The sequence below is a fragment of the Sceloporus occidentalis genome, unplaced genomic scaffold (genome assembly GCF_023333645.1).
Source record: "Sceloporus occidentalis isolate IW3139 unplaced genomic scaffold, rSceOcc1.0.p SCAF_5, whole genome shotgun sequence".
In the NCBI taxonomy this organism is placed as follows: Eukaryota; Metazoa; Chordata; class Lepidosauria; order Squamata; family Phrynosomatidae; genus Sceloporus; species Sceloporus occidentalis.
The window spans coordinates 155,877,256-155,996,202 of NW_028316985.1; the positions used below are offsets into that span (position 1 = coordinate 155,877,256).

The 118,947-nt window shown below is 40.7% G+C and overlaps 1 protein-coding gene across 1 annotated transcript; it reads left to right on the forward strand.

Annotated features, from left to right (window-relative positions):
• Positions 1-22,176: 22,176 nt before the first annotated feature.
• On the forward strand, positions 22,177-62,741 carry LOC149313009 (pyroglutamylated RF-amide peptide receptor-like). The gene is made up of 6 exons (XM_089527060.1): positions 22,177-22,516; positions 46,677-46,835; positions 48,678-48,739; positions 52,036-52,271; positions 54,574-54,675; positions 61,868-62,741. Exons 1-6 carry the CDS (start codon positions 22,177-22,179, stop codon positions 62,256-62,258), a joined length of 1,290 nt encoding a protein of 429 aa, XP_089383186.1. The 3' UTR covers positions 62,259-62,741.
• Positions 62,742-118,947: the final 56,206 nt, after the last annotated feature.

Consider the following 118,947-nt stretch of genomic DNA (forward strand, 5'->3'; position numbering starts at 1 on the left):
GGGGGGGGGGGGGCTTCAGAATGCCCCAAAATGACCTCTAGGGTGGTGTGGAGGGCATTTCTAGCCTGAGATCCATGTGTGTGTGTGTGTGTGTGTGTGTGCGTGCGTGCGTGCGTGCGTGTGTGTGTGTGTGCGCGGAAGAAACCAAACAATATTTTGTGAAATTGTTAAAATTAATTGTTTGGCCCAAATGTGTTCTAGAGGTGTATGAGAGGTATGTCTGCCACAGTTTGAGAGGACTTTGACCAATTGAAGCCCCTGAGGAGCCTTTTTTGAAACAGGAGGTGAAAATGGCCAAGGTCTCTTAATCCCATAGAGGAGACTTGAGACAAAATACCTTTAATATATATATGTTTATAAATGTGATGCAGCAGAGAGCCAGTGTGGTGTAGTGGTTTGAGTGTTGGACTTTGAGGCTGTGCAGACTGTCCCTGAGTGGCCCTGTGCAGTTATCTCCAGCTATGCTGGATAGGGGCCACAGCAACCACATGCCGTGATCCTGATCCGGCTCCTTTTTGCACCCTAGAAAGGGCACAATAGCTGAGGCACTGCAGGTTTAAGGCGCTCCTTTGGCACGGCATTGTGTAAACAGAGTGCCAGAAGAACACTGTGATGCAATGCATCATGTGGAGTCGGGGCATGCATCAAATGGACACCATGCCCTGACTCTGCCCCCAGGCTGGCCTTGTATCAAGTTTGGAAGCTTCAACTAGTGCAAAATACGGCAGCCAGGTTGGTCACTAGTTCTTCGAGACTTGACCATATAACACCTATTTTGAAAGATCTACACTGGCTCCCAATTAGCTTCCAGGCACAATACAAGGTGTTGGTCATTACCTTTAAAGCCCTACATGGCTTGGGTCCGGGTTACTTACGGGAACGCATCTCCCAATACAATCTGCCCTGCACTCTTAGAACAAGTAGGAAGAACTTGTTGGAGATACCAGCATCCAAACATGTTTCTATTTCCCTAAAGGCATTCAGCATAGCTGCCCCTAGACTTTGGAATGGACTCCCAGAGGATACGCGCCTTGTTACATCCTTAGAAATCTTTAAGAAGGTGGTAAAGACAGAGCTCTTCTGCCGCGCTTATCCTCCTGACCTCCTATGAAGATCACTAGTATGGAACAAGACCAGCTGCCCCCGTGATTGATTGATATTAATGTTTTTAGATTCTTTGCTTTTATGCTTTTATTTTTTACTGTGGTTTTAATGGTGCAGTAACTAATGCTGCAATATTGTAACTGTAATTTTAACCTTGCTGTGATCCCACTTTGATCCATTGGGAGAGGCGGGAAGATAGAAATAATAATAATAATAATAATAATAATAATAATAATTAATGGCTGGTCTGCCCAGCCCCTTTGACTCTGGACAGCAGGCTTCAAATCCCTCTGGGTGACCTTGGACAAGTCACAGACTCTCAGCCTCTGTGGATGGCAATGGCAATCCCACCTGAAGAAATTCGCCAAGAAAACCCTGTGATATGGCCTTAGGGTTGCCATAAGTTCGAAAAAACTTGAAGGCACACAAAATCATCACCAACAACTAGCAGCCTTTCACAGTTGCTCATCCCTGTTGCAGAGTTAATATTCTATAAAAGCAAAAAGCAATTTGTTTCTGTACTCTTTCAATTCAACTTTATATTTGCTGCTTAATAGAATTCTCAGTTCCAGCTTCCAATAACAGTTTCTATTGTTAAGTTGTCTGCAGACCAGTATTTTGAGGACACAAAATGATCATGACAAGCTTAGGAAACACTGTGGAGAAGTGTTTGCCAGTGAAGGGAAAACAAATACATACATTTTTATTTGTTAACATTTGATGTTCTGAAGTCTATATATTTTAAAAACAATTTCGTCTCTACTAAAGAATACAAACAAATGATATATTGTTTCGAAAATGACTTTCCTTCATGCAGCTTCAGTGCTGTGTGTGTGTACATATGTTTCAAAGGGACACTGCTTCAAAAGAGTAGCGTTATCAGGGGAACTAAATGCTGTAGGCATTACATACACAATGGGAGTCTGCATTCACATGGTGAATTAGCAACCTAGTTAAACTGTATATTGTTTCCCTAATAATTTCTAGGTTGGAGAAAGTCTATATTTCTTGAGCTTCCTTAAACAAACACAAAGCAACTTTAAATTAGGAGACAGACTCTTGTGTGTAATTCTCTGCTTCTGAGAAAGGATTTGTGGGTCACAGAATTAATCCTCAGATAATCAGTAATGGAGGAACAGCTGTTATTTTTGATCTGCATGATTTGTGTAGTAGTCATGGTAGATAGCCTCTTGTGTATCGGGAGCACTGTGAGCCTCCTGCACATGTTTCGGTTGTTCATCTTGGTGGGAAAGACTTGGACTTGATCAAGGGCAATGCCCTCCGTTCACAGGCTCTGCATGAGTTTTGTGTAGTCATGGCAGATGCCTCTTGTGTATTGAGAGTGTGGTGAGCCTCTTTCACGTGTTTTGGTCATTCTCCTCAATGAGAATGAATTGGACTTGTTCTCATATTTAAATGTCTTCATCATCTACTTTAAAGTTATGTAAATCATATACGGTCATTATTTTTATTTTCTTAATGTTCAGCTGTAAACTTACCTTTACCCTTTTTTTCTTGACTTTCTTTAGTAATTGTTCCAAGTATTTGCTACTTTCTGCTTGAAGTATGGTGTCATCTGCATATCTTAAATTGTTGATGTTCCTTCCTCCAATTTTCACACCTTCTTTTTCTGAGTCTAATCAGTTTTTATGTATTATATGTTCAGCATACAAGTTAAACAGATAAGTGGATGAAATGCAGCCTTGACTTGTCCCCCTTGCCAACTGGAAATCATTCTGTTTCTCTGTATTTTGTCCTGATGGTATCCTCTTGTCCTGAGTACAGGTTATGCATCAGCAAATCAAATGTTGTGGGACATCAATTTCTTTAAGAATGAGTTTTCATGGGCTTTTTATAATTCTTTTCAGTAATCTAGAAAGGCTGGTTTTCTTTTGAAATTCTGCACTGCACTCAATTATCCAGTGTATGATTGTCATATAATCCCTATTGCCTCTTCCTTTCCTGAACTCAGTTTGGACTTCTGGCATTTCTTGCTCCATATATGGTAAAAGTCTTTGTTGTAGAATTTTGAGCATCACTTTGCTTGCATGGGAAATTAATGAAATGGTTCTGTGGTTACTGCAATCTCTGGTGTCCCCTTTTCAGGCATTGGAACGTATATTCCACAGTTCCAATCTGTGGATCATTATTTTGTTTTTGGTATTTCTTGACAGATTTTAGTTAGAACTAGAGTAGATATTGAAGCAGCTCTGTTGATATGCTATCTGTTTCTAGTGTTTCATTACAACAAGTTGAAATTATGTACAGTCAGTTCTGCAGCAAAACCACTTCTTTTAGCCTTTAATTCATTGTAAGAAAACTTGGAGGTTACTCTGGATCTTCCAGGAAACCCCAGTGTGACCTTATTGTTTTTGAAATGTGGAGAACTGGATTGGGTGGATTTGGTGTGATCCAGCTGTCCATACATCACAAACAGGGGCTCAAATCTTGCTAAAGGGTTGAGAAGGGGTGAAATTGGGCTTTTTATTTGTTTACAAAATAGAAGCCTCCCTTTGCAACCAATTTGAATTTCAATCTCCACTTCAATCACAAACACAGTTGTACCTTGGAAATGGAAACAACCCTTTCCAGATTTTAAGAGATAGTTATTTCATCATAAAGACAAGGACAGAAGGCTAAGCTTCCTCTTAGTATTCTTTGCCTCTTTCTCTTGTTGCTGAGGAGGAAAAAAAAACCTCCCATCTTTACAAAGCTGAATGAGAGTCAGCAGCTGGCAGTTGAAAGCAAGCAATGTGTTTTGGCTTTTTCTGAAGTACAAAAAGACATGGAAGGAAGGTTCTTCTTTTTCTTGTCATCTTTCTGAGGAGCTAAATGCATTTCAAAATGTAAGACACTTTGTTTCCATTTAGATTTCCAGGGGTGTATGTGTACTAATGAACAACTGTGGCAGGAAGGTGCGGTAGCTTAGCCTTCTCTGTCTCCCTGACAAGCTCTAGTTCTCCATATTCTGGGGGTAGGGGCATTCTATGCTGGGACTCTTTATTTTCTTCAGAAAAAAACCTTAAAAGTTGCTCACTTTCTTGTGTCTTTTAAATTAAAGAGAAAGATTCTCAGGTTCCTGATATTATACCAACAAGGTGGTGCATAGGAACCATTTCAGAGGAACACCATTTCAAAAGCATGCAATATCTGTGAGACTGAAGCCAAAAGGATGTTCAGCTGTTGATGTGCTCAGAGGTGTAAGGAAACTCTGAAGCTGCACAACACATATGATAGAAACATGGAATGTGAGAAGCATGAATCATAGAAAGCCAGGCATTGGAAATAAGAAATGGAGCATATAAACATTTCCGTACTTGGAATGAATGATCTAAAATGGATAAGAATGGGATGTTTTCAGTCAGATAATTACACAATGTTTTACTCATGAAATGGAAATATAAGAAGAAATGGGGAGGCATTAATAGTGAGGAGAAATGTAGCAAAAATGGTCAAGGGATATAATGCAAAGTTTGACTGAGTAATACCAATAAGATTCAAAGAAAACCCATCAATATAACCATAATCCAAGTTTATGTTCCAACTACAGAGGCAGAAAAAGATGAGATTGAAAGTGTCTGTGCTGGAGTCCAGGAAGAAATTGATGACACACCAAACAGGACATGTGATAGTCATAAGTGGTTGGAATGCAAAAGTAGGAAATAGAGCAAAGCCCAAAATTGTAGGAAAATTTGGCCTGCAATAAAAAAATGAAGCAGGAGAGTGACTGAATTTTACCAGTTCAAAAGTTTGTTCATTGCAAACACATTCTTCAGACAACTAAAGAGGTGACTGTGCACATGGACATCCCCTGGTGGCCCATATAGAAATTAAATAGAAGGTAAAGAGGTGATATGATAGCCATGTTTAAATATTAGAAGGAATGTCATATTGAGGAGGGAACAAGCTTGTTTTCTGCTGCTCCAGAGAACAGGACCCGGAACAATGGATGCAAACTGCAGGAAAAGAGATTAACATCAACATTAGGAAGAACCTCCTGACAGTAAGGGCTCTTTGACAGTGGAACAAACTCCCTCGGAGTGTAGTGGAGTCACCTTCCTTAGAGGTCTTTAAACAGAGGCTGGATGGCCATCTGTCGGGGATGCTTTGATTTAGAGTTCGTGCATGGCAGGGGGTTGGACTGGGTGGCCCTTGCGGTCTCTTCCAACTCTACGATTCTATGATTCTATGATACACAATTGGTAGCAGAAGATGGAGAAGCTTCATTGTCTCTGCAAAAAGCAAGACCCGATTATGGCACAGACCATGAACTGCTAATATCAAAAACTAGCACAAAGCTAAAAAAGAACACCAAACCAACCATCATGCAAAAAAACAAAAACAAAACCCTGAATAACATCCCCATAGAATTTCAAGATAATACAAAACAAGATTTGTGTTATTAAGCCTAATTGACTGCGAGTCAGAAGAACTCTGGACTAAAGTGAGTGATGTAAACAGGAATGAATGAAAACAAAACAAAGCAAGAAACACTATCTTCATCCAAAAAGAAAGAGAGGCCTCAGTGGATGACAGCTTTAGGTAGTAGGAGGGACCCATGCATTCGGCCATTGGTTGGCGCTTTTATCCTTCTATTCCACTAGAACCCCTCCTCCAGGCAGGCTGGAGATGGGCAACTTAAAGTGTATGTACAAGGACACTGGTGGATAGACCAGTACCTTCACCCCCTCCATTGTTCCAGGTTAATTTTCATTACAGTGTCATGGGTTGGTTTTGGAAAAAGTAACAGTGCAAGATGAAGTAGGGATTTGAAAACAGGGAGAGATTCAGCTCCCTTTCTCCATATAGTGTTCTTAATGTTATAAACAAAATGTCATCCACTGATTTATATGCAACAGATATTAGAAGTTGAGGAATAATACAATCACATAGTAACCTAATGTTAACATGGCATAAGAAACCAAAACCCAGGTATCTCTTCCATTTTGTTTTTCTGAGTAACTGCTTGTTGATATGTAAATTGCTTTCTTAGTATCTACTTTCTTTGTGACTCTTCTCTGAGTTGTTTCTTCCATAATGGCTCCAAGCATACCCCCACTCATGAAAGGTAGCTGTAGAAACTTTTGTAAACTAAGGGCCCAAACAGACAGGTCAAAATAAAGCTGCTTCAGGTAACTTTGGAGGTATGCTGTTTAAATGCTGCATGCGTCCTAAGAGGCTGGGAGCTGCACCAAGGCCATGCTCCAGTCCTAAGGACTGGAGTGCAGTTTTGGTACAGCATCTGGCCTCTTAAAATATGTGTGTCATTTAAACAACATATCTCCAAAGTGACTCAAAGCAGTTTTATTTTGGCCTATCTGTTCGGGCCCTATGTTAGAATTTCTCTTCTGACCTTTCCCTGGATGATTTTTCACAAATAATAAAGGGTGGGTTTTCTTCATTTTATTACCAGCTCCTGTATGTGAGGGCGATCTGGCTGTGATGTCTGTCACTGCATTGATTGCCAGGTTTGATTCGGCTGATCTGCTTGGCTAGGTGGGTGTCCCCGTCCTCCTTCACTGCTCCATGTGTGTCCCTCCCAAAGCTGAAGGTGGAAGAAGACGATCTTCCCAGATAGAAGGAGTATACTGTTCTTCAGTCAAGGGTATACCAGCTGCTGGAGTATTTATTTTCTTTCAGGAGACACAAGCTCAGCACAAAGTGAGCATATTATGGCATTATAAAAACCAAATGTTTCTCTACAAATAGAACAGACACCTGAATGTAGTTGAGTTGTTCATATCTAGTTTGGTCCTCGGTCTACCTCATCCTGTCACAGATTCTCTTGTACAAGAACACATACCTTAAGATTTTCTTCCATGGTAGTGTCAAAAGGGAAAATCTCATCAATCATTGCAATCATTGTCACTGCAATTATGAACTAGTCTACACATAAGTATATTATGCGAATTGCTACAAATTTTCACACATTTGCATCAGTGGTTAATTGTCTTCACTTTCCTATGCAAATTTGCATTTATTTGCACCTATTCAACCTCCCTCTGCCGAAAAAGTTTAAGGAGTTTTTCACATACGCCCTCAAAGTCTTAACTCCTGTGAATTGCATGCGGGCAAATCACATTCTATTTGGAATGAAAATTATTCTAATCATGTAGAAAAGCCCTTGGGAATAGTTCAAAACACTTTTGATTTGGTCCTAGTGAAGTGAGATTTCCACATACCTCTACAATTCAGAAAAGGCTGGGTCATTCAGTCTACAATACCAAAAATTGTGCCACAGAAAGATATCTCTGGATCACTGGTGAGCAACGGCTGTGGGAGCAATATTCATTCTGCCTCCAAATGGGGGACTGGACCCCACTATTTCTGGTTGAAGTTTGACCAAAACATGACCTGGAGGTAATCAGAAGACTACTACTGGATTGCATTTCAGCTTTTTTGAGGCGTGGAGCTATTAAACAGCAAACAGTCACATTTTGGTGTAAAATTTTATTTAAAAATGAGATGATATTATGAGGTTCCTAGGAATATGTCATCAAAGTGCAATCTTCATTGAAAAACACTCTCACTGCCAATCTCTATGTAGTGTAATATGGCAAATCCATTTTTAACACTTCAGAAAACATTGTTTTTCTTTCAGTTTGGTTAAGAGAAGCAGTAACATAGCAGTGCTTTTGACATTCAAGTCTTTCTTTTACTTGGATGGAATTTAAAAGTAACAATTTAAGAGTAGCAATTACTCTTTACAAATGTCTATTTTTTCCTTGGAAGATGTAGCACTTCTAGAGATCTGTTGAAAAGAACTGCCATTTAAAGTTTTTTTTTAATCTTTAGACTGAAAAAAAATGTTGAAACTTTAGACAGTCAAAAGCATATCTTTAAAAAGCTCGAAGAAAATTTTTAGTCCCCCTTTTGATTTTAACTTGAATACATCCTGGTGTGTTGACTTCTATTTGCAAATTAAAATTTTCACTTAATTAAGTTTTCTGGCTTCAAACTTCTTATATTCAACTGAATTTCATTGCAGAATACACTTGGGAAATCTTTTAAAATGACTTTTGCCAGCTTCAGCAGTGTGCATTCATCCATTAAGAAGACTACTTCTCTGCCTACTGTTTATGCTGTTATGCCAATATGGCTGTAGTCCAAGAAGCCTGTTATCATCAGTTGTGTAAAATGAATATGAGCAAATTCGCTTGGTTGGTATAAGGAGGACTACAGAGGAATATTCAGTATCATTGCATAGGTTATCAAATGGCTGATTTGAGATGGCTAGGACCACAAGCAGGATTCATGTAAGAAGTAAATTCCTACACCACCAAATAATAAACAAATAAAAAAGCAAAATAAAGAGCAATCCAATATGTTTAAGTTAACCTTTGATCTAAAATGAACAATAGACACATGTGAAATGAAACAATCAGGCAAGCCTTGCATAAATAAACAGGAACATTTTGAACTTTCTAGAGACCACTTCTCTAAAATTCATCCATGTATAATTTTTATCCTTTCACCAGCCTCCATTTTTCTTATGATTTTCACTTTTGTGGCCAAACTCTCTCTCTCTCTCTCTCTCTCTCTCTGTCCTGGGGGGATAGCTGATGAGACAGGTTTATCTGCTTTCCCCTTTTCTTTCTGCTGACCTGCTCATCCATACTATTTGAGGGATTTTGGAGACAGTAGTTCCCAACATTAAGCAACTTTCCTGTTCTAGGCTGCCCCACACAGCTATAGTAGGAGTATGAAGACAGAATCCCATTCTTTCTCAGCACAAGCTTTATTGCACTTTTTACTGCAAACATGCTATCTGAACCTGACATTGAAAGTCTGTGTTTTGTCAGGCCTCTTTCACCATCCTCTCAGTGCCGACTCTGCTAAAAACCTTTTACCTAGACAGATGGAAAGATGAAAAAAATGCAAATCTACAGTGCTATATAAATAATAATAATAATAATAATAATAATATGAGGTCTGGTGAAGTGAAAAAAATTTTTTTTGTGAAAGTAAACTTCTTTGATAGAGGCTTTGTTAACTATCATTGTAATATATTGCTTTTTATTTTTATTTTTCTATCTATATTTTAAATGGTTATTAATATTTAAGGGCCCATTCAGACTACACTTTACCCCGGATCAGGATTCGATGCTTCCACGTGAAGTTCATATTGGCCCTGATTCTGTCACAATCCATTTCAAGGCAGGCACAAGGAAATGCCCTCTTACACGAGGCATCCAGATTCGGGGCAAAATCTGTCTTTTTCGAAAAAAAAAAATGGGTTCTGCTGAATATGAACTTGCCCCCGATCATGATCAGGTCAAGTTCAGGGAGGGATTAAGCTCAGAGGGCAGGGCATTCCCTCCCCTCATCGAAGAAGGAGGAGGGGGAGGAGGAAGGAGCCGGAGGAAGGATGCAAAAAAGGAAAATCTGAGAGGAGGCAAAAGGGTGACAGGAGGCAGAAACGGGGTGACTGACAGGGTCAGGTCAGGTCAGGTCAGGGGGCCACAGCACGCCAAACCTCTGCTCTCCAGCAGGGACCTTTTCCCTTTGGTTTTCATTTTTTTATTATTATTTTTGGCAAAAAATGTGCATGTTTTTTGCTTCAGGTAGATCTATATTTAGATAGAATGTGGCTAGCTGCTTGTTCACTTTCCCTTTCATTTCCTGGCTTCCTCCTGAAAGGAGTCCTTTGCAAGAAGAGTCCTTTGCAAAAAACTTTTTTTCCTTTGCGAATGAATGCTACAATTTGAATGTTACAAACGTTTCTCTTTCCAATTTGGCAAATTGATACAGCTTTTGCTACTGTCTCTAAGGAATTCAGGGGTAGCCTAGGGCAGTGATGGTGAACCTACTCAGAGCCTTCTCTGTGGGCACATGTGCCATTGCCCCAGCACAGAGTTTGCCAGAGTTTGTTACTAGAAAGCCAGAGGGACATGGCACTTTGCAATAAATAAGTGGGTTTTGGATTGCAGTTTAGGCACTTGGCCTCTAAAAGGTTCACCATCACTGGCCTAGGGAAAGGAAAAAAATGCATGGCATTCTGAGGTGAGGAATTAATTTATTATTATTATTATTATTATTATTATTATTATTACATTCGTATGAGGCATTCTGGGGTGGCAAGGAGGGGGGGATACAGGATGCAGAGATGGCATTAGCTTGCATTTTTGGGTTGAGAATGAGGCCAAGGGCCGATCATAACCTGCACTGACCCAAATGCCCACAACACACACACACACACACACACACACACACACACACAAGGTTTTTAAATTTGACAAAATGTGCGCATTCTGGCGCCTGGTTCTTTAAAAAAAGGAGGGGGAGCACACTTCCGATGCCCCAATGACTGCTGGAAACATCACCTATGACGATCTCTTGATTGACAGCAGGTGCCTTCATGTTAAACCTGATTCCCCCAAGAGGGCATTTGGGTTAAAATGACCCTGATTTGTAGTGGGCACTTGCTTACAGAGAGATTCAGGAGGGGGCTCCCCGAATCTGCCCAGTTACATCCAGGGCAAAACTGTCAGTGAGAATAGGGCATAGTCAAAACATATTTTAAAGATAAGGGCAGGTTATAGGCTGCCCATTTGGGGCGGTCTGGACCCGCCCCTTTCCCCGGAGTATTGGGGCTTCAGTGGTTACACCGGCAGCCACTGAGGCCCCGATCTGCGGCTTTTCAGGCTTCGGGGAAGCAGCAAAACGCCGCTTCCCTGCAGCCTGAAAAGGGGTGTCCCTGGGGCTTCAAGCCCCAAGGACACCCCGCGGCGGTGGGGAGGGGGAGAAAGGGGCCGCTTGGCCCCTTTCTCCCTTGCTTCGCTGGGTGCAGCCGTCTGAAGGCTGCGCCGAGCGAAGCAAAGCGGTGCCGCGGACCAGGAAGGAGCTCCGAAATGGAGCTCCTTCCTGGTCCGCGGAAAGGGCGCCCTAGGCGCCCTGCCGCGGATTGAGGACGTCACGTCCGCGCCGTCCCATCTAGAGGCGGCGCGGCCTTGACGTCCTCACGGTGGCGGCCGTATGGAAGGGCCGCCGCCATTTAGTGCGTGACGAGCACGCACTAGGGTTAGGGCGGTGCGGAAGCACCTCCCTTTTGTAACCCTAGTGTGTGCTCATCACGCACTAAAGTGCCGGTGTGTAACCGGCCACTATTTTGTATGTCTTTATCTGCACTGGTTTTGTTTTAATATTGTAAACTGTCTTGAGCTCTTGCTTTGAGAAAAGTACAGACTATGAATAAAAATAACATAAGCAGCTTGATAATGCTTGCATTTGTGTTCCTTAGTAGCTGGGAAACAGAAGCATATTCCTTCTGGACCTGGAGGGAATATATCTCCATTTTGATTGATTCTGAATGAATTTTGCCAGTCCTGGTTTGGACCTGCCCAAACCAGTGGCTGTCAATGTATTTTTGACAACACATTGTGTGAAGAAGTACTTTATTTTATTTATCTTGGAATCCCCCCCCCCCCCATTCTGCTTCATTGGATGATTCCCATGTACTGGTAGGACAGAAGGATTCTCTCTCCCTGCCGTATCTCTCTTGAATTCCTTCATGCTGTGCATAATTTTAGAACCACATCTTCGCCCTACATTTTTCGGGAAGGGGGGAGGAATTTCAGTTACAGAAATTTCTAGTGATGCCTGAACTAGTTATGTCTGCGTTAAAGGCCAGGGAATATTCTGTTGCCAACTTCCTAGCCTGTTCATATAACTATAAAGCAGTTGTTCTCAACCTGTGGGTGCGACTCCTTTGTGGGTCGAATGACTTTTGCACGTGGTTGCCTAAGACCTTCGGAAAACACATATTTCCAATGTTCTTAGGAACTGTAACACCACAATTGTATGGTTGGAGGTCACCACAACATGAAGAATTGTATTAAAGTGTTGCAACATTAGGAAGGTTGAGAACCACAGCTATAAAGGATAGGATTAAGATTAATAAGGCAGTTATCTCTGTGTGTGGTTTGGGAAAAACTGGCTGTAGCTTTCATTTCAGTCTGGGAAGAATACCAGATGCTTTGGAATGTAAACAGATAAGCAAAATGCCTGCACACTGAGAAATGTAGGTGTTCATGAAGGGTGGACAATATTAGATTTTGGAAAAAAGAGCAATCATGCAGTGTGCACCAGCCAGAGTATGTAGGATAGAAAAGACACATATCCCCTTGTTAGATCACCCTCACGCTGTATATGGGGTTTCATATTTTCATATCTAGAGCCAGGCGTGTTTTAAGGGGTCATGGTGACCTTTGAAACACAGGAACATTTCGCATGAGAAAGGAACATGGACCCAAAGACATGTGGAGGACCTCAAGTAATATCAAGATAAATGGGTGTGCATTCTGTCTTCCCCCAGGCTTTCTGCATATCTTTTTACCAAGAGACAACAGAAGACTCATTGCATCAAGGCCAGTAAGCTTACCTATCCCTGCCATGTTCTCAGCCAACTTCCCTATCCATCCATCTGGGGTTGTCCTAACAAAATCAATGCTTTTGTTAATCCAAAGTCAAACCACCAGTCATTCCAGAATTTCATGGGGAGATTATCCAATCTTTATTACACTGCAATATAGCATCAAGTACCCCTTACATATGATATAAATTTACTATTAATAATAATAATAATGATTTGTTTTATTTATATACTGCTATTCCAAAGATCATAGCGGTGAACAGCAAGTAAGCTAATTAGCAAGTAAGCTAATTTGCCCCCAACAGTCTGGGTACTCATTTTAGCAACCTCGGAAGGATGCAAGCCTGAGTCGAGCTTGGGCCCTTTTGCTGGTCTTGAACTTGTAACCTTGTGGTTTTGAGTGAATGGCTGCAGTACAGGCATTTAACCACTGGCCACCAGGGCTCAACAGCTAAAATGCTGTTTCCTTCCCTGTTTTATCTCACACATATTAAGTTTATGGGGATTTCATTGGGGATTTTGTCAAAAGCTTATTTTAAAGTCCAAGTAAACATAAACAATGCCTACTGGATTTTAGTCACATGTCTCTTGACATTTTCAAGGTACTTTCAAAATCTAGTCAGACAGGACTTACCTTTGCAAAAGACCTGTTGATTCTTTCCCTTCCTTATGTATGCTGGATTTATTTTTAATAATGCTTCCCAAAAGTTACTCATAATAGGTGTTAGACGTTTCAGCCTGAAATATCATGTGTTATCCCCAAATTTCTTTTTAAAAATTGGTCTTATATCTGATCTTAGAAACACAATGCATATTTTTGTTTTAAAAAATTAGCACATTTACAGTGAAATTAGTTAAGAGTTCTTGAATTGATACCTTGTTGGTCTGGTGATTTGTTTGCAATTTGTTTATGAATTCTAGAAGTTCTTATCTTGTCTTCACTATTTGCCTTAGATTTCCTTTTTGAAAATACCATCAGTTCGGCCTTTCATTTCAGCAGCAGTGACAGATTAAAATAAACCACCTTTTCTGCAATAGCGGTATCTTCCTCTAATATTCCTTTGAGTCTGGTGTTATCTCATGTTCCAACTGTCCATAGGAAGGATCACAGATGCTAGAAGCCATAGGAAAAGAGAACCAGCAATAACAAAAAATATATATAAAACAAATATAAATAAGGGGAAATAGTCATATATTAAAAAGTAAACATAAGTATAATGAGAAAAGTTATAACAACATCAAGAACATGTCAATAACAAATCCAGGTTTACTTGTATTGGTGGTAGAGCAAAATACAATGACATCCAAAATCCACAAAACAGTGATACCTTTATTGGACCAAGTAAAAATGCACAAAATGCATCACACAAGCTTTTGAAGCTGCTGGCTTTTTGTTTGTTTGTTTGCATTTATCCTAAATAGTAGAGTCTGGAAGGACACTGCCTTGGATTAAATTATAAGTGCCCCCTAGATTATATTTTAAAGTACAGCAGTAATGTTTTAAATGAAATTTAAAATTTATTTAAGGAGGGGAAAATTACAGATGAAGATTTAGCTTCATGAGGCAAATAAACCAGTTTATTGCAGCCAGTTGCCCATTTCCTGTTAGGGAAAGTGCTTCCTTCTAGGAATAAATGCAAATGTGTAGAAGATGTTTGAGCCCAACAATCAGATCCATAAGGTTTGTGCTGCATGAAGTTGTGTGAACCAGTGCTGTTCAAAGAGGGAGTCCCAGGATTAGTGCCAGTCCCTGAGCCACCTGGCAAGTTTCCAGGAAAGAAAGAAACAATTGTACCCAATGGGGACAAATATAGTGCCATGGCACATGCGAGAGGGGGAACAATTGCCAGTCCTTTGATAGTTGGGTAGACAACCGTATTTTTCATAAAGAACATTTCACACACACATTTCTTAGGGAACATGTTTTGACTGTCACTAATTGAGTCTCCACTTTCTCTACTGAAAAAAAGAAGAAGTAGAGAACTAAATTGCCCTGAGTCAACAAGGGCAGCAGTATTAGGTTAGATGTTTCATTAATCCAATATGATGTGAGGCAGCAGTCTTTTGATGCATCTGTCTCTCCACCAATGGGAGTCCTTTTGTGAGAGTGACATACAACACTTGATATAATCCATCTGTGGAGACTGTTTATCCAAATGTTGATATGGTGGCAGTTGTGATTGTTGCTGCTAATGCTGTCTTCAAGTTGTTTCCAACGTATGGTTACTCTCATGTGAACCTATTGCAGGATTTTCTTGGCAAGATTTGTTCAGAGGAGGCTTGCCATTGCTTTCCTCTAAGGCTGAGAGAGTATGACTTGCACAAGGCCACCCAATGGGCTTCCATGGCTGAGCAAGAATTCAAACCCTGGTCTCCCAGAGTCTTAGTCCAATGCTCACACTGGCTCAGTTTTGATGAACATTCCCTCTTGTCATATACTGCTGTCATTTATAAAGATCCTGAACAACAGGGTAAAGTATCTCAACTAATTGCAAATCCACCTAACAGTAGTACTCTTTATCTTATTTTTTAAACCAGCTTCCCAATTATCTTGGGGGATCTTGCCAAAATTAAGACACATCACATATGATACAATAATACACTCCATGAATAAGCAGAGAGAGAGAGAGATAGTATGGTATGATTGATTTTGAGAAACCTTTTTTATTATTTTTCTAAGTGCTCACTGACTACTGTTCAGTGATCTCTTGCAGTGTAGACATTTCACTGGTGTTAGTACAAAGCTGCTTAGCCAGCAGTTTACTCAGGTCCTCTCCCCATCCCTTTTTGAAGCTGGGGAAAACATTCACCTACCTCCAGTTTTCAGGAACCTTTATGAAGGGATTATAAACAGGATCCACTTGTTACATTCTTAAACAGTTTAGAAGTTGCTTGGAAATGAAAGATGTCAGAAAATGTATTTGAACCTTTTAAAGGGAGAAATTTTAGTCTTACTTTAGCTCTATAGTATAACTTCTCTACAGTCCTCCCTCCGTTCTCGCAGTCTTCAGACTCATGTCCCTTGCTTATGTGTGAGGATTAACAGAGAATTAGTGGGGGATGCACTTGTGGCATGTGCCTGCGTGCCCCCATGCTCCCGCACCTATATTCAATCCAATGGGGCTCAAATATATGTGAAACTCCATTTTCGTGAGGGGGTCTGGAACAGATCCCTTGTGAAAAAGGAGGGCTGACTGAATATACTGTTGTATAAGTCTAGAAATTTCAACTAAAAATTTGACCCCAAAACCCTGGGTTGACTTATCTACAGGTCAATGTAAGTACTGTAATTTAACTCTTATCAAAAAAGGAACCATCCCCTTCTGTGAGTAGAGTGGCAAAGGTCAAAAGTGTAGTCTGTCCTGGGTCACCTAAAAAGAAGCACCAAACTCCTCTACTCTCTCTGCTGTGGTGTTGCTTCTGATCTTTTTAATGCCTGGGCAGGAAAATGATGGTGGTGGCAGTTCTTTGACACTTCCCCACAAAGGAACTATGGGAAGAATCAGGGTTGGAAGGATTTGAATAAGACATTTCAATATGTTTGTCAGCTTTTTTGGGTTAAAAGCTGACAAAGTGATTACAGTAAAGTTAAAGGCTATAATGGCGAGTTACAAACCGCCACTTGGGACGTCCTCAGGACGTCCCAGTTTAAAAAAGGGGCGTCTCGCCCCTATTCCTGTTACAGACTCTGTCCATAACAAATGGCGGCGGCCGTTCCACATGGCCGCCGCCATCTTGACGTAGCGGATGCTGTGCGTCTGCATGTCGCGCAGCGCTAATGACGTTGTGAGTGCGCCATTGGCACCTCGCAACGTCATTAGCACGCTGCCAGAAGAAGCTCCATTTTGGAGCTTCTTTTTTGCTCCGTAAGGGAGCTGCGCAGTTTGGCTGCGGCAGCTCCCTCGCGGAGCAAACAGCAGCGCCGGGAGACCGCTGCAAAGTGGCGGTTTGTAACACCTCAATGTCTGGTAATGTAGGTGTCATGTTCTTTGCTTTGCCTTTTTGTACTTTTTGACATGTGTGTGTTTTCTTAGCCGCACCTGAGCCTGATGCCCATACATCAGACAGTTACAATTTACCCTAGTTCCCTCCTCATCCATTTAATCTTTAGGGTGAGCAGTTATGCCTTCCAAAATTTTGTAAGTACTTTGGCATCATTTTCCTTTGCTTCATCTTGATACTCTTCCCATTTTTTTTTTTTTTTGGGGGGGGAGTGAGATAATAACAACAACAATAACAGCAGCAACATCTCCTTTGTTACATGCTCCCAAGTTTTACCATTGGCTCTAGGAGTGGAATTGATTGTTTCATGAGTACATCTGAGGAAGAACCACATTAGGATATCTCTTTTAATGCCCATTTAAAAGAAATCTATAAAAAACAGTGTATTTTGTAAAATAAATATCAACAAATAATTAAAAAATTAATTCAAAATGTGCTTGGTTAAATATTTTTTTTTAAAATGCACATGGAGGTCTCCTCTATCTTTCAGCCTGAGAATGGTGCACATTGGGGTCAAGCAGATGGATAGGAAAAAGTGGCCTGAAGCTCCTTTTTTCTGAGAGCTGGGCAAGTCCCTGCTGACCACATTGCCCACTCCCAAGGTGGCCAGAGTGCTCATGTCATGACTGCGTAGCGTGGCATCAAGCTGCACCACCGGGTACTTTTAAAAATTATTTTTCCACCACCATCCCTGTGCACTATCACAAGAACAAACTGCTGGTGACTACAATTCCATTGGATGGCTGTCCTTATGAACCTCCGCACAGTTGAATGTGCAGCCCTCCACTAGTACAGGGCATCGGAGCAGAGCTGTGCCCATGGAGACACTAGCAAAGTACAATGATGTCCTCCCTTGACTACCCTTCACTCCATGCCTCCTCTTGGACTGCCTGGTTTGTGTAGGTTGTATTGACATCCTCATTAGAGGTGTCACATTTTTGCAACTTTACATTGCCACACCCACCACTTGAGTACAATGGCTCTGTCCTTTTTTAAATGAGCACCTGAATTGGTGCATTTATATGCAGGGGATAAGGATAGCTCACTCCTTTAGAGCCACTCTGGTATCAGTCAGTTTATATGTAGGGTCGAAGGTGTGCACCTTCCAGGAAGGAGCAAAAAATTCAGCTTCTTTTTTGTCCAGCTTTTCCCACTCTAGAGTGGCTGTGGTGCGGTTTCTGGACACTTCGGGGGCATGTGTCATCTAAAATGCCATGCCTCCAAAGCAGCCTGAAGCCGCTTCTTGACATGCAACTGCTCCTATCATGCTTCGTGTGCATGTTTTATCCCATTAAAAAGGAGATCAAGTAATTTAGCTATCAAACTAAGTGGGTGAGTGGTTTGTCTTCAAGTAAATCCTACATTTTTGCTACATGTTTAACAAGAAAACCTGTCCTTGCCTTCCTCTGGGGAAAAACAGCCCTTGAGATTTCATATAAAAGATGGTGTGTTCCTTTGTGCCTACATTCTTTTTTATGAAGTACATTTTATATTCCATAATCTAGAAGTATAGTGCTGTTACAATAGCAGAGCTTTTCAAAGTGGTATAATAATAAGTGGTAGTTAAAGAGGGAAAAAAGCCTCTGATGTGGCCTGCCAAACCTTTCACAAGACCTGACCTGAAGTCTTTCCAGATATAAACAAAGATCATAAGGTTAGGATACAAACACACACACACACACACACACACACACACACACACCCCTGTGGGCAATAAAACTGATGTTAGAAAAATGCCATGAGAAGTCACCAGGGCAAAAGTTTATTTTGTTGGATTTCAAGAATGAAGGGTAAGGAAACTTGAGCACAGAGTGGTGCTTTGACAGCCTCTTGCATGCAAAGACTGCTCTTAGACATGGTATAATTTATCTCCCCTAGTACGTGTTTCATATTCTGCAACATTTCATGGATAGAAACTGGGACACATGTGGCCAAACAATGTCAGAGTGTGGTCAAGATGATAAAAGTTATTAATGAGAAAGAACATAGAGGCTAGGAGAGGCTGCAGCAGTTTGCTTTTGTGTGACCCTACTGGGAAGTCAAGGCTCTCTTCCCCACTGGGTTAATTAAGTATTTTTTAAAAGTACTTTTGTACTTTGAAATTAGTTGGCAGAAACTGAAATAAGATAAGGTCAAAGAGTAAAAGTGGAGGAGAAGAAAAATTGGGATATTTTAAAAATAGTTGAAAAAGTGTGATGACAAAGGATTAACCAGTACTGTCGTTGTCAAAGCAGTACACTTGGAGGGTATGCTGTTTGCACCATTTTGGAAGGGCCATCTCTGCCTCTTGTGTTTTAAGAAGGAGAGAACTAAATACTAATGCATGCAACTCTGGTTGAAATGTGCATTATAGTTTTGTGAGACATTTTGCTTTCTCAGAGAGCTCTGGTGCCACAATCAGTTACAGTTTCTAGCATTCCCTAGCACTGAGCCAGGGCAGTCAAAGTGGTCTCAAACTGGATTATTTCTTCAGTGTGTTATGAACCTGAGGTCAACAATTTGGTGTTTCTGCCCCCCAAAGAGCTTATTTTGAAAGATCCTTCCAGAAGGAAGGAGGCACTCTACTTACCCAGGCTGCCTTGATACTTCTATAGCACCCTTCTGCACTATAGAATTCTGTACTGTTGCAATTGATGGCAAAATTTGGTGGTTAACTATTTTAACAGTGGCTGTCTCAATGGGTTGATCAGAACATTTTGTGTTTTGTCTTTCAGGTTAAAAGAAGGTATCACACGATATCTAATTCACTTTACCATTGACTCTGGCTCATTTTGTGGATGCAGGGCTAGTATAAAGGGAGTGTAAAACAAACAAAAACACTATATTTTTGATCAAAATTAAAAAAAAAATTCCAATCCTGGTTTAAAGGGACGGCAGTGGAAAATGAGATGGAACTCAGAAAGCGGACCAGCTTTAGGAAAAGGGTACAATATAAATCATGAGAATGGTGATATGTTTGCTGTGTTTGCCAAGAGTGGACCTGCTTTATAATTGCTTCTTTCTGCTTTCTCCTCATTTGTTTCCCTAAAGACACACACAACTCATTACTATAGTAATTGTTTATACTCTAGTACTATACGGCTAAAATAAGAATTAACGGAGATTGCTTAATTAGAGCTGCCTGGCTAGTTTTTCCCATTACAACGATTATGTTCCTCGCCAGTCTTTTAAAATATAACCGCTCCTTTATTAACATTTTCTTAACATTTCTTTATTCAAATTTTTAATAAGGCTTGCTAGGAAAAAGTATCCAAGCAGCACAATGGGATTCAGCTCTCAAAAGTAATTTCTCTACTGTGGCATTATCTTTTCTGGTGGTGAAATTCCCTCTTTCTTGTGAAAAACAGTTTAATCCCCTGGAAAAACTGCAGGCATATGGTGGTTAACAAGGGCTTTGACAAAGAAGCTGCCTTGTACAAAGTCTTTAAAACCCACTCAGACACCTTTTCTTCCTCATCCTCTATCTAGCTAAATAATAATTTTTTTAATTACCATTGGCACTGGCAGGATGATGAAGAAGGGATGGAGAAAAGATTTTTAATCTTAGACTACAGCAACATGCTCCGCTCTGGGCCCCACAACAAACTCCAACTCCCACAATTCCATAGCCTTGAGCCAAGGCAGTTAAAGCGGTGCCAAACCGGATGATTTCTCCAGTGTGGATGCAGCCCAGGATCCAAAACACACTGCAGAAACTGGAACTGGTAGGTTGGCAGAAACTGGGACTAGTGATGGGAGCTCAACCATCATGCAGCACTTGGGTCTCAAACTGCCAACTGTTTTCTGATATTCTGATCCTCACAACTGATGTCTTAACCAGTAAACTACCGCATCCCATGGATTATATACCTGCAGAGGTAATCCGGTTTGATACCACTTTAAGGCTGCATGCACCCTGCATAAATAATTCAGTTTGACACTATTTTAACCACAGTTCCATGCTATGGAATTCTGGGAATTATGTGCATACATTGGTTGTATATCAATGCTTATTGTTAGACCTATATAAAGATACATACATATATCTCTATCTATCTATCTATCTATCTATCTATCTGAATATGAATATATATATATATATATATATATATATATATATATGCATGGAGAAGAACAGTCATAATCAAGGAAGAATCATGTGTTCGGGGAAAGATTTTGGTTGTTTATTTAAAATGGGATAAGTGAAAGGAGAATCAATGATGAAGTAATATATCTTTGATGGTATTATTAATTTCTAAATAAAAGTCAGGAATCCAGTATCAGAGGTGAATGAAGGAAAAGAGAAGAACCTATTCAGAGGACTGAAGGTTGGGAAGACAACTATGAAAAAAGACAAATAAGATTTCAACTTGTGATATTAAGAAGAAAAGAATAACCAAGAAAGGAACTATTTCATTTTATGTGATTTAATGCTTTATTTCAGTTGTATATTTTAAAAATGAGACTAAAGGCAAGCTTGAATAAGCAAAGAGGATTGTGGGAATTGTAGTTTGTGGTAGCACCAGAACTCACATTTTCCCCCAGCTCAAACTTTATTGCATTGTTTGCTACAATAAATTTGACACCACTTGTAAGGCTGCATCTATCCTGCATCTCTCTGCAGGTGGCATCATGCCAGATTATTTCTGCAAAGGTGGCTGCAGCCCCAGATGTTGAGAAACCTGCAGGGTGGATGCATCTTAAAAGTGCTGTCCACTTTAAGGCTGAATCCACCCTGCAGGTTTCTGAACATCTGGGGCTGCTGCCACCTTTGCAGAAATAATCTCATATTTCTGATTTAAAGTGGTGCCAAACCGGGTTATTTCTCCAGTGTGGATGCAGCCTCAGTTGGACATCACCTCTGGGAGGGGAGGGGGACCAGAAAGAGAGAGCGCGAGAGAAGTGGTCCTTCCTCTTCTCCAATTGGCTCGGAGCGTGGCTCAAAGCCTCCAATCAGGGCGTTCGCTGGGCAGCCTTCAGGTGCGCCTGCATCCCTGCATCCAGGCGGCGAGGATGCTCTTGGAGCCTTAACTTTCCTGCGCTCCCTTCGCAGAGGCATCGCCTCTCTCCCCTCCGACCAGAAGGCGCTCCATCAGCAGAAAGAAGGCTCCCCATTACTTGCTTTCCCAGCTTCTCCATCCCGGGAGAGAAAGGTCCAGCTAGGTCCCATTTAAGCCCTCCCTGGTGAGTCCTCCCAAGCCGATCCTTCCCTTCCTGTGGCTACAGGGTGACCAGACGTCCTCCTTTTCCCGGACATGCCCTCCCTTTCTACTTTCTGCCCAAAGATCCTCCATTCTGAGCATCCCTAACCAGCATGGAACCCACTTGGGCAAGTCACAGGCTCTCAGCCTCCAAGAATGGCAATGGAAACCCCCCTTTAGAGAAATTTACCAAAGAAACCCCATGGTAGTAGACTGGCCTTAGGGTCACCATAACTTGGAAACGACTTGAAGGCATAGTGTTTTTGTGGGTTTTTCCAGGCTGTGTGGCTGTATTCTAGAAGAGTTTATTCCTGACGTTTCACCAGCATCTGTAGCTGGCATCATCGGAGAAACTAGAAGACAATCAACCACAAACCACAACCGAAAAAGTATGGATTGATATTTATAAGAGAGGGCAGGCCCTCCATGTTTTCTGGAAGGTCCTACATTTTGAGGGGCCTCCTCCTCCTGTTCCTCCTCTTCCTTTATGGTTAGGACATTTGGTTGCCCTGTGTGGACATGCATTCGCTGAACATTACCCCAGCACAGTTTGCGCAGCTCCTGCGAGAGAATAACATCACCCGGGAGGAGTTCATCACCCTCTATGGCCTCAAGCCCTTGGTCTACATCCCAGAGCTGCCCAGCCGGGCCAAGGTAGCCTTTGTCCTCACCTGTGCCCTGATCTTCGCCCTAGCCCTCTTTGGCAATGCTTTGGTCCTCTATGTGGTGGCCCGGCGTAAAGCCATGCGCACTGTCACCAACATCTTCATCTGCTCGCTGGCCCTCAGTGACCTCCTCATCACCTTCTTCTGCGTCCCTTTCACCATGTTGCAGAACATCTCCAGCCACTGGATGGGAGGTGAGTGAATAAAGGCGGGTATAGGGGGAATGGTGATGGTGATGGTGGTTGTGGGCCTTCAAGTCAGATCTGATTTATGGCCAGCCTAAGGAGAACCCATCATGGGGTTTTCATGGCATGTTTCTTCATGTGTGTGTGCCTTCCAGCTGCATGGATGGGCAGCAAAAATGAGAGGAAGTGAAAGGGAGCACAACTTTTTGCTCTTGCCATCCTCTGAGCTGAGAGAGTGTGACTTGACCAAAGTCTCCAAGTGGGTTTCATGGTTCAGTGGGGATTTGAACCCTGGTCTCCAGAGTCATAGCCCAAAGCTCATACCAAAGCATCAGGTCAAAAGGGTCACCTTATAGCCATTTTAGAAGCCTAGCTGGGGAAACTTACTTTGGGGGACTATGGCTCCCACTCACCTGCTGGGAATCGGAGTCCAGAAAAGTCACTTTCTTGAGCTCTTGGTATGTTGCTTGGCAGATTCTGAACATTGTAGTCCAAAAGCAAGTTTTTCAAGCACTTGTCCATATTGGATGGAGATTCTGAGAATCCCCCCCCCCCCCCAATCAAGAACTTTTTCCAAACTCTGACTGTGCTGGCTGATGGATTTGATGAGTTCTGGTCCAAGAAGGAACTTTTCCTAAGCTTTTGCCCATGTTGGTTGAGGATTCTGGGAGCTGTGGTCCAAAAAAGAAACTTTTTCTAAGCTTTTGTCCCTGTTGTCTAAAGATTCTGGGTCCAGAAAAAGTTAAGCTCTTGCCCATGATGGCTGGAGGATTCTGGGAACTAACATCTAAAAAGACATGCTCTGTGACTTCCCCCCTCCTGTAAATCATGTGTCAAATTTTCATTTTTAAGAAAAGTTTTTAGGGAGAAAACCACAATTCTTAGAAATATGGAATGCATGCCAGTTGGGGTTAAAGATGTAGCCACAACTACACTGGTCTGTTCTGCAGTAAAACACATTTACACCTGGGTGGTGATGATGGTGTATGTTCTTATCCCACTGCAATGTGTCTTCCTTGCTGCTCTTAGTGTGCCTATAAATGTTTACTTCTCCTTATTCCACACTTAGATTTCATGTGCTAATGATGGCATCTATTTGACTATAACTCTCATCACCCTGTCCAGTGGTCATTATAGCAGGAGCTGATGAATTTGTGTCTATATTTTGTACCAATATATGCTGTTTGGGAAGACTCTTTCAGTTCCACAGGTTGACATTTTTGTACCTGTGCTTTTGTTGGATTGCTTCTGTTCCAATATCTACAAGGGTGGCTCTCTTGACACTCCAGATGAGACATCAGTGCAGTTAGAAATAAGTCCTGAAATGAATGGGTGGAGACTGCATTTACATTTTCAGCATTTTGAAGGAAATACAACATGAAACTGCAATTTGTCATTCCCAGAAGTCAGACATGATTTTATGTTACAGAGAACAGAAAGGATTTGGGAGAAGTTGTTTCCTATGATGCCAGGAGGGAAGCTGGACTGGGTCAGTTGTGATAATGGTCACTGTATATTTTTAATTTCATAAATACAGTGGCCAAAGAGGTTTCAAATTCTATAGTCACATGCCCTTCCTCTTGCTGGTTTTGCTCAGAATTAGACTGCAGTGGGTGAGGCACACACCATTGACATTTGGTAGCTGCCGTACCAGTGGGGTAGGAATCCATGCTGAGATATAGTGCAAACTTTAAAGGAACTGTCCAAGGTGGTAAACCCTTGTCTCCCCCCATAACAGCTTTAATAGATGTTTTGCAACATGGACTAAAAAATGAAGTAGTTTCATCACCCTATTGGCACTGGAGGCACCAGCCATCACTGGCACAAACAGGGTCATTTCTGACATCCAAGCATATCAGGTATCTTCAATATCATTCCTGGTATCTGTGGAGATGAAGAGAGGAACACAAAACAATTATGTCCAGAGTTCTGCTGTGTTGTACATGCAGAGTGAATGATGCTCTGTATACACAAGTCAAAAGCAGACAGGGCCAACTGCTGGTGTGACTACGGTACAGTGTCAGCAAATTCTTTTTATTTTGTGTTTTTATGGCCATGCTAGGATGGAAGAATTGGGAATTTTATGGTGGTGGGTGACAGGCTAGGCTTTGTCTTATGAACCCTATTGAATCAGCTGTGACAGATGTAGAAGAATTAAATGTGTGCGTGTGCCTTCAAATCAGCTGTTGACTTATGGTGATCCCATGAATTTCATATAGTTTTCATAGACAAGTAATACTCAGAGGTGGATTTGCCAGCTCCTTCCTCTGAAATGTAGCATATAGTACCTGGTATCATTGGTGGTCTCCGATCCACGTACTAAATAAAGGTGACCCTGCTTAGCATCCAAGGTCAGATGGGATCTTGACCATTTATATAGTAACTGAGTACAGCGGTGTTCTGAGGATTCAGAGCAGAATGGCTATTGGGTGGAATTTATGACTGAAATTATGAATGGAAACCTAGAAACTCCACTTGTAAGTGATTCATGATCTCTAAGTTTTCAATAGGGGAGGGAATAAGTAGGGGTTGTAAAAGTACTCCAAACCTGACTTACTAGGCAGCAACCACTGTGAGTAATGGAAGTCTATTCTTCTGTCAATCAAGGCACAACATACTAACATTTCCATCCCTTTCTTGCTAGTGATCTCTGTGTGATGAAGAAATGCAAGAGGAATCTTGCTTCTGGAGGGAGGGGAAAGAAACATCCACATGCTATGACCCAATCAGTAGGAAAACAGACCTCTGTCATTCACAGTGACTGCTGCTAAGTAAAACAGGCTGTGATAGGTCACCCAGTGCAGTCCTCACCACTGCACCCCCTACTGATGCCACTGGTCTAGAATCTCAGCCTTTATTTTCAAAGTAATTATTTTGTTATCTTTATATATTATAACAACCCTTCCAGGCAGGTGAGAATGTTTATAATAATAAAAGGTCGAGAGAAGAGGGTTACATCTGGTGCGGTTATGGCAAATGAGTTAAAGACTCACAAGACTTCCTTAGACATCAGAATGCACCAAGCTTTCAAGTGCATTTAGGAGATTACCACACACTCAAATAAAGCATCATATCCCCGACAGGATAAGGTCATGTTATGGTTTGCTATCAGATTTTATCATATGCCAAAATGCTGCTGCTGCCGCCAGGCAATTACAACCCGTCTCCCAGCCGCATTTAGCACACTGATTTTCAAGAACAGGAAACTTCCATACTTGAAAATAGGTGGGCTAAATGCAGCTGGGAGACAGGTTGTAGTCACCCAGTGGCAGCTGTGGTGTTTTGCGTGCGATAAAATCTGATAGCTACCCATAATGCAACTTTAGCCCATCAGGCATAGGACACTTTATTTGGGCATGCAATAATCTCCTTAGATTTATAGACTGTGCCCAGTTTTACACAACTGCTAATATTTCTGTCTGACATTCCCCTGATATAATCCCATTTAATTTAGACCCCATACAGATGCTGGCAACACTGTCTTATTAACCAAGTAATATACAACTCCCTGATGGGGATCCTGATTCTGTCTTCCAACAAGATTTCTCATAGTTTAAGGGATGAGAGGAAGTGGGGAGACTGGATGCTGAGTTGTTCTTAGTTGGGAAGGTGCCAGTTAATTCTCTAATTTCATAGATGAACAATCCAGGTGCAGGGAAATTCAGAAACTTAATGTTTTTCGTATGTAGAAATACAGTTCTGTAATACAGATTAGTAATAAATGTTCGGAGTTAGATGGGTGCAACAGAAGGAAAAATATCTAATAATGCACAACAGCTAGAATGGGAATCTAGTCTCTTATTATTGCTTCTTATTTGCCTCCAATGTAGTCAAGTATCATTCACAATGAATGAATGATGGCTTTCACAAATACTTAAATGCATTTGATTGATGTCACAGTCATTGTTATACCGTATAAATGACATGAAATGTTCATGAAATCTGAGAAGAGCATCCAGTATGCAGAGATTGGAAGCCTAGACAAGTACTTGATACCAGAAAAAAACTCTTCGGAGTTCTTGCAATATTCATGTTATTTGGGGAGGTATAACAGAGAAAAAATAATCAAAGGTTTAGGAAAAAGAGGATGTCAGCAGCACAAGGAGGACATGGTAAAACAAAATATATAGTCCCCACACCCCCAATTACAGTTAGCCAGCTGGAGCTGGTAAGGAAGGAATGCTGGAACCATCAAGAGATTTCTGGACAACAAGCTTGTTACATTTTGTTTTGGTTTCCTTGTCTGTTACAATTTCAAGTTACTATTGAGCTGTTTTGTGGTGTGCTTGCTTTTAAAACAGGCAGATATTTTACTTGGAAACTCACGTAAAATTATCTTCAGGGTGACTTTTTGTGATATTTTGATGGAAATTTGCTTACCCGCTTTTGTTTCCTAAGTGTAAACATTATGGGAATGTTTTGTAAAATACACTTGAAGTGTAGTTAAAGTATAAAGATTCATTTTGTAGATGTGGGAAAGCAGACTTCCAAATTTTGCTGCCCTGAGAGGCATTTGTCTAACTTCTCTATTGCAAGACTTTTCAAATTTATTTCAGATTTACCTTGTCAGGGTTTAGTGGCATATACATTGTATAATGAAACAGCAAGGGAGGCAGAGACTTTTGTTGCTGGAGATGAAGGACACAATAGAGTATTCTCCTTTCTCAGAAGCTGGGTGGACTGGAAGTTGTATCTTATTTCCGCACTGGTGAGAAGAGTCTGCCATATCAGAAGCACCAGGTTAATTTAGGAGATTATCGCACATGCTTCTCTCCTGATGCTGTTGTGGCTTTTTAAACACTCGAAACAGCAACAATTCTTATCACAATACCATGCAATTGTGAACTGATAACAGGCTGCCCATGAATCTTATCGCACTACCGTTCCATTTACTCATTAGCTACCTGAGATTAATCAGTAAAGTAGCCTTGCCTTTGACAGTGGGGTGTGTGCAATGAAAGCCCTTTAAATCCCATTTTTACTGTTCCAGATGAAATGGAACAGTAAAAGCCGTGCTTTCAATGGAAAGAATATGTGTGTGTGTCTCCCCATGCACTGAAGGCCCCTTAAATCCCCTTTCTTCTGCCCAAGAGGGATTGCCTCTTCAGCAGTAAAAAGTCTTGCGTTTATTAGGAATGGGGAGGGGTGCAGTGTAACCAATTGTAATTCCCTTCTCTCTGAATTACCCAGAATGACCTATTAAACATACTTCAGTAACGGTATAACTACAGGATTGGCAGCTATTCATGGGATTTTCTCATTCTCATTCAATGGCTTGGGCCCAGGGTACTTGGAGGACCGCCTCTCCCCATACAATCCGCCCCGCACTCTCAGATCGGGTGAGAGACATCTTTTGAGAGTTCCAGATGCTAGATATGCTTAATCTCGGAGGGCCTTTTCTGTTGCAGCCCCACAGCTCTGGAACTCCCTCCCCAATGAGCTCCATACTTCCACCTCCCTTGATGTCTTCAAGAAGAACCTGAAGACTTATTTATTCCACCAGGTTTTCCCCCCGTGAGCCTTGCTGTTGTGTTCTTCCCCTTCACAATGTTTGCTGTATTCCATTCTACACAGCCACCTGTATGGATGTTGTTGCTTGTAATTGTTTTATTGTTTTATTGTATTTGATGTATTATCTGTTTTTATCCTTGCTGTACACCACTGTGATCCTTGGAATAGCGGTATAGAAATAAAAATTTATTATTATTATTATTATTATTATTATTATTATTATTATGAGCAGCGGCAGAAGCACAGATGGACTACAGGATACCTACTGCCTGGCCACGATGTGGTGCGATAAAATCCACGGATTACGGTATCAATCCCGCTTCTGTCGCACTATTGAAGAACCATGTGATAATCGCCTTAGAATGGGGACAGGCTATATGTCATATACAACAGAATTTAATTTTATAAAATGTTTATTTAATATACGTAAGATTATACAGTATATAACGTGTGTGTGTGTGTGTATTTTCTTACATTCTAATACATTATATCTAAATACAATAGAGTTTAAAAGGAGGTATTGGGAGGGTTCTGCCACTACCACCTTTTCAGCATTTGCTGTCTCAGTTTAATGCTTCATCCTGCCTAATGGTAAGGCCAATCCAGTGAAACAGGGATCTAGTAGAACTAATTTGCATGGATTGCAACATTATTATACTTCTCATTGGGTTCATCAAAGTTACTGTTCATAAGGAAACACACACACACACTCCTTTCCAAAACCTCTTGCTTTTAAGGTGGATTAATTCTGACTATCCAGGTCAGTTCCATTGTGAAGGTTTGACAACACTTATCCATGTGCAGCTCCTTAAAGTCTTCCAGAAAATTATTTCTTATGTTGATGGTCCAAACAGTAATATTGCATTATTATTATTTTAAAAAAATATCCAAAACATGTGATCCATGAATAGAAACAATAGTCAGGTTTAATCACAAAACTGTTTGGATCACAAACATGTCACAAATGTGGTGAGCTTTCCAGTTTTACTTGAACTCTTCATCTTGCATAGGGTGCAAAAACGGGGATGAAGAAGAAAAAAGTAGTCTGAAAATCTGACCAGAAGGATTGGCCTGTGTTTGTGCCTGAAGCGACAGATGCTGTGGCCATAGTCTGCTTGCAGAAACAGATTTATAGAATAAGCACCTGAAGATTCAATTATGAAGAAGGATGTTAGGGTTTTAGTTTACAATCTTTCTTTTCTATAGGAGACTAGTTATAATCCATAAGATTCGTTCATTGCCTTGAATACAGATGTCTGAAACAGCATAAACTCTTTGCTTCTAAGGATCACTAGGGATTACAGCCAGAATTTTGTCTATAGAGAACAGAAGGGTGGCATCCTATATGGTTTTTGTGGAGCATAATGCTACAAAAGTGCAGTAGGACACTACCTTTCTCCCCAGCCAGTAAATGGCTGTAACAAACCACTACAGAGTAGTGGTACTCAAAAGTGGCAGTATGTGGACCACTGCATTCTGAGAGCCATTGGCTGCTGGTCCAGGGCAAGTTTGCAGGAAAGAGAAGTTGTTATCAATGCACACAAGTATAGTGCTTGTCCCTGGCAAATTTGGGCAGGCGGGGGGGGGGGGGAACTCTGCTTCCTTCCTTCCTTCCTTCACATGCTGTGATTTCTCTTCACTTTTACTCTAGGAGAAAATAGTTTAGTACCATGACATGTGAAATAGACTTTTGATAACCATTGTCTGTGAATGTCAATTGGACACCCACTTCAGGCTGATAAATTACAAACAGAGAAAAACTAAGACACAAGTTAGGAGTAGACTTGTATTTTTAGTACCAGATTATGATTTGCTGTTGTCTAACAGTGAGGAAGCAAGGCTTAACTAAATTAGTTATATCTGAAGACAAAACATTCCTAAATACCTCATAGCAAAAGATGGTGCAGAGGAAAAAGGGATTTTATTATAACAGAAACCGAGAGCTTGTTTGTTAGTATGTGCATAGTAACAGCATATGCTTATTTTAGGCATGTTGAAAGCACTATTTTTTCACTGAATTATGCTCCCCAGTGATCATAGAATCATAGAATCGTAGAGTTGGAAGATACCGCAAGGGCCATCCAGTCCAACCCCCCTGTCATGCAGGAAATCACAATCAAAGCATCCCCGACAGATGGCCATCCAGCCTTTGTTTGAAGACCTCTAAGGAAGGAGACACCACTACACTCTGAGGGAGTTTGTTCCACTGTCAAATAGCCCTTACTGTCAGGAAGTTCCTCCTTAATGTTGAGGTGGAATCTCTTTTCTTGTAGTTTGCATCTAGTCTCTGGAGCAGCAGAAAACAAGCTTGCTCCCTCCTCAACATGACATCCCTTCAAATATTTAAACAGGGCTATCATATCACCTCTTAACCTTCTCTTCTCCAGGCTAAACATCCCCAGCTCCCTAAGTCATTCTTCATAGGGCATGGTTTCCAGACCCTTCACCTCCTTTGGACATGCTACAGTTTCTCAATGTCCTTTTTTAATTGTGGTGCCCAGAACTGGACACAATATTCCAGGTGGGGCCTGACCAAAGCAGAATAGAGTGGCACTATTACTTCACTTGATCTAGACACTATACTTCTATTGATACAGCCTAAAATCACATAGGCTTTGTTAGCTGCCGCATCGCACTGTTAACTCATGTTCAACTTATGGTCTACTTGGATCTTCTCCTTCAGCTCAGGTCTATTGAAACTTAATATATTGTCCATAGCCATAGTAGCTCTAAAACGTTAAAGTTTGTTTATGACTTTTGCTATCTAGGAGAATTCCCCAGAGGGCTTCACTACAGCAGCCATTTGCAAAAACAAACAGTTTTGGTGTGTTTATGCATTTCTAAGCTCATTTGAAAATGGTTGTCTGAGTGCATTTAAGATCTGTGTAAACTGAACTGACTTTTAGAAACTAGAGGAACTTTTTATTCCCTTTCACATCCTTAATTGAGTAAAGAATTCAAATGTTTGTGGACTTTAATTATAACATTATAAACAGTCATGATTCATGTGATATACTGTGGTTATGTGCTTTTTACATATTAATTAGATATGTTACCCTAGGTAATGATTGTCCAGTTCAGCTGTTGAGAAGAAACTATGACTATTTCTAACCAGTGGCAGCACTGAGGTATGAGTCACCCCAGTGCTTAACTCATGCTGTCACTTCCAGGTTACTTGCCCCCCGGTGTCCCTTTCTGCCAGCCAGGCCACCTCTAATGTGGTGGGGGTGAGCTGCTGCCACTGCCTGGCACCCTTTTCTGAATCTGCTGGGTGAGTGAGAGAGGAAGATGATTTGCTTTTCCGCATGGCCAGCAAACGTAGAAGGCAGCCCCTTCCCACCAGCAGCCACTGGTGGGGCTGGGATGCTGCTGCCACCCAGCAGCTTTTCCCCTGCTTGGCCAGCAGCTTCACCAGACCTGAAAGGTACTGCTTAGCAGCGGCAGTACCCTACCCCAAGCAGTGGCCGCATCCATTGGATGAGAGAGGCACCCTTTTGCCTCCTCAGCGGAGCCGGCGGCCGAGCCGCGCTACAGCCGGGTGGCCTCCTCCCGGGGTGTCGGAGGTGCGCATCTGCGCACCGCCCCGGGAGTGCCACCCACGGACTACGGAGCACCCAGCGGGACTCTTTGCTTCTGGCAGCCTTGGCCCTTTGGCGGCACCGGAGAGAGGGCGCTTTAAGACTCTGGGGGGAAGGCTGGGAGTGGAGCTCGCCAGGTGAGAGCGGCGAGCTCATAAGCCGGACCCCGGACCTCCCCGTCACGCCCCCTTTTGCCTCCTCAGCGGAGCCCGCGGCCGAGCCGCGCTACAGCCGGGTGGCCTCCTCCCGGGGTGTCGGAGGTGCGCATCTGCGCACCGCCCCGGGAGTGCCACCCACGGACTACGGAGCACCCAGCGGGACTCTTTGCTTCTGGCAGCCTTGGCCCTTTGGCGGCACCGGAGAGAGGGCGCTTTAAGACTCTGGGGGGAAGGCTGGGAGTGGAGCTCGCCAGGTGAGAGCGGCGAGCTCATAAGCCGGACCCCGGACCTCCCCGTCACGCCCCCTTTTGCCTCCTCAGCGGAGCCGGCGGCCGAGCCGCGCTACAGCCGGGTGGCCTCCTCCCGGGTTGTCGGAGGTGCGCATCTGCGCACCGCCCCGGGAGTGCCACCCACGGACTACGGAGCACCCAGCGGGACTCTTTGCTTCTGGCAGCCTTGGCCCTTTGGCGGCACCGGAGAGAGGGCGCTTTAAGACTCTGGGGGGAAGGCTGGGAGTGGAGCTCGCCAGGTGAGAGCGGCGAGCTCATAAGCCGGACCCCGGACCTCCCCGTCACGCCCCCTTTTGCCTCCTCAGCGGAGCCCGCGGCCGAGCCGCGCTACAGCCGGGTGGCCTCCTCCCGGGGTGTCGGAGGTGCGCATCTGCGCACCGCCCCGGGAGTGCCACCCACGGACTACGGAGCACCCAGCGGGACTCCGAAACTGCGCAGCTGCGGAGCTTTTACGGGGCGAGGGAGGCTGTGGGTTAGATTGGGCAGAGGATGCCTGCAGTGGCTAACCTCTGCCCCTTATTTGTTTGTGTAGGGTGGGTGGGGGGGGGTCATGGACGGGGGGGATGCGTGGGCTGGGGAGGAAGGGGACGACATCATTCTGAGTGGAGCTCCTATTGAGGTTGTGTGGGGCAGGGGGAGGTATGGCGGTGGGAGGAGGGACTTGCGTTCCAGGGGAAGGCGAGATAGATGCCTCATATCCATCTCTCCTTCTGGTCCCCCTCCCAACCTAAGGGACCTGAGGGTCGCTCCAACCATGCCACAAACCCTGTCGCTGCTCCTGTGCAATGCCAGATCAATCAACAACAAGACCCACATCCTCCACGACTTGTTGGAGGACCGAAGTTGTGATCTGGCTTGCATTACCGAGACCTGGCTGGGGCCTGAAGGGGATGCAGTGTGGGCTCAGGCCCTGCCTGCCGGGTTCTCGGTGAAGGACCAGCCCAGGTTAGGTGGGCGGGGGGGGTGTGTGGCCTTGATACATAGGAACACCGTGTCCCTCACTAGGAACCACATTAGACAGACGTCCTATATCGAGTGTATTTACCTGACCCTTAAAGCTAGGGACAGTCTAGGGATTCTGTTGGTGTATCGGCCACCCCGTGCGCTAACTGACTCCCTTAACGAGCTGACACAGCTGGTCGCTGAGCTGATGCTGGAGACGCCCAGGCTACTTGTCCTGGGCGACTTCAACATCTCTCTCACGGCCAGCTACGTTCCACCCGGTGCGGCTCGCGAATTCATGGACACCATGGCTGCCATGGGCCTGTCCCAGCTAATTCAGGGTCCTACACATTGTGCAGGTAATACTCTCGATTTGGTCTTCTGTTCGGATGTGGAAAATCCGTGGGTGGAAATATTTGATATTTCCCCCTTGCCATGGACGGATCACTTCCTGGTTGAGGTGAAAATCAAGGTCTCTACCCAGATCCCCCCTGGGGGTGGTGGACCTATTAGGATGGTCCACCCTCGAAGGCTAATGGAACCTGGTCGGTTCCAGGAAGCCCTAGAGGGACACATGGTTGGAAGTGACGGCGATTCTGTTGATGCCCTGACTGGTATCTGGAATACCGGTCTTTCGAGGGCTATACACAGTATCGCTCCCAAGCGCCCTCTCAGACCCGCTTCCAAATGCAAGCCCTGGTACACGGAAGATCTCCGGGCAAGGAAGCGGGAGCTGAGACGGCTAGAGTACCGTTGGCGGAAACACCTTCGCTTAGACGACAAGACTCTCCTAGCCCAACGGTTAGAGGACTACGGAGAGGCGATACGAACAGCAAAGAATTCGTTCTATGGTGTTCGTATCGCGTCCGCGGAGTCGCGTCCAGCAGAGTTGTTCAGGGTAGTCAGGGAGCTCACTCAGCTCCCTCCTGCCCTGAACCAGATCCTTGAACCTTCTAAGGCCTGCTGTGACTTATTTAACGACTTTTTCGTGGATAAAACTTCTCGTATAAGCGAAGGTCTTAACGCCGACATTCAGGCAGAACCTAACGTAGAGGCGTCCAGGGCCTCCGTGGACTTAGTTAAGCTGGATCAGTTTGAGTTGGTTAGTACCGAGGATGTGGACAAGCTCCTCGGAAGCGTCCGGAGGACAACCTGCTCTCTCGATCCCTGTCCCTCGTGGCTAGCAGCCCAGGGGGGACCGGCTGTAACTTCATTGTTACGCCGGATAATTAATACATCTCTGAGGGAAGGGCAATTTCCATCTGTCCTCAAATTGGCCGTGGTAAAACCTTTGTTAAAAAAGCCCTCCCTCGACCCCCTGGTGTATAATAATTATCGGCCTGTTTCACTGCTGCCATTTCTAGGGAAGGTGATCGAGAGGGCGGTTGCAATCCAGCTTCAGGGGGTCTTGGATGAAACGGATTATCTGGACCCATTTCAAACTGGCTTTCGGGCAGGTTATGGGGTTGAGACGGCCATGGTCGCCTTGGTCGATGATCTCCGTCTGGGCATCGACAGGGGAAGCGTGTCCCTGTTGGTGCTCTTGGACATCTCAGCGGCTTTCGATACCATAGACCATGGTATCCTTCTGGGACGCCTGGCAGAGGTGGGAATCGGGGGCACTGCGCTCCAGTGGTTCCGGTCCTACCTCTCCGGGAGGTCCCAGATGGTGCAGCTGGGAGACGTGTGCTCCGATGAGAGGGCCCTTAAAACTGGGGTCCCTCAAGGAGCCATTCTGTCTCCCATGCTATTTAACATTTACATGAAACCGCTGGGAGAGATCATCCGGAGACATGGGGCGCGGGGTTATCAGTACGCTGATGACACCCAGATCATTTTCTCTATGTCTCCGACTGATGCAGTGACCGAGGATGGCGTCTCTCCTCTCGTGGCCTGTCTGGAGTCAGTAATGGGCTGGATGAGGGAAAACCGACTCAAGCTGAATCCAGAGAAAACGGAGGTACTCGTGATAGGTTCCCCTGGTCCAGGAATGGCGGTTGTTCCACCTGTCCTGAACGGGGTCACGCTCCCTGTGAAGGACTCCGTGCGCAGTCTGGGGGTGCTTCTTGACTCGTCGCTTCACCTGACTGCTCGGGTGAATGCGACGGTCAAGAGCACCTGCTATCAGCTTCGGCTTATTCGCCAGCTGCGCCCATACCTGGCCCAGAGGGACCTTGAAACTGTGGTACATGCCCTGGTAACCTCGAGATTGGATTTCTGCAATGGACTCTACATGGGACAGCCCTTGTACCAAACCCGGAAGCTACAAATGGTGCAGAACATGGCTGCTAGGCTGGTCACTGGCACGTCCAGGGCCAGCCATATAACACCGGTTTTAAAAAACCTCCATTGGCTGCCCATTCGCTTCCGGGCGCAATACAAGGTGCTGGTAATGACCTATAAAGTCCTAAATGGCTCGGGCCCAGGATACCTGAAGGACCGCCTCTCCCCATACATTCCGCCTCGCACCCTCAGAACATCTGGGCAGCAACTCCTTAGGGTTCCCGGGGCGAGGTTATCCTCCACTTCTAGGAGGTCTTTCTCCATCGCCGCCCCGGCCCTTTGGAACACGCTGCCCACAGAGCTCCGCTCAGTCACCTCCCTGGCCCAATTCAAACGGGAGTTGAAGACTCACCTGTTTAACATCGCATTCCCCGATTAGTCCTCATAGGCCCCCCCGCCATAAAGGCCGCACAGGCAATGGTTGGCTAACCCGGGGGCATTTGTTGTTGTTTTTATTTGTTTTGCTTTGTAATTTCTAGTATGGTTTTATCGGAATTTGTATGTATTTTAATGCTGTAAACCGCCCTGATCTTATGGAAGGGCGGTATACAAATAAAACATTTATTATTATTATTATTATTAGAGGGGTGCAGCTAGGGAGGTCATGGAAATGGCAGGAGTGACCACCCAACCAGGTGTTCACCATCCTTTGAGGTGTCACCCAGTGCAATCTGCACCCCCCTAGTGATGCCCTGTCTCTAACAATACTTTTTATAATTTAGAAGAAATTGTAATTTCCTTAACTATAGCAAACTATTATTATTGAGGGGAGGGATCAAAAGAATATTGGCGCTTGAAAGAGTGAGAGAGCATGTAGCCACTGAGTATGCTTCCTATGGCCATCCTACAGTTTGGTGGTGATATGTATGAAGTCTTGAGGTTTACAGAAACTTAGAGCATTTCTGCACTATATGCCTATATTAGTTTCATATTATGTGACTTTCCAAATGTTAGCAGACTGCAACTCCCAGATTTTTAACATTTGCATATGCTGGGAAGGTAGAGTTTGACCACTGGACTTCAACTCTGGAGACCAGGGTTTGAATCCCTATTCAGCCATGAACACCTACTGGGTGACTCTAGGCAAATCACACTTGCTCAGGTCAGAGGAAAGAAGGTAATGGCAATCCCCCCTGAACAAATCTTGCAAAAAACAAAACAAAATCCCATCATAGGTTTGCTTTGGAGTCATCATTAAGTCGGAAATGACTTGAAGGCACAGATCAACAAATGCTGGGAAAGGCAACTTAGAGATGGAGCCCAACATATTTGGAAGGCTGCATGGTTCCACGCCTGGATTAGAATTCTCTAGCAAAGAATTATAAGTACTTCACAAAACTAAATTCCAGGATTTAGTAGAAGGAACCTGACAATTACAGTGATATGAAAGTAATATAAAGGTGTAGCACAGAATGCAGATAAAAGCAGAGATCTGTGGTATACAGGAAGATTTTAATCACCCTCTACAATACATACTGACCTGAGTCATTGGGATTTACATCTAAGAAAGCATGGATAGAATTGCCTGTTAATGGATAGCTGGGTTCTCTTAGTACTGGAAAATATTTCTTCCAATTTTCATCAGTGATAGCATGTCATGTGGGATTTGATTAGACGGAGCACTTTGCATATAATATGGATAGGCAAGTTCTAATTTTGTCTAACAATTAAATAGAGCCAGGTTTTGATCTGTGAGCTCTGTATTCTCAAATGTATTTTTGATTAAATACTTGTTGGATTTACAATACATGGATGGGATTTCTCACCTTTGTTGAAATACATTTTTATTTTCTCTTACATTTCTATGTATATTTCTAGTTCCTTTTCTCCATGACTTGCATTTTTTAGTGTTACAACTTATTTTCAAGCAGCATTTGAAACATATTTAGAACATTGTGATTCTCTCATCCATACTGAATGGAAGGTCGGCATCATCTTAACATCCATTGGAGGACTTTTAAACATGCCATCTAAAGCTGAGTAATTGGCTTGTTTCCTGTGCTCAAGCCTGATCATAAAACAAACACTGTTCTACTTAAATTTAATGGGCTTCAAATAGCATCCATTGCAAACCAGTCATGGGGAATGATTGACTCTCCTGAATTAACTGCCAGAGCATATTAAATTTGATGTTTTAAATTTAACTTTGGAGCATTAGACTTTTTCTGAAGTTATAAATGTGTAGGAGTCATGCTGACCAGAGGACATACAGAGACCTAGATAAAACTAAAAAATGGGTTTCCTGATCATCTTGCTCTCCCTCCATACTCTTTGCATTTCCTCTTACAATGGAAGCAAAGGGAGTCCTATCAAATGGCAACCAGTGACCCCAGCTTATGACAATGTTTCTACTCACCCTTTCTGCCTGACCATTAAGGGATTGTCTCACATCTAATCAATGTATTGTCACTCTGGAGTTAAAGCCATCAGCCATTCCAGACCCTTTTGACAGTTCCTTGGGATAGCCATTACCGAATATAATGCAACACACTCCTTGACGGTATGAAATGGGGTATAAATATCCACCCCAGCCCTAGTCGCATTGTTCACAGACCAGGGATCTCTCTGTGTAACCCTCAGATGTGGTCTGAGGCACTCCAAGCCACACTAACCCCGCTAAACCATGCTGGTCGCAGTGCTGCATTTCCCACAGATTTCTCTTTAGGACTGTAATTATCACTCTCTTTTAACCCTGACTTCTCTCTAACCAGCTTCCCACACATTTCTTTCTGATAGCCTTGTAAGATTCTTAATGTCACCTTAGTTTTTGTATGTCTTCACTTTTCTAAATAAAACACTTTATTTACTGAAATTGGAGGTCATTCTCTGCAATTAGTACCAGTATATATAGGTGAAAAGACCCCCACAGTTACCCTCCTCTCACAGGGCCCCTTTGAACTGTAATTTCACCAAATTTCAGGAGACACTGGCATTGCTGATGGGGACTCCCAATGTCCCCCACCTTTTATGGTAACATGATGCATAAGATAATGTATGGTGTGGAGAAAGTGTGTAGGAAAATGTTATTCTTCCTCTCAATTCTAGAATTGTGGATTGTCTCATAAAGATTAATGGTGGGAAGTGCAGTGCAGACCAATAGTCAGTTTGACCTCTGTCACTAGACAAATGGATTTTTAAAGTGTTTGTTTGCATTGTGGCCAAGTGCTAATAGCTGTCCAGTGATAAAGAAACGTTAATTTGTATTACTGCCCTTGTTTGTTATTTGAATTTTCTGTAAAAACTGACTTTTGTCAGTTAGTTTTGAAGTGAGTTCCATTTTCAAATTCCAGTTTCATGTCATTTTGCTTTTAGATTTCTTCTAGTAAGGCAGAGTTTTATATTAAAACAACATTATCAAACAATATGACCAATATCAATGCTGTTTCCATATTACTGTACACTGTAAGTGTTGTTTACCTGGGATCCTTTGTTTGAAAGCATCTGCTGAACTAATGAAATGAAAGACACATTTCTTGCACCACCTTCTTATTTCCTCTCACTTTGTGGATCTCAAGTATACAGTGGGCATAAGAAGTACATCTAATGGGTTGAACCATTAGACATAACTGTCATCATTATGAAATAAGAACTGCAAAATAACTGTACTCTTGATAATAGAGATCGCTGCCTCTTTTTATACTTAGAGGCTTACATTAAAAGGCATACATCATAACACATTACATTAAGGAAAAAAAGATCAGCAGAAATTAGTGTAATTAGGCATATGATGAGAAAGAGTGGGTACTGTCACAAGTCAAGACCAAGGAGAGGAAAATAAGTGGAAGAATTGTTAGCAAATGTATGATACAATTTTCTACTCATATACTACTAGCTGGGGAGCTGTAGGATTTGAAGAAAAAAAACACTAAAACACCAAAACCTGTCCCAGTCAAATGTGAGACATACTGCTGCCCTGAAAGATATACAAGTGGAACACTTCATCAGGATAGCTAGTCCCACACAAAAGAGGTGATTGGGAAAATGGGAAAACACATTTACAGCATACATTTTATTTCTCTAAACTGGGTAGGAAACCATTAGATTTATTGCACACCATTTCCAGACCACTCTGAGCACAAGATGGGATTGGCATGGAACAGGCAAGAACAGGTGTTACCGCACAAGAGAATGCCGCTGATGCCGCCCGGAGTCCCTAAGCCATTTCCCATCCGTGCTATGACAGCCAATTTTGAAGAACAGTTCAAAATTGTTCTTCAAAATCAGCTGCCATAACATGAATCGGGAATGGCTTCGGGACTCCCAGCGGCTTCGGCAGTGTTCTCCTGTGTGGTAACACCCGTTCTTGCCCATTCCGTGCTGATCCCATTCCGTGCCCAGAACAGTCTGGAAATGGCATTTCCCACATAATCTGGACCTCTTAGGGCAGCTGTACCTACCCATTTTTTTTAAAAAAAATGGAGATGGATACATGGTCACTTCTGGTTCCCTCAAAAATGCCCACTGGGACACAATTAAAGTCAAAGGGCTGGAGCACCTGAATAGCATATAAATGAGGAAGTGCAGTCCCTGGACCTTTTTGGAAACACAATTTTAGGTGATATCTTTCAGTGAAGATGGGGAGTCTAAGAGCTGTAGGAGAGGATCCCACAGTTTGCTCAATTCCCATTAATGACAAAACTGTGCTAGGAATTTTTGGAAACAAAGGTCCTGTCTTCACTGGCCAGAATACACATGGGGGGCAGCCCCCTCCGTTACCTCTGTTCTGAAGCCGGGTGATTGCACACATGTTCTATTGTGCGACCTGTCACAGCTGCCATGGTTGTGAGTTGCTTGCTTGTGAGGTCAGAACGAGGTGCCAAGCATCAAGTCACGTGGCTGGATGCCTTGTTCTGACCTCATTCAATACAGCATTTCAAACAGTTGCCCAGCTCCATTTAAAAAATGAAATTTTCAAAAATGTATTTTTATTGAAATGTTTTTTAAATCTGTGAGTCTTCTTGGGTCCCTTTGGGATGAAAGGCAGCATATAAATACATACATGCATTTCAAGAGGAGTATAGCCTGGGTTGTCACTGAATGCGCTGGATGTTGTCGAGATCATTCACAGGCTTGGGCCTTGCATTCCTGGGATTCCCTGTCAAGAGGACAGGGAAACTCCTGTTTAATTGGCCTGAGAAGGCAGGGCCAAAGCTGCACAACTCATTTTGCCAGTGTAGAAGATAAGTTATATAACTTGATACCCTGTGATAGTACATCATGACCAAACCCTACATTGGACACCCATAATTCAGATGGTTATGAAGTGCACAGCATGAATCTGTAGATGTCCAGCCCCATGCTTTATATACTTAGAGATAACAAATAATGTTTTCATGGTGAAGAAATATGAGGATTGAGTTGCAATTCTGAGCCAGCATTCTTCTGGATCTTCCACCTGTAATATGGTCTTACTTTCCCTCCCTCCCTCCCTCCCTCCCTCATCCATTTACTCACTATTACTGTCGTCGTCGTCATCATCATCATCATCATCATCATCATCATCATCATCATCATCCAGTGTGAGTGTTTTTTCCAGTAAGCAATCTCCTCTCACGAATATGTGCAAAATACAATAACATCAGATGCATTGTTTTGACTTCTAGGGAGCAGCAAGAAGTGTTAGAACTCTGGTGAAAAAAGCTTTCCTTCTGTTTTCTTCAACAACGTTCTAATATTATGTGCTGCTGCTTGGTTGTATGGCTTTTCTTCAAAGAGGTTAAAATGTGTTTTCATAATTAGAGGTGGTGGTAGATAGAAAAAAGCAAACTCTTGAGGGTGTTGTACCCGGCCTGACTTACTGGACAGTACCATGGTATGCCTGTCTTTGTCTTTTGTGCTGTGACAAGATAGACAAACAAACAACTTGCCCTACATAAATTGATTCCTCAATGTTCATGTTCCATGCGAGAGTGTCGATAGTATTATCCTTGTATTTTTTTTAAATAAACATTGGAGGCATGCATGTATTTTTTAAAAAACAATGTTTTGCATTTTCTTCCTGTTTCTTCTCTCTCTCTCCTCATAGGCATTGAGTGTACATGTGAGTGTACATCCTTTCTATTGCTTTATCCCTTTGTCCCCATGTAATGTGATTATAAGCTTTTTCTATCCAGTTCTCTCATTTACTCATTATTTTTTGCCAATTCTTCTAATCTATTAAATCATATTATTCCAAGTTGAGAGTACTCATTTTCTGAAAGAAAGATATGATGAGTTTTTAACTTTACAGATACATCCTGACTGTTTTAAATTATACTTCTGGATATTTTTGGGTTTGTTCAGGCGAAATTATCATCGCTTTAGCAGCCTTTGAAATCTGATAAGGCAGAGGTATGCAACTGTTAGTAGGCAATGTGGATATCAGAATGTCCCTTCTCTTCAAAAGGGATAACTTCAGTTTGACTTTTAGCAACAATATCACATTCAATAAGAGTCCTGTTCAAGCATCATCATCATGAAGATAGAATAAAGGTAAGAGCAACAGGAAGAGGGGAGCCCAATGGTTCTCAAACTTTTTATTAATTTAATTTCTTTGGGACCCAAGGTGGCTCGCATATACCTTTTTACCTCTGTGACCCCCTTTACATGTACACGGGGACATTGTGCCCCCCTCTCCCACTGGATGCAGTTTATTAATAAAAATATTTCATAGGTTTAATGTGTGCATGATCACAACCCACTCTTTGTCTTAATGCTATGTTCTTGTGCTCTCCATCTTCTCCATAGCTTGGTCTGGAGTGATCACAATGTCGAGATGATTTTCTGTGGGCCCATGCTGCTGGGGGACATGAGGGATTGGATTGTCCAAAAACCACCCAGCAAACTTCTCCTAATTTGAGGTGCTCAGAGGTGGCTGGAGGGGTTTTTCAGTAGCCACTTCTTCCTCGTTCCTTTTTCTCTGAGCTGGACAAGCTGGCCTTGGTATGATTTATGTTTGCTAAGGGGCATGTACCTGCTGTGCTAATGACAGAACTTTTGGAGAAGCTGAGTGGCAAATGTATTTTTAAAAAGGAAAGCTGACTTTTTGCTATGTCTAAGGTTGAAAAAGGCATACTGGAGGAAGACACTGGGTGCCAATCTTTTCCAGGGATTAATCGAACCTCAGTGGTGCACACCCACACCTGTCCACCCACACGCTTGTGAGTGTGCCTGTGCGCGCGCGCACACACACACACACACACACACACACACAGAGAGGCTTGTCTTTCTTTTTCACATTTACAGGCCAACATTTCTTGCACCCCACCATCTTGAGCAACTATTGTACCCACTCTCTGGTCATTCTTCACAGTTTGAGAATCACTGGAATAGCCCTAGTGCTATGTATGTGTGGAAGTGTTAAAGTTCAGAGAAGGGGATGCTGGGACTTACAGGCATGGGAGGGGGACATGCGGAATGGCATAACTTGGCAGTTGTCCCCCTTGTACTTCTTGACTTTTAAGGAGGAAGGTAGATACATTACTTGCCATTTTTCTTCAAAATGCAAGTGAAAATCATACAGTAAACACTTAATAGAAAATGGTTAGTCATCTTTCCCCGCATATGATTTTAGCCATGTTTAATTAAATACTTAGACTGCAGCCCTATTCACATTGACTTGGTTGTAAGGCTCAAGTAAGTCCCTAAGGGACTTACTTATGAGTAAAATTGCATTGGATAGTGCTGTTTATAATTCCACACAGGCCAAGGCCAAGGGTTTGTTTTTAATTGCCCTTGAGTTGCTGCTTCATACTAATAATAATCTATAAAAGTCTGCATCTTTCCACACATTGTGAAATGTGAGGAAAACATTAGAAATGACATGCTTTCTGTAAACTATCTGCATTAAAAGAACATATTTTTATGCAGTGGTTCTATATACTTTGTAATTGTGATTGACAATGGGCTTTTATGTTATCTTTCTGACCACCTTTTCATTTCCTGCTGCTGTTCTCTGGATCCATCTTCTGAAAGCTTGAAATCTGTTTGTGCCTTTTACTAAAGTGGACAATGTAGAGTGCCAGTTACAAGGTTAAAAGATGTGATTTTCTTGTTCAACAAGGACTGTTTGCTTTGTGTATCATTACAGCATTAGACATCATACAGTTTTCTCCCACTTTGTTTTCACCTTTGGAGGGTAAATATCCAGACAAGAAAAACCTTTGCTTAAAAGCAATATGCTACAGTTAGAGTTATACCTGTTTAAGCAAGGTATTTGAACAACAAATAAGACCTCATCTTTCCAACTCAAGTAAACGCAAGATGTTCCCATCTTTGATTCCCTAAAAAGAGAAATAGAACCCTCTATTTTAAAGTAAAATTAATGTTTTCCCAAACAAAGAGATTTGGAACACATATAATCTCACCCCAGCAAATTCTAAATTTAGGTACATTCACAAACCTTGTTTCTACTTGAACTTCTTCTCCCAGTGAAAAGCAGGGGCAGACCATGGTCTCTGACACTGTGGACAACTACAGACTGATATTGAACATCTGCCATTGTTTTCAGACTGGAAGAAATGTGACTACTTTCCACAGTAAGTTGTATGCAAGCGGGGTAGTCCAATATTTAGCAAAGATTTCATTAACCTGGCTGAACATACTGCTGAATTCCCTTTTTGAAAGGAGGTTTGGGTGAAAGCTGTTCTGCTGCTTACATTTATAGTTAGAAATTAGTAGAATGGATCTAAAGTCCTATCTGCAAATTGCACAGTGTTTAAAAGTGGGATCCTATATATCTGCTTATCTTGGACAAAGCCCATTAATAATACTGGGATTTTCTTCCTCCAATTACAGATCAATTGTACTGGTCTTAAAAAGGTGGTATACCTGTGCACAGAACTTTACTGCAAAGATGCTATTCATAGATGTAGACTCCAGGGACATTTATTTATTAACACTGTACATGTGCATTTATACATATCCAGATGTTTAGGAGAATATGTATGTTTTCATACCTGATTTATACACAGTTACACGACTATTCCTAAATCCAGAGTCCAATTCAAAGGTACAGCTGTATCTTGGTGGTGCAAACACATGTACATTTGTTGAATTGATGAATGCATGTTTATTTTATGAAAGTGGTAAATGTAGCCTTTTACAGACTACATAGAACATAACCCTTTTTATCCCAAAGGAGATACCAAAGGAAAGTCTGAGGGGAAGACTGTGTGCAAGTCAGTCTTCCATATCCATGATTCTTTATCCACGGATTCAACCATCCATAGCTTGAAAATATTCTCTCTCTCTCTCTCTCTCTCTCTCTCTCTCTCTATCTCTCTGTGCCAAAAAACAAACCTTGATTTTGCCATTGTATATAAGGGACACAATTTTACTGTTCCATTGTATTTCATGGGACTTGAACATCCATGGATTGGGGTATCAGCTGTTTAAAATGCAAATTCAGAAGACCTATGTGCTAGCAGACCATGTGGGATTAATTTAAAATGCATGAGGCAGAAGCCACTACATGTATATGTTGCAGGAGGGTATCTGTATGATTTACTCATGGTTGTGTGCTTATTTTTTTTTTAAAAAATTATGGCCCTAAGATGACCCTATCACAGGTGTTTCTTTGCAAGATTTATTGCAAGGGGATTTGCTGTTACCTTCCTCTAAGGTAAAGACAATATAACGTGTCCAATGTAACCAATGAATTTCTATGGCCAAGTGGTAGTTTGAACTCTGGTCTCCCAGTATCATAGTCCAAAACGTAACCACTGTACCACACTGGTCGTCCTCATTTACCCATGTTAAGGTGTTTGTGTTTTTTGTATAAACCAAAGATTGTTGGTAAATGTTGAGTTTGGAGACATATGGCATGTATTGCTGTTAACTATAGTCAAACCCTCCAACTGTGGCCATAGCTTCTTGGGGAGTGTTTTGCGAGTTATTGTCCAAAAGGTTACTTTCAAACCTTCCTCATGCCAATTTGATGACCAGCAGCTGTTGATTATTGCCCTAGTAATCTGTTATGACCACTGGAAGTTTTGTATGGTGTGGGTTCCCTTCTATGGCCCTGGATGGATTCTGTCAGTTTTTCAGCAGCTTTTCAAAAATGGGAGCTTGCCTTTTTTGAAAAGCCACTGGCTAAGCGCGGCTGGGATCTGGATTGCATACTGGTTGCACTCCCCTGGCCACAGCTGAGTGTGATAACACCCCCTTTTAAACTTAAACACGACTGTATCCTGTTGAGGATAAGTCACTTTAAATAGAATGCACTAATTTGCTATGACACCCACATTTGCGAAGCCTTGTTTCTTCAGCCTGGATTATTAGACCAATGTGATCATCATTAAACCAAACTCTTCTTAGCCAAGCAAAAATCTTTTTTTTTCTTTTTTAGTGATTGTTTTCACAAAGTAATACTTGAACGATAACCAATGGAAATGCAAAAAGCATTGTGGAGTGAAGTTTTAGAAATGTTCAGGATGTTCCTTTTCTTCCCCGTTCCTGCCAGACTTGTGTCTAATAATGACATTATAATGAGCTCATTGTTTTATGATAAGTATGATTATGAGTCTAGTTTTGTTGCCATTACTGGATAATTGCTTGATACAAGCAATTCTTTTGGGTAAAGTAGGTAACAGCCACTATCATTTTCACACACACACAGAGATGCAATTGTCTTGATAAAGCGTGAGTGCATCCCATTTATGCTTAACTTTTATCTATCATCAGAATAACCATAATGATCGTTTAATTTTGACTCAGATACTGGCTGGCAATGTAATATTGAAGTTTTACTTTCTTCATATAAAGAGTCTGTTAAGAAAGGTATCTTTATAATGGCTGGACATGAGCCAGCCAAAGTTAATACATTTCTATTGATTTCAGTAGGTGAACAGCACAAGTCTTCTTTCATTGAAATTGATGGGACCTAAAAGTACTTAACTTTGGCTGGACCATGCTAGCTATTGATTTAGTCAATATACAGAGCAGATGGGAAAGATGGATGACTTATTTTACTAAAGTTTGTCTTGCATTCGATGTTAGAGACTCAAGTTGTTGAATTAAACAACAAGTGTAACAGATGGGGATAAAAAATTCTTTCCCTTCAGAAATGATCTTGCATTGCTGAGTAGGTTTTTGTTTTCAGAACGAACAAGGAAGGAGTAAATATGAAAAAAACACACACCCTTTCTGATTATAAAATAGGGGTAGGGAACTGGCTGCCCACCAGATCTTGCTGAATTGCAGCCCACCATCCCTTACTATTACAAACTGGGTGAGAATGAATTGGTTGCACTCCAACAACATCTAGAAGGCCAGAGTTCCATCCTGCTATAAAAAATGCATAACACAAGGCACTACATGAAAAATATATGCTACCTCAATTGCTCCTGGTTTTGTAATGTGATACGAGTATAGCTATTGTGACTCTATTGATGATGTGCATTTTTCTTTTTGTTTTAATCTTTCCTAGGTGCCTTTGCATGCAAGATGGTGCCGTTTGTCCAATCCACTGCAGTAGTTACTGAGATCCTTACAATGACATGCATTGCTCTAGAAAGGCACAATGGGATTGTCTACCCACTAAAAATGAAATGGCAGTACACCAACAGAAGAGCATATACAATGCTTGGTAAAATCCTAGACTACTCTCCTGTTAGAAAATTACAAACTATTTGTCAATTTTTAAATGCAAGCTTTAGAACGGTCTTTCCCAACCTATCACCCATCTGATATGTTGAACTACAACTCCCATAATCCCCTATTCAGTTGGCCTGTTGTCTAATGAGACCAAAATGAAGAGTGCACTAAGGTTTTGAACCTGATCTGTCAAACTCAGTGGAAGGGACTCAAGGAGGTTCTAGTCCAGACATCTGCCATGCAGGAATCCACAATAAACCATCCCTGAAAGGTGGCCATCCAACTTCTGTTTAAGTATCTCCAGCAAAAGAGAGTATACTACCTTCCATGGTAAACAGTTAGCTCTTACATCAGGAAGTTCTTCCTAATGCTTACTCAGAATCCCCTTACTTATAATTTTCACCCAGTGTTTTGGGTCCTATATAGACTTAGGTTGACTTCTCAAGTATTTTTATGCAACCTTGGAAATGATCAGCAAACTTGTTTTTTGTTTTGCTTTTTTTTGTCTCTGTGTTTTAGGACATTGCTGTTTTTTAATCATTGTTTACATCAAAGTTACTGTGAAACAAATTTTAAGGAGTGTAGGTGCTCCCATTCATGAACTTCTTAAACATTCAAATCATAAACCAAATCATCTACATCAACCCGGGCAACAACAGATACTTCCTAGTAAACAACAAAGTCAAATCAATGAGCCATAGCTGTAAGAATCGGAAGCAACAATATAAATAGGTGAAAGAACTAGCAATAATAATAATACTGTAATAATAATAATAATGTTTATTTATAATGACCTTTCCACCAAAGGGCGGTACATCAAAACATATACAATAAAAAGCAAACAATAAAATGCCAAGATACTAAATTAATATACTAATATGCTAAAAACAATACAAACAAAATCTTTCTCAATCACTGCCCATCCCAGCCACCTTAGACATGGTCAGCAATTTAATCCAGCAAATTGAAGAGGAAGGTCTTCAACCCGTTATGAAAGTGGATCAGATCTTCCTCTAGCTGTTCCGCAAATGCAGAGCCAGATCCTGCTTTTTTGTATGAAGGTTCAGAGTAATAAATGTTCTGTACCTAAAGTTCCTCGACCAAGATACATTTTTGCACTCTCTCAAAGACGTGTTTGCTGTATAAATTAACAAATTTCATCTGACGCCCAGTATCTAACAGTGCTTTGTATGGGTAGCAGTGATGGCAGTCCTGTGGGAGAAAAAGAGAAGAGAGCTGCTTTGGTGATGCATTCAAATATTTTTTGTCCTGGTTTATGCCTTTTCTGTTTTAGGGATTCTCTTCCTTGGAATACTACTGGTTGCTTTCATAAATGCAGAATGATTTAATGAGCATCAGCAGTGTGCCCATCATAGGGCCTATTTTATATCCAAAGCAGGTCAGGTGCGGTGTGCAATTTGCCATAAATTTGTCTTGTGATGGTAAATAGGGTAAGATTTCAGATGCTGAACTGCTTAAAGTGGTCTAAAGTTGGAGATGACTCACCCTTAATACTTCAATTAATTGGATAGGAGAGCAGTCCCAAAGCTAAATTAGCCTATGTTTATTATTTGGACTGGAGATGTAAGATTCTAGATTTAAGCCGTTAAGAAGCTTATTATTTGGAATTTCCCTACTGAACTATTAGCCCAGTTCCAACCATCTTCCATATGCTTGCTAACATAAAACTGTTTGTTGCAAGGCTTGTCAATTATCCCAGATGTTCCATGTGGCTATATTATTAATTAAAGTAAAAATGTCAATAGGATACTTTCATATATGAATTTCATATTTTTTTTGTAGAAACCAACCACCATCCTTTTTTTATTTTCAGGCATAGTCTGGTTGTTGGCAGCTATTGTTGGATCACCTATGTGGCACGTACAGCGACTGGAGGTATATTCTTTCATATTGTCTAATTATACCCAGATTGTATTTAAAGCAGAGGTCAACTATTATGTCTGGTATGACTGCTGCTCAGGAGATTAATATCATGAAATGTCATAAAATGTAGAAGTGTTAAATAAATTAAGTGGCTTACATAGTGACTTTGGAAATGAAAGATGTTAAAGAAATGAAGCTGAGACTTATATGTGTTGAGGAACAATAGACTTTATACTGTTGCTATAATCAATCCTCATGGCTGGAACAGAAGAGGGATATTTATAAGACAGTATACTAGATTTACAATACGTTGTTTGAAAATAATTTTCTGTTGACCTGTCACACCATTTGGGTCAGGCACCTGGCTTCTGAAGTTTCCAGCCACTGTTTCTGACAATAATATAATCTTGTTGTGAGTCAGGGCTGCCTTTATACATTAGGTGAAATGAGGAAGTCATCTCAGGTGGTAGCCTACTAGAGCAATAAAAAGATATTGAAGAACAGAACCATATGTCCTTAAAGCTAACTTGCTGCCCTAATATCTCATGGATCTGCATCACCAGTATCAAAATAAGACTCAGCTGGCAGTCCAGTCTGATTTTGTGCATGGAACTGGGAGTGGTCACCATTAATCTGCAAAATGTTTTGTGCCAGCCCTTTGGTGAATTCACACTATTCCTTTTAAATTTATGTTACCTTTGGCCATAATTTCCATTTTTGTTTCATTGAGCTACTTGGCTCAGTAAGAACTTTTTAAAATGAACAGAAAGCTGCTAAACAGGAATCACCATATTGTCAGGCACTCTGTTCTTCAATGGAAAACAAAGCAATGGAAGGTAAAAAGGAACACAGAAGACTGGTGAAAGAGGAAGCACCACATTTGATCTGCCAGAGATTATAGCAAATTATAAAAGCAATGAATAGTCTTAGCAGTTTTGTTGCATGCTAACTTGGAACCTCTTTAAAAGGAAAAACAGGGTGCTAGACTAAGGGGCCCAGCAGGAAAAGATCAAATGCTGCTAAATTATGAGATTTGGTGGATGGCGACTCATGAGAAGCCATTTTTGTGTGTGATGACCTTCAAATTGTGGAGTGGGCTTCCTAAAAGGGTCCATTTGATACCAGCCTTGTTGAATTTTTGACAAAGACCCTGTGTTTTAAAATTGTGAATTCCAGTTTGGGACAAAGGTCCTGATCTGCTGTTAAATCAGTGTATTATTGTTTCTTTATATAATGTGTATTTTAAAGTGAAGTTTCTTTCTTGTGTCTTGTTATGTATACCTCCATGAAAGCTTCAACTTTGAAATGAAATTAAGTAATCTAACTATTCATTTAGTTCAGTAGCACTTGCTCCCGTATAATTGATAGATGATAAATTAAATACCTTTTCTCTTGCACAAAGACAGTGTGTTTCAATGATCTTCTGCAGAAGGAGTTCTTAATGTACTATTACCTTTGTAATATAATAAACTTTTCAAATTAATATTTCTTCTGAGTTCTCTGTGAACTAAGAGAGGCACTGGTTTTCTATGCTGCCTTTGCATCTTCCATAACATGATACCATTTGTTCTGTAAATGTGTATTTTAACATATTCTAGCTAGTGTATTTTTTTACATCCTCTATTGAGCAGTTAATTTCATTCTTAACTTTAAAGAAAATGCTCTGCAGTTTGTTCAGATACTTTGATTATACCTCATTGGAAAAATACTGGCACATAGTAAAAAATTTCTGTTCAGTTTCCAGTATTGTCATTCCATCAGTGCAAATAGTGTTGGACCTGTACATACCATGAACAAAGTTCAGCAATTTCTAGTTGCATTAGCCAATTCCATGCCTAGGGACCACAAGAAGCACAGCTTGAGCAACTGAGAAAAAGAACAGTGGAACTCCACCAGTTTCTCCTCTGCTGACAGTGTATTACATTTAAGGTGTGAGAGTGTGTGAGAAATACCTTCTGAGAATTCTCCTTCTTTCTTATGGGAAGACCCTGGAGGTAAAGAAGCTCACATTTTGAATTTCCCCATTTTGCACAATGACAACAAATGTTAATTTGATGTTTATGTCTAGATTTTTTTATGGGGATATGTAGTCAATGGAAGGTTGATGGAGCTAGATCCAACAGGGTCATGGTGTTATTAAATTATTTGTATTTTGCTTTAATGCCATATTTCCTGCAAACATGGCCAATGTCATCAGTTAGTAATGCAAAACTGGGAGGTACAGACATACCTCAGATCCCTGCTTGGCCATGGAAATGCACTGGGTGACCTCAAGCAAGTCACACTCTCTCAGCCTCAGAGGACGGCAAAGGCAAACACCCTCTAAACCAATCTTACAAAAAAACAAAAAACAAAACCATGATAGGTTCACCTAACATGTAATGTTTACATGCAACAACCAATATAACCAGCTGCTTCTCCAAAAACTTTTTCTGAAAGAAAGGGGGACAGTAGATAAGCCTGCTTCACCAGCTACCCACAGGATGTGTAAGGAAAGCACAGATCTGGCCATCAAAATGAAAATCATAAGACAAATGGTGGCAAGTCTCCCTTGGAAGCTTTCAAATGATTTCTAGGTGGTTCAAAATGGCCCAGTACAGACCGCTGGTTCACGGCGGCCTGTGGCCAATTTTAGGGTTCTGGAGTGCGAAGCATCTGCACGCTCCAGAACCCTAACACGTATGGACAGCGCCATCTTTACGTGACACCATCCATACAGCACACATGTGTATGATGCAAGCGTGACACTATGTCTGACGATGTCATCCCCGCATGCCAAAAAGAACCCATTTTTTTCCGGGTTCTTTTTGGTCTGGAGGGACGCCGCATGGATTGGTTGCTGCAACATCCCTCCAGAGGGAAACCAGATGCCTCCAGCCTAGCCCTTTGGGGCAGTCTGGAGAGCCCCAATGTTTTGCTCTCTTAAGCAACTCTCACCTAACCTATTTGTTTCATTTCACATATGCATATTGTTTAGTTTTGATTAAAACATATTGCAAAACAAATTGAACTGCTTTTCATTTTGAGAGTGTAGGAACCTAACCCTATTCTTTCCACATTATTTCTGGTTCTAGTCTCAATTTTTTTTGTTAAAGAAGTTATGACCAGGAAAACTTCTGTTTCATTTGCTGCAGTATACTTGTACTTCCATAAATGGACCAATGACCTTGAGTTAATAAGAAGCAGTTTGTATAGGTTCATCATAGCTTATGAGGCTTTACACAGTTTTCTTATTGTAATGGACTTGTGTCCATTGACAAAGAAAGCATCTTCTGTACTGAATATGATGTCCGCTTGATTTGTTTCAGAATAAATATGACTTCCTTTATGAAAAAGAATATGTATGCTGCTTGGAAGAATGGGCCAGTCCAGTTCACCAGAAGATATATGCCACTTTCATTTTGATCATTCTGTTCCTCCTTCCATTGATGCTGATGCTCTTTCTCTACAGTAAGATTGGTTATGAGCTCTGGATTAAGAAGAGAGTTGGGGATGCTTCCGTTCTGCAAGCCATTCATAGGAATGAGATGTCTAAAATATCACGGTTAGCACAGCCAGTTTTTATCATTACAGTTTGTTTTATTAGATTCTGTAAAAGAAATTTGTCTATTTCACTTTCTAGAATTCTTTGTGAGTGTAAGTGAGAACATATCTCCATACAGCACATCACCTCCAAATGTCCTGATTTGGTAGGTGCAGTCCAGCCTAATTACACAAACACCTCTCCATGTATATTCCTCTGACAACTTATCTCTAAAGAATAACAAAGCATTCTACTAAGATTTGCTGCCCTTTCAAGACTTTGAAGGTCTGTTGTCTGCGACAGCTAACTCACTCTGCTTAAGTGATGGTACAGCTAGCCTTGAAGCTGTCATTCAGGTTGTCTTGGGACCAGACTGAAAAAGTTGAAAAGCCAACAAAATTCTAGAGGTTGTTTTATTGTTTTAAAATATTTCACACACACCTTTCAGATGTCGAGGGACAGTTCCAATTAATCCTGTGTTCTCCAACTTTTTCAATTGCTTTTAAGCTATTCCAGTTGGTTTTTTTTTTTTTTTTAGGTTTGAATTAAATCCATGTACCAAAGTAAAAGGTTTATGGAACTTAACAAAAAGGAAAAAAAGAGTCATGGAAGTTTATTTCTGTTCTATATTTTAGTATATGTAAATTGTAGTGTTCAGTCTAGATGTAAATAGTATTTGTGATGTTAGATTTAAGGTATCATATTCCATATTTTGTCTTTTTGTAGTCCTCTCTTTATGTTAAGACTTTTTATCTCAATAAATTCTATTTTAAAAAGTCCTAGTTTCTCTCTCCTCCTCCAGTTGGACTGGATGACCCTTGTGGTCTCTTCCAACTCTACGATTCTATGATTCTAAGAAGGGGCAAAATCTTGCCCTTCACATTAGACTCAAGCAAAAGCAAACCGCTGCATCCTAGCTTGTGTGTTCTTTCTCATTATTAGCTTTTGTTATTTTTACCACACTTGGATGTTGCTTGGCCAGACATGCCCCAGTTTTCATCTATGAAATTTTGGAGAGTGTGACAGTAGGGTGTGACAGTAGGCAACCAAAAAAAATGTTTATAATGGTAATCCAAGGAACATTTGTATTTAGAAGGAAAAGCTGCAAGTGGATGGGGTCAAAGAAGGAGTAGAAAATCAGAACTCCAAATCACGTGGTAAGCCACTATGGATAGAGGAAGCTCTCCTCTTTAGATTGTTGTCCTCCACATTTAGAGGATGAAACAGTTGGTGATGGAGGGAAGCAGGACAGCCCCCCATCCACTTATCTCATGTTTACTTTATCCAGAATAGATAGTGTCTGGATTAGGTCCAGCATTGTTCCAGTTGAGAGCCAGTGTGGTGTAGTGATTTGAATGTTGGAGTACAACACTGGAGACCAGGGTTCAAATGCCTGTTCAGACATGGAAACCCACTGTGTGACCTTGGACAAGTCACATGCTCTTAGCCTTATATGAAGAAAATGGCAAACCTCTTCAGAATAAATCTTGCCAAGAAAACAGCATGACAGGCTCACCTTATAGTCGCAATAAGTCAGATATGACTTGAAGGCACACATTGTTCCATTTTCCAGGGAAAAGTAGTATTACTTTTTATAATTTTTCAAAATGTAGACCCAGTTATCGTATGTTAGGAACAGTCCCAGTGTAAAAACAGACATTTTCCTTACAGAGTGAAGAAATGTTGTAGCACATGGTTGAAGAGCTGGGAGCAGCCAATAGGAATAAATTGCCATTTCTCACCATGGAGGGGATGGGATCAGTGGAGTACCCTAAAGATCTAAATAGGGGTTGGTGTTTTGTTTTGTTTTAACTTGTTCACAAACTATCTGGAATTAGGTGGGAAAACGTGTTGAGCCTACTAAATTATTTAAGATGGTAAGACCAAAAACAAGGTTATGATGGCTTTCAAAAAAGGATTTCACTAAACTGAGAGAATGGGCAGTGAGATGGCAAATTAGATTCAGTGTAAACAAATGTGAAGTGATGCATAGATGAAAAATGCATAATAAAAAATGATGGCTTTGCCACATACTTATTGCAAAAAATGTATAATAAAATTGTCATGATGATATGAAGCAGTGTTATATTGAATCAAGCCACTGGTCTGTCTTGTCTACAATTTCTAGCTCAGATCAACAGCAACTGCCCATCTTCTCAGGGAAAGTCCTTCCCATGCCAAACTGGAACCTTCTGTGCATGCAGTGCATGTGTTATCACAGGCCTTCCCCACCCCATCGTATGTAGTCTCCCTCTCCCCAGTTATTGTGCGCATTCTGATATTTGTGTAGAAAATCTCAATTCTGGCTCCCCCTCTCTTTCAGGAAGAAGAAGCGAGCAATTATCATGATGGTAACTGTTGTGGTATTGTTTGCCATCTGCTGGGCTCCTTTTCATGTAATGCACATGATGATAGAGTACAGTGAGTAGCTTGTTCTTCTGAATTATAGTGTTTGTTATTAAAACTGGAACTGGAACCTTCCAATGCTTTATTCAAGAATTTCTGAATCAATTTGACACTTTCTATACTGTTACATGAACTAGACCACAATGATTCTTTTCTTAATTTTGAGATACAGTTCTCCGAATAAAAATACAAAGAGGAGATTCCCCTGTAGCATCACCCACAAGCTTTCCCACTTGTTAAATGTTCTCAGGCCTAGTTCTACTCCTGGATTCTATTAAAATATTCTCAGGATCAATCTCAAACTTGCATCTGAGGAAGTAGGCTGAAGTCTATGAAAGCTCATGATACCAACTTCTTTCTTTTAGTTAGTCTCAAAGGCGCTACAAGATCCCTTTTGCATCAGGATCAATATAGATGTGATGTACTTGGATCCTCATTCCTGACATAAACCATATGCCAAAATATGTGAATAACTTGGGGAAGTGGAATTAGGGCTACATTTTTATATGTGCTTTTGGTGCCTTGGGGACTACTCATGCCCAGAATGAAAGATGAGGAACAATAAAAGGAACAATATTACCCCTTTCAGTTTTCTCTGTGACTCTTTCTGAACAAACTCAGCTAGATTTTGACAAACTAGTGCCATAACTAGATTGTCCTATTTCAGGTCTACTTTAAAATCATGGAGTAGCTGTTGGATATATGGAACCTGTGTACTAGAGACAATAGCAGAATAAAAAGATAGTGTGGTTAACTAACTGAATAAAGTAATAGTGGTGACTTTTTTGTTCCAAGACAAAGAATCCATTCCAGGTTTTATTCCACATGAATGGATTTAAATAGTTTTTAAACTGTCGTGTTTTAAGTGTCTGGTGGTTTAATATGATTTTCATCTTTTAAAAATATAATTCTTATTGTTTTAAATTGTTTAAAACTATTTTATTATGTGCTGTCCCAAGATCTTTGGATATAGAGCATGACATACATATTTAGATAGATAGATAGATAGATAGATAGACAGACAGACAGACAGACAGACAGACAGACAGACTCCAGACTAGTCTAGAACCTATGGCCAAAATAGGTTTCAGCACCTTAGACAGTTACCTAGTTTAGAGTTTAGATTAAAATGCAAAGTGGACTCACTGTCGTGTGACAAGGGACCCAACAGCCACCATTGACTGAATATAATTATTTGTTTTGTATATAATTGTATTGTTTTAATATTGCTTTCCAGTAAAAAAAACCCAACTCATCATGGCTTATTTTTAAAATTAAATCTATAATAGCCAATCTAATAAAATCCCTTAACAAACTTTATTGAAAGCCAAGGAATAACTGCTAATAGGTAAAATGATAATGTTAACAACAGGAAAATAATCAAGAAAACACTTGGATAAACAAGTAAATTTTGACAGAAATATCAAGCACTGAGAGTCCTCCTAATCTCAGTGAAGATACCATTTCACAGTCCATGTTATAACCAAACAATCTTTATTAGGCCACAGTATGGTAAAAAGAGCTCCAGTTCCACCTTCAGCATAAAAATTGGGCCTTATAAGCCAAAGGGAACATCTTGGACATTGCTCAGTATCTAATGGATAACCAGTGTTATATCTTTCAATTGAGAGGTACAGGAATTCAATTCACTGAAGGATGGTTCATTCGAAAAAGCTGATGGATCCAGATGGTTTCCTGATAACTTTGGGGGAACTTCCTATTGTTGGAGCAGGAAATTTGGCTGAATCTATGACTTTTGGAATGAGGAACTGACCAGAATAATGGACACAATTTTTCCTCACAAAATGGTTCCAAATGTTCTCCCTCCTAGTTTACTGGGTTTGTTGTTAATTGTCCTCAAATCAGCTCCAACTCATGGCTATTCTGTGGATAGACATGTCCAAGACCCTCAATCCCCCACAGCTCTTCTTAGCTCCTATAAATTCATGCCTAGAATGATAAAATCATAGAGTTGGAAGAGACCACAAGGGCCATTCAGTCCAACCCCCTGCCATGCAGGAACTCTCAATCAAAGCATCTCCAACAGATGGCCATCCAGCCTTTATTTGAAGACCTCCCTGACTGAGTCTATCCATCTGGTGTGTTGTCTCCCTTGCTTTCTCCTGCCTTCTACCTTCCCTAGCATTATTGTCCTTTCTAGTATTTACTTCTTATGATGTGGCCAAAGTACAACAGTTTACGTTTTATCATCTTGGCTTCCAGGGAGAATTCAGACTTGATCTTTTCTAGGACCCATTTGTTCATCTTTTTTTTTAAACTGTATCCTCAGTACTCTTCTCCAGCTCCAATTCTCAAATGAGTTCATTTTCTTTCTATCAGCTTTCTTCACTGTACAACTCTCACTTCTGTACCTGGTGATGGGGCATTGGACAATTCTAACTTTAATGCTCAGGTGTATACTTTTTATACTTTAGGATCTTGTCTAATTCTTTCATGGCTGACTTGCCCATCCCTAATCTTCAGATTTCTTTACTGCAGTCTTCATTCTGGTCAATATTTGATCCAAGACATGGGGACTCTAACCATTTCTAGTTCTTCATTGTTTTATGTAGATCTTCTGTGGTCATTGTTTTTGTTTTCTTTATGTTCAGTAAGCCTGCCTTTGCATTTTCTTCTTTGACCTTCCTTAGTAATTGCTCCAAGTCTGTAATGTTTTACACTAGTTGTGTGGTATCATCCACATATCTTAGATTGTTGATGTTCCTTCCTCCTATCTTCACTCCTCCTTTCTCCGAGTCCAAACCTGCACTTTGTGTGATATTTTCTGCATACAGGTTGAACAGGTAGAGCATTCTTGCCTGGCCCCTTGCCAAGTTGGATCCCTTGTATTTCTCCATATTCTGTTCTAGGATTACTGGTGATGAAATGAGTGGGATGGTAAGGAGAGTGTCAGTGCAGAATGAGTCTAATTGCGTCCAAGAAGGTCAGTGTTGGCAGTACTGTGGTGGTGCTGGCAACAAAAAAGGGTAAAAAGGGACAATTTTTTCCTGTCAGCATTGCATCTGCTCATATGCATCCAGCAGAGCTGTTTTGACCATTCAGGGCCTTATTAAATTTTGGCTGTTAAGAGCAGAATGTAGAGCATTCGACAGCTTGCTGTGAACAATTTGCCTGACACTTTGCAGATAAAAATCTCTTGGATCCATTCTCCCTTGGATGCTGTAACTGGTGCAGTCCTTTGCAAGTACAGCAATAATTATCTCCCCCCCCCCCCCAAATTTGTCTATAAAAAGGATGTGGGATATACAGGATATTTGAAAATGGTGAAATCGCCATGTGTGTGCTGGATTATTGCCCACCTTAGCCTATAGAAGCAGAGACTGGCAGATGGGTAAAGGGAGTTGTGAATGCTTGTTTGTAACAAGAAAGGGCTATACCTACATAACTAAAAGAGATATTTGTAAGTGTGTGTGGTGTTAGCCTTCAAGTCATTTCTAACATAGGGAGATCCCAAGGCAAAAATGACCCTATCATGGGGTTTTCTTGGCAAGTTTCTTCAGAGGAGGGTCTGCCATTGTTATCCTCTGAGGCTGAGAGACTGTGACTTGCCCAAGGACACCCAGTGGGTTTTCATTTCTGAGTGAGTCATACTCCAGTGCTCAAACCACTACACCATGCTTGCTGTCTACAGCTGTAAGACTATTATTTAAAAAAGCCTTGAACCCTACTTTTATGACTGCTTATTGGCTAGTCTCCATTACTGCATTTTGGCAAGGTACAAGAGTGTGTGATGGCTTCTCAGTTCCAGGGATTCTTGGAGGAAGATGAATTTACCAGAGTAGTGCATTTCAAGGTATCAGATTTGTGAAACCAGCAGTCTCCATGCCCCCCAGTGGTACTATTTCACTTTCCTCTGGGACTCATCCTGATGGTCAGCAGAGCCCATAGCAGAACCTGGGTATATGTTAGTCCTGATTCTGTACACAGTTTTGCCAATGTACGTTTAAGAGTTTGGTTCAAGCACTCAATTTGTACATTAGAGGAAAAATGATAAGGGGTATGGAAATTCCACTGGATTCCTAAGGTCATTGCTAGGTTTTTGATAGTGTCAGCAATAAAGGTTTCATCACTTTCAAAAATGAGGGGTGGTCAGAAGCAACATTTAACTTCCTGTAGGGACACCACACTGTTTTTTCATCTTGTGGTGAACTGATCGATGAAAGCAAACAAATATTTGAACACGGTTGCCCTGGGGATCTCAGAAAAGTCAATTTGGAGTTTTATAAATGAATGTGGCTCCTGGGGGTCTAGGAGGCTTTCCTCTGGGGTTGTGGTTTAGACCTGTCTCTTATATAGCAGTTATTTGTTTAGCTTCCTAGTAGATGCCAGGAGCAAATGAAATGAATGGTAGCTGCAAGAGCTGTGCTTTCTGGATTTATGGGTGGATTGCAGGACAGTCTGTAAAATGTTTCTAGGTACCACAAATCTACTTTCAGGGACTCACCATATCCCCTCATCATTCAAGTGAGCTCCCACCTTTTCCCATACGAATTTTTTGTTCTTCCTGATGGTTTTATATAGTGAAGACAAATTAACATTTTCTGGCAAGCTCAAAGCATTCAGTCTGGCTGGGGTCCATTTCCAGGGTCTAGTAGGTTACAGCTTTAACAGTGACATTAGCCAGATCATTTCTCTTGGTTCCCAGGAACCAAGTCAACACCATGAGGACTTAGAGTTCGATCTTCTCAGGTTTCCTGAGTCAAATACTCTTTCATTCACTTGCCAAATTGCCCTTGCTATATACACATGCCCAATATAGAATTTATCTGGTAGGGGCAACTGCAGATAATCCCTATTCATGCATACAGAGCATGTTCCCAACCTGCAAGCTTCTTTACTCAAAGAAGGGGAATATACACACAATTGAACACTCAAAGAAAATTGAGTTGGGGGGTCGTCAAAAAACACCTGGCTTTGTGAAAGACCCATCCTTTACTGGCCCCACCAGTTCCCCTCCTTTCAAGGATCTCCTTGTAGGTGAACTCTCCCATATGGTGCCTGGGTTGTCTTGGGGTGATGATCAGACAAGGTCCAAGCTAGGCAGGTCCACCTGCCTGGCTCACCAAAACTGTCACAAGACTGTGGTTTACTATCTAGCAGATTGGTCCAAATTTGCAGAGCAAATGCCACTGTAGTTTACTGTTTTATTTGTTTTGTTTTGTTTTGTAATAATGTGTATATGTTAATGTTGTTTAATTTGTTGGTTTTAATTATAATTGATTTAATAATTTTTAAGGGGGGAGGGAATTTTGATGTCTAATGTATTGTATTTTATTGTTGTTAGCCGCCCCGATTGACCTCAAAGGGGCGGGATATAAATAAATTTATATTATTATTATTATTATTATTATTATTATTATTATTATTATTAAGCAAGAAGTAAAGAAAGGTAAAGGCTTATTTCTGCAGCAGACAACCGAGGCAGCTTCAGATTGAGACTGCAGGGCTGTACACATGGGCCAAAAGGACAGTGTGGTGTCATCCTGTCTGGACAATTTGTACATTAGTCCTGGGCTGGGATTGGGCAGATTACACAGGGATCCAGTGGATCCTGCCCAATCCTGGCTCCAATGGCGCTTAATTCAGTCTACAAGGACTGTTTGCAACAGAGATTCTCTGAAACTCAGTTGTGATAGATGGCAGATTACATAGGCTCACATGCCCCTTACCTGCCACTGATATCACATCCTCTTTGAAGGCCCCTGCCATGACTTGTGATTTCAGAAGGGGATGCCTGGCCACATGGATGCAACCAACTGCCCCATTTCCACCCTTAAATTCAGTGACAGCAGCAGCATGTAAGTGCGGCAGCGGACCCACAGTGTGGCAGCGGGTGAGCATGTGAACCCATGCCCATTGTTGAGCTCTCCTGGAGACTGACCAGGGTTGGAACCACAGGCAGGATACCATAGGGATAACCTGTGGTATTCTGCCTGTCTGTTTAGGCCCAAAGGAGGCATTTCAGAACCCACCTTACATACTGTTTCTACTGGTTGTCTTTTTACATATGCAGTCAGAAGAAGAGAAGTTTAAGAGGTGATATGACAACCCTGTTTAAATACTTAAAGGGATGTCATATTGAAGAGGGAGTAAGCTAAACAGAGGCTGGATGGCCATCTGCCAGGGATGCTTTTATTGAGACTTCCTGCATGGCAGGGGGGTTGGACTGGATGGCCCTTGTGGTTTCTTCCAACTCTATGATTCTATGATTTTAGGAACATTAACAGATAGATCAAAATTGCATCCTCCATATCTATAAAGTATGCATTTTATACACATTATCAAACTGTTCTGGAGACATTTCTCTGTTCAGAGCTATTTATCAGAGGAGATAACAAAGTCATAGAGTGTGATTTTTTTAATTAACAGGAACTTTCAGGGTTGTTTACTTCAGAGAGTCTGTCACTTTAAATAAGGAATGCAGTTGACAGTTGTAAATGAGGCAAGAAGCTCCCTTTCTCACCTATGTGTCAAGTCGCAGGGTGGAGTCAGGGAGGTCTAGGTAACAAGGGTCATCTGCAGCCTCTGCAACCCTCTTGCTTACATCAAATGCAGATTCAGGACTTCTGTGTTTAATATGAGAACAGAACTTTTTCCAACTTAAAGGTAGGCTTCTCTTAATTTCTCTTTATCACAATGGACAATACAGGACTTACACAGGTGAATGATTTCTTGTATTGTTTCATTTTGAACTATGACCTGTCCTAGATGGCTGTCATGGTCAAGGAGCCAAAAATACATTTATTAGCTGGATAACTAGAACAGTGGTTCTAGTTATGTTCATCCTTTATCTCAGTTGTGGGGATGGCTAAGTTCATGTGTCATCATCACAGCTCATTTGGTGTACCATTATGTATGGGTCCCATAATAGGAAAAAAGCAGGATATAAACTGAATAAATAAATAAATAAATAAATATCTAGCATAGATAAGTTTGGTTGTTAATATGTTTTCTAAATATAGATTTTTGTTTCTTTGAAAAGAGAGAGAGAGAGAGAGATCCGGTTCTGTCTGAATAAAATTAGCAGTTATTGTTGTTTAGCTTCTCAGCTTTGAATGGATAATTGAAATAGATAAGTCATTTAATAGTTACAGATGCTGAACAGGATGCCCACATGTTATGAATATGGATGAATAATTCTTACCTCTGTAAAGGTAATATTTAACACCTATTTTCCTGTCTCTAGGTAGACTTGAAAGCATGTACGATGATGTCACAATTAAGATGATCTTTGGTATCGTTCAGGTAATAGGATTTTCCAATTCCATTTGCAACCCCATCGTGTATGCTTTTATGAATGAGAACTTCAAGAAAAACTTCCTGTCTACAATTTGCTTTTGCATTATAAAAGAAATCCTGCCCCCATCCAGACGGTGTGAAAATGTGGGTATTACAATGACACAACACAAAGAAGGAGCCTTTAGGAAAGAGCCAGTTTTAGAGGGGAGCAGAAGAGAAGCGTTCAGTGATGGAAACATTGAAGTAAAATTCTGTGAGCAGCCCTTTGCCAAAAGGAACTCCAAAAGGCACCTTGGATTCTTTACTTCTGAACTGTCTACTCATGCTTCGCTGGGAAGCTAACACAATCGAGATTTTCTTGGACCCTTGTGTTCCAACATAAGAAACTTAACCTTTGTATCAATACTGTAAGATGCTTTTTGCCTTTCTTTAATCATACAAGAGGGCATTCTACTCATTACATTTCAAAATGATTCTAGTTTCCAGCTCAGGCTACTGATTTTGGTATCCAGGAGTTTGGAGTGTAGCTTCAAGAGCTGGGTTTGGATGTGGCCATTTAAAGCATCAGGTGGTCAAGAATCAAGATGACCTGTTCTTTCATCTGTTTTGCTCAGCACCATATAGATATTATTACTAGGCAATGGAACAGGAACCATTCACCATGTTCTTTTTTATTTGAAAGGCATCCTAAGGACTCACACAGAATGACAACTTTTTCTCTTTGTTGTGCTCTTCCCCAGGATAAGGATAAAACTCTGCTAAGCAAACTATTTTTTGGCTTAGTTAACTTTGAATATTCTTGAAAAGTTGGTTTTTTTTTAAAATGGGCAGACATTTCCTAATGTTTTTTTCCTGAGTATTCATGGCACATATTAAGAACAGACTACTGTAAATTATGTTAAACAGGTTCAGATTTGAAAGTCCATTTCTGCAATTCTTCACTGGTACTGCTTTCATGTTGTGTTCTGTGACTCTTGACTTCACACAGCTACTCTTTTTGAGTTCGTCCCTCCAAAATCTCTTCATTTATATTGAAAGATTTATTAAAACTCTGCATGCAACTTTGTTAATGGAAGTCTTGTTTTGCCTTCTGTAATATGTACTATTTTCTTTAATTGGCTCAAAGGGAATACAAATATTACAACAGACTAACTTATGCATTATATTACTGTCAAACAATGTGCAATACAGACATTTTCAATGAAGCTATGGTGATAAATGCAGTGCAAATATTGGATAAGATGGTTTCTAATGCAAGTGGTTTGATTTATTTTCTTTTAAAATTGTTAATATTATCTGTCTTGAAAGCAACAAGATTCATAAAATATTCTCACTGCCTTCTACAATAGCTAAAGAGAGGAAACTTAGTAGAAAGGGGCTGTTACATTCTGTTTCTCATCAAGATACTAAAAAATCTAATTCATATGTTTATGTTGAAAGGGGTACATTTTAACAACTAAATTAATTTAAAAATGATGTTTAAATTTGTTGCATTATTACACTAAAAGCCTGTCTGGAAAAATCTCATCCACAAAAACACTTAAAACTCACCCATAATTTCACTCCTCCCTTCCATGTTTTATTGTTATTATTTTTTATTGCATGTATTCCTTGCCCACCCAAAGTGGGACCCAGCGTGACTTAGAATAATGTTGATGTTTAATTCTTTTTTAACTTTTGTAAATTAACGTTTTACTTAGATTTTTTTTTAAAAATTATTGTTAGCCACCTTGGATCCCACTTTGGGAGATGCAGACACCACTAAATCACTCTAGTGTTAGAAATGGGAAACTATAATGTTGGGTCATTCTGAAACAAGTAATGCTGAAAAAAATAAAAAGAAATATCTGCAATTGCATTTTCTTGTTATACATCAAAGGTTGGAAAAGTATGGTTTTTTTTTAATTTTATTATACACACAGATTCTAGATGGGAGATTCTGAGAACTGTAGTCTGAAATGAGTTTTCTGAGCTCTGCTGTGGAATATGCTCAGTTCAGTTTCATTTATCATAGCCTGTTTTCCCCCAGTGAACTGTTCCCAGAGTGGCACCCAATAAGCCTCACATATCAAAAGAAAACATCACTTTTTTAAAAATAAAAAAATTACAAAATGCAGCAGTAGATTCCAATCATACAAAATCAACAGTTCAATAAACAGCATAAATTAAATTGTACAAATCTAGACTTTTTAAAAAAATGCAAAGCAAAACCAATATTTGCACGATCAAAAACAAAACAAAACAAAAACAGCAAAGCTATCCCAATTTTCTATTTCTTGTGGTGGTTTTCCTGTATTTGAAGCTGCTAAAGCAGCTTGGCTTAAATGCAGGTTGGGATGTGTGTGTGTGTGTGAATGTGTGTGTGTGTGTGTGTGTGTGTGTGTGTGTGTCTGTCTGTCTGTCTGTCTGTCTTCTCATAAAGCTTGATGGTGCACAGTTCACTTTCTTCTCCAACATAGGAGACCTGCAGCCACAAGAGAATAATGCTGGGGAGTGAATGAAAGAAAGTCCTCTCCAACTTGCTGTCACTGTCATTTGTACTAGAACTAGAAAAACAGAACTGTTATTTATTTACTAATAAACCCAGAAATAGTTGAGAGGAGCAAAATGAATAATAGAATACTACTTTCAATATTCCCTTGCTCACAGCACGCACCTGTCTGCCCACCTATTATTGTTTCCCTTCACCTCTGATGCTGCACAAATTGGCAGCCCCAAAGCTTGTCATTCTGCACAGCATAGTTTTTTCATTCTGATCAGAGAGCAGCAATTGTGGGGAAATGCGGAATACCCGCACATAGACACAGACAGACACAGACACACGTACAAAGAGCAGGGTGGCATGAGCAGTATCTGGGAGCCCTAGTCCTGCAGTCCTCTACCCAATTATGCCCAGGTTGCACAGAGTCATATGAACCAGGAGATGCTGCCAGCTCTCCCTTTCTCCAGCCTTTCTTCTATTTTCTCCTTCCCCCACCATTCCAGGGCTTTCCAGCCTTCCACCAGAAGGCTGATAACATTTCTTCGGGTCTTTGTGGATTCCCTGTGAGGACATCACAACTCCCAGGTGCCTGCAAACCCCAAGTTAAGAATAACTAGCTTAGAATAAACAGGAGAGAGAATAAAGCCTGCTACAGATATAAGAATGCATAACATAGAAGATCAAATAGCTCACCCAAAGACAACATGGGCCTTACCACAATTAACGCAAGTTGATTGATGGTCACATCTTTCACTTGCGGCCTTCCCCCCAGTTCTCCTGTCAGCCTCCCAGCTCAGTCTTTTCCTTCATTTCTCACTTTGGGGTGGGTAAGGTTGCCACAGATACTGTACATTCACAGTTCCAGTCTCTCTGTATTCAGTATCCTTCTAATCCTGTTGTCAAGGCAGCTGGCTTTATCAAGGCTCCAGAGCTTCAATGTGAATCAAGTAAAATGGAGATGCCCAACCCTTCATGAAAACATATTGTAGTAGATAGTACTTAGGTTTGATCCAGCGTGGATCATTTTATGTCCTATGTAATGTACAATATTGTTGTTTTCAGATCTTGGGAAAGTTACTTTTTTGGGTGGTGAGTCCAAGGCTTCTTGGACGTGTAATTCAAATAAAGAAGCTTTCCTAAACTTTGATTGTTTTGCTGCCCTTGCCAGTTGGCCAAGAGGTGCCTGCTTTTCTGTCTATAGAAGAATGGCTCAGAAAACAGCAGGCAGGGTGACAGATGACTCCAATCCTGGAGGAAATGTTGCCTGTTTAATCTTTTCCATTAATCTTTTTTTGTTGTTGCTTAAAGCTACTGTTTAAACATTTAAAATGAATTTCTAATAAAATGACATTGTCCCTTGTCAGTTTCTAAAAATACAATGTGCTGTCATTTTCCTCTCTCTTCTCTGAAATTATGGTCATCTGTTTAATCCCTAGTAGGCTTCAAAGCATCACTCTTTTGCTCAAATGACAGCCATGAAGATTCATTCCATTTTCAAATGATGTCATTTTTGGGGTGAATAAATTAAAAGTGAAACATCAAAGGCCCCCTTTTTAGCAGTTCCTAATTATGTATCGTCTTTAAAAAATCTGGGGAAATGAATAGGGGTGGAATTAAAGCATCTCAACAGGAATAGCCATGCTCAGTCAGATCAAAAGGTTGTCTATGACTGCATTCTGTTCAAAGATAAGTGAAGCAGAAGTGCCAGCTAGCAGCTTCTGAGCCATACAAATTCTCATAGCCATTTTTGTGATTTGTGCAGCCTGTAGGTCACTCTCATCATTTATTTCATCCTCCCCCAAATCACTCAATCTCCTCTAGGGGCCTTGTTTCTGTACTCTTTCTCTTCTGTCCTGAGTACTCTCTGTGTAGAGTGGATTCTGGAATACCAGAACTCTACTGCATTCCCCTTTTTGGAATGTGGCACGTTGGGTTGACCCTGAACCAGCCAAGGAAGGAACTTACTACAAGCAACTATAACTATTGATCAAGAGGAGCCTTTCAAGTGAAGCATGGATGCACCAGATCTTGTCATTTGCAAAAGGGACCATTTTATTAATTACAACAAAGGTTTTATAACTTCAGGTCAGCATGAACTCATGGGAATCAGCCACGTATGGGCAAAAGCAAATTGACTGACAATTAGCATAGAAAGAAGTAGTATTCTTGTCAGCAAAAAGAAACAGAACAATAGGCAAGTCATTTTACACTTTGTAACAATGAGGGGCTGTAGAACTAGTTTCTGAGAAAACAGTCAGATAAGCATTTGCATCATTTAGCTACACTGGATTCCTTCTTACAGCTGCCTTTTGCTTAACACATTTGTATCGTGTGGGAGAAATTATAGCCAATATTCCCCATGATGACACTTTCAATACCTCTCTGAAAGCACAGTAATAAAAAAATGACAATGAGTTAATTGCCCCCAATAATCTGGGTACTCATTTGGTTTCCAGGTTCTCTGTCCATGGTACTGATTTTCTGCTGTAGACTGACATGGGGGAAATTCAACTTAAGTTCAAATGGCATAATAGCCCTATAATTCCGTAGTGTGAATGAGCCCAAGGGTAGTTCAATGAAGATGTTTTCATTAAACTAACTTGCCTGTAACATCTTTGCAGCAAGAAGGAACATTCCTACCTTCTCTTCCCCTTGATACACTTATAAAATACAGTGGATCTGACAGTGATGTGTGCTTCACTACCCATTTGTTTTAACCTGTTTATGTTAAGAAGCTGATTTTTGATCATAGGGAAATCCACTTCCACTTAATATCTGGAATTAGAAGCAAGAGGTCACTCTATATTTCTACGAACTGACTGGACAAACTCCCTTACTGCCTCCATTCCATTTAGTACTGTTTACCTTTGTGACAGAATTGCTCTCTGTTATTTAGAAGAGAAGTAAAAAAGATTTTATTTTTTAAAATCTGTATCCCACATAAAAGCTCAGAGAAGTCAACAGAGATGAAATCACAAATGTTTAAAATCATACATTAGCAACAGCAAGTACATTTCTATACCGCTTATCAGTGCACTTAAGCACTCCCTAAGCGATTTACAAAGTGTAAGCTAATTGCCCCCAACAATCTGGGTCCTCATTTTAGCAACCTCCTTGGAAGGATGCAAGCCTGAGTCGAGCTTGAGCCCTTTGCTGGTATTGAACTCGCAACCTTATGGTTTTGAGTGAGTAGCTGCAGTAGAGGCATTTAACCACTGCGCCAGATCTCTGAATTTAAAAATTAACAAATATGAATTAAACACTTGATTAGTCACCAAAAAGCTTGTATTAATATATATGATTTTATCTAGCTCCCAAAAGGCAAAATAGTTGGGATAACTATCTTTCTGGTGGATAGAAGTTCTAAAATCATGATTCCAGCACCAAGAATGCCCTGGCATATGTAGTAATCTAGGGTTCACAATGTTCCAGGGAATCATAAGGAAAGCGTCCCTCCCACTGCTCTTAAATCTCTGATGGGTTGGTACTGGATCACAGGATCCTTTAGTTACCTGCTTCCCAAATTATTTATGACTTGTTAGGGTAATACCAAATGCATGGGTTGAAATTGTTTAAAACTGTTTAAAACTGTCTTATTTTAACTTGCTAGTTCTTTTTAGTGTGTTTAAAATATTTCTACTGTTTTAAATTCTTGTATATTTAAATTGATTTTATGTTATATTGGATATAGAGGGGGGTTTAAACGTGTTAACAACACACAAATAATACTAACCCATTGAGTTGGGCCCAGTGACTTACTAGCACTTATTTCAATTTCTAAACTGCATTCCTAATTGTGAATTATTGCTGGAAACAGGAGGTCCCTTATCTACTAGAACTTGCTGGCATTTCCTCAAGTTATGGATGAAAGTTATGATGTTTGGGGATGGCTTAAGTCTCCTTGAACATCTGGCACAAGATAAATATGTTACCTCTAGGTCCAGATGTATAGTGAAGAAAGCTGCAGCTATTGGTCTCTCCTCATCTCTTCTTTCTAGCCTGGGTATGGTTATTGTTCTTAAGTCTGTCAAATCAAGGCTATTGGAAATAGTTTTTTGCAAATTGAGTTTGCACTCTTATGTTTCTTATGCCCCAGTTTGCACATACATTATGATGGTTCTTTCTATATAGCCAATTATTTGGTGAACCTATTGCTAGGCAAGAATATTTTTTCCCCTCCAAGGCTAAATGCAATGTATATTCCAGAGAACTACTTTGTGGAAGATTTGTTGGTGTTCCTTATGCCGGAAGAAGATGCTCATGTAGTAACTTGAAGTAGAATCTATGAAACATATTTTATTATAATGTAATTTTTACAACCAGATTCAACAAGCTAAAATCTATCCATTATGGATGCATTAGAACCCTCTATGTCTAAAGTGACCTTTAGCATTAGATTTAGTAACACCTTCAACTCTTGTCTTATTGTGGGAATTTGGGGACTTGTATCTTTTAACTGTATGTGTAAATTTTGGGTCTATGGAGTGTGATAAAGTCCATGTAAGATGAATGGAAGATCAGATCTTTTTATTGTAAAATTCTTGTTGGAAGATAAATGCCTGAATTCTCTCTGAGGCAGCTAAGATTAGAACCCTCTGTATATAAAATGACATTTATAGTTAGATTTACTAACCCCTTCAACTCTTGTCTTCTTGTGGGAATTTGGGGACTTGTATCTCTTGACTGTATGTGCAAATTTTGGGTGTATGGACTGTAATAAATTATGACTGACTGACTGACCTTTTCAGCTAATTGTAAAATGTCCCAGTTTGTCTCTCCTCTTTCCACTTTCTCCTTTGTCTGCATCTTACTTCACTTGCTACAAACTGAGTTTCCAAGTGCAAAAGTAGTTTGCATTCAATTAACTCAGCAAGGGAGAGAACAGCAAAGGGTTGTGGCCTCTCCTAGTCTATGTGTTCTTCCTGATTAATAACTTTTGCCATTTTGGCCACACTCTGATGTTGAGACTTGGCTTTCATCTATGAAATACTGCAGGGCATGAATGCTGTAAATGACAGTGAAGAGATTGTAAAGCAGCAGACAGTTGTTTAGGAAGATGTATTGTCCATCACATTGTGAATATGCATGAAGTGACATTCAGGATCTCTTGAAGGCCAAAACAAGCATGACATTTGTCATGGTGACTGTCCAGTGTACTTGATTTTGAATACATACATACATACATACATACATACATACAAGTTGGTGCATGTATGTGGGGGTGGCTGTAAAACTGGGCCGTGTGGGAGTGAATTTTACTCAGAATGGCACAGCCTACTCAAGTAGGAGCAAACCATGCCACATATTGAGTGGAACATTGCTTTCCCAATTGCCCAGGCAAGGTAGAAGAAATTAAGGTTGGCTTAAAAGCAACAAGAACTCAGTATTGAATATTTTCTTATTTGGGTCAGTGAATCCCAATGGACCTCATGAAATAAGATCTCAGCTCTGAGTCGTCTTCTCTTACCTGGCTGTTTTTCTATGCAGAAATTACCCTAGGATGGATGGCCAAAGATTACCTTCAGAACCTGGCCAATTTTGTATTGTCATAATAAATGTGCCAATTTTTCAAGTGAGACAATTTTAGCTGCAATAGTATCACACAGCTACATTATGGGAAATGGTATTTATAGCTTTAAAAGTGCATGGTAAGTTTGCCTCAAAGCCTTGTTCTGTTTGTTTTTAATCTATCTATCTATAAAAAGTCCTCAAATTTAAAACTGAAGACGAAACATGCTTTAAAGCCAGAACCTGGAAATGTTACCCTTTCCAACTATAGTCTGGCCAATGAGTATGGTAGCTATGGTATAAATGGAGTTATTGTCTTTAAAATCAATCTCTTTCAAGCTTTGCTTAAAATTAGATGATGGAAAAAATTGTCTTCCTCCTCCTCTTCCTCTTTCTGTTCTTTTTGGAAGTTCAAGTTCATATTTATAATTAGTAGCAAAGCTACCTGTAGTGTTTTGGAAAAAAAATGAAATAAAGACCTACTATGGGGAGGTAAATCCAATAAAATGGCTACCCCTGTATGTTTTATGGGGAGGTAGGATGTTCTACATTGCTACAGTCAAATCAGCCATCATTTTGCTGCCAAGCTTGTCTCAGTATCTGCATCAGCTTGGCAATTGGGGTGACAGGCCATCTTATTTACTTCTAAGACAGACCCTGCTTCCATACTATATGCAAGACCACTGTAGGAAAACCAGCCAGAGTGTTGTTCAACAGAGACTGAAGGATTTTGTCAGTTTATGTTCATATATCCCCTACCTAAAATCGGCACATTTCCTACAGTAGCTTTGAGGCTGTAAGTTATAGGCATAAGTCAGTTAAAAAAGCCTCTGACTGTGACAATCCTTTTAAAGAGGGCTTTTGACATTTGCTGACCTCCTTTCTTCCTTATCCTCTGTTCAGCTGGAAGGGCTTTTTTTAAAGCAGCATTTGCATTCAAAGGTTGTTAAAGGCGGATTGGAGAAGCACAGGCTTTCAATGTCAAGTTGCAGAAATGTGTCCAAAGGATTTAATGCAACAGAAATGTTGAGCTGGAAAAGAGTGGGATTCTGCTCTTAGCCAATCCTACTGTAGCCATGTGTGCCTGCCTATGACAGGCAAGGTAAACAGCAGCTGCATCCAGAAACTCTTACTAAGGCAGGAATACATGAATAGCAAAACAGAGAAAAGGGGAGCAAAAAATGCCTGCCTCACCAGCTTCCTCCAACATGTTAAAACACCAACAACTTGGGTGGGTTATAGACCGCCACTTTGAGGCGGTCTGCCGCCGCCGCCGTTTGCTCCGTAAGGGAGCCGTCACAGCCACACCGCGCGGCTCCCTTACGGAGCAAAAAAGAAGCTCCAAAATGGAGCTTCTTTCTGCGGCGCCTCTGTGACGTCGCGAGGAGCCAGGGGCGCATTCGTGACGTCACAGGCGCCGTGACACGTTTGGACGCACAGCATCCGATACGTAAAGATGGCGCCGGCCGTGTGGAATGGCCGGCGCCATATTGTACGGACAGAGTCCGTACTAGAGCCAGGGGCGTCTAGAAGAGACGCCCCTTTTTTAAAATGGGACATCCTGCGGACGTCCCAAGTGGCGGTCTATAACCCGCCATAGATCTATAAGAGCCATTCTCTCTGCAAAAACAAAACCAGGAGCTGTAGGAGGTCTCTCATTCATAGTGTCGTCAGAAGTCAAAACTGACTTAACAGTTAACTGGAACAACTATAAGGTTGGTCACCAAAATGGAAATGGTAAGAAAAGCAGGAGTTAGTGAAACCTCTGAACACATTTTGAAAGAAGCCTTCTAGCGATCTCTAGAAAATGTACAAGGCTTTTTGTTTATTTATCCAAGGTTAGCCTGACCCAGTTGCTTCATTTTATATTAATTTTGAATGAAAAGTTTGCTGAAACTTGTTGAACTTCTTTTCTTTTTGTGGTGTAATGTGCCTATTCCTATTATTTCCACATTATTTCTGAGTTTGGCACCAAACTTTCTGTTAAAGCGGTAATGCCCAGGAACACGTCTATTTCTTTAACTGAAGTCTATATATAAAGTGAAAGATGTGAACTCAGTTCTGGTACTGTACCCGCAAACTGTAAGTAAACTATAACTGATGACTACATACTGTATGAAGCTGGTGACATGTAGTAATTTTTCGTAGCTGGATTGCACAGCTAGAGCATAATTTGGTCTATGCACAGTGTTGGCACTTGCATAGTATTCTATAATTAAAAAGTCATCCATCAAGCTGTCTCCATCTAGAACCTATCTAAAGTTGGTTCACTGTCACATTAGAAATAGTACCTCTGTGTTTCTTGGTGGGGTTGTGACCAGATAGGCTCATTTTTTTTCATATGTGTTGGGCCTGCATAGCAGTCCAATAGCTTGGGGTTAAAATTGGAAAAGGAATTAACTACTTAGAATGTTTGTGTGAACTTACTTCTGTCATTGTTGAATATTTTCATAGATTCTAATTGTAATGCAGCACATAAAGATCTTATTACTGTTTACAGCTAAATAAGAAATGACTTTAACACTGATTAATTGGCTTTGTAGGATGTGGAACTTGCTTCTAGCTGAAATGTAAAGCTAACATATCAAGTTAGGAATCAACATGGCCAGCTGGGCGCAGAGACATTTGTGAATTGATCAGAACACCTAAGAGTGAACAGTCTTGCCTCATATGGGGCAAAATGGAAGTACGCAATGAAATGATTTAAGTCAATTACTCTTTATTTCAACTTTGGAATTTATCACATGGGAGGAATTTCTCTTAATTTCAAATGAAAAGAAAGTGGGGTCAGAATGCATTCACGTGAATTCGCTAATTCAGTGAATTTATGTGAATTCGAATTGCATTCAAACTGACTTCCCATTGCCTGAAAATAGCTTGCCATTGCCCAAAATTGTGTGTGATCACCTCTCACGCAATAACATGAAACCCCATGATTGCATTCGGACTGACTTCCCATTGCCTGAAATTGCGTGTGGTAGTCTATCACGCAATAACGTTAAACCCCATGATTGCGTTTGGATTGCCATTGGCGTATACTTCCAATTTCCCTTGTCTGATAAACTCCATTGTGTCATCAGATTTTAAACACAGAAGTACAAAATATGCAGTACTATTTTCTTTTTTGGCCTTTGTTCAATGCCATTATGTTTAACCTGTCTTGAATCTGATTTCTGTAGTACCTTTACTCCTTTTTTTCCTTTTAAAAAGGAAACCTTTGAAGTAGTACAGATAGAAGCTGCCAGTTTGAATATTTTGTATATGTTTGGCGACATCATGTGGCATATCATGTAAAATATTTTCACCATGTTTTTTTTTTTTAAAAACATAGAAAATAGGATGATTGCTTTCTATCACTGTTAACAAAGTTTGAACTGTCTATGTTGAAAAGAGCCAGGCCAAGCCCTTAAGCATGTTTCGGGTAAGAAAAAGAAGCCAAGTATATTGTTCTACCGCTAGTAACTGTTTAGCAGGCATTGATAGGTAAGATGTTAGCAAAAAGTTGACCCATTTATACATTTCTGAGTGGCTTGCAGTAGATCATTATTGTTTATGACTAGGAATAGACAAATCTGCCAGCTGCAAAGTCTCTCTCTCATATATATATATATGTATATATATATATATTGTAAATAACTCAAGTTCTTTTTATTTAAATGTTCTCAGGAGAGCTTGTGAGGATGACTGAAGTGGGTGCTCTGTGGAAGGACAGGTGTCCATGCACTTTGGTATTCAAGATAACAGCCCTTTTCTTTGTTTATGTTCAAGTGATTAGCTGGCAGGAAGCACCTTTCTTGTTAGATAAGGTTCTTCTATATACAGTATGTCCATATACCAATAAAGAGCGACTGCAATTCTTGGTAGGACTGTGGAGACTATACCTGGTATCAATGTAGCTGCAATAGCAACAATATTGTCATTTTTGCCATGCACAGACTTTCAGTGGTATTGTATTAGGTCACAACTTTTTTTCTTTTTCTTGGCCATCCATTTTTCACTACTGGTAAAAAGCTACCAGTCAGTGAAAATACCACAGGAAGCCCTTTTTACCACCTTATCTTTCTAGTTTCTGTTTTGTTTCTCTGACAGAGTTTTCATTATAGAGGTAAATGAACATTTAATGTAGTAGAACACATGCATGAGTAAAGGGTTAAAATGCCCATACCATACTCAGAAGGCAAATAAATGCTGAAAAAAGACTTTACTTTTTCTTTATAATTGCCACAGTACCTTTAATATTGTGAGTGATGTGATTAGGTCCTGTGATGACATTTCCAGAGTAGATGTGTGGGCAGCATTGGCACCTGTGTTTGTGGTACAGTCTTGTATCTGTCTCCCCATCCAAGTTGTGTGTCCTCTTGTCGGTAAGAAACTGTTTGAGATTGAGAAGGCAGCATTGTCCAGAATTGCTTGTAATTCACTGATGGTACGTCTCAGTGATCTCAGATGCATTCGTGAAATAGTTGTCTACCAAAACTTATGCTACCAACTTCCCTGTTGAGGAGAGACACTGAAATTCCAGTAATAATTCTGAGATCCACTAGAGGGCGCTGTGTATCAAGAATATATACTGAGAAAGGTAGTGTCTGAAGCAGTCCATCTGCAAAATGTCACTCAAAAAAGATGAAATAGATTCTATTATTACTAGAATCTGATTTGTGGGGAACCATTTTAAAACTAGGGGGAGTCCTTATTGAGTCCAGCAGCCTACGCTTCATGTATCTTTTCCTACCACCTACTCTCTTGGTATGTAGGAGTTTTCTTTTTACTAGAAACAGTAAGTCTGTTTACTGAAAATCTGAGATAGCTCTACACTTTAGAAATAATCCACTTTGACAGCCAGGGACGTAGCTAGGATGTTAGGAAGGGGGGGGGGTCCAGGCTAAGTACCACCATTATAATGGGGCTTGGGTGCAGCGGCGCAGCAGCACACACCATTCATTTTTCTAATGGAAGGGGGGGTCCGGACCCCAAGAACCCCCCCTCCCTTTGGCTACGTCCCTGTGACTGCCATGGTTTCCATCCTTCAAAATCCTAGGATTTGTAGTTTTGTAGTCTCTTTAGCAGAGACTAAAGACCATGTTAAAATACAAATCCCAGGATTCCATAGGATGGAGCTATAGCCCTTGGTGGTGTCAAATTGTATTATTTTTACAGTGTAGCTAAGCCTTGTCAACAGTAGTCAGTTCCTCAGAAGTAAGTCCCAACCCAATGGATACAGTGGGACTTTCTAATGAATGTGTGTTTAAGATCCTAAAAGATGCACTGATATTTCTGACTGCAAGCAAAAGTGAGTATTTAAATCCTGTCTCTTTCTATTAGGACTGTGTCCAAGCTGAACAAACAGATTCTGATTGTTTGTATCTTATATTTCCTGTGCAAATAAATGTGAAAATTTGTTCCTTAAAACATACACGTGAAAATTTGTTCCTTAAAACATGTATTGTTTTAAATTTTAAAAACGAAGGACAGGAGAATGTTCCTATTTTGCTTTGGCTAACATGCCATCTCAATTGGCGGTGTCTAGCTTCCTTTTCTGGTCTGCCTGGCAGCAGGATTGAAGCCCTGGCAGTCCAGCTAAAAAGCTTTACACAGGATTTCAAATTATGTATATCATTATTGTTTCCATTGCAATTCACTGATTTTTGCAATGGATATCAAAAATAATTGACAAATTATACTAATGACACTACCAAGAATGAAAGAAAAGTCAGGGCCTAGTAATTTGTCCTGGTCTCTTCCTCTCCATGGATATAATTTCGCATTGTCTGAACTTGGAAATGTTGCTTTTATGGATTACAGCTTTCACAATCCTTAGTAGCCATTTGGCTGAAAAATTCTGGACTTGTGGCAAAGAAAAAAATGACACTTTTCTGAATCTGAGTATTATGACAGAGGGAAACACAAAGAAACTGCTGCCTGTAATTTTTCATATCTCCATAATTTTATAGAGTTTTATCAGCTCCCTTCTTACTCATTGCTTTCTCGATTAAGTAAAAATCCCCACACTTTATTATGAATGTGCTTTTTGAAGGGAGAAGTACATATCTCAGGGTGACCAGGACAAACCAAAATATAGGACATTTAAGAAAAATGTAGGATATTAAAAAATAAAAGCTGAAGCCACTAATATAAATATAAATTCATTCCATAGGGTTTGTTTACAGCTATATTACATATACTGCATTTTATTATGTACTGAGCTGTATTTTTCAGATGAACCTATCTCTATTAAGATGCCTTGTTGGCTTGCAATATACTTACAGAACCCTTAGCAAGACAAATGCTTAAAATTGTACTTTACTAAACAAACCCTTGGCTGAATACATTTAAATTATTTTTTTCATTTGACCATTGTGCTGAAATTAAGGGAAAAAACTATCTCAAGATTTGCATTGTGTCTTCATTTCTTGAAGGGGAACAGCAAGCATGGTTTTACTCAATGCACTTCTTAGTCATGCTCAGAATGAAAGCCATTTTGATATTCTTCCTAGACAGAAGGTTGAAATGTAGGACAGGTCCTGGAAAAGGACGCCTGGTCACCCTCTTCATACCTCTGTGATGCTGCTGCCATCCCTGCATGTTCACCAATACCTGGTACTTAGAAGTTTGCAAAAGGCTAGGATGTTGGTCTTTATCAGCCACTGTGGAGGGTCTCTATGTCCCCAGTGCCCCACAACTGCAACACAGTGTATATACCTGAATTACCGAATTACAGTGTATATACCTGAATATAACTAAATCACTTCATTCATTTCTTTGATTGAAACCAATTTTAATCAATACAGCTATGAAATGTTCCTTCTACCATGCACATTTCTATCATTGCAGTAGTTTCAAACCTCAGCTGAGCATTCAGAAATACAGCTTCTGAGAAAAGGGGCAGGCAAAGTTACTGTGGCGGGTTACACACCGCCATTTAGTACGTAATGAATACGTACTAGGGTTAGGAAGGGGCGGTGCTTCCGCACCCCCTAACCCTAGTACGTATTCTGTACATACAATATGGCGGTGGCCCTTCCACACGGCCGCCGCCATATTTACATATCGGATGCTGTGCGTCCGCACGTGTCGCGGCGTCTATGATATCACGAGTCCGTCCCTGGTGCCTCGCGACGTCATAGAGGCGCCACTTAAAGAAGCTCCATTTTGGAGCTTCTTTTTCGGTCCATGCGGGAGCCGCGCGGTGTGGCTGCTGCGGCTCCCGCATGGAGCAAACGGCGGTGGCAGCAGACCGCCGCAAAGCGGCGGCCTGTAACCCGCCTGTGTGTTTAATCTGCACTGCAGGAATAATCCAGTTTGGTACCACTTTAACTGCCATGGCTCAATGCTATGGAATTCTGGGATCTGTATTATGTTGTGACACCAGTGCTCTCTGACATAAAAGGCTAAATATCTCATAAAATTTCAAATCCCAGAATTCCACAGCAATGCCCGATGGCAGTTAAAGTAGTGTCAAACTACATTATTCCTGCAATGCAGATTCAATATAGGGAAGGTGAACACTGCAAATACCAGACTTTTAAATATGAAACATTTTCAGTGTCTCGTTCTCTGCAATGCTAGAGATTTGAGAACTGCAGGAAATTTTTGTTTGTAGGGGGAAGATAGCCTATTGGGTGTGGGAACCGTTGTGTACCTTTGACATCTGAAAGACTGCACAATTCCTGCTGTTGATTTCGACCTAAGCTTCCAATTATAGTTTATGCTTAAAAAATCTCAAATTGGTCCATTAATTTCTTTAACTGGATGATTGTAAAGAAAAAAAAAGATCTGTTACACTGTGGTGTTCTATAGCATTCTGTCTAATCACTGGAGGGCCTTAGAAGCTTCAAGTTGAAGGTTAAGTTCCAACATTAAAGTAAAACTAGTGAGTGATTATTCTGCATAATCTTGCTAAGTTACAAGGGAAGTAAAGTGACTGAAAACCACAGTTATCTACAGCTTCCCTTACCCTTTGACTAATTCTTCGTTTGAGCCCATTGACTGTGTTGGAAGACATGGGGATTTCCCTGAGAAAAGCTTAATGCTGCACCACTGACGCAGGCTGAGGTCATTTTTCAAGTGTAACAAGTGGAAGAGGGGCTTTTAGTGATGGCAAACATTTGTTATTGTTGTGTGCCTTCAAGTTGTTTCCAACTTATGACAAACCTATCACTGCATTTTTAGGGGCTGAAAATTTACAGTTTGCCCAAGTCATCCAGTGGGTTTTGTGGCTGGATGAGGAATCAAATCCAGATCTCCAGAGTTGTAATCCAATGTTCGGACCACTACACCACTGTGGCTCATTGTAATTGTGCATTATTTTGGCCCAGTAAAGGTATCATTGTTTGGATGTTATTGGATTTGCTATATGGCCAACACAGCTACCCCTAGATAGCTTTATGTGAGTCATAGTTTCTCATGATCTACAGTCAAAGATTTTGCTATAATCTGTAAAGCACAGGCTAATTTTTTAAAAAACATTATCAAATGTATATTTCCAGTATGAACCCTAGTACCTCTTCTTTTGGACATCTGACATTTCTTGCTCCATATACGGTAAAAGTCTTCGTTGTAGAATTTTGAGCATCACTTTGCTTGCATGAGAAATTAATGCAATGATCCTATGGTCACCCCGTTGTCCCCTTTTGGGGGGATTGGAATATCTTTCCAATTGCTTTTCTTGGGAATTGGAAAATCTATTTCAATGCCATCTGTATGTGGAAATATATTATCACGTGGGTACTTCCACCAGACTTTTCAAACTGCAGAGGGCTGTGCTTTAAAATGTCGTGCTAGTCATTCGTATAGAGGTTTCAATACATTTAATATCTTTTAATTTTGAATTTGTAATGTTTTTAACTTTTAAAAACTTTTTAATTGTTTTATATACTTTATATCAACATTTTAATGCTTCTTTCTGTGTTGTTTTTAACATGTACTGTTTTAAGTTTGTTGCTAGCTAACTTGAGTCCCTATATTGGGAGAAAGGCCGGATATAAAGAAATAAATAACAACAATAATCATGTGCACAGATATCAGTCAACATTCATTCATAGATTCTGAACAAAGCAACTGAACAGCACTGCTTTATACACATTTTCTAAAAAAAAAAAAGAAGCAAGCCATCAGCTAAAATGTAATTTAATTAGCAGTCAGCCCTAATAGTCCTGGGAAGATAGCTAGACTCTTCTATTTCCTGTTCCAGCTGTTAACTTTCTATAAGATCAGATGTGCAAACAGATGTGCCTGGGATGGTGTAAGATTCTATCCTGACAGAGAATACCATATATACAACATATAATGTTAATGGGCTTAAACAATTATTTTAGAGATTCATAGGTGATGGAATGCCTGCTGTATCCTTTTTAATACCCCAGACACTTGTCAATATGGGAGTCTCATACTGTCCAAAGCATGACGAACCCCGTTTTAAAAATAATTGATAGCAAAATAATTCATTTTAACACTTCCTTTCCACCCCGCTTTAACTGTATTTGTTTTTCCTGCCTGTTCCCTAGTGCTTAAGAACACTATTGCTACATAATTTTATGAGTACATATCCAAGCATGACATGAGTGCTGGTTCTCTTTAGCAGAGATCATGTGAGAAGAATCACAGCCTGAGATCAAGAGTTGTTCAGTTTTTATAGTTTTCTCAAGTAAAAACAGGAAAACAGCATCAGACTATCCCAATACAAATGCAAATATATTAATAATGAAATATTTGGATCATTATAGGAGAGGAAGGAGAAAATATGTGCAGTACCAGGAGGTTTTTGGCTCTCATTTTAGATACAGGTTGTTCAGAAACATCTTGTGGATCCCAGTGGATAAGGATAGGATTGCTAATAAATCTTCTTGCACTAGAAGACCATATAGAGATTGAAGCAGAGTATATTTATTCCATTTTAAAAATCCATGCTTTTTATTCCTTCAGTTTTTAATAACTGTGTTTGTCTTTTTTAAAAAGATTGCACCAAGATTGTACTATTTGGCTGCTTATGGTGTGTGGTCTTTTAATAATTTCCTTCTTACTTCAGTTTTATTTTGTAAGGTTTTTTTTTTAATTTTTCAAAAACGGTTGCATGCTGTTTTCAATCTTGGAAGCAATACATTTGAACAAATGATGTTAGGGGCACAACGACAATCCTTTAGCAGATAATGCAATAGCTGCTAAATTTGTAATTTGGGTAAACCTTTAATTTATGTGTAATTAGCAGTGTTTACTTTTTACCTTTTCTTATTATTAATTTATTATTACTCAGGGTATCTTGAGGGAATAATTTTACCATTTTAAAAATGCTTTTAGACAGTTTTTCTTTAAAAAATATCAATGGAAAATAATAAGCACTGTAACAACTTACAAAATAAATGACCAAAGGATCAACATTTAACAGTACTGAACTATTTTTTTAGACTAGTTACATTACAATCTAGTTTTAAAATAACTTTACAAGCTGTGCTGTGTTTCGTATCTTTGTCTTATGGCTTTATCTCTATTTTGTGAGCTGCCCTAGAATATCAGCTAAGGGACAATACAGAAATAATAAATTAAATATACGTTTCGACATCAAGATTGTATTATTTGGCTGATTATAGTGGCACAACTGCTAACCAGTGGAACATAGAATTAACAGCAGTGTGAAATATTCCATGCAGATTTCCCCTTTCAGGATCCTGACAGGATTCTGATGCGGATGTGAGAGAAAATGAAATGATTAAACTCATGTCATCATGACACTGCAACCATTGCCCGGCTAAGTCTGACTGATGGCTCCTAAAGATAACTGAGAGTAATCAGAAGCAGGATTGTTATTGGGAGTTGGTAAATGCCTCAGAGTGCATCTGCACTGTAGAAATAATGCAATTTGACATCACTTTAACTGTCATGGCTCCATCCTACAGAATTCTGGGATTCTGTAGTTTTGTGAGGCACCATAACTCTTTGGTGCCTCACAAGAGAAGGCTAAAGACCTTGTAAACTAAAACCCTGGGATTCCACAGGATGCAGCAATAGCACTTAATGTGGTGTTGAAAGGAATTATTTCTGCAGTGTAGGTGCACTCTTAGTCTATATTTTACTATCTTTTAGGCATGCCCTTGCGTACTTTATATCTGCATCCCCACTTCATTCTTTGTCTTTTAGACTTATCTATGTGCTGTTACATGCAGTGTTTTAAAAGCTATGTTTCAAAAATATCCCATGCATAATAGCATCTAGCTTTTGATTTCGTGATGTAACTAGAAACAGTTTCAACCTGTACATAGACAAATAACATTATTTTTTATGAGAAATTTTATTCAGCTCTTTAGTGTAAAAAGCTCTCAGAGTAGGCTGCAGCAGTTAACAAACAAGAGGAAACAATAGGATACTACATTTCTTCATAGCCATACTGACTGGGGATTTTGAGAGTTGTAGTCCAAAACCAGAAATTTTGCAAACTGTACCACAGTTTTGGTATAGCATACAGTAGGTGGACTGTTCTGACTCTACAACTGACTTCATAGCTATCACTTTGTTTGATCAGCAGTAAGAATCAGGCAGCAATGCTTTGATTTATTTGGTGCTCTGCTTTTCCATATTAAAGGAAGAATCATAAGCCAAGTTGTGTCTATTTCCTTGCCCATTGGTATCCCAACATCCTTTCCTGAAGGACTAACATGAACAAAAGTAGCATAGTATGATAATATCTTTAATTTCTGGTCAAAGACCGAATAAATTTTATTACTATTACTATCCTTAATTTCAGTGCAGGACTGATTTGCTGTGATGTTTTGTTGCTTGCCTGAACTATCTCCCAAATATCTGTGTAAGGAAGCCAACTGGGCTGGGAAATAAATGCTACTTCAGTACTAGCAGCCAGAAAAGGGCCTGTCATCACCACACATGAGGATCTGGTTAGTTTTAGGGAATGCAAGGTAGGTAGGGAAACTCTGGATGAACAGCTGGAGGTTGTTGTTGCTGCCCCTCAGCATTGGCAACCAAATGCAATTGCCCCTTTCTGCCAAATGATACATATGCTCCAACATAAATGAAAACCTGAACACATACAGCCAAGCTACATCAAAGTGTGGTCAAGTTAGCAATAGTTATTAACCCAAGCTAGGAGTGGCTGCAGGCTGCTTTTGGCTGGAGTCTACTGGGATTGGCAACATTTCACCCCTCCCCTCCCCACTGCTGAGTTAACTGAGTGAAATTACTTTTGCATTTTGTATTCAGTTTGCAGAAATGGAAGTGAGCCAAGGGTGAAGGGGGAAAGTAAGAGGAGGGGAGAAAACTGGGACATTTTAAAAGCAGCTGAAAAAGAAGGATGAGAGAGAATTAACTAGGACTGTTCCTGCCAAATTATGACAAGATGATGTGATGTTCCAGGGTGGTGGTATAAACAGTTGAGCCTTGCTTTTAAGATACTTTTATCTGTTGACTTGACTCTATTTCCCTCTTTTTATGCCTGATTTATAATCTTTCATAAGGCACCATGGATAGTTGAAAGGTGGGATATAAATTCATTAAACTAACTAGTTAACTAACCCAGTAGTGCCTGTATGCAAAGGGAGCTTGTAGTGCATTTGAGAGAAGGAAGATCGTAGCATGAGCTTTTCATAGCTTTGTCTGTGTGAGCTCCCCCCCCCCCCCGACTTTCTAACATCACATTGGTCTGGTACAGACCTCCCAAAAAGAGAGGCATGCCGGCACCTTCCCCCCCCCCCCCCCCACAGGGAAGCCACAGCCACCAAACCACGCGGCTTTCCTGTGGAGAAAAAGAACCCGCAAAAAGCAGGTTCTTTTTGTGCCATGCAAATTACTCCTGAGTGCACCAATGGCACACTTGGGACATAACTGGTGCAGCGTGACGTGCGGACTCTATGTGTTCATCACGTCACAATGGCGGCACCCATATACACAGGGCGCTGCCATTGTTATGGCGCCGTGCCATACTAGGGTTATGGACCGTGCTGTTGCCACATAGTCCCTTAACCCCAGTACGCCACCAGCACGACGCATTTGGCCCATCTGGACTGGGCCATTGTTTGGAAGATGCATGGCTGAAAACCTGGTTCTGGTGTGGGCATTTGGAACAACATCTGGCATGTCCCGCAATAGAACTGGGACATAACAAAGTTAGCACAAATTAAAATAATTTACCTGTTACTCCAGATTTTCTGAGAAGATCCAGAGCCTTTTATTTTGATGCTATCATGGCTGTCTGCACGGGAATCCTACTACCTGTCACTGGGCAACTTGTTCTGAACTCATAAGTGAGTGACCTGAGGCGGTGGTGGATGCTCTGATAGGCCAATGGGATATCTATGCAGACAGCCACTGCAGTGTGGAAGTGGGCACCTTAACAGGGGCAGGGCAGGTCAGGGCAGATAGAGGACCAGATTACATTGGGCTGCCCCTGGAGTATCCTGGCTAGTACAGACAAGACCAAAGTCTACTTCACTGAGTGCACCTGAATAGTGCCCACTCAGCTTGGCTTTGAAAATCTTTTACAAAGGATTTAACCACATTCTTCCTTTCCAAATTGTTAAGTGGTTTGGAAACACTTTTCATTTATTTAAAAGGAGATAGAAAACATCTTGTGATGACTTCTTATGCTGAGAAATGGGGAATAGTTTCTTTTCCTGAATGATGAATGTCACAACAGATGGCTTTTAAATGCATACACACACACACACACACACACACACACACACACTGGCACTTGTAAACTTGGGTAAAACATTTGGTCTCTAGATTCCATCTTGGAAGGCCAAGTTCTCAAACAGGTTTTAGTCCAAGTTCTAAACAATAACAAATGTCTCTGTTATTTTACAGTTTTCCTGTCTTCCTTTTTGTACTATATATAAATTGGCAATTAAAAGCATAATCCAATGCATGTCTACTTGAGGGTAAATCTTACTGAGTTCAGTGAGACTTACTCACTGGTAAGAGGGTATAGGATTGCAGCCTAAACCATTTACAAGTCACTGGAGGATAATGTGTTGTAAGCTGTTGTCTTCAAATTATATTAAATTTTCTTTAGCTCATTTCCTTATTATTCCCCAATGGAAATCCCTAAACAAGTAAGTCATCAGTGGACAATAAAACAATTTGGATGGCAGGAATCCAGTTTTCCATTTGTCTCCCTACGTTGCTTAGTTATGTGTTAGAATCAATATAACACTTTATTATCCCAATTAGTTTGCTCTCTGTAACAAAAGGTGGGATCTTAAATAAGAAAAAATGCAGAGTAGAAAAGAAGAAGTTGCCCAGATATCAGTGAATATTGCTAAACCCTCATGGTTCCCCCGCACACCCCACCCACCAGTTTGTGGACAGAGGATTCCCCCTTTCAGTTTTTCTTGTGAAATCTTTCCCACTTCCCCCTGACTTGTTTGCCAAGTAAGGTGGTCTATTTTGTTTTGCTTTCAGGGAAAGGTCATTAGTTTCATAACGAACAAGCATTTACAGGTACCATGGAACAATATGGTCTGACCCTTATTACTGAGTAATAAATAAAATGAAACAGGGAAACTTGATAGAAGCAAACTGACACTTTTCTTTTTTTCTTCTCTTCCTTTATAAATGTTACAAGTGGGTGGTACAGTCCTGTAGGCTGTCTCACAATATGATACAAAATCTAAGGATGGATTGATTCTCCTCCCCACCCTGGAGTTTATTTCATGTAATTAAAAATAGCATTCTCTTCAAGCAAAGGGAAGGATTTTTAGAACAAAACAGTCTTCATTCCTCCTCCGCCTTTGGCATGGTGCCATAGCATGGAAAGACACCCAGTTGCAAGTTGCTTTGCATATCATTTAGGGGGAGTTCCCACTTCGGTTTTGAAGCATTTTTTAAGCGAATTCTGTAGAAACACTGTAGAAATAATGAAATTTGACACCATTTAAAGTGTTGTAGCTCCATCCTGTGTAATCCTGAGAACTGTAGTTTTACAAGGTCTTTAGCCATTTCTTCTAAAGAGTACTGTTGCTTCACGGAACTACAAAACCCAGGATTTTGTAGGATGGAGCCATGGTAACTAAAATGATACCAAACTGCATTATTTCTACAGTGCAGATGCACCTTTTTTTCAATCAGTGCCAAGTGGCACATGCTAATAGTGGAGGAGAGATTGTGTAGGGAGCTCATTCCTTTAAAGTGGCTTTCATGAAGAAGGGCCTCAATTTCCAGCTCAATCATGATACAGAACAAAGAGTCATTATACAAAACCACTGAATTTTTGGACAGCTTGCTCATGGTGAGAAGCTATTGTTACAAACAACTTTGTTGTTGTTATGTGCTTTGAAGTGGATTCACAGGAGGTTAGCTATTTCCTTCCTGAGAGAGTATAACTTGACCAAGGTCACTCAGTAGGTATTAATGGCTGTGTGGGGATTCAACCCTGGGTCTTTTGGAGTCCAAGTCAAACACTCAAACCACTACGCCACACTGTACCATTGTTACAAACAGGTAAGTGAATGCAGTGGCGTCATTAGGGGGGTTGCAGTGGTGTGGCCCACACTGGGTGATACCCCAGAATGGGGGTGACACCCGGTTGCGTCTTCCCCTGCACTTTGCCCACACACTCCCTGTATGCTGTTACCACACTCCCCTCCTGTATGCCATCCCCACATGCTGCCCCCAGAAGCCCTGGCCCACACACCAGGTGACAGGTGTAGGGATGCCATTGAGTGAATGCATATGAACTAATTCTCAAAGAATTCAAATAGATAGCTGTGTTAGTCTGGAAAATCAATATGCAAATAGATCTTGTAGCAACTTTGAGATTAACTGAAAGAAAGAAACTGGTGGCATGCATCTGAGGAAGTAGACAAGTCTACGAAAGTTCATGCTACCAGTTTCTTTCCTCAGTTTTAAGGGTGCAATAAGAACCCACTGCATAGTCGTTTCCAAAGTGATAGCTATGTTAGAATATCATAGTATAAAAGGGAAACAGGGCAGGGGGAGAAGAAATCTACTAGTAATTTTAAGACTAACATTAATTTCAGCATGAGCGTTCATATATATCAGCCCACTTCTTCAGATGCACACACGGAATACATTATCACGGAGTACATTATTAAAGCCACAGGTATTAAAGCACAGCTACATAAGTGTGGGAGTGGGATTATAATGTAACAATATATAGAAAGATGTAAATTGTGACTCTGGCCATAAATATTTAAAAGGTTGTGTGGGAGGATACAGATATCCTTGGTAAAAGCACTAAACAGGAAAAGAATGTAACTTTAATTGGAAACATCACCACACTTTTTATCAATAAAAAGATTAACAATTGATTCTTTCTAAATGTACTGTCCGTGGTTGTGTTTGCCAAATTAATCTTGCAAATATCCCAGAGGGGCCTTTCAGCACTGCTAATGAATCTTACCTTTCCAGAAATCTCTTTGCTGACTTTTTACCATAATCTGAAATGATGATAAAGGAGTCCTTTCTCTGTCTGAATTTGTGTGTAGCGAAAGCATCATACTTGCCATTTAAGAGCTCTTGCAGCGTTTTACTTGTGCATTGTCCCTGTATCATATTTGATTTTTCTTGATCTAGAGTCCTAGTTGACACAATTACATTTTCACATGCTCCAGGTCCCAGGTGAGAGTAGCATCTGAGTACTGAACAGCAAGAAGTATAATTCACAGCCAATATCACTATAATGAGAGAGCCAGTGTGAAATAGTGATTTGAGTGGTGGACTAGGATCTGAATCCCCATGGCCATCAAAACACAGTAGGTGATCTTGGGTAAGTCACACTTTCTCAGCTTCAGAGGAAGGCAATGAAAACCTGACAATAGATTCACCAGAGGTTCACCATAAGTTGGAAGCAACTTTTGAAGGCACACAACAATAACAGACAAATCAATGTTTCTAACATCAATTCACCTTACAACATTGCACAGATGCAAATCAGGACATGTGGCCAAGCAACCTCAGGGTGTGATCAAGATAGCAAAAATTAATGAAAAAGAACACACAAATTCAGGGCCTGTATGCACAGCCCAAAAGCCCCATGCCCCCCCCCCCCCCCGGTCTTGCATCATGCTGTACAGATGCCGATTCCCAGTCCAAAGGGATCTTAGGCTGGTATACCTGCTGCTTGCCACGGAGTTTCACTGAAACTCTGTGGCAACACTTGGCACATTGCAAGGTCCCGTGCACCCTGTATCTGCCCAGAAGCTTCCTGTTGTGACCTGTGGCATCAGATGGGGTTACCTAGCCATGTGAGTGTAGCCAGGCACCCTGTTTCCATCCTTATGGGGTCTTCTGAGCAGATGTGACAGCAGAGGCAGGTAAGGGTCACATGACAGTAGTGGGTCCATGACACCGCAGCATGAGTGCATGTAAACACCCCCTTCACTGCCAGGCTAGCCCATGGTCTGATCCTGGTCAAAACACAGTGGGGGTTAGCATGGGCTTAGCCTCTGCCTGTCTGCTTAGGCCCTATGTTTGCTTTTGCCAGAGCCTAATGGGAAAGACAAGATTCCATCTCCTTCTCTTCCTACAGATGAAAATTGATTTCAAACTACTTTTGCACTTTGAACTCAGTTTCCAGCAACTTAGCTAAGGGGAGGCAATGGGGGAAATGGAAGGAGAAGAGATAGACTGAGAAATTTAAGAAGTAGCTGAAAAAGTGGGATAAGAGAAGATTACTCAGAAGTGTGCCTGCTAAATTGGGACAATTAGAAGGTATGTAAAAGGTATTCCCTTTTGACAAGGTTGTCAAGTTGTGTCCGACTATAGAGGTGGTGCTCATCTCCGTTACTAAGCTGAAGAGCCAGCATCTGAAGACAACGCTGGTGGTCATGTAGCCAGCATGACTGCACAGAATGTTGCTTACCTTCCCATCAAAGTGGTATCTATTTGTCTACTTGCATTTTCATGCATTTGAACTGATAGGCTGGCAGAAGCTGGGACTAGTGATGGGAGCTCACCCCATCCTGCAGTGTAGTGGTTTCAGGACTGGACATAGGCGCGGTACATACTACCCCAAAAGGGTGGACTGCCGGCACCTGTTTTCCCTCCGCAGGGAAGCCGCAGCCGCCAAACCGCATGGCTTCCCTGCAGAGTAACAAGTGCGCCACATTGCACCATTGATGCACTCGTTCTGCAAGTGCATTGCGGCGCTGTGTGGATGCTGCACTGTGATTGTGTAACAATGGTGGTGCCCATGTGTACAGGACGCCACCATTGTGACGCCCTTGTCACATGCTAAGGTTGGGAGGCATGTGGAAGCACTGCCCATGATGCCGCAAAGGGCCGGTGTGTACCGGGCCTATGACTCCAGAGACCAGGGTTTGTTTCCCCACTCAGCCATGGAAACCCATTGAGTGAACTTGGGCTAGTTACACACTCTCAGCCCCAGAAAACCCAGTGATAGGGTGGCTCTAGGGTCACCATAAATCACCAATTATTTTGAAGGCACACAACAACAACAAACCCTTATTGACCTCATTGAGACTTACTTCTGCAAAGACATCTACATGATTGTGCTGTTAAAAAGATAAACACCAGGAAATACCAGGGTGAAAAAAAGCAAAAGATGTTCTAAAAACTGATTTTAACAATTACCAAAAGTCTTTCAAAAATGTTTCCAGAAAAAAGTAGGCAGAAGTAATCTTGGTCTCTTTTGAAAGAGAATCCTTTCATCTTGGCAAGAGAAATCTTGCCAAGAATACCCAGTGATAGGTTTGCCTTAGGGTCTGAGAAAATGATTGGAAGGCACATGATGATATAACATGGCTGGACATGACTGTTATCAAGAACTGCTTCATCATTTCTTGTAAAGCTGAAAACAGAAATCCATGAAATGGTTGTTGCATCCTGAACCTTTATTGACATTTATTGACATTTATTGTGTCAATAATTATCATGGGTGTTGAAATGGCTGTGTAAATAGATGGTGAAGAGCACCTAACAAAATTACTAATCAAACCCAACATCTTGAATATTCCATGAAATGACTCTGAGATTTTAAAAATTACTGTAAACGATGCCACTTCAAGGCTGGTATTTGGGTTTTGTACCATTTTTGGAATGGGGCGTGTGTATCAATGCAATCTTGTTCCACTGCAGAGGTTGTGTATGTGCTCCTCCCACGGATTTCCTTCCAGTTGATGAGGAGTAATGTTTTGCTTCTGTTTCACACAGTATGATTAAACAATGTGAGGGAATCCTCTCTGTGCTCTTTCATTTTGAGTACTTTCGGTTTAAAATCTGTAGGCTGTGCTTCTGTGCAATATGATTAAGCAGTCTTTCATCTGTGGATATTTTAGAAGTGGATTTCCCTCAGTGTGACCTTTTGAGAAATATATTTAACTGTTCAAAGCATATTGTTCTCTGATTAAGGCTGTGGTTATGTTATCTAGAAGGACCAACTGGCATACAGACTATGGTGAGTAGATTCTTTCTTCTTTCTTTACTTTAGGTATGCTTGGGCACATAAAAAGACTCCAAACTTTTAAATTTAATTTTTTAAATAAAATAATAATTATTCTTATTGAAGCATTTAATATGCTCTGTTTTATCCTTAGTTGAGTGATTTACTCTGAAAAATATATTTTGAAGAACATTTCTAACACGACCCCAATGTACACATCTCTTTTTGATAATTGGTAGGTGAAGTTTTCATTGTATTTTGCCTCTGTCCTTCTCATTTGCTGCATCAGCTGCTGAATTCCCTTTTTTCTGTTCCCGACCTGTGAGGCTCTATGATCAAGGGACGCATCAGCAAATGCAGCACTGCTCCCTATTATGCTGAGAGAGTGTGACTTGCCCAAGTCCCCCCAGTGGGTTTCCATGGCTGAGTAGGGATTCAACCCTGATTTTCTTGACTCCCATTTCAACACTCAAACGACTGCACCATGCTGGTGTATTTGGAACCTATTGGAACCTAAGGGTTTAACTACATCTGAAATACGAGCCTATGTCTATTCATAACAGGTATTTTAAAATCTTTATTTTATTTATGATTTATATCATATCTTTCTCCCAACATGAAGCTCAAAGCACCTTACGATACAAGTAAAAACAAAATAGCTAAAACAATATGTGCCACAACAGTTTTAAAAGCATCAAACACTTAATCCAATTAAACATCAATTTAAAACCATTAGAAACTCATTAAACATATGTTGCACACTAAAAAAACAACACACTCATTGAACAACCTTCTACCCCAGCCAGTTAATGGCTGAAGCCCTGTTTGAAGAAGCAGGTCTTTGCCAGAGAAAAGAGAGCAGAGAAGGGGCCAATCGAGTTTTCCTTGGGAGCCAGTTCTATAGTCTGGAAGAAGCCACCAAGAAGTCTCTTTTCTGTGTCCTCAGAGAAGAATCTGTGACGATGATGGGATGGAGAAAAAGCAGCACTTGGAGATTATTTCTCACCAACAGTAACAGAATTGCAACACAAGATATGCACAAGACATTACTTAAGAGTATATCCACACTGGTTGACACCACTGCCATGACTATCCTAAGGAATCCTGGGACTTGTAGTGCGGTAGTGTATTCCACCTGATTTCTGAGAATGCTCTGGTGCCTCATCATACTACAAATCCCAGGATTCTGTAGGACATAGTCATGGTGGTCAAACTGCTTTAATTCTGCACTGTGGATACACCCTCAGTGTTGGTGTCAGAAGAGGTTTGCCTTGTGTTAGGAAGATAAGTAAAGTGGCTCTAGCTGGTTTACCACAAAATGTTAAAAACATCACACTACAGTTTGAATCAGGGAGGGAGTCATGAGGCCTGGCAGATGTTGTGGGACTGCAACCCCCTGGGACTCTGGCCATCACAGGCTGTGTTGAGGGATCTGGAGGTATGTATGATTCCCACTCCTTGTTTAAATGAATTGAGCTCCATAGGTTTCAGTTAACTGAAATCCAAATACTTCTGCTTGTATACTGAACATTTTAATCTATTAGTATTTTCTGTTAGCATTGGTCTTGCTATTTCTTCATTCTTAGTTGAGATCCTTAAGATTTACATAATCTTAAATAATTTGTGCTGAGAAATAATGACTGGGTAAATCATACAATGTCTTAATTTTGTTGTATGGAAGTTGCTTATTCTTGCTTTTGGTTTGCTTCACACATGCACACAAATTCGGCAAACAAAACCCCAAAGGACCTGGTTTATAAGCTTTGCACACCTGAAACATTGCTAAAATCTGACCCCTATTTGATTTAAATTTAGGACTATCTTTGGGTTATTTTAAGCCAGGTTATATTTAACATCCAGGTGGAGTCACAGTATAACGCAATACATAATATCGCACAGTAGGCTGTTCCAAAAGCTTCACAGATGTTATCTCAGTAATTCTTACAAACAGCAATTAAGATGTGCTGGTATTATTATATCCAGGTAATAGTGTGTAGATAATATCTCAGGTGGAGAGATAGTGGTTTATCTAGTAGTAGGAAGATTAAGGCAAAATCAGAATGAAGAATTTTACTGTTTGCTACTAAGCTGCAACTAGCTTGCATGATGATCATGGTATCTATTTTAAAGCTGTAAGTACTGTGAGCCATGCTGATGTACTTCACTAAAAATCATTCTAAATAATGCTTCAGGAGTGAAGAGCTCTTTCATGTAGTGAGATATAACATTATATATAATAAGCATGGAGGGTGGAATGGAAATGGATAACAGCACGTTTATCCTCTCCCTTTTTTTGAAAGTTGGTTTGTCTCCTTCATGCCTGTGATTATGAAGTGGTGGGCAGTAGCAAGAGATAATTTTGCATTCTGAATCCATTTTCTTGATGGTGAGAACACTGATGTTAAAAGAAACATACCATATCAGAAATGTAAGTAACTGCAACATCTTCAGAATGAGAAATAATCTCTACAGAGTGTAGACATCACAATTTTCCGCTGAATGGCTTAGTTCCAGAAATGGGAGAAATTCATTCTTCTCCTCAATTTGTAAGTAACTGTACAGTTTTAAAGAATCCTAGACACTTTCTCTATTCATTTTGAAAGGATTTTTGGTAGAGCACTAGATTATTGTTGGTGCTTCAAAACATGCTCTAATGAATTCAAATCACCCCCCACACACAAAAGGTGATTTCCTTCTGAATATTAGGAAGAATCTCTTGACAGTAAAAGAGGTTCAACAATGGATTATAGATTGCTGGACTCTCCTTTTTGGAGATCTTTAAATAGAGCTTAGTAGCCTTCTCTTGGGAGTGCTTTATCTGTGCATAGCAGGGAACTGGACTAGGTGGCTCTTGTGGGTCCTTTCCAATCCTATGATTCTAAAAGGCTCCCACTGATACAGAGTAAAGCAGTCTGGAACCAAGCACTGGGAGCAAGTTATATCAGTTTTACATTACATCAGTTACCTTCAGTTCCATAGTTGAAGGTACACAACAGGATATAAATAAAATAAAATAATTAAAATAATTAAATGATAAAATTATTCTGGATTTATTATGTCCTGTTTTTATCCCTATCTGCTGTTGGCATTTGCTGTTTTTAATTTGCTTGAGACCATCTAAACCTTGTTGCTTGTTAAAAGGCTGACTAAAAAGGCAGCAAATAAATACATTAATGAGTATGCTTCCACACCCATCTTTCCCAGCCCATCTGTGCTTCAAAACAGGCAAATCCAGTATCACATAGGAAGGTGTCACATGGGAAGACAAATGAAGTCAATTTCTTGGCTTTGCTTGCAGGCTTTTAAGAAAGCTACAACTTGGAAGCATCTAGATAGCTCCCAGAATGTTTGTTTGATTAACTAAAGGAATACAAAAATATCAGCATGTCCAAGAGTGAATGGTTTCAAAGTATTTCCTGAAGAGTTTTAAAGCATGTGGTTGAGTGCCTTAGGGCTGCCTTGCTATCTCTTTGATTCATACAGTGGTTGTTTCTTACACACACTGCAAGTTATATTTATGGATATACATTGGGAGTGCATCTTTCATAGCTATATTGGGGTAGGTTCTTGTTCAAGTGGGATGTGTGCCTGGGTGAAGTGCCCTGCCTATTTGGACTAAAGGCTATTGGTGCGTGCTTTGCTGAAGTTACTCCAAGAGCATAGTTATCTGAAGGGAATTCTAATGCTTATTTATACTTGTACATGTTAAGCTCCTTAGGTAAACATGTGTGCAGAGCACAATTCTATTTCATGTCATTAAACAACTCCTGCCTTAGAAGTCCCATGCAGTTAGCTTTTGTGGGGGCAGAATGATTGCAATATATGGGGGAAATCTGCCACATTTGCTACTAGCAGATGCCTTACACTGGTGGGTCTTGATGGGGTGACTGTTGGTTCCTGTATCAGGAGTGCAGTGAATCTGCTCTGAGTTTTATTCCAGAATTTAAAGGAGCTGTTGAAGATATAGATATCGAAGATATCAAAGATATAGATACCACCTTTGATGTCTGGAGCAAAATAGAGAAGATTCACCACATCCCTGACATGGAAGCCACTGAAAACCCCTAGTGCCTCCATATGTAGAAACTGAACAGGAATGCTCTAATCATGATCAGAACTCGTGTGTGTGTGTGTGTGTGTGTGTGTGTGTGTGTGTGTGTCTGTGTGTGTAAGATAAATGCAGCCTCTTTCCTGGACATCTAACCTCTGTCTGGATGCGGTGATCAAATGGTGAAAGCCAACAAGTGTATTTTCCCCTACAAAATTGTAGTTGTTTGTTGTTGTGTGCCTTCAAGTTGTTTTCATATTATGGCAACCATAAGGCCATATGATAGGTTTTATTGGTGGTGCAGTGGTTAAATGCTGTTACTGCAGCCACTCACTCATAAGTCACAAGGTTGTGAGTTCAATCCCAGCCAGGGGCTCAGGGTCAACTCAACCTTGCATCTCTCCTAGGTCACTAAAATGAGTTTGTTGGGCCAATTAGCTAACATATTGTATACCACTTAGGGAGTGTTTAAGTGCACTGATAAGCCGTGTAGAAATGTACTTGCTTCTGTTATTGCTACTTAGCAAGTTTCTGGCAATCCTAAGGCAAACCTTTCATGGGGTTTTCTTGTCACAATTTGTGCAGGGGTGTGTGTGTTATTTCTGCCTTCCTCAGAGGCTGAGACTTGCCCTAGGCCACCCAATGGGTTTCCATGGCCAAACAGAGATACGAATCCTGCCTTCCAGAGTCATAGTCCAACACTCAAACCACTTCACCATGCTGGCTCTCCCACTTTTCTTCAAAACCAAATAAATTTATTTGTTTTTAAAGTGACACAGGACTGTGTGCTGGTTCTATTTCCATAGACTGTCATGGCGGCCACTCTGAAAGATGTGTCTGGGTGCATTCAGCCAGACTGAAAACTTTCAAATTTTGTTCCTATTCTTTCTGATTTTAAACTGGGTTAAAATAAATTGACCTGTTGATCCAAAATCAAAAGTCTCTGATCATACCAGGAGCTGATAGGAAATTTTCTGGGATAAATAAGATGTGTATGGATCTCCAAAATAAAATTGGAAAGTACAAGAACAAATTCTGGTACTTTTAAAACCTTTCAATCTGTCTGGATGTCCCCGCAGTTGAACATACACATTTGGGTTGGAGTAAGTGGGAATTTTCAGATGGATCTGAGTGCTCAGGATAGAACAACATTTTAACAAAGCATTTTTGCTTGTTAGAAATGTTAACATGAGTTTCATAATGAACACTCTGATGGTAGGTTTCAAGTTAGAGAATATGTATAAAGTGTATTGCCTGCAAGAATTACTTTTTTAAAGTCCAGCACTTAAGATTCTGTCCGATTTTACTTCTGTTTGTACTGTGCCATCCCTACATATGCAATGAAGCAAGTGTCCTCTCTACAGGGGATTTTTTTGTAACCACAGTTTGTGGTTGTATCAGAACAGGAACAGCATCATGCCCCCTATTTAGGACTAATTGAAATCATCCTTTTTCAAACATGCATTTGTGAGAAGATCTTTTGAATGAGATGAACAAGGAATTTGGATGCGGGCACAATTATATCAGCAACAACAACAACAACAACAAAAATATGAACAACAATAACATTTTCCCCATTTTAAACATATTTAAATGTTTAATTATAAGTCAGTGAATTTAAAAAAGTAGATTCCTCTTGGCTAAATATAACAGTTGTCACATAGAAAAAACATTTTTCCATGATTTCACAGTCCAAAGAAAAACATGTCTTTCTGACATTAATGCTATTTCCCTTCCCCTCTTTTTAATTAGAGTGATCCACAGCAACATAAAACCAGCTTTGAAGATTCTCAGAAGTTCCTAGATGTGTATACCAGGCGTTCATCTGATTCAGATAGGTATTAACAGTTCAAGACTGACATTTTCTCTTTACTTTTCTTTTTGTAAAGTTGTTGCAATATTACACAAAAATTAAAATTGCTCTATTGATATGCATCCAGACATTAGTGAACTGGAGATAATTACGTAGTTTTTTGTGGGGTTTTCAGGCTATGGGACCACATTCTAGAAGAGTTTATTCCTGACATTTTGCGAGCAGCTGTGGTTAGCATCTTCAGAGAATGCTGGCATGGAAGAGACTGTGGTATTTATACTGTTGGTTGAGAGGAAGCTATTTACATGTTAATCTGTTATTGTTCTGTTGCTGAATAGCAAGTCCTCAGGGGGGTCTATTTAATTAATGATCCATTGACTGCTGGGAAACCCCCCTCACCCTGGGTGGTATTCATTTGCATTTGCTGGGTCTTGGTTTTGGTGTTTTCAGGGCTGGAAGCCAAACTTTGTTTACTTTAAGGGTTTCTTCTTTCCTGTTGAAATTGCCCAGGTGTTTATGGATTTCAATGGCTTTCCTGTGCTTTCTGACCTGATAGCTGTTGGCATGGTCCAGAATTTCAGTGTTTTCAAACAGCAATGTCCAGGATGGTTTATAATGTGTTCTGCTACTGCTGATTTTTCTGGCTGACCCAGTCTGCAGTGCCTCTCGTGTTCCTTGATTTGTGTTTGAACACTGCATTTGGTGGTCCCTATGTAGTTATATCCACAACTGCACGGTATGTGATAAATTCCTGCAGCCATGAGAGGGTCTCTCCTGCCCTTCGCTGACCACAGCATTTGCTGGATTTATTTGGTCAGTTTGTAAACTATTTAGAGGTTGCGCTTCCTCACCTGTTTCCCTATTCTGTCTGAGACCCCTTTGATATATGGTTAAAATACCTTCCCTTTGGGTCGTTGTTTGTCTTCACCCCATGGGAGATAATTACAACCAGAGACAAGACACATAAGTAAAAATGACGATGAACTGTTCTTTTTAAAAGGATGACTGGTCCACAATGCTTGAAGAGCTCCATTTTCACTCTGAGGTGCTGTGCAATCTGGTCTTATGTATGTTTTCTAGGGGGTTATTTAGATGTTGTTTTTGTTAGTGTGACTATGTGAATATTCTCACTCACAATTCTGGTTTTGTTGTTCACACTATTGTTTCTTTAAAAAAATCAGAACTGCATCTCTGTGCATCTCTATGAGTTTTGTAGCTCTCTTGTGTCAGCACTGCGAATAAAGATGGAGTAAATGATGTGAATGTATTCAAAACATGTTCAAGGCATGCAAACTTTTATCCCAGTTTATCACAGGTCTATTTGTATTACATATTAACACAGCCAACAATGCAAATCTTTCAGGAAAATTAAAAAAAAAAAAGATTGATTATCCCAGGTTAAGTGTTGTTGTTTTTTTGCAATCCCTCTGCAAAACTTAATTGGATGCATTCAAAATGCATGTAAACAAAAAAGATTCAACTCACATTCTACTAGGATTATTTTCACTGTCTAAGGCCCCATTCCCACTGGTTTATAACACGGATCAAGATGCGGATTATGGGGGTATCGATCCCATTTGAGCGCTCATTCGATCCTCATTGCGCTGATTTCGTTCCCATTGAAATTCAGATCTGGTCTCCATATAATCGATTTTTCCTAGGAAAACCTGAATCAGTGATGGATAAACCGGATTAATTTCACTGCACATTTTTAGAGGTTTTTCCTGCACCTCCTGAGTCTGATTCGGATCAAATGAATGGGAATGACAAGGGTGTCTCATTCGGGAACTTGGGGATGGGAGGAGCAGTGCTCAAGGAACTGGCCTGGGGGTGTCACCCGCTTGTTTTCTTTCCTGCATTACCAGCGGCATTCCCCCCCCCCCCCATTTGCATAGCCTTTCCCCCGGTAGAGTGGGAAGCAGGGTAAGGCAATCGCATGTGTAGACAAATTTATTTTTTAAAAAATTAAGCTTTCGATCGCTTAGGTGCTCTGTCGGGTGTCCAAACATAGCAAATTGCTACATTGACCTCCAAACACAGTAAATACATTACGCCAGCTGCAATCTCCCCCCTGCTCCACATGCATAGAGCGATGTGTGAGGAGACCCATTGAACACCATTTTTAACTATTATTTTTTCTTTTTTTACATGCCTGCTCGATCGCCCCCCAAACAGCCCAGGGAGCAATGGGGGAGGCAAAGGGACTTGGGGGGGATGGAGTTTCCCTTTTCCCTTTCCCAGAGGGAGTCTGGGAAGACACAGGAGAGCGTGGGAGGCAAAGGGACCTGGAGGAATAGAGGCTCCCTTTTCCCTTTCCCAGAGGGAGTCTGGGAAGACACAGGAGAGCCAGGGACGCAAAGGAACTTGGGGGGATGGAGGCTCCCTTTTCCCTTTCCCAGAGGGGAAAAGCACCTAAGCGATTGATTGGCTGTGACATCAAGCGCTTAGGCACTTGATTGACAGCTGTTTTTTAAAAAAGAGGTACCAGAAGGGCAATGGAAATGGGGAGCAAAAAAGTCAGCTTCAAATTACAACCAAGAAAATTTCAATGGGAATGAGAACATGAGTCAAAAAAACCCGAGTCCGTTTGCACCCTTTCGTAATGGAAATGAGGGACCAGATTCGAATATGACTTGGAAAAAAAAAATCAGAGTCAGAATTGCAGCAATATAAGCCGCTTTTTTTTGCCCAGTGGGAATGGGGCCTAAATAAATCCTAAGAAGGCAAGCCAACTAACATCCTTTGGACAAAAAGGATCACGCCACATGCAGGCAGCCAAGGGAGGATGCATCCTCCCAGTGAAGGATGCAGGTTGAATTTTCTTTTCTTGAGAACTATCTGAGAGAAAGGAATGCAATTTGATCTGGGTGGACTAAAATATACCTACAAAACTAGAAAAATAAACATAGGCCTGGGACAGACCACCCGAAAAGGGCAGCCTGCCCGTGGCCTTTTTTCCTCCAGAGGAAAGCCGCAGCCGTCAAACTGTGCGACTTCACTCTGGAGGAAAAAGAACTCACAAAAGCGGGTTCTTTTTCTGCCAAGCCAGTTACCTCTGAGTGCACCAATGGCGCACTCATGATGTAACTAGCATGGTGCAACATGTGGAGACTATGTGTCTGTTACGTCATAATGGCTGTGCCTGTGTACATGGGGTGCCGCCATTATGGTGCCGCCAGTATGTGCTAGGGTTAGGATCGTGTGGTTGCCGTGTTGTACCTAACCCTAGCTATGCCGCCACCACGCCACAAAAGGCCGTTTGTCCCACGCCACAGTTAACAAGATATTAAAACAACATAGTGAAACAATGAAGTATTGAGGCAGGAATCCTATGTGGCAGTTATAAATGTGTAATCTGCAGTTATATACTTGTGACTGTTTTGTACTTAAGATCCCTGTGTAGCCCCTAGTTAGCCATGGAGACTATGTTGAGAATCCTGTTCCAGATTTACACTGATTTAAATGATGTTTAGCACTTTCTCCCAGGGTGAACAAAGGTGGTATCTTATTCAAGGCTGTGCAAAGCCTATGATGCTGACATAAAGCATTGTGAAATCCTAGGAACATTGCCCTATTGTATAGGTGTTCCTATTTTGTGAACTGTTAACTATGTATCTTAATCTGTTGTAAACTGTCTTGGGTCTAGAACTAGGGAAATGTCAGGAAAACAACAACAGGTGGTTTTTAAGTTGAGTCCTTAATGGTGCTGAGGGTTGGACTGACTGGCATGCAATGGGAGAGTGCACAGCTATATTGCCCAGTGTATTGTTGTGCAACAGTACATAGTCCAGTAAATATATTTGCATAATTGCCCACTGAACAACTAGCAAACAGAATCTTGGTTAATATGACCATCTGATGCTGCAATAGGAAAATGATAGCTCCATTTTGCTTTGCTTTGGTTGGTGTGGTCATCTAACTCCTATTTGTCAGTCATCTGGGATGACACACTTGGAATAAAAGAACATATGAGCAACTTTATTTGAATCAATGGGGTGACTCGTTTTAGGTGATTGTTGACTATTGACTGTACCACACAAGCAATCTGAAGAATGTATTATAGACATCATATTTATTTATTTATTAACCCATCTTTCTGAAGCATGGGAGTCTTGTCACACTGACACTAAATTTTACCACTTCCATTTTTATTATAAAATAACAGATTGTTTGTTCGCTTTCAATTCATTCTTTAGCCACATTGACACTGTTTTTCTTTGCACGAGGAGCAAGTATCTCCATTGTTTGGTTATTTCTGTTTTTTTAAAGCCTGAGCAACAGCTATTAGGAAACAATTGGTTCCTTCCTTATTAACAGCACTGTGTTTTTTAAAATGTGTCATTTCACAGACCAACAGCTGTTGGCTATTAAATGTTCTTTAAAAGCTTAATTCCTTTTTCATGAGGGGAACAGAAGCAGAGGGACATTTATGGGGTGACAAACAGATGTTTGTTTTATGAAAGTGGCACTGATTTCCTCTTTGTTTTCTGCATTGCATGCTTCTATATTTTAAACCTACTTTCATCGACTGTATGACACTGATACAGAATACCTGCCACATTATGCTTTCTCTTCAAGACAGGAACATAGGTGCAGTACAGACCACCGAAAAACGGCGGCCTGCTGGTGTCTGTTTTTCCTCCGGAGGGAAGCCAAAGCCTCCAAACTGTAAAGGAAACAGTATTGTCTGTTAATCTCTGTGTAGATTTTTTTTGGCACAGAAAATGTATTCTGCACAAAAATGTGTGATTCTTTGCCTGTGAGAAGAAAATGTCCTTTTCAGATATTCATAGGAAGCAAAAAAGAACACATAGGAATCACCTGTGCTTAACAAATGAATAAGGAGTTTCTTTCCCTTCTGTAAATAAGACCTTGGTCTTCACAATGAATGCCTGTAGCTGGGGGCTGTAGCTGGAATCCTGTTGGGAAATTAGAAGAAATTATACTGTTGGTCTTGTGGTGTATCTGCACAACACAGCCCTGGCAGTTTCATATCACTTTTATTCTCATGGCTTTTTCCTGTGGAACCCTGAAAATTGTAATTTGATGAGAGACTTAGAATTCTATGCCAATCGGCTCTAATGCTCTAGTTTAAGAGAGAACACTAAAGCTGTGGTTTTCAACCTTTGGTTTTCCAGATACTGTAGCCTTCAACTCCCAGAAGTTCAACCCAGCATGGCCCATGGTAAAGGTTCTGGAACTTGAAGTTCTTAATCTGTTTGAGATTTTTTACACTGACTCTGGAGCAGTTAATTCCATGTACCTTATCAAACTACAAGCCCAGAATTCTATTGGAAAGAGACGATCAAACTGCTATAATTGTACAGCATAGATACACCTTTGGTTATGCTGTCAGTTGGTATAAAAAGCTCAAGTTATTCCATTAGTTGTACTTGTTTGTGAAAATACTTCTCCATTTGTGTGTATGTGTGTATGCCTGCCCTCAATTTGCCTGTAGACATCTGGTGACCCCATGAATTTCATATGGTTTGCTTAGACAAGGAATACTCAGAAGTGGTTTTGCCAGTTCCTTCCTCTGAAATGTTGCCTCCAGCACCTGGTATTTGTTGACAGTCTCCCATCTAAGTACTAACCAGGACTGACTCTGGTTAGCTTCCAAGATCAGAAGGCAGATAGTACCTTTAGGGTATTTAGGCCACATTTCTCAATTTATTCTTAGCCAACAAGTGGGGTTAAAGCCAAGCTGGCATTCAGGCACAACTCTGCCTCCCTCAGATCTCAAATGGCACTGCAGCTGCCTCACCCAAATGTTTCTGTTACATAAGTTGCACAACAATAGTACTGAACCAGATCTAGGCCAGAATATGCTGCCACAATGCCACTCTCTCCTGGTATCAAACATAAAATTACCAACTTGGTAGATGAAGGGAATGCTGTTGATATAATATATCTTGATTTCAGTAAGGCCTTTGACAGGATTCCCCATGACATTCTTGCAAACAAGCTAGTGAAATGTGGGCTAGACAAAGTAACTGTTACATGGATTTGTAAGAGGTTGACTGGCTGAACCCAAAGGGTGCTCAAGAATGGTTCCTTTTCATCCTGGAGGGAAGTGACCAGTGGGGTCCCACAGGGCTGTGTCCTGGACCCAGTGCTATTCAAGATCTTTATCAATGACTTGGAGGACAGAATTGGGGGCATACTTATCAAATTTGCTGATGACACCGAATTAGGAGGAGTAGCTAACACCCCAGAGGACAGGACCAAAATTCAAAATGATCTGAATAGACTAGAAAGCTGGGCCAAGCTAAGAAAATGAAATTCAACACGGAGAAATGTAAGGTACTGCACTTAGGGTGGAAAAATGAAATGCAGAGATATAGGATGGGGGACACCTGGCTGAACGAGATTACATGTGAAAGGGATCTGAGAGTCCAAGTGAGTCAACAGTGCGATGCGGCAGCTAACAAGACCAATGTGATTTTAGGCTGCATCAACAGAAGTATAGATCAAGGGAAGTAATAGTGCAACTCTATTCTGTGCTGGTCAGGCCCCACCTGGAATATTGTGTCCAGTTCTGGGCACCACAATTCAAAAAGGATGTTGAGAAACTGGAGTGTGTCCAAAGGAGGGCGACTAAAATTTGGAGGGTCTGGAAACCATGCCCTATGAGGAGAGACTTAGGGAACTGGGGATGTTTAGCCTGGAGAAGAGAAGGTTAAGAGGTGATATGATAGCCCTGTTTAAATATTTGAAGGGATGTCACATTGAGGAGGGAGCTAGCTTGTTTTCTGCTGCTCCAGAGACTAGGACCCGGAGCAATGGATACAAGCTACTGAAAAAGAGATTCCACCTCAACATTAGGAAGAAGTTCCTGACAGTAAGGGCTGTTTGACAGGAGTGTAGAGTAGTCTCCTTCTTCAGAGGTCTTTAAACAGAAGCTAGATGGTCGTCTGTCGGGGATGCTTTGATTGAAATTTCCTGCATGGCAGGCAGTTGGACTGGATGGCCCTTGTGGTCTCTTCCAACTCTATGATTCTATGATTCCTTCCCCCAACAAACAAATGGAAATTGCTGAAGAATTGTCCATTATCATGTTCGTGCAACCTGAGACAATAATATGCATATTTGCTTTCTCATCTAAAAGTTTACTTGCAAGGACTTGTTTATTTCCCTGAGCCTGGATGGTTAGAAAGAAAAGATGTGTTGTGTCTCACACTGCTGATTTTTCTAAAGGAGCAAACACAGTGTACAGTTGTCCTCTTCCCCACATACTTGTCATCCCAGTCAGGGCTTTGGTAATTTCAACAATTGCATAACAAGCACAAACTCTGCAGGTGAAGCTTAATGGAAGAAATGTCTGGCATACATTGACATAATTCGTTTTAACTTAGCACACAGCATTTAAAAGCAGAGGAGCACTGCAAGGATGAAAAGTGGCAATCTAATAATAAAGGCTAAACTCCCTTTGGCTGACACTGAAAGCCAGTCACCTGCCCTAACCCAAAATCCATTCCTCTGTGCCTCAGCACAAATCATATTTCACATTTTAATTCTTCTTAATTTTGTCATTGACTAATAAAATTCATGTTAAAATAATAATAATAATATAAAAAGTATGTAAATACTTTTGTTTTTGCTTGAGTTTATTCTAAATGTTTTTCCACAGGAGCATTTGGTTTTATTCTCCAACTGTAAAGCCCCAATTACATGGATAGCACTACATGAAGAAGTACATTATTATTATTATTATTATTATTATTATTATTATTAGAGTGCCCCCTAGATTTTATTTAAAGTACAGCAGTACTATTTTAAAATATACAATGTGTTAAGGATGGGGAAAATTGCAGATGAAGTTTATTGCAGCATGTTGTCCATTTCCTGTTAGGCAAAGTGCTTCTTCTAGGAAGAAATGCAAATATATAAAAGACATGTGAGCCTAATAGTCAGGCACATGGTTTATGCTGCCTGAAGCTGTGTGGACCAGTGCTGCTCAAAGAGGTAGTCCCTGGACCAGTGCCATTGGCCACAAGTCCCTGGCAAATTCCAGGAAAGAAACAAACAGTTCTACCCAATGGGCACAAATACAGTGCCATGACACACTGCTGCAAGGGGGGGGGGGCAATTGCTGGTCCTCTGGCAGTTGTGTATTTTTCTCAGAGAGCCTTTCACACACAAGTTTCTGTATTTTTCTCAGAGAGCCTTTCACACACAAGTTTCTTAGAGGACATGTTTTGTATGGCTGTCACCAGTTGAGTCTCCAGCTTCTCTACAGTGTGTGTGTGGGGGGTGGGAAGGAAATATGTGTGGGCTTTATTACATGACCCCTGTTCTTGCTTCAGCTGTGTTTGTCAATGTTAATGGGACTACACCTGTTTGTTGTCCCACATCACCACACATTTTCTCAATTGCACAACTTTCCCCATCACGCTTGCTTGATGACTTTCCCTTAATCCTGCCTCTCAGCTCTATGCCCTACTCAGCATGTCTTTCGGCTTTTATTTCTTTTCACTGTTTTGTGCAACTCTGGAGCTCAGTTGCTGTGATTTGATTTACTTTTTTTAAAGAGAAGAAAGTGGGGAGGAAAGGCTGCTTGGAAATAGTGAAGGGGCAAGGGAAAGGATGGGACACTGATACCATGTAACTACCAACCACGCTACTGTCCTGGAACTCAGGCTTGGGAATTACACTATTGAGAGCTCATTGATGGGTTTCCCCCATCAATGAAAAGAGATGGGAGTGCTTTTGTGTGAGAGACAGGCGATACCTCATACAGTCTATCTGCGGGGGCTGTTTATCCAAATGTTGATATGGTGGCAGTTGTGACTGTTGTTTCTACTGTCATCTTCAGTTGTTTCCAACTTATGGTGACTCTAATGTGAACTTATCACAGGATTTTCTTGGCAAGATTTGTTCAGAGGAGATTTGCCATTGCTTTCCTCTGAAGTTGAGACAGTTGACATGCCCAAGGTCACCCAATGAGTTTCTGTGGCTGAGCAAAGATTCAAACCTTAGCCTCCCTGAGTAAAACACTTGAGTTGCTACACCATATTGGCTCTGGTAGTGGTGGGAGTGCAAGCTAACTCAGAGAATATGCTATTGGTAATGGAAAATCACAGCAGATGTAGCCAAACAAATACCTCTAGACCAGAACTGAAGTCTAGGGTTCAACATTGTCAGGCTTCTGCCAAGGTCACTGCCAGTTCATGAGGCTGCCTGGTTCCATCATTGAGTATGAAATTAATAAAAGGCAGGAGTTGGGGTAGAGGAGGAAGGCTCACCCATGGCGATCACTGTAAAAAATATCTTGTCTACACCGCCACAAAGCCCCAAACCTATACTCTTCTAGATAAATTAGTTTGCGCTGACTTACTGGTTTTATTATTGTACAGTATTTTGGTTATTAACGCACCCTGACTTTTTAAGTTGTCCTCTAGGGAAAATACGGAGCATGAATGTCAACATCTGAAATATAATATTAAAAAAATGATTTTGCTTATTGCCAACTTTCAGTATCACAGGATTGTGTCTGTATGGGGAGATATAATCACAGTCACAGAATACATTATGTTAAGGCATGATGACCTAAAGTAGTGCAGATCAGGTGAATTGTGCTTCTAACATTAGACATTTTAAACAACATTTTTTAAAGATAAGGTTAAATTCAGTATGAAGAAAGTGACTTATTTAAAAAAGGTTAAAAGGATTACCTGCCTATTAATCCTGCTTGATTTGTATAATGCCAAAAATGATCACTTCTCTCTTAAATGTAAGGTTTCTCGTATTTTGTATTCCAGCGTAGAGACCTATGTTTAAGCTCCCTCAGCAAACCATTTAGATCCGATAGGCAACATGTGTCTCATGCAATATGGCTTCCAAACAAGGTGCCCAATAGTGATGTAAAGAATATTTGTCAAAATACAATAAAAGGAGAAATATCTGTTATGTGAAGATTCTGAAAGCTTTTTAAAGAAAAGAAATTATGAGCACTTCTCGATCAACGAGTAAGAATTTTGGCTTTTAATTCAATGGCCAGGATTTGACTATTTTGCATAAGCAAAGCTACCATTCATATTGGATTTTTCTAGCAGAGGAATGTTCTTTAAACCTCTGCCAAACTTCCTTTTGACATGCTAATTGAGTCTGAAATGCCACGTAATTAATATAAATATTCACCTCCCTTCTCTTTTATTTTCATTCGAGAAATCTGTGAAAAATATTTCTTGACAGGGAGAGGAAAAAAAAAGCTTTTGAAAGTGGGACTTTTGAAAAGAATATTTTTTTAAAAAAAATTGCATCTAGTTCTTGATGAGAGAGAAGAAAAAAATTGGTTTGTCACAACACTAGTGCCCACTTCCCATGTATCCTTGTTCTAAAACAGGAGTGTAATTCATTAAGCCTTCTAGATGTTGGACTGTGTTCTCTCACACTACATAATGATAGCACTGACTCCACTTTAACTGCTGTTGTATCCTATGGAATCCTGAGATTTGTAGCTAATACTTGACTTCTCTGTCAGAAAATTCTAAATACTTCATGAAATTACAAATCCCAGGATTCCCGAGATAGCCCTAGCAAGCATAACCCAATGGTAAGGGTTGCTGAGAGTTGTCCAACAATATTTGGAGGACTGTGTGATTCTCACTCAGTTCTGGAATGAGTGTGTATTTATTTTTGCATCTACCATGCTGCCAAATTTGGGAAGTGTGGTGCTGGGGTGGATGTATTTGCACATCTTGTATTGGGTTCAGGGACTACCAGGGATGTAGCTGGTGGAGGGCATATTCCCCGCAGTGAAATTAAGGGTATATCCCCCCAGCAGTGAAATTTTCCTTCATTGCAGATACTGCAATGCTGGATATTTGGGAGGTAAAGGAAAATTTCATTAGCGACAGAATTCTTATCAAAGGTCAATGCTTTAATCCCTCCACTAAATTGCTATACACTTGTGGAATACCAGTATTGCCTTCTTACCCAGAGTTGCCCATTCCAGTTTCAGACAATAGATCTGAAATGTGAGAGCAAAGTTACACAATTCAAAACATTCAGGAATATCTGGGATTGTGACACTGAATAAAGGTAAAGGAAGTGCTTTACATTATAATTGATAGCAGAAAATTCCTTAGAATAGTACCTTGAAGAAGAAAGGGAACATTTCCTGGTGTGAGAAGTTATGTCATTAGATTTTTTACAAGGTTACACCTGTTATATCAAGTCATCAGATGAAAAGTAAATGAAATGGTCACTCCTAGTAGATTTTACAAGCTGGATATCAGGCTGCTTTGTCAAGGATGTTTTAAATTTACTTTTCAGATAAGAATGAAATGTTCTTTGGCTTCTCTTCCCTAGGTGCCCCCTTCTAAATCATGCCTGATACTCTGGAGCACTTGTCCCAGTCAAAGCTGATACTACTGGGCTAGATCAGTCAGTATAAGGCAGCCTCCTATTTTCATCTTAATTTCTTATTAAACTAAAATTAAATGATTACTGGTATATAAAATGCAAATCAAGTGATTTTGCTTTGCAAACATATTAGAAAAATAATATATACAACAATCATGTAGACTAAAATAAATAGCATATAGTACAGATCTTAGAAACGTTACTACAACTCTCAAAATGCCCCAGGCAGCATGACTACTGGAGTTATAGACCTGTCTGCACACATACGCAAACACACACACACACACACAAGAGCACACTTTCCCAATCTCTGTAGCAGCTGTAGACAATGAGCATAAATATGGTACTAGTTTTTGGATCAGGAAAATGGGTGCCCCCCCCCCCTCCCCATATCAGAGAGCATAAAGAAACATTGCTGCATACTCTCCAACTATCTGGATTTGGTAGTGACATTTCTGACTAAGCCTCTGTTTCCCCATTTTCCAGCCACTTTTAAAGTGTCCCAGTTTCTCTCTCCTTCTCCTACTTTCTTCATGTGTCCTCAGGTTATAACTGAGTTCAAATTTCTAAAGTAGTTTGCATTCAATTTTTTGTTTTGTTTTGTTTTGAATGGCCTTTGAATCTTCTTCAACCCATAATTTCCAGGTCATACTGCTGAGCTCCTGCAGATTCATGGCTATGGCTTGTATGATTGAGTCAACCCATCTGTAATGTGGTCTTCCTCTTTTCCTATTGCCCTCTACTTTCCCACACATTATAGTCTTTTCTAGTGAGTCCTTTCTTCTCATGATAGGGCCAAAATATGACTACCTTAATTTGGTCATCTTTCCTCCAGGAAGACTCTGGGTCTGATCTGCTCTAAAATCCATCCATTTGTCTTTTTGGTCTTACTGGTCCATGGTATTCTCAGAACTCCTCTCCAGTACCACATCGCAAATGAGTTGATTCCCCCCCATTGGCTTTCTTCACTCTCCAGCTCTCACAACTATACATAGAAATGGGAAATACAATGACAAGAACCATCCTAACTTTAGTATTCAATTATATATCTTTACACTTCAGGATCTTGCTCAGTTCCTTCACAGCTGCCCTTCCAAGTCCTAGTTATTATTATTATTATTATTATTATTATTAAACTTTATTTCTATAGCGCTATAATTATACACAGCGCTGTACAAAGTCGGTAAAATTAGGAGTAAATAAAAGCCTGCCCAAGGCGTACATTCTAAGATAATAACAATTAAAAGAGGAATAGATAAAATTACCATATAGAAAGGAAAAAACAGATTAAAAACATCAAATATCAAACAAATCACATCACATCAAATATTGTCAGACAGCCAGATAACAATCACAAATTCCCTGAGAACGCTTCCCTAAACAATATGGTTTTCAGCTCAGCTTTAAAGCTGGTTAGGGAAGTGATGAGCCGTGCATGCAGAGGAAGAAGGTTCCAGGAATGAGGGGCAGCTAGAGAGAAGGGACGGATCCGGGACGGGGCAGAGGAGATCCTGGGTTGAGAGAGGAGATTTTGGCTACCAGAGCGGAGAGTGCGAGTAGGGATGTAGGGAGAGAGAAGATCAGTTAAATAAAGAGGGGCAAGCCCATGCAGGGCTTTAAAGGTGAGTAGCAAAAGTTTGTACCTGATGCGGAAAGGAAGAGGGAGCCAGTGAAGGGAAGACAACAGAGGGGAGACATGATCATAACGGCGAGCGAGTGAAATAATGCGTGCAGCTGAATGCTGAACAGAAATTAATGGGTAGAGGTGAGAGAGAGGAAGCCCTGCCAGGAGGAGGTTACAGTAGTCTAATCGTGAGACCACTAGGGCATGGACCAGTGTCTTTGCGGTAGAAGCTGAGAGATATGGACGGATTTTGGCGATATTATAGAGAAAAAATCTACAGACTTTGGCTGTAGTCTGGATCTGTGGGATAAATGACAAAGAGGAGTCAAAGATGAAACCGAGACTGCGGGCTTCCTGGACCGGCTGGATCGAGATGTTATTGACGGTCTTCTGATTTCTTGACTGCAATCTCTGCTCTGATTGACAATTGAGACCAAATATGAAAAAATATGGGACTATTTCGATCTCTTCATCATATACTTTAAAATTATATAGATCATCTGTGGTCATATTTTTTTTGTTTTCTTGATGTTCAACTATACACCTGCATTTGCACTTTCTGCTTGAACTTCTTCAATGATTTTTCTGTGATATCTTCTGCTAGAATTATGGTGTCTTCTGCATACCTTACATTGCTGATGTTTCTTCCTCCAATTTTCACTCCTCCCTCCTCTGTCCAGTCCTGCTTTTCTTATTACGTTCTTGCCATACAAATTAAATAGATAGGGTGATAAAATACAGCCTTGTTAACTGGAAACCATTCTATTTTGCCATATTCTGTCCTAAGAGTAACCTCTTGTCTTGAGTTCAGGACATGTATCAGGACTAAAATATTGTGGCCCACCATGTCTTTAGACTGAGCCATAGGTTCTCATGATCTATACAATTAAATGCTTTGCTATAGTCTATAAAGCACAGACTGATTTTTTTGAAACTCCTTAGTAATTTCCATTATCCAGAATATGTTTGCAGTATAATCCCTAGTGCCTCTTCTTTTCACAAATCCTTCTTGGATATATGGCAATTCTCATTCCATATATGGTAAGAGTCTTTGTTGCAGAGTTTTAAGCATCACCTTGCTTGGCTGAAAAAATAATGCTATGGTTCTGTGATTGCTGCAGTTCCTGATGTTCCCTTTCTTCAGGATTGGAATACAGAGCACCTGCCCCAATTTGAGCATCCATGGGTGGCTCCACCCCATTGTACTTAATGGAGACATATGCACACGGTTGTGGCCATGCGGCCGTACACGTCATGTACCATGATTACAAATTACGGGACTTCAGATCCTGCAGATTTTGGCCTCTGTGGGGGGAGGGGTCTGGAATGGAACCCCCGCAGATAGGACAGACCAACTGTATATGTTGAGCGTTTCTAGTCTGGGCTGTGCAGCTTTGGAATTTATTTTCACTTTTAGGTACGTCAACAGCTATTCTGCCCTTTGGCTTGATTTCATTTGTGTCATTAACCGCCACATTATTCCTAGTTGTCCTCTGCTCTGTCCTTGTGATTCTCTGTGTGTTTCTTAAAATTTTCTTGTTTACTTAAATTCACTTAGCAGGGGGAAAATGATAGGAAGGGGCAGACTCTTCCCCTCCTCAGTAGGTACAGATAAAAGCAAACTTCTGCATCTTCTCCCAACTTGTGCATTCTTCCTATTAATAATTTTTACTATCAGATTCTGATGCCGCTTGTCCACATGTCTCCCAGTTATCATTTGTGAAATGTTGGACAGCATGCCACTGCACAAAGTTTCTCCATATCCATTCTATTTTTGTAATGGGTTATATGAGGCCACATGAGAGGGAAATAGCCTAGTGAGAATTTAAATCCAGACCTTCCAGGATGTTATACAAAACTCTTAACTGTTACACAATGGCTGAGGCAAAAGTTTGAAAGCAAAATATTCCTTGCTATGACTCTTACCTGCATCATTACACCTTCTTGTATATTGTACAGCTCTTGAAGCACAGTTTTGGAATCCAGATGGTTTATTTATAAGCAAATGTATTTAGGATTAAGTTGCCAGCCTGCTAATTATCTTCACCTGTTATGTAAAGGATGCTCAGTGCAGTTCAAGCTCAGCCAAATGGTTGCTTTCACATTTTAACTTCTGAATACTTCCAACTGTCAGCAAACCCGCTTGATTTAGTACAGTAAATTATATTGTTCAGATCAAATGTATATTTTTGCACTGCGGAATGCTGACAAATTGTCTAAAGTTGAACCACATGCGCTTGCTGGAACATGGATGAGAGAGAATGGAGGATAATTGTAGCCCTGGCACATGTTAAGAGTCATGTAAAAATCCTAATTTATGCATTTAAAAGGGTGCCACAAAACAAATAAACCTAGAATCTTAAAAACACATGTTTTCTGATGTCTGATGTTCAGGGTGTATCCCCCCCCCCAATCCAGTGTTCCAAGGCATAAAAGTTAAGGTAAAAAGAGGAGAATGTCGTCTCTTGGGGGGTGATGTTAACATTCATGGTAGAAACATATTCACAAGATGACCGGTATGAGTGCCACTTTAATGCATTGCAGAAAACTTTTCTTTCTGTCTTAAACCCTCAAGCATTTCACATAGGAAACTAGCAATTAAACATCAGAATGTGGTCAGTATACAAACATATCTTCCTGGGAATATATCCTACTCAATTCACTGAAGATTACTGCCAATTTACATTTAAATTATTAATTTAAAAGAGAAAAAATGCTCTTCATTTCTCTGTGAAACACAATTCCCTACCACTTTGTCTTCATAGTAGAGATATGCACTCCTTCCCCAGTCACTCGTGCACCCAGGTTACAGAGACACAAAACTGAAAGCCCACATTTGTCTCTTCTTACAGCTCATGTAGCAAGTTAGTGAGTTTCTCAGACTTTGAAATTAGCCATTTCTGGCTGCTGCAAAACTGCAGAGTTGGTGCAGTTTTACACCATTTTAGCTGTCATGGATCAATCTATGGAATCCTGAGGTTTGTAGTTTATTGTGGCACTAGAGCTCTCTGGCAGAGAAGACAAAATTCACACAAAACTACAAATCCCAGAATTCCATAGCATTGAGCCATGACTGTTAAAGCTGTGCCAAGCTGCTCTAATTCTGCAGTGTACATGCAGTCTTTCTCTCCACCAACATGGAGTCAAATCCTTCCCTCCACAAAGGATCCTAACATCTATTGACAAATAATGAATAAAACAAAACTACTGCCTGCTTACTATCAGAGTCTTAAAATGCCCACAGCACAGAAAAGCAAAAATAAAACAAATCACAAAACAAAAACCAAACAAAGAAATGGGAAGTGTGGTGTTTTGCCTATCTAATCCATGATTTTTGTGGAACAATGACAGTGTCATCTTTTTTAAAGGTGACATATTGGTAAACATAATTCTAACCTTCTTTTTAAAAGATGTATCACCTCTATTAATCTCATAAAACAGACTGGACCTGCATTTAAAAAGAATTTATCACTCATAGACACAATCTCTTTGGCTCAACTCAAAATGGGTGTAACAATTAAGAACAAGGGTTTTTTTTTTGTGTATGTGTATGTGTGAATGTATGGGAGGACCTGCCTGTTTTCTGAATTCCCTGTCCTGACTTGAACTGTTGGTACCAATATGTTCTTGCTCTTGGGCACATATTGTTTTCTGGGAATGGGATTTTGCAACACCAGATATGGTAGATAGCAACCCTAATTGCTTCCTTATAAATCTCTTCCTTAAATGCTTTACAGCAAATTAGTTTGCATGTGTGGAAGTAAGGTCAAAGTTCTGATCCAGAGCTTTTGTGCAAGTTTGTGCAAATATTTGAACATTCAAACATTCATAGGGTTCTCCACACTGCTGAATTAAAGCATTTTGACAACACTTTGATTGTCATGACCCCATCCTACAGATTCATGGGATTTGGCGTCTGGTAAGGTATTCACCCTGGTCTGTCAAAGAGCTCTTGTGCTCGCCAAACTACACATCCCAGGATTCTATAGGATAAACTCATGGAAATTAAAGCAGTGTCAAACTGCTTTAATACTGCAGTGTGGATACTCCAGTTCTCTCTCACCAAAACTGTATTCTGATTACATCTATGTATACTGTATTCCATTATTTTTAACAAATGCAAAAATGCTTGCATTGAAATGAATAATACTTTTCAATGCATGGCAGAACCAAAACTTTGACACAATTTGTTATTCCAAATCTTTAGTGACAATATTTTTGGAATGACGTCTTTTGTCATTCTTTTGTGTAATGATCTTTTTGAATATACCTCTTTACATTTGGAATGTTACAAAGCTCAATATTTATTTGACAGATGAGATATTTTCAGTTAGATTTGGCAAACAAATGTAGCTTTAGAAAAACATACATTTTTTTTAAAAAAATAGAAAACACAGTGGATTAAATAAATACACTGAGGGGCTGTAGATACAGCCCCTAAGGGGCAGCGAGATGCCACCCCTTTCCTAGCTAGATCAGGGCCGTGGCAATCTCATACCAACCCCAATCCAGCCTTTCAAGGATGCAAAAAGTGGCTCCTTTTTGTGCCCTCAAAAGGGCATCATAGCCACATTGCCATGGCTTCTTTGGTGCTGTGCCATATGGGCGCAGCACTGGGAGAGTGCCATGATGCTGCGTGCCTAAGGTTGCCATTTCATGGGTTTGGGTGGGACTTTTAGGGGTTCGGGAAGGTCCCGTCCCACTTTTTAAAATTTCCCGGGTTTTGGCCAGGCTGCCACCACTGCCACCGCCAGTCCGTGTTGCCGCCCATGGCACCTCACTTGCTGCTCGCCTCGCTCTTGTGCGCCCGCATGCAGGGCTAAAGAAGCAGGAGCTCCTCCTTTTCTTGAGGCTGAAACAGCCCACCCCCTGCAGGAGCCTGTGACTGCTGGCAGGGCCCGTGAGGGGCTAGCCGGCCGGCTAGACCCCAAAGAAGGAAGCTTTGCCATGGCGAGGCCTCCTTCAGCGGCTCCGCCGCCCTTGAGGGAGTTGCAAGGGGCCTAGCTTGCCGGCTGGTCCCTCTACAGAGAAGCCACTGTGTCAAGGAGTCCTCCAGTGGCCTCCTCCAGCAACAGCAGATGCATCTCACAGATTGGTACAGAGGTATTTTTCATTATATCTGTTATTGTGTGCCTTCTGTCTAGTGTCAAAATCTCCTTGATTTTTTTTGTAAATAAGGATTTATATTAATTTTTTAAAAAGTTATTAATGTTTCTGGCTTTTAGTTGGTTGTGTCCTCCATTTTTCTTGAATGTCCTACATTTTAAGCAAATTGTGCCCTAAATTATGTCCTACATTTTTTCTACGTTTTGTCCCGGTTTGGTGGTAGCAAATTATGGCAACCCTATGCACGCCGTGTGTAGGCTGCTACACCCTGACTCTGCCCTCATGCCGGCCTTAATGGCCGATGTGTACAGGGTATGAATTACTACTAAAGAGCAGCATTTCTTTTGTCAACACTTTTTTTTTTCAGTTCTAGAAGTTAATAGGCTTATGATTTTCCCATCTTCTTCTCCAACTAGATGCGAAAGTGTGGAACTTGATGATGAAATCAGGATTTTGATAGGGAAAAACAGTACTTTGGATTCCTCCAAGAAGCTGGAGAGCTGTTCCTGTGCCTTCAAAGTAAGCAACTGGTTCCTTTTCACTTTCTTGAATGCTTTTTCACATCACCACAATTTATCCAATATAGTTACACACAAATGTTGGTTATCACTTAAATGATCATGGAACAAATGATCCAGCACCCTTTGTAGGTGCTTCTTAATGTTATGAAAAATGTCTGCATGGGATGGCATTAATTTTCAAACAGTGTAAGAGATAAGCACATTGATATTTCTACATGAGGGCAGTTGCTCATCAGGTTTACAAGAAATTGCTGTGTACGCTAGCTGCCTATAATCCAAGGCAGAAATCTGACATTAACACATCAGTGTAATTGAAGGCCCCATTGCATCCATTGGTTTATAACCTATATCACCCCCAGTGGTGTATGTAGTGCTGGGTTATTATACCTTGCTATTGGTTTTGCTTTTTTTAAAAGAACCCATATTATTCCTTTCACTGCCTTCTATATCAGTTTCAGGAAGGGAACATGTCTTGAAAGCCTTCTTTTTAGAGTAAAAATTACTCACTGTGGCACTTGCCTGTTAAATCTGGCAATCAGTGCTGTCTTTAAAGCCCCCAAAGGGCTTGAGTTATCAACTATGCATGTGCATTCTCCAGCAATGAAAAATGCAACAGGAGATAAGAGGGAGGAAATGTAAGAGAAAGAAGGCTTTTATTTTATAGTCAGCCCTCCACATCCATGGATTCTTTATCCATGGATTCAACCATCCACAATTTGAAAATATTTCCCCCCTCAAAATATAAATTCCAAAAGGCAAGCTTGAATTTTGGTATCCACAGGGGGTCCTGAAACCAAACCCAGCAGATACCAAGGGCCCACTATTTTTTAAAAATAACATGTATAACTGTAAATATTGAGAGCCAGCATAATATAGTGCTTTGGAAATCCACTGGGTGAGTCACACACATAGTCCCAGAAAACTCCATGATAGATTCACTTTAGGGTTGCCATAATTCCAAAATGACTTAAAGGCACATAGCAGTAAATGTGCCTGAAAGCTGTAAATGTGAAAGAGAGAAGAAGAGAAAGTGTAAAATTCATTGAAGAAAAATAATTAGAAAAATGTTTTCATAAATCATTAAAACTATTTAATTGTCCTCAGTTTCCTTTAAAGGTTATCAGACTATTTACTACCTGTTTTGAAGATATAGCCAGAAAGTTGCCTTTTTGGTACTACATGTCCAGAAATGCCCATTCAACATAGGTATACTGACTGGAGGATTCTGAGAGTTGTTGCAGGGGAAAGTTTTTCTGGGGCTGTGGATATGGTGTCTTGCCCTGAGCTTCCTTGTGTTTCACCTTCTGTGGCCCTGCTGTATGCATATATCTTGTCAAAAAGCCATCTGGGAGCACAGTGGGTCTGGATGCATTTCTGGAATGTTTACAGTTTCTGAAGCAAGGAATTCAAATGATATCCCATAAACTGACATCTTGTAACCCAAGGGCTCTTGTAAGACTGTTTTTGGGACGTATGTGTAAACAAATTTGCTCTGCTCCCTTCCCCTTTTTTATACAAAGCAGGAGATCTTCATAGGGAAAATAAAACTAGCCTTAAGAGATACCACATGACTGTGATCTGGTGTGAGAACCTAATAGGACTGTGAACATCTGCTTCATGTGCCAGTAATTGCATGTGTAATACTTTTTTATTTCAACATGTTGAGCTATTGTAGTCCTTTCTTGAAACACAGTGATCATAATTATCCTTATCTGAATCTCGCTGTGTGACTTTAAGGAGAGAGTCAACATCATTATCAGTCCTTGGGTGGAAAAAAGATCTTTGTCTGCTGAAGTTTTTCTCTTCCTAAGTAGGTCTCAGTTTATATTAGATTCTGTAGTCATTAATAAAAATGATACATACATGTCTGTATTGTATTCATGACAGATCAAGTTAAGGTACCCTGGCTTCTTTTGTGTACAGAGCACAGATAAATATCTTTACACAAAGAGAGAGTTCATAAAGAGACAGCAAAAGCTTAAAACTTTTAACAACCAGGAATGTATATGTAGGAAAGGTAGTAGAAAGAGTTAATGCATTGTTAGTCACTATTAACCTTAAATTCAATTGCATTTAAATTAGAAAAGAGAAAAATAACTTACATTTGTGTTAAACTGCCATTGTAGTTTGCTTGTTTGCATACTTATTTATATTATTTTTGTATCATCTCCTAGCCCACAAGGGCTCCCTAGGTGATGAACAAATAAAAATCAATCAAAACAATACAAAGATAAAAACATTTTAAAGAGCATTAAAATGTTATTTTAAAGCACCTAAACAGTCTAAAAACAATCCTAGAATTCAGTTTTGAACCAGCTAAAACAGCAATTTCATACATTGAATACCATGTGGAACTGCACTGTCTTGCCCATCAGAAGCTTAAGAGACATGCAGCCAGCCTAACATCCTTGGATAGGGATTTTCACATTTGAGATGCTGCTACAGAGAAAGCCGTTATACCTGTACTCACCAACTTGATTTCAAATGTTGGAAAATGCAACTGGGCCTCCTCTGAAGACCTCAGATTTCTAGCAGGCTCACATGGGAGGAGATAGTCTTTCATATGTCTTGGCCCCAAGTTGTTTTTGGCATTGTAGGTCAGCACCAGCACTTTGAACTGAGCTCAGATCAGAAGCAAATTTGAAGCCAGTGCAGCTCATGCAGGTCTGGTGTTATATGGTCTCTAAAATGTACACCTGAAACCAGTCTGCTGTATTCTGCACCACAGCAGCTTCCAAACACTTTTCAAGGGCAGCCCCACATAGAGAGCATTACAGTAGTGTAATTGAGAGGTAACTAAGGCATGAGCTACTGTGGCCAGATCTGTTTTCCCCAAGAAAGGGTGCAGATAGCGCACTGGCTGAGGCTTGCAAAGTGCTCCTGGTCACTGCAGTAACCTGGCTTTCCAGGAGCAGCACTGAATCACAATATCAAGCTACAAACCTGATCTTTCAGAGAGGGAGTAACCCCATCCAGAACAGGCTGTAATCCAAATCTCAGGTTTTCCTACTGACTAGCAGAACTTCTGCCTTACAGATTGCACTAAACTCTAATTTCGTCAAACATTTCTTCAGTTCACAAGTTACTTCTATATATTTCAGTTCTGCACTCCTTTGGAATATATACTAGAGTTGGGAATAAAATGGCAGGTCTTACTTAAGGAAGGGCCATAGATTACTGGAGACTCTATACAAGAAAATGAAATGACTAAGAATTCCTAGAACTAGAAGGAAAAGATATAATGCAAAAATGATAATGAAACACAGAGCCCAGCTTGCAAAGATGAAAGGAGAGAAGGAAGAACTTGGGCTCAGATCCCAAAATGCTTGAGAAGAACATGGGTTCTGTTTGGAACATTGTGTCTGTACTTTAGAAAGGAATCTTAAAAGGGAACATGAATTGTAAAATATGTTCAGTGAACACTTTGATGTGGCTGCTGCAGATTCATGTGTTTGGTGACAGAGTATAAAAATGTTCTTCTTGGTCACTGATTCTGCAAAATGGCACTACTCTTCACTGTGTGGAGATTTTCCTGTAGTATACTTGTATTGTCATTGCATATAGCATTGGCATAGTATACAGCATTGGCATTCCACATCATTGTCCAGTCAAAGAAAGAGGCCCAAAACAGCATGGATAGTAGAGTCAAATGCAAGTGTATGTGATTGTTGCATATATTTCTCAGAAGATTAATAATTAATTTTGTACATACCGGTATTACTATTATCACATCTGTTAATGGAAGAAGGTGGGAATGGGAAGGAAATTAAAACAGTAGATGGGGAAAATTATAAGATTGTAGATTCTAGCTATGGTGTGCCAATTAGAGTAGTGTGGGGCAATGGGAGATATAGCGTTAACAGGGTGGGCATGAAATACAAGGGAAGATGAGATTGATGCTTGAAATCTATCCCATCTTCCACTTACCCTGTTAGCCCAAAAGAACCAAGGGTTGTCCCAATCATACCCTAGACCTTTATCCTGCTCCTTTATAATGCCAGGTCGGTGAGGAACACATTTCACATAATCTATGATTTGTTAGAGAAGGAGAATGCCGACCCGGCTTATTTTACAGAAACCTGGCTGGGGGAAGATAGTAGTGTGACCTGGGCTAAGGCTCTCCCAGCCGGGTTTACTGTCAAGGAGCAGGTCAGGGAAAGTGGGCGAGGGGGAGGAGTAGCCTTGGTCCATAAATGTATCATCACGTTGACCAGGAGACATGTCTGGAAAACAGAGCACATTGAGTGTATTTGCCTGACCCTGAAGGCTAGGGACAGTCTAGGGATTGTTAGTATACCGTCCACCCCGTTGTCTAACAGGCTCCCCAGCCGAGCTGACACAGCCGGTCTCTGAGCTGGTGTTGGAGTCTCCCAGGCTTTTGGTCCTGGGGGACCTCAACATCCCCTTCGAGGCCAGCTCATCAGATCTGATAGGTGTAACTCAGGAGTTCATGACTTCCATGACAGCCATGGTCCTGTCCCAAATAGTATCGGGTCCAACACATTGTGCTGGTAATACACCCAATGTGGTCTTTAGTACGTATCAGGAATATCTGTGGGCAGAAGTAGTTCAGATCTCTGCCCGGTCATGGAAAGAGCACTCTCTGGTCAAAGTGGGACTGAAGGCTACTACCTACAGCCCTCGGGGGTGGAGGATCTATTAAAATAGTCCATCCTTGAAAGCTGATGGAACCCAAAAAGGTTCCAGGAAGCTCTAGAGGAATTTATGATTGGGAACGATGGTGATTCTGTTGAAGCCCTGGTTGATACCTGGAATAATGATCTTACCAGGGCCATAGACACTATCGCTCCCAAGCGTCTTTTCCAGCCCACTTCAAATAAAAAACTATGGTACATGGAAAATCTACGTCAAATGAAGTGGGCTGTGCAATGACTAGAGCGTCACTGGTAGAAATATCAATGTTTATCTGACAAGACACGCCATAAGAACATGTTGGATTCCTATGGAGTGGCAATAGATGCAGCAAAGAACTCTTTCTATGCTGCACGTATTGCGTCTGCAGAGTCTCATCCAGCAGAGCTGTTCAGGGTGGTTAAAGAGCTAACTCAACTGTCTCCCACCCTGAACCAACTTGGAACCAACTAAGGCCTGCTATGATGCTTTTAATGACTTTTTTGCGGATAAAATCTCTCAGATAAGGGTTGCTCTAGATGCCAGCATTATGACAGAAACAGTAAG

Bases quoted from the DNA above. Each gene is read 5' to 3' on its own strand.
- LOC149313009 (XM_089527060.1), top strand. From the start codon at position 22,177: ATGCATTCGCTGAACATTACCCCAGCACAGTTTGCGCAGCTCCTGCGA. The intron at 46,836-48,677 runs GTAAAATCCTAG...TTTTATTTTCAG, and splicing joins AAGAGCATATACAATGCTTG to GCATAGTCTGGTTGTTGGCA. The intron at 54,676-61,867 runs GTAGCTTGTTCT...GTCTCTAGGTAG, and splicing joins ATGATGATAGAGTACAGTGA to ACTTGAAAGCATGTACGATG.